Source organism: Nelumbo lutea, chromosome 3 (genome assembly GCF_056320005.1).
Source record: "Nelumbo lutea isolate HS-2025 chromosome 3, American lotus-T2T, whole genome shotgun sequence".
Taxonomy (NCBI): Eukaryota; Viridiplantae; Streptophyta; class Magnoliopsida; order Proteales; family Nelumbonaceae; genus Nelumbo; species Nelumbo lutea.
Genome location: NC_142686.1, coordinates 85324578 through 85468756, shown reverse-complemented (window position 1 = coordinate 85468756; position 144179 = coordinate 85324578). Strand labels below are relative to the sequence as shown.

The 144179-nt window shown below is 38.9% G+C and overlaps 1 protein-coding gene across 2 annotated transcripts; it reads left to right on the top strand.

Moving 5' to 3' along the window:
- The first annotated feature begins 48928 nt into the window (after positions 1–48928).
- RH1 (RNA helicase 1) lies at positions 48929–119419 on the top strand. 2 transcript variants are annotated; one of them, XM_088981660.1, is made up of 10 exons: positions 48929–49187; positions 49269–49503; positions 63475–63729; positions 66894–67045; positions 78618–78795; positions 84108–84295; positions 97249–97453; positions 111786–111891; positions 112914–113092; positions 118887–119419. In XM_088981660.1, the coding sequence occupies exons 1-9, from the start codon at positions 48997–48999 to the stop codon at positions 113024–113026; spliced, it is 1623 nt and encodes a 540-aa protein (XP_088837786.1). In that variant the 5' UTR covers positions 48929–48996; the 3' UTR covers positions 113027–113092; positions 118887–119419. The 2 variants fall into 2 exon arrangements, with proteins under 2 accessions (XP_088837786.1, XP_088837787.1); XM_088981661.1 differs by lacking the exon at positions 63475–63729 and having other exon boundaries at positions 48982–49187.
- Positions 119420–144179: the final 24760 nt, after the last annotated feature.

The following is a 144179-nucleotide window of genomic DNA, read 5'->3' as shown; positions in this document are numbered from 1 at the left end:
CCTCTAAATTCCTTTATTCTGCTTACAATTTTAGTATCATTGACAGTTTTCTTGACAGTTCCATCAGTCATTCACCACAATTAGCCTATGAAATCTAAGTGGACTTTACCATCAAACCTTCTTTCTCTAATAATCAGCATAATATATGGTATTCAAAGGCAATAAGCACTTTACCAATCAAAATAAAAGATAGAAACGTTAACAAAACCATTTAACGTAAAAAAGTAATTCTTATAAACATCTTAAATAAATTATTCAATAAAAAAATCCAATTGTTCATTTGCAGGACAAGGGATGATTCAAAAGAAAACAAGTGATGCAAAGACATCTCATGCTTACACTGCAAATCCACTTAAGAAATTGTTTCAATCTGCAATAGAAGAATGATAGATATTAGAATTAATGTTGAAAATTTTAATTCTAAGGATACAAATGGTAAAAAAAAGAATCTTACAAATCCGTAAATTGTAAAATCAAGCAATTGGTACACCAACACTTCCAATTGTTTTGTAACATCCATGTGGACGTACTAGAAGTGCATCATTGATGATAGGAATGTCGATCAAAACCTCAACCCATCATGGACCAAGTTGGATACTGCCTATAATTTTTTATGGGTTGGTACTTATAATAGTTGCTTTTGTTACAGATGCAAACATCCCTTGATGGCTATTCAGCAAATAGCATTTCATGTTTTCCTACAAATGAAATTCAATCATTACCAAATGTCTTTGTATTATTTTTAAAATAAATGTTTGAGATAAAAAGTAACACTTACAATTAAATTCTATAATTCATTGTTATGGTTGGCACTAAACTGATGATAAAAGGGGCTTTGAAAAGCATGAGTTGAAGAATGGTTTGGAAATTGAGATGATTCTCCTTGGGAGCCCTTATTTATAAATGATGAACACAAATATCAAATTAGTCCATAATAACATTTATTGTGTGTGTGTGTATAAACAAATTATTACTAGTCAATTAGCCGATATAGCCTCCATTTCATCCGGTTGAGCTCATAATTAATTCCCTACTTTCCTCAGCCAATTTATTTGCACACTCTTCAGCTACCTTTTACCCTTCTTATATAGATCTTGTTTGCTCTTCATTCCTCTATCAGGGGCCATTGAACCTAGTTGGGGTTGGACCCAACCCTAGTCCACGCACTCGGCCATGATGCTCTGGGCCCATGACACGAGCATATATGTCATTCCATTGTTTATCCTCTCCTTGATATTCTGGATCTTGTGACATATAATTTTGCTTTTGTTTCTTAAATAGATCACAAAATCGAATCCATTAGAAGACCATATATCAATATGTTATTAATAATAATGGTTTAACATGTCATTAATAAATTATAAGGTTTTATATTTAAAATATGGTTATCATTATATCAGTAGATTGTGGATCAACAGATGCCCCATCTTTCATCCTATGAGTTATAAAAAATACATCTGTACATGATATTTTTTTATTCCTTTCCTTTCACTGTTATCAAAAAAATTATATATATTGTCATTCTCAACACACAAAATTATATTCCTTTTCTTTCCTTTCCTTTCACCAATTCTTCTTGAATCCTTGCATAACTCTTTGCACCAATAGTATGCTTTAATCTCTGCATGGAGAGATTAATTTTATTGGTCATAGCTCGTGCCTATAATCTATACATTCAATATGGAAGTTGTTTTAGTATATCTACCACACTAACAATCCTCTTCCCGGACTTCCAAAAGTTAACCAAGTTCTTCCATTACTCTGGATCAACCTGTTTGTCAATTTGTATTGATTCTACAATATCTCGAATTGGGTCAAAGTACTTGGTCTTCAAATCTCATTTCCAATCTTTCCACTTTTTGCCCAAGAACTTTATAGAAAAGTATTTCAACCGCTCATCAACAACAATTTTTTTCTAGAACAAAAATAAGACACCAATCAATATGCCTACACAAGATAAATAATAATATTAGAAAAATAATGTATTGGTTACCTCAACTATGTCCCATATATCTTTCTTTAATTCACTAGGGATGTTTCTCTAGTCTATAATTTCTATGGGAAATTTATATGGCATCCATGCAATAGAACCCAAAAACTTAACCAATTGCTTTTCTCCTTCACCGCTTAGTTGGTTATGTTCATTTATTTCAACCTTAATATGTTGCCTCTTGGCATGTTCGAAACATCTAATTGCTTTTCTCATGTCTTGGTTTAGTGGTTGGTTGGGGTATTGACTGGCTTGCTTGTGACCTTGTTCTCTTTCTTCTATTTAGCCAATGCAAACTCATTTTCACTTATTTTCAATATGGTTAGTTTATATTTATTTTAATTTATTAAAATATAAAAAGAAAGAAAATACAAAGGAAGTTGACCACTAGTCACTCAAGCGAAAAAGAAACAGAACTACACCTCCAAAAATATAACCCTAACATCTAAAGATCAAAACAACCATTGACTGACCATGCACAAAGACCAAAAAAAGGCATATTGGAATTTGTAAGGCATTATAAAACCTAAAAATTATTTAATTGTTTTCCAGTGATACAATAAAATTCACATTGACTCTAACTTTAATCAAAATCATCTTCAAAATTAATGGCATCACTGTCAATGTCCCCATCATTATTGTTAGCATCATCAGACTCAATATAATCTCCATCTTCTTTACCCACTCTAATTGATTGTATGGAATCATATGCTTACTCAATCTCTATACCGGGTGCACATCTATTCTATCACAATTAACATCGTCACCACTTAATGAGATATTGTTTGCCAAGTTTGCACACTATAAGGCTCATTTGGTATATCACCATCATCTTCATTCACATCAACATCCCCATGCATATCATATAAGTCTCTATGCTTTGTTTTGACAATAACATGCCAATTTTATTTAATGGGATCTTGAACATAAAATACCTATTCTGCTTGAGAGGCTAAACAAATGGTTCATTTGTATGCAACATGAGATTGAAGTTGACAAGAGTAAATCCAAATTCATTAATCTTCATCTCCTTACCTTGAGCAACATTAATCCAATTACACTTGAATAGCATTACCTTCAAATGCTCATAATAATTCAATTATATGATATCGGTGAGCACACCATAATATGCAATGTCACCTAAAACTGGGTTCATATCTTGCGTACTAGAAAATTATTTGTTTTTGCAGTCACAACAATGCCATTATTTTGGATTTTTTTTTTATTTGTTTCATGTTCCTTTATATGAAACCTGAACCCATTCATGCTAACTCCTTTATATATCTTTGTAGCTTTACATGGGCCATTAGCTTACCATTTCAAACTATTCAAAATGTGTTCCTTTTTTTTAATACGCAATGCCATTATCTATATAAAATTTAAATGATATCTTATCAGAAACTTGATAATGGATTAGCATAAAATACTTCTTATAAGGAAACTTAAAGTATGCATTACTAACATGGTTCATAAACCAATTAAGAAATTCCTTATTATGCATTTTTGCACAACATGTGGTTGTGATCTAGGGTTCTCTCCATTAATCTTTTCAAGGAGTTTCCTACAGTTACATAGAATTGTAAGCATGAATCATAGTTATAATTGAACATTATTTATCAGAAACCTCAAACATACAACAACCTAGTCAATTTACTCAATATATGGGCCAACAACATCATAATTACATAATACATACAAGTATGCTTTCATTAGTGTTTCTTTGTCTAGTTGAACATGAAATGGATTTCCAATGCCATGACATATGCCCAAAAAGATTTCAAATTCTTCCTTAAGTTCACAAAGTCTATCCTCTTTATTTCTTATTGGCCTATTTAACCTAGTTTAAACACCTTAGAGGTATGTAGAATAGAATGAATAAAAATGTTCAAAATTGGCATACCCCTCTATTAGATTGAACATATGAAGATACCTATCCATGAAAAAAGAATGAATAAAAATGGCTTAATCAATAGACCAATAAAATAGATAATGTTCAAAATTGAATATAATTGGCATACCCCTCTATTAGGTACATCCAATGATGTTGAACTAGTCTAATTAGCCTAGCCTCTTCTACTAGATAGATGGGTAAGGGACTATTTGTTTGCTCTGAAGTTTGACATCTGAAAGTGTAATAATTACATTAAGAACTATATTGGTATTGGTAAACTTTTCTTTTCTCTAAACTCTGAATGCAGAGAACGTTGTTTTAAATTTTAAATTCTGGATTATGAAAACTATCAAATATCCATTTTGACCCCATATATGAGAGTTTTTGTTTGTCTTTTTGGGGGTATCATTAGAAAACAAAAAATTGTATGATTGTACTTTAAGAGATAGGAGATAAGAGGAAATGAACAACCAATTTTCTCTTAAAGTTAAAAGATTTATTTTAAGAAATAATAGTTAAGAGGAAGCAAACAAGCCTTAAATGTACCATAATGTCAAAAAAAATGAAATGGGAAAACCATCTCTAATTGACAAAGTACTATTTCAATATTGGATTCTAAACTAACAAAGTTATATCCCTTCGCAACCATTGAACATGTCGCTAAACAACTTGCATAGTTCAACCAAAACAGAACTCACATTATTTGGTAACACCTTCCGTATGACTATGGAAAGCAATTGTTGCATTAGTATATGGCAATCATGATTCTTTAGCCCCTTAAGCTTGTAATTATTATTCACTTACACCAAGTGAGAAATGTTGGGAGTATACCCATTTGGAACATTCACATTACCACACACTTGACAAAAAATAGTTTTCTCTTTCTTATTCATTTTGTAGCATGTCGTAGGTAGATATGTTCTATTAGATCTATAACTAGGCTTAGGGTGAAGTTCTTCTCTTATGCCCATATGTTGTAAGTTTTGACGAGTTTTTAAGTTGTCTTTTGTCTTCCCTTCAATGTTCAATAGTGTCCCCAATAAACTATTACATATATTCTTCTCTATGTGTATCACATACAAATTGTGTCGCAACAGGAGATCTTTCCAATAAGGCAAATTAAAATGCTTATCGTCAATATAATTATCATTATTAAAGTTGTCCCCATGTTTTCTCTTTCTTCTACCACTGGATTCATTTCCTTTCCAAGTGTATAATCTAATCCTTGCACATCATCGATCATTTGTTTCCCTATTAATCTTATAGGTGTTAATCTCCACTCCTCATTACCATCAAATGACGATTTATCATGTCGAAACCTATGATTTTCATCTAAAAATCTACAATGGCCCATATAACAAAACTTTTACCAATTTTTCAACTTTAGTGAACAAGTATCCCTTTGACACACAGAGCATATCAGTTTATCTTTGGTAGATCACCTAACAAATTAACATAAGTAGGAAAGTTATTGATTGTCCAAAGGACAACTACATGCAATGGAAGGAACTCTTTCTTTGATGCATCATATGTTAGTATACCACTTTCCCATAAATCAATAAGATTTTTTACCAACAGCTGCAAGTATATATATCAGTATCATTACCTGGTACACGCTGTCCAGGAGTCAATAAAGACAACATCAGATATGGTTGCTTCATACACATCCAATGGGGTAGGTTCTAAATGACAAGCACAACAGGCAAAATGCTATATGAACTAGACATTATTCCAAATGGACAAAAACCATCACTTGCCAACCCAAGTCTTACATTACATGGATCTAATGCAAATAATGGTGCTTTCTATAAAAGTTTTTCAAGTTAGACAATCAGTAGGATGTCATAATACCCCATCTTTTGTACGTCCTTCTTCAAACCATCTCATTGATGAAGTGAATCTTAAATGACATAAATAACCTCTATAGCATTGATCACAAAGGAAAGTAGTATAAAACCTTGGCTGGAATCTTGCCCTTACGTTTAGATGAAGATGCCTCATTGTCATTTTTTGTGTTGTAAGAAGGATCCCATCGAGAACTACCACAAACCTTACAAGTGTCTCTATGTTCATCTTCCTTCCAATATAACATGCAATCATTAGGGCATGCATGAATCTTAGTATAGTCAAAACTCAATTACCTTATGATCTTCCTTGTTTCATAGTATGAACTTGGCAACACCTCACCTTTTGGTAGAACCTCTTTCAATAGCTCAAGTAACATGGTAAACGATTTGTCAGTCCACCCACAAAGGCACTTAACTGAAATAGCCTCACTATAAATGATAATTTTGTAAATTTTTTACAGCCTAGGTACAAATCTTGTTTAGAATCACCTAACAAATGGTAATATTCTTTAGCTATTATATTAGACCCCACCCCTGTATATGCATCTGGTCCCTCAGTTTCTTCATTTGCTTACAAGTGACTCCAAATGTATCCCACAACATTCCATGTAATATCAACATCCACATTTGGTGCATTATTACCAACAAAATTCTTCTTATTCTCTTCATGATTAGTCTAATTAGTATAACTTGGCATCATCCCATTCTACAATGAATGGCTCAATGCTTCATCTTTATCTTTTAATGTAGAATTAACACATTTTTGGCATGAACACAATATCCTACTACCATGAGATCCATTGACAACAACAAAATCAATAAAATTTTGCACTCCCTCAATATGTGTTGGATCATCCCTATAAAATGCATTAAACCCTAAAGAACATATTAGCAAACCAAACACTATATAATGAAACCCATACCCAGAAGAAATGCTCTGTACAAGGGGTACCTTGGAAGATTAATTCAACTCTTATCCATTTTATATGACTGATTGCTCCAAAGACGACTATGAAAACTTCTTGGTTTAATGTGTGAGCTATGGTTGAATTTGTTATGTTATGATAGAGTTTGAGATGGATTGAGATAGACTATATAGAGTCTTAGAGTCTATGACTTTGAGTTTCAATAGGGCAGATCTGTCTTAGCCTATAAATATGGTGTAACTACTATATCAAGTAATGCAATTAAATAAACCTTCTCTAATATCCCACACAAAGCATGCAGCACAGTTAACTTCATTGTCTATCATATCAATATATCCTAGCAATAGTCTCAAAACCTAAAAGGAGAACTATGTCTTCAAAAACTAGATTTCAAGGATACCTATTTTCATATTTTACTCATAACTGGTTGGATTTTTTATGAGAAGAGGAGGAAGAAACAAAAGCAATTTCATTTTGAGAAACATAGAGCCAACGGAAGCTTAGATTTAGAGATCAACAAACATTCCATCTCTAACACAAGATATTAGGTTTTGTTTGATCAAAAAAGCAATAATCAGATTACTTTCCAAGTGAGGCTTGGAATATCCAATTTTGATTTGCACTGGAGAGCCTTGCCAAAGGTCCCAGAAGCTTCAGGAATTTAAGAGGGAAGTTGTCAAAGGCCAACTAAACCTTAGAATGGTGTTTGATAATTTCCAAAATAGGACCTGAAAATAGAATGTTGAAAACATTCCGAAGTTAAAAACGTGGCATTCGACATTTTAGTAATTTGAGACTTACTTAATTGCTACTAGTGAAACACAATTAAAGTGATAATCCACTTCTCTTACTCCTAAGTTTAGGTTCAATGTAATATGTAAAGTATTGCCCAAATTTTTTACCCAAGAGGGGGAGTTAGGTCTAAGGTTTTGTGCCTTTTTCTTCAAGGTCTAACCCAAGAGGGGGAGTTAGGTTCAAAGCTTTTTCAATGCATGGCGAACTAAGTGTTTCAGTAGGAGGAAATTTTTTATGGTTTCTGTTCCATTTTGCCATCTGCAAGATTTTATGGTCTGAAAGGAACTTAAATTTATGGCCATAGGTTCCAAACCTAATAATTCTAAAATGTAAGCATTTTAAATTTGGAATCCTTTTTGCCTTATGCTTTCACAACCTTTCCAACAGTTATAAAACAACCTAGTCGTGTTTTTTGGTTAATGAGACAAAAAACTTAAATCACCCAATGGATTTGTATACACTGCATATGGAAAGTAACTAGGACCATACAATTTGTTTCTTGATAAAAACAATCTGGTGCAATGGTAAAAAAAATAGTTTTCGAGTATGAGAACATGGGATTGAGTCCAAGAGCAGTTACTTTGTGCAAAAATGGCAAAAGTCCATATGCTGTTTATCCCTCACAAGACACCACACCGGATTGCTGGAACTAGTATTGCATAATGGTCCTCTAATAAAAACAAACGGGTCAAAAGAAATTTAATGAGATAAAGTACAAAAAGATGGAAGACACAGAAAAACATACCCTGGCTAGCCACTATTCATCCCCCCAAAAAATGATAGCACTAAAGAAAAACAGAAAAGTTATAAAGAGAGGATCATATCTGAATACAATTCATTCCCCATGCATCTTCTGGTCAAGGAATCTGCTAACTCATTCAATGATCTTCAAATGCAAGGAAAGTATGACCAAATAATCAACCAAGATAATGCTCCTTCACCTCTCAAGGACTGTAAGTCTTCATAGGATGAATTTTATTTTTAAAAAGAATGACATTTGGTTTTTGAGGTTGCTACTGTAAAGGTGTTTTGCCCTGCCCCCATTATGAATTTTCTAGATTAGTGCATAACTGAAACACTTGACTTGCATTGTAAATCAATGCCTGTATCAACTATGAAGGTTAAAAAGGGCTGGTTTCCAACAACATTGTACATTTCTGTTCATGGTCTCCTCTGCACGGCCTGGTGTCTCTCTATGTATTCCACACACATGCATCATTGTACATTTCTATTCAATCATTTCAGTTCCAGCCCATAATATCGAGGACAAAGTGAACCTAAGAAACTGCTCTGGAGTGGTAGAAGAACATTGTAAAGGACCAGCTATTCTTGGTGTAATGGTAAAATCTCAAGCTAAACATGAGAACATGGGCTTGAATATGAAGGCAGCCACTTTAAGCCAAATAAGGCCAAGGATAGGACCATATCCAATCTATCCCTCCCAAGACTCTAGATAATTAGGAGTTGACTTTGAAACGCCTCTAATTTTGTATTGAGGTTGGTCTTCACTTCATCTGGGAAAAGGAGTTTTGAAGGTACTAAAAGATAATATTTTCATCAAGCTGGGCATAATAAATATCTATGCTCAGCTTGAGAACTGTTGGGTTTTTACCTAGTTTCATTATATGTTATTTCTTTATTGTGTCGGGGCATAATTATCCTTTTGCTCTCTTAAAAGAGGTAAACGAATGAGCATGTGCCCAGGTATTTTGGTGTCATTACATGATTCTTTTCCTCCTTTTTCTCATCTCTTTCTTTCTCTTCCCTTTCTTGCAATAAAAGGGATGGAACCAAACCTACCATATCACCTCTTGAGTTCTTGGTTTTGATTTTTGATTATTGAATCAAAGTTCTAGATTTTTTACTTTTCCATGGACCTTGAATTAATTCATTATACTTGAAATTTAGTCATTGATCATGAAGTTCCTACTATACCACCTCTTGAAATCTTGATTTTGATTTTTGGTTCTTGAATCAAAATTTTCGAACTTTTTTACTTCTCCATGGACCCCAAAACATCATACTAGTAATTTAGTTACTGATATTGAAGTTTTTATTGGAATCCTTGATTCTTAGAATCCTTAAGCATGAACATACATTTATCCTACATACATCTTTTTCCTTTTTTAGAATCCTAAATACCATAATGATTCTATTTTTTATTTTTTTTTTACCAAAACCCCCTGCATCTTCTTTTCTCAATTTAAAATAGATAAGTCCTCTGCTCCTGAAATGCCAAAGTTGTTTCTAGTAAAATTTATGATCACCAAATGTAGGAATCATATCTTTCCTACTTCTAACCATAGAATGATTAGGATCTTAGATTTACCTGATAAACAAGTCTACAGGAATGCTAGTTATGAGTCATTGTCAGGTCTACCAGGAATATTCCTAATATCTTCTTAATGATAAATGGTCTATGGCTACTGATGATGCATGAGATTCGGGTAATAAGAGCTTTAGTATCTCATTCAAATGTTGTTCAAATAAAATAACATATAAATGATTTTCAATGGGACACAAATATTATTTTCTGAAGTTCCCAAATTGGAAAAATCTTATTTTTTGAGAAGAATTGTGGTTTGCTTCCATACGTTCAGTACATCAGCTGTATCCTTCTTCCTCCTGTAGTTAAAGTAGTACCATCGTTTGTGTAGGATACTACCTCACAAAAGTATCATCTAATCCTGGAGCGTTGACATTCTAATGGGATTTTTGGGATCTATAATTATTTCTTTTGCTTTTTCAATGTTTAAACAAAGATAGGTAACAAGCAATTTTCATTTTGTGGAGTTCAAGTCTGTGGAGGACATGGTTGTTTCATTTTGTATATGTTGTAGCTAGCTTTTAATTTTCAAGTGAGCTTTATGGTATGATTTGGTAGACCAAAGCATAATGATTAGGTGGAATTCATGCATGGATGGCACAATTATTCTCTGGAAAATTCCTTTGTCCAAAATTCACTAAGTTACTTGATCATAAGAATGCAGCTAATGGCACCATATGGAAGGTATGAAGGGAAGCCTAGGAATGTAAGAGACATACAAGACGGGATTATTTATTTGTGAATCCACCAGTATATGCACCATATGAACCAGCTTGCTGTGTGTATACAAAGAACACATGAGGAGTCATTGATATATATATATATATATATATATATATATATATATATATATATATATATATATATATATAGTGATTGTTATCTAACTGTTGGGATAAGGCATGGATGATGATGATGATGATGATGATGATGATGATGATGAATGTTATCTAATCTCCCTCAAGATGTCTCTATTCAAAATTCTTCAATCATTTTAGCTTCAGCCCATAATACTGAGGACAAAGTGGGCCTAAGAAACTGCTCTCGAGTGGTAGAACATATTGAAATGAAGGAGTTGCCTATAATCTCCTTTCTACTATTGCAAAGGAGTTGCCTATTAAGGAATGGATAAATTGGGATTCTCTTCAGATAGAAAATGGAAAGATCCTATCTTTTGCTGCTCTATAACTCCCATGGCTGCTGGAATTGAATAGAGGGGTGGAGTATGGGAAAACAAGTATTCCTAGTGCAAAACAATCCTGATGCAAAGCAGTATATCATCATGAGAACACAAGCTATGGTGTCTATTCTGTCGTGGTTGGCAAGGAATAATATTGCTCCCAATGACTCGCTATGTGAACTAGAACGTTTTTTATTTAGGTTGTGTTCAATTGGAATGCAAATGCTGAACCATTGCAAATTTTCACTCTAGTTAGATTTGCATTTGTTTGGTAAGGGTTCAAAAATACATCAATTTTTTATGCAAAAACGTGCATGGACTAGGATTTGCATCGAAAATAAGTGATAGTATAATTTTGCTATCGTCGTCTGTCTAAGTAAATAGGCATACCCATTGCATTGATTTCGACTATTTTCTCAAAAGTCCTCTTCAAGAGTTTGAGAGAGAAGAGAATGATTCTGAGCTACGATTGAGGTAACGATCTCTGCCTTTGATTTCTGTAAATGAGAGAAGTAACTCTATTCTTACTTGGATCTATTGAACTCTTGTTTTGATTTTTTTTCCATTTCCAGGTCACGTCCCTTGTCGGAACAGAGATCCTACCTTATTATCCATTAGAGAGGTAAGTTTGATCGTTGAACACTACTGAATCTCTTCTCTCCTTATAATTAGTTCAATAAGTTCTATCATTTGCTTTTGATTTCTTATCATTGTTCTAGCTTTTTGACATGATTTCTTGTTCAAAAACCATTTATCTTTGTCAATAAATAGTGATAATATATTTTGTGAAAATGAAAATGGCACCGATCTTCAGTTTTCATCTCATTATTTGTTAATGCCTAGTAATTTCTCCATCTTTTTCTCTCCTGTTTAGTATTACTCGTTATCCTCGGGACTACTCTCTAATGGGCTTTGTGCATTGGTTTTTCTCTAAGTGTTTGTGTTATCAAGAAATAAATAAAATGAAATTAAAGGAAAGATGCTATGTTTTGCTCCAAGTGCTTTTGGTTTTGAAGTGTTAAGAGCCAATACACCTTTCACTTTGCACCACAAATTGTTAGAGGCAGGCGCCTTAAGCCACTGTACTTTTCAAGGGAAATAGATTCTTTAAGAAGGGGTAGAATCAGTGAAATGAGTAAAAAAACCATTAGAAGCTATTAGGGTTTAGGGATAATTTGAGCTTTGAATTGAACTGTTGAAGCAGAAAAGTAGAACATGCGAGTTTTCTTTAGTCTCAGAAAGCTCGAAGTAGGATCTGAAATTGTTGTTGCATGTTGCCTACAAAATCCATATCCTCAAGTAGTTAAAACCAAAGAACATGTGAGTGCTTAGGTTCAAGCAGGAGTTTTTTTTTTTTCTTCAAATTGCTAGTTTTTTATGGTTGATAACCCATAACTTTATAACGGTTGAATAGAATTACCATCAGTGGATCTGCTATGGTTGGAGTGCTCACCACTGTGCTCTTACTATAGTTCTTTTTCATTGTCAACATGCACTCTATCTCCTTGGCCAGAATTATTTCACTTATTAGTTTCTTTTCTTATTTTCATCCTTTATATTTTTATTAGTACCATGTAGTGGATGATGGGCGATGTTGGTCAGTGCGGATTTAATTTACTAATCATTATTAGGATTACTATTTAATGGATTCTTTTTATTTATTTAATTTGATGAACGACTATGCTTAAAAATAAAATTACATTGTTGGTTATATGTTCAATGATAATAAATTACAGGCTTCATTGACCAAAAATTCTTTGCCCTGAAGGCAATGAAAGGTGTAATATATGTTTTGATGATTTCCTTTCCCACAAATCATTCATTCTAATTTGGTAATTTAGATTAGTATTGGATGGTTCGATTCAGATTAGTGAATAGGAGTCTCTCAGGTCAAAACATAGGATTCAAATTGGTGAGAGAATCCCGAAACCATCTAATGTAAGAGAACCCAAGTGGGCACATGGTGTTTCACAGAGATATATCTTCTTCCAATTACATCAATTACAAAGGCATTATTACAAAATTATTGTCATTGGAGGCCCAAAAGGCCATTAACACAACTGCAAGGTTTATGATTTCTTAAGCTACTACATCTGCAAAAGAGGAAACCTTCTTAGTAATATAAACAAGATCTCCCACCTTAATAACTTTTCCCCTTCCCTTGAGTGAGTGATTCCTTGCATACTAAATTAATTCTGGCCAAAGAAAACCTACAAACACCTTAACCCTTTAATAACCTAAAAAAACATTAGCATTTAAATTAAATATGCATTCTTGCACAACTCAAGTCAATTGTCTTACCATGCCCTGATGTTTTCGGCCTGGAAACAAGACTATGTCTGACTGGAATTTCATAAGTGTTTCTGTTGGCTTAGGTCCTACAATACCATTTTCTTGATTGATTGATTGTGGGTACCTGATGAAAATAAGAATTTTATTTGTTCAGTTGTAATATTAGAATCTTGTGATCCTCACCAAGCACAACATTAATACACTGTATGTTCAACGTCATTTCAAAACGATGTTGATCTTCAAAAGGAATATATTAAATAAGTGGTAAGGATAACTTTCTACCCTGCAGCGTGAGCATAGGTTGACACCATTAAATGTCAACTTGTGTTTATTTTGATTTTAGTTTGCAAATCTAATGAAAAATGATCACATCCATCCATCAACAAGGATGCTGAGAAATTCATAGAAAAACAACTTATCAGCTCTCTAAGCCATGTTGATTAACCCATGATTTGATGTATGGATATAAAGCATTCATTATCGACATAAAGATGTAATAGAATGTCCAACTATGCATTCCATTAATCAGATGGTTACTAACTTTACTTAAGAAAGACTTGACATCATGTTGTTGTATTTGTATTGCACTTGTTATCCAACTTTGGACGGCAAGGCTTCATTTAAAATGACTGCAAATTTTACTTTACCTTGTCCCAAAAAAATGACTTCAAATTTTTTTTCATAAGTAAAATGATAGAAATCATTATGGTGATTATTAAATAGAAATAAATAAACTAAAGAGGTAAAGAAAGAGAAAGTATTAACACACTTCTCAAGTTGTAAATGCTTCCATCTTGTTGGATATATGCTCTAAGACTGAGCTTTGAATTCTTGAAAAGTAATGGGCAGCTGATAAATATCTCTTTTTTGACCCACCTAAATATTTGGATTTTGGAATACAGTTACCTTCTGCATTATTTTTCTCCTTTTCATGAATATGATGCATATATAGTATCCATAAATAATCTTGTTGAAAATAAAATGTCTTAAATTTTTCCTTTCCAAATGTTGCTTGTTAGCTGATTTAGCTGTTTGTGTACTTAGGTCCCTTTTCAAAGTCCAAATTTCAAGCTCCTCAACTTGAGCAAGAAGGTGAAGCTTTAAGGCAACATTTTCTTTCTTTGCAGCCTCAAGCTTCAACTGGATATCAGAATCAAAAGCAACCTCAAGTTTTAGAGCTTCAACTTGGGTTTGGAGCTCAACAACTTGGTTCTCAAGCTCAAATTTCACAGTTCCCATTCACTGATTTCTTTTTTTCCCTATTTTTCTGTTATTAAAGTGAAGGTATCTCTGACACCTTCATTTGCATCTAATTCAAGACTATAAAGCAGAGATTCAAAATGTAGTGTTTGATTCCAGCATTTGCATTCTGATGTAGTATAGGAGAAGGCCAATAAGTTTTATGCAAGTTGGGACTATTCCAAGACACATAAGAAGCAAAGATGGCGCTGCCAATCCAGTTTAGTAAACATTTACTGATATAGCATCGTCACAAGATTTCTATCTTATTTCGTTTTTACTAAGTTGGGGCCATCACTACATTTCGATCTTAGTTCGTTTTTACCAAGTTAACATTATTTCGAATTTATATTCAATTACGACTTTCCTTTTGAAGGATTTTAGTAGGATTCTATTTTAGAGTATTTTCTTAGATTAGGATTTTCTTTTCTAAGGAATTTTAGTAAGATTCTATTATGTGTGTTTTCATATTAAGAACATGAGCCATAAAGGTGTATGCCTATATAAAGAGTAGCTAGGGAAAGCTAAGGCAGCTCTCTTATTATCAATTTTCTCTTAGTTATTTAGTGAAGAATTCTTCTTCCTAAAGTTTGACTTGTACTCTTTTCTTTGAATATTTTCTTACGCGTTTCATTTCCATACTACGTCAGTTGGTATCAGAGCTCAAGTTGTTCATTCTTCAGATTATGGCTCCTAAGAAGAAACCAGTAGCTCACATCATGGGGAAGGAACTTAACAACAAAACACAAAAAGATATGGCTTTGTTGAGAAAACAAGTCAAGGCACTTGCTTAGGAGGTGAAATCATTGTGTTCCTGATCAGAAATAGGGGAGAGCAACTCCAACGCAAGTATCTCCACATATTCCCTTTCATCGTCAAGGCAAGCAACCAGATCGGTTGTAGTTGTAGGTGGTGATCAGAGACGATGGGAAGCAGGTCTCAAGGTTGAGATCCCGGAATTCCATGGAGGCATGACTCTAGAAGAATTCACGGATTAGCTCTTCATAGTAGAAGTCATTGAATTCAAGGAAGTTCCGGAAAAAAAATTGTATCCTTAATAACCACTTAGTTTAGAGGACAAGCAGCAACATGGTGGCATCAATTGAAGGTCATGCAACAGAGAAGAGGCAAGGAAAATATTAAGACATAGGAAAAACTCAAGGCAAAGATGAGGTCAGAATTTTTACCCCATAATTATATTCATTTACTTTATCAAGAATTGCAAAATCTAAAGCAAGGAACTGATACAGTAGATAAATATACAAAGAAGTTTCATCTGTTAGTGGCCCGAAATGAATTAGCTGAAATCGAATACCAATTGGTGGCTAAGTATATGGGTGGGCTGAGACCAAATATTCATGATATATTAGATCTATCTGACTTGTATGATGTTTCTATGGCACATCAACATGCTCTAACTATAGAAAAACAAAGCAGTCGACCTAATTAATTGGGTCAAACCTAAACTAATGTGGCCAGACCACCCTCACGTAATAATCCTAACCTGCCTCTACTTCAGCCATAGCCCAGTGGGTTGAACCAAAACCAAGGGCATGGACCTAATCAAAACCATGTGGGTCCACCTGGACAAAGGTGTTTTAAGTGTGGTGAACTAGGCCATAAATCTGTTGAATGTGTGAGGGGTGATAAAAGAAAAGGGGTGATGTTTGTAGAAGATGAGAGTGAAACCCAATTAGAAGCATTTGACTGTTCAGCCCCACTCGTGTTTGATTCTTATAATGAAGAAACCTTTGATGGAGAAATGGTGTATGGGGATGTGGGAGAGGCCTTGGTGTTGCAGTAGTCATTCCTATCTCTTAGGGATGATTCATCGAATTGGCTAAGAAATAATATTTTCCACACCACCTGTACTATGGGTGGAAAAGTTGTAAGCTATGTAATTGATAACGGGAGTTGTGAGAATGTTATAACGGAAGTAGTCATCCACAAGCTGAACCTGAAAACTTAACAACACCCTCACCCCTACAAGCTTGCATGGATAAAAATAAAGAATGAAGTTTCAATCACACAACGGTGTCTAGTGAGCTTTTCTATTGGCAGAAATTATAGTAATCATGTGTGATGTGATGTTGTATGCATGGATGCTTGGCATTTGCTACTTGGGCACCCATGGCAATTTGACCACTACATAGTCCATGACGGGCGAAAGAATACCTAGTCTTTTGAGTTTAAAGGGAAAAGGCTGACCTTTTGTCCATCACAAGAGACTAAACTAAAACCCGATGAGGGTTCTAGCCTTTTTGCCATTACTGAATTCACAAGTGCCTTAAAAGAGACTAGTGTTGCATATGCTCTAATAAACAAGGGGCTTGAGCTGAAAGGTGTGGAGGCTCTACAAGAGGTGAGGCCTTTGCTTAATGAATTTAGTGATGTATTTTCTAAGGACTTACCAGCAGGATTACCACCATTAAGAGATATCTAACATTGCATAAATTTAACGACGGGTGCTAGTCTCCCCAACAAGGCCCATTACAGAATGAGTCCCACTGAACGTGAGGAGTTGCAAAAGCAAGTAGATGAACTGATTACTAAAGGGTTCATACAAGACAATATGAGCCCATGTGTGGTTCCTGCCTTATTAGTACCCAAAAATGACAGTACTTGGAGGATGTGCATTGACATCCGAGCAATTAATAAGATAACCGTCAAATACCAATTTCCGATTCCACGCTTGGATGACATGTTGGATCAGATTTCCGGGGCCAAGGTGTTCACTAAGTTGGACTTGAAGTCAGGCTACCATCAAATCAGAATTCATCTCGGTGATGAGTGGAAGACAGCACTCAATACGTGGGATGGTTTGTATGAATGGCTAGTAATGCCATTCGGTTTGTCCAATGCACCGAGCACATTCATGAGGGTCATGAACCAGGTTCTCAAGCCTTTTATTAGTCAATGTGTTGTGGTATACATTGATGATGTTCTCATATATAACACTGATATGAGGAAGTGTATTATTGCCACAGATCGGGTGTTATTCCTTGGGTATATCATCTCAAGGGAAGGAGTTTCTGTAGACCTAGAGAAGGTTCATGTCATTGTTGAGTGGCCCATCCCCAAAACGCTTACTGAAGCATAAAGTTTTCATGGTCTTGCAAACTTCTATCAGCAATTCATTAGCAACTTCAGCACTGTTATAACACCATATATAGATTGTATGAAGACTACAACTAATTTTGTGTTCACCACTGAAGTAGAAAGCGCATTCATTGAGATTAAGACATGGTTGATAGCTACACTCATGCTATCCCTTCCCAACTTCGAGCAACCTTTTAAGATTGATTGTGATGCCTTTAAGGTTGGAATTGGTGTTGTTCTCAACCAAGGTGGTCGGCCCATAACCTACTATAGTGAGAAATTGAATGGATCACGCCTCAACCACTCAACCTATGATGTGAAATTTTATATTGTGGTACAAGTGCTCCGGTGTTGGCGACATTATCTCATCTATAAAGAGTTCATTCTATATTCATATCATGAGGCACTTAAGCATATTGGGGCCCAACATAAGTTGAATACAAGGCATGCTAAATGGGCTGCAAACCTCCAAGAATATTCATTTGTGTTCAAACACAAGTCAAGTGTGTACAATCAAGTAGCGAATGCGCTCAGATGAAGGAGATCCATGTTATCCACATTCCAAGCACAGGTATCAGGGTTTGATACTTTTCGTGAATTATTTTTCACTGACCCTTATTTTGTTGGTATCATAGAGGAAGTGCAAGCAAGTAGTAGGACGGACTTTTTTATATATGATGGCTTCCTATTTAAGGGGACCCGCCTATGTATACTTGATTGCTCATGGCAACTGAGAATCATCAAAGAGCTTCACAATGAAGGTCATTTTGGACGAGACAAAACAATTCATCTCATCTCAGCAAGTTATTTTGAACCAAGATGACGAGAGACATCACAAGGTTTGTGGAGTGTTCTCACATATGCCAAGCTTCTAAGGGAACGGTAACCAATGCTGGATTATATATGCCCCTCCCAGTTCCTAAAGAATCTTAGGTAAATATATCTATGGACTTCGTTTTTGAGTTGCCACGTACCCAGTGACAGATAGATTCTATAATGATGGTCATAGACCGATTTTCAAAAATGGCTCACCTCGTGGCATGTATAAAGACAATGGATGCCTTACTTATTGTTGATTTATTCCTCAAGGATCATCTTCGATTACTTCAGATAGATACTCCAGTTTCATATCACACTTTTGGAGAATTATTTAGAGGCTAATGGGATCTCCTATTAGCACAAGCTGAGTTCGCCTTCAATAGGTCCAAAAACAAGAGTACTGGACACAATCCATTTGAGGTAGTATATGGGGCCAACCCATATAGCATCCTTGACCTTACTACTAGTACTTGGTCAGGCTTAATTCATGACAAGGCTGATGATACGGTGCAAAAGATTAAGAAACTCTAAGAAGAAGCCCATAACAAGCTGGAGGTAGCCAATGCTAAGTACAAACAATATGTTGATGGAAAAAGGAGGAAAGTAGTATTTGATACGGGAGGCTATGTTTGGGCCATTTAACAAAGGACTGCCTACCGATTGGGCAACGTGGAAAGCTAACACCAAAAAAGGTTGGACCATGCGAGATAGTCAAAGTCATCAATGAGAATGTGTATAGATTAAAGCTACCTAGCCATTTATGTACCCTTGAATTTTCAATATCAAACACTTGGTACCTTATTTTGGTGATCAATTAGATGATGATTTGAATCTGATGACGGATTCTACCCAACCCGGGGAGCATGATGTAGTATAGGAGAAGGTTAATAAGTTGGAACCATTCCAAGACACATAAGAAGCAGAGATGATGCCACCGACCCAACTTAGTAAATATTTATCGATATAGCATCGTCACAAGATTTCTATCTTAGTTCGTTTTTACTAAGTTAGCATTATTTTGGATTTATATTCAATTAGGATTTTCCTTTTGAAGGATTTTAGTAGGATTCTATTTTTGAGTATTTTCTTAAATTAGGATTTTATTTTCTATGGAGTTTTAGTAGGATTCTGTTATGAGTGTTTTCATATTAGGAATAGGAGCCATAAGGGTGTATGCCTATATATAGAGTAACTAAGCGAAGGCTAAGGCAGCTCTCTTGTTATCAATTTTCTCTTAATTATTTAGTGAAGAATTCTTCTTCCTAAAATTTGATTTATGCTCTTTTCTTTGAAGTTTTTCTTATGTGTCGTTTCCATACTACATCACATTCTCATGCCAAGAACCAGTGCAGAAAAAGTTTTTATTTTCTATTTCTTATTTTTTTCTGAAATTTCTAATAAAATTTCATGATTTTTTTATTTTCTATAATTTATTAATTAATTTGTTATTTTTTATATTTGTTTAATGGTGGGAGTAGTTGGAACACCATTGGGTAGCAAGATAGTTATATTTGCATTGATAGAAGTGCTAAACATCAACACAAATTGTATTGTTATTTGCATCAGTCAAAAGAAATGAGCTGAGTGCAAAGTGGGTGTGTAAATCCTGAACCACTTTGCACTCACATGAACTGGACATATTTGTTTTGTATTCATACTCCTTCCAAACGCAGCCTTATAGACTCACCATGTGAACTAGAATGTTTTTTTACAGCCTCCAATTTGGAGTAGGAAACATACCCAAAAGAACTTATAATTGTTTGGACTTGTAACTGATGACTTATAGTCTCTTCAACTAGTATGATATATTGAATTAGCAAAAATGAGAAACATATTTCTTGACTTTAAAGTTTAGATGTCACAATAAAGTGATGGTTTAACTTCTGTTGTGTTAGACATCAAAACAATTGTTTGACTAGGCTCAGCCCTAAAGAGCAATTAACGTGGCATGGTCTTAAATCCTAGTATAATCATGTTCTAGATCAAGGCTGACCTTAGAACATGCATGCCCATTTGACACTCAGACATATGCTAGCTATAATCCCTATTTATACATGGCTATAAACTATTAGAAAGAAAACAAAATAGATAATTATTTATTTTAATATTTTAATAGGGAAATTTATTAATTGTATTATTATTTTCCCTTTTTGTGATTTAACACTTGTAGACTGTTAAACATTGTAAAGGACTGATTATTCTTGGTGTAATGGTAAAATCTCAAGCTAAACATGAGAACATGGGCTTGAATACGAAGGCAGCCACTTTGAGCCAAATGATAGGTCCATATCCAATCTACCCCTCCCAAGACTCTAGATAATTAGGACCACCACTGAGTAATGGCCCTTTTCAAATTGTTAAGCATTGCAGCAGGAGTGCGAGGTAGGTTGCCAGAGTTGAAGAATTTCAACTACCATGGGCTTGCATTATGGAAGAGGCTTATTTAAAATTTGACAAATGCCCAGCCCATCTTGACTCAAGTTTCACCCCTAGAACTGATAAGAAAATACACAAATCTCTAGAGTTTACAAGGAATAGACCCACAACCAATCCAATTAGACCCATTTACAATTGGCGGACCTTGAGCTATTAATCCTTTTGCTCTCTCTACACAAAATATCATCTTTTTTTGTTCCAGATTCTCCTTTAAGTGTCTCTCCTTGCTTCCATTATCCTGGTTATTTCATTATTTCTCTCTCCCTCCTTCCTTTCCCTTACCTAAGGAAAGTGTAAACCTAAGCTTTGATATTAAGGGGAAATTCCAAATTGAAGAAGAAGGGATACTCCAAGTCAAAGACCTCTAAAGGGGAGACGCAAACGCAAACTAAATAAGGGGAGACTCCACGTTGAAGAAGAAAACGTAGGAACTCTACATCTAGCAAGTCATTAAGACGATATTAGCGGTGCCAAATTTCAATTTTTTTTTTTTTTTTTGTAATCTTGAACCGGTTCGGTATTGGTTAATGACCAATTTAATTTATAAAACTACGGGTACATTTGGCTTTTTGCTTAATTTAACTCAATGCCAACGGTGTTGTTAAAACCACCATCATAGACACATCTAGGCCGGTGCTTTTTAAACCGTTGGCTTAGCCGGTTTTTCTTGTAGTGCAAGTATGAGGAATGGGTGATTCCAATTTTAATTCTGATCCTATGTGTAAACCAAATAAATCCTAAAATATTAATAAAACAATTAATTTAAATAGGTTGAATGCTGAAGTTAAACAATAAAACATAAAACAACAAAAATATTATTCTAAAAAATTATTAATTTAAATTCCACTAAACTTCTACTTAAAAATAATAAGTAATAAATTCCTTGTTAGTACCCCATACTTTAGGGGCTGTTGCAAGTTAATACCAGAACTTTAAAACATGCCACTGCAATCCCTGTATTCTTGAGAACTACTAATTTAGTCCCTATTGTTAATATTTCGTCAATTATTTGTATCATGTCGTGACATGTGTGACTTAAATTTTTTTTAAATATCTAAATTACCCTTTAAAAAATATTGTTCATTGTCTTCAAACCGATATAAAAGATATATATGAAATCACAAAAGTATGAAAGAAGAATAAGATAAAATCAAATGAGAATAAAATGCCAAAAAGAAAATGATAAATTTCTTAAACTACCCTTATGATTTAGCTAATTGACTATTATATTTTTTAAAAATGACAATAATAACCTTGTCTTCCCTGCCGATGCTTGCCATTTGAAACATTAGACTTGTACGGTACCCTTGAACTCGAGATGTTGCAGCAATCAATAGAGGGCTTGTGTATTCAAAATCTCCATTGGTTTTCCAATGTCATTGCTCCTTGGTAGTCTAAACCTATGAAGTGAAGAACCTGTGGCAGTGAAAAAGCTCTGCTTTCAATTGAGACTTTGTAACATCACTAATTCACAGTGCCTGAGCTTTGGTTTGTAGCTCTGCCGTGCCTAAATCTTGCAAGGAATCATTGGTTCACGACTCAGAGTTCCGGTGGACGGATGGAATATTTCCATGGTATTGAAGTGCAAAACCCCGTTTTCTCAAATTATTGGGTAACAATGAAGCTTGCTCTAAGTATTCCACCATCAGATGTAGTACATACATTTCATCCATCATCTCTGCTATACACCTTGCTCTACCCCCTCTTCTCTCCTTCTTCTCTTCGTAATCTTTGCTCTATACCCTGTTTCTGGCATGATGATGCTTCTCTTGAATCAAAGCTCTTACACGGTGAGAACTGAGAAGTCATTCCATGCTGGACCCATTTTAGGAATTGATTTACATGGTTCTGGGTTTGAATGTGTTGGTGTGAAAGAAAATGGGAGGGTGAATTTAGTAATTGTTGGGGTTCCAAATTGAATTATGACCGGATCTTCGAAAGCCATGGGCTGGTTTCTTATACGGTAGCCAAGTGGACTTCATCTAAGTTCACGATTAGGGGATTAGGATTCAGTCTTCAATATTGGGATCAAAGGCACTCTGTGGGTGTCCTCGTCTTTCTTCTAGTTACTATAATTTCTAGGTTGAACAGATCCATTGCTAGAAGCAACATGTTAACAATCAGCAGAAGGGTCGTGTTTATCACACTTCCAAGTCTTGATGAAAAACCATTGGTAAGGAAATTACAGTCCAGGAAAGTTGTGGAGCTAAGGATTGCGATTGGTGTTGAGGCCGTGGATTTTGTTGCCTCTAGTGGCGACTGCGGGGAGCAAGAAGGGAGGTGTAAAGCTATTGTGGTAGACACGTCTCCACAAATGAAAACAAAGAGGAAGACAGTTGCGGCTACAGTTGGCAAGCGATCAAAGAAGAAAGTCATATAGGGCATGGTACCATTGTGGTGTTCTTAGTTCAAGGGCATCTGGTGGAGCAATTCCCATTGTGGCTACCTAACCCTGAGGGAGGGACGGTTTGTGGATATGGAGTTTGGAGTCACCATCTAAATTTTTGGGAATTGGGAATTCAGGAAAACCCGGGATTTTTTCAAGAAAAACATTTTTATTTCCTTGGTGACTCGTTGCCCAATGAAGATGAGATTCTTAGTGTCCAGGGACTAAGATACGGTGTAGGAAGGTGTTAGGCACCCCACACATGCCCGGTTGAATCGACTTCTACTTCACCAATGTTCTAAGGTTAGTTTTATGATTTTTCGGCATTAGGAAAGAAATTTTCTAAAGGAGACCAATTCAAATTAACAAACATAATACAAGTAAGAGAAAAAGATCTAGTATTACATGAAAAGGAATTCATTAGTAAACAAAATAGGAAAAGGAGCTATGAAAACTAAGAGATTGGCGATTTTGTGAAAGACGTAGTAAATCCATGAATCAAATATATACAATAAGAAAGCCCAAAATAGAAAGATAATACTAGTTAGAGGATTAAATGACCAGCAAACTAAAAACACAAACCTATCTACTAAATTTCCTATTTATAAAAAAATTCTAAATGCAACCTTTAAGAACGTGATCTATTAAATCTTAATGGAAAATTCCTAAAGATATTTCCTACAAAAAGAAAAAGAAGAAAGATGGATGGGTACGTAAACAAATGATCTAGCCTAGAAAGTAACAAGCATATTAAACTAAAAGTGTTGATGGCAAAATAAAATAACAAAAAAAAAATTAAACGAAGTAAATGTTAAAGGAGGCCAGGCCCAATTAATGCATGCATGCCCGTATTATAATGGGAATGGCGGAAAAGATATAAACAATTGGTTAACCACATGAGAACTATAATAATTGAACATATGCATGCATGCCCGTATTATAAACAAATCAATTAATTAATCCATTTTTAACACTTGAGACTAATAATAAATAGCTACTAGTGAAAACAATTGAGAAATTTGATAGATACTAGTGAAAACAATCCATCATCGGTCATACCAATAATAACGAAGATGTTGTTAAAATCCTTGAAAGAAACATACGACTATTTGATAAAGTCGACAAAATAAACCCTTAACAATTACTAGCAACAATGAGCAATCAAACAAATCAACCCAAGATCGTGAACTCACCTTGAATATGATCGATCCAAAGGTAAGAGAGATGCATTTAGCAGCAGATATGTTTGGACCGAGGAATGAGAATGTGTTGTTCATGTATGCCAATAAATGATGTTGGACGCCTTCAACATTTCTGCAACAACTTCAGTCTTCAACAATGCTTCGGCTTTCTTCTTCAATGTGGCTTGACTTAGGGGGCTTTTAGACTTAAGATTGATGTGGTGGGATAGAAGGATGTGGGGAATGTGAATGGGGAATGCTTGGATGTAAATGGGTATTCTCTATACTAGTGAGTATAAAGTAATTGCTCTAAACTTTCTTGTGTGTTTTGGATATGAGAAAGGGGTGGTATTTACAGATTTTTTGAGAGGAAAATGGAGGGCTGAGATGGAAGATAAGGGAGATCAATGGCTAATATTTGAATGTTTTTGGAGGGAGATTGATTGAGAGAATGGGCTATCGATACAGCTTCGTAAGAGATTCTCTCAAGCAATCAAGACAAAGAGTGAAAGATTTCATCAATTCACCTAAACTGAACATTCCAAATTTAGGTGATTGGCTTGATTTATTGGAAGCCATAGCTGGTCAAATCTTAGATTTTTAAGATGTTTTCAGAGGTTGAGAGGAAGTTTGAGTCGTGGAATTCCCTAGGGTCGAAGTTATTATGAAGAGAATTCTAAACGGAGGGTCCAGATCGAGTCTAGCTTTGGGTCTCAAGATGGAGGGGCTAACGGTGTCGAAATTGGACGATCTTGGTACCGTTGGACTCGGAATTTTGAGCTCTATCCATCTATAAGGTTGGATTTCAGATTTTTGGGGGTTAGGAGATCAGAAATGATCCCGATCGGACGATCGGAATCAGTTTCGATTTCGGGTCTTGAGATGAAGGGGTAAGCGGTGTCGAATTTAGGTGCTCTTGGTGTCATTGGATTTGAATTTTTGGGATTTACATACCTATGGTCTTGGATTTTGGATTTGATGTGAAATGAGGATTATGTTTAAAATGACTCCGATCGGACGATCGAAATCGGTTTCGGCTTCGGATCTTGAGATGAAGGGGTAAACAGTGTCGGATTTAGGTGATCTTGGTGTCGTTGGATTTGAATTTTTGGGATTTACATACCTATGGTCTTGGATTTTGGATTTTATGTGAAATGAGGATTAGGTTCAAAATGACTCTGACCGGATGATCGAAATCGGTTTCGGCTTTGGGTCTTGAGATGAAGGGGTAAGTGGTGTCGGATTTAGGTGATCTTGGTGTCGTTGGATTTGAATTTTTGGGCTTTACATACCTATGGCCTTGAATTTTGGATTTGATGTGAAATGAGGATAAGGTTTAAAATGACTCTGATCGGACGATCAAAATCGGTTTCGGCTTCGGGTCTTGAGATGAAGGGGTAAGCGGTGTCGGATTTAGGTGATCTTGGTGTCGTTGGATTTTAATTTTTTGGCTTTACATACCTATGGCCTTGGATTATAGATTTGGTGTGAAATGAGGATTAGGTTTAAAATGACTCCGATCAGATGATCAAAATCGGTTTCGGATTTGGGTCTCAGGATGAAGGGGTAAACGTTATTGGATTTGGGTGATCTTGGTGTTGTTGGATTTGGATTTTTAGGCTCTACGTACCTATAGTTTTGGATTGCTGATTAGGAAATGTGGTTTAGGGTCAAAATGACTCCGATTGGACGATCGGAATTGGTTACGGCTTTGGGTCTAAAGATGAAGGGGTAAACGGTGTTGGATTTGGGTGATCTTGTTGTTGGATTTGGATTTTCAGGCTCTACATACCTATACTTTTGGATTTTTGATTTGGTGTGAAATGTTATTTTGGGTCAAAATGACTCCGATCAAACGATCAAAATCAGTTCCGGCTTTTGGTCTAAAGATGAAGGGGTAAACAGTGTCGGATTTGGGTGATATTGGTGTCATTGGGTTTGGTTTTTTGAGCTCTATGTACCTATGGTTTTGGATTTCTGATTTGCTATGAAATATGGTTTTGGGTCAAAATGACTCCAATTGGATGATGAGACTCAGTTCTGGCTTTGGCTCTAAAGATGAAGAGGTAAATAGTGTCAAATTTGGGTGATATTGGTGTCATTGGGTTTGGGCTTTTGGGCTGTACATACCTATGGTTTTGGATCATTTAGGCTTCAATTTTTATAAAATTCCAAAAATACCCCCAAATCGACCGCAGGTTTAGCTGAAGCATGCTTGAAGCTCAAAGTGCTGCAGAAGGACCGAAGAGTGCAAAATGATGTGTGAAGGACACTCCATGCTCTAATTTTTCTAGCAAAGCTTGCATCTTCTTGAGTGCCAAATTGCAGGGGTGGCGACTGCCATTATGGAAGGACAAAGCCTCGTCTTCGAGCTTCTTGAGATCACAAAGCTTGTCGTCAAGCCACTTGACATAGGAGCCTCGTCTGTAGAAGCCCCACTCTTCAGATACATCATCAAGAAATGACGGATCACTTCCAAATTCAACGTTTTAGAAACTAGGTTGGAAACTTGGTTATGTGAAAGAACCCATTTCAAAAGCGTCTTTATAGACCAATCTACTAACCCAAATCCCCAAACAAAGTTGTGAACAAGAAATCTATGGGAAAAATCAAAACCCAAGTCTAACAGACAAGCAAACATCTAGTTTGGCAAATATTAAACACTACCCACCATTAAGTTTCATGAACCCATCTTTAATGTCCTTTAAAAGCAGGTTAATAAAGATATACAAATAGAGCCAACAATCCATTCCATAAACCCATGTCAAAGAAAAGAGAAAAATAAAACTTTAGATCTCAAATTTCTGTGTTATTCTTTTAGATGAACACATGTTGGAAAATAATAATAGAAGACAGAATGAAATTTATTGATAATCGCTTTCCAAACCAATAAGTTGCAGAACTGTAGTGTTGTAGAATTGTGAATCTGAGAAATTACAGATAGAATGAGGGTTGAAGCGTGCAACTTGGTCACTCTCCCTATTATCGAATTTGCCCCCTATGATGTAGCCACATGATTGCAAATCAATTGCCAAGATAAAACAACCCATATGCCACTAGTAGACATGCACTTGCTTACCATACCTCCATGAACCACCAAGAATGATGCTTAGAAAGAAGATACTCAACAAAGAAAGCCGACTGTATTGTACTTTTGGGTCGACCTATATTGCACACTATTGTCGACCAACACTCTCTTTATAGAACAGTGTAGTGTGTGTATACACATACACATACACACACCCGTGCCCATGTCCATGTCTCATCTCGGCCCAGCTCGGCTCAGCTCGATGCACACGTGTGAAAAGCACCCATAACACTCCCTCACATGCATATGAACATCTATAGTGCTTTCCTCATGTTGGTCCCTACCCATAGAGAGAGCAAGTCTACAGATATACTTAAACACCACTCTGTTCCCAAGCAATAGAGGACAAGGAGTCTTCCCATGCATTCAAATGAGGGAAGAGAAAGAGACAAAAACCAAATAACACAAGGGAGGGAGGAGAGATTCTTGAAATTTTGAATCTCCCTCCAACAATCCCTCAAAAGATTCAAAATTACAAGAAGATCGAACAATCTAAGCATCGTGGTGAGAAAGGTATTCATAGTGATGTCTTTTAGACTTCAATCATCACTTAGGTATGACAAGTTATGTTACAAAGTATGAGTGGAGTCAAACTCCTTCAACTTTTCCTCTTTACCGTAATTAGCTAATTTACCAACCAACTCAACTCACCAATTCTTTAGTAGTTCTTTTATTTTAGAACATTTCAGCCTTATTCCCCTCTTGGAATCATGAGTGTTCTAGAGAGTTGGCCCACGGATCTTTCTTAAATGTGGCTACACTTCGCACTCACTTAGGTCAATTATTTAGCATACACTACACACACTATTCTTAACTGATTAAGAGCCTTACACTCAACCTCCTCAAATTGTAGTAGCACTATCTTATTTCGGCATCTGAACCGGGGCATAAATTGATAGTGCTTTTCCAAGTCATCTATCGATTCATTTTTACTAATTCAACATAATTCCAAAGATCTCTTTTCGCATAGGTTGGGTGTCCATTACTAATGATTTATGTAACGGGCTTCAGCCCCATTTCTACCAATGCCTCATAAACCATTTTCTTAGTTTGTGATTTGGTAAACAAATATGCAATGTTCTTTTTAGGCCTTACAAAATCCAGAGCGAGTATACCTTCGCTGAGGTATTGTCTTACCAAGTTATGCCTTAGGCGGATGTGCCTTCTTTTACCATTGTAAGTTTTGTTATTGGCTCTAGATATCACTACTTGGTTATTGCAATGGAGAAATATAGATCTATGGAACCAGCAATGACTGAAGTGGTATATTTGCCAATAAGTTTCTTAGCCACTCTATCTCGAATATTGTCAATTCTAATGCAATGAATTCACCCTCTAGTGTTGAGCTAGTATTACATGACTACTTTACTAATTTCCACGATATTGCTCCACCACCTAGGTAAAAACATATCCATTGGTGAAAGTACTATCATTTGAATTTCAAGTCCTATTCACATCAGTAAATCCCTTTAAAACAGGAGGAAAACCTGAATAGTGTAAACCAAAATTTATAGTTCCTTTTAAATATTTTAATAACCTCACTAGAGCTTTTCAATGTTCGTTTTCGAGGTTACAAATATGTTGACTTAATTTTTCAATAGCTATCGCTATATCTGGTCTTGTGCAATTCATTATGTAAGACACAAATTCAATAATACTTGCATGCTCCTTTTGTGAAACAGGTTCTCCTACATGTTTTCTCAAGTAAATACCATATTTAAGAGGTGTTTTAACAGGTTTATAGTCATAGCGTCCAAATTTGTTCCCATTATTAGCATATCATCAACATATAAATAGATCATGACTCCTTTATCATTTACAAATTTGCTATAGATGCATCTATCGGAATCATTTCTATTATATCTATTTGTTATTAATACATTATCAAAATTTTCATGCCATTGTTTGAAAACTTGTTTTAAGTCATACATAGACTTAATTAGCATGTATACTTTATTTTTATGTCCTGAAATTATGAACCCTTCAGGTTTCTTAATATATATTTCTTCCCCTAATTCCCCAATTAAGAAAGTTGTTTTTACATCCATTTGATAAACTATCAATTTGTATATGGATGCTATAGAAAACAAGACTCTAATTGTAATTAGCATTGCAACCGGGGAATAAGTGTCAAACAAATCTACATCTTTCTTTTGTCTGGAACTTTTAGCAATTAATCTGGCCATGAACTTATCTATTATATCGTTTAGTTTCAAAATTTTCATAAAAATCCACTTACGGTCCAATGCCTTAGCTTAGCAAGGAGATCTACAAGTTTCTAAGTGTGATTAGTGAATAAGAAGTCTATTCACTTTTTATGGCTTCTTTTCAAAATTTTGTATCATGTGAGGTTGCTGTTTCCTTATAGGTTACTGGGTCCTTATCCACTAGAAATATGAACATTCTATCACCCAAGTTTATTTCTTTCCTTTTTCTTTACTTCTCTTTAAGTCTAGTTCTTGATTCCTATAATCGATATTTTTTGACTAAGTGAAGCATTCGACCATTGTTCTCAGTTTCTATTATGTACTTGGGAAGGTTCTCTATTTATTGTTTCTTTTCTCTATGGAAAAATGTGCTCAAAGAATTCTGCTTCTCGGGACTCAATTATTGTGTTATTCTCTACAACATTATCAATTATTTTAATTACAAGAAACCAATAAAATGTACTATTTTGTGCATATCCAATGAACACACAGTCACAAGTTTTCGGTCTCAATTTCTTTATTTTAGGTTCAGATATTCCAACATTTATTAAACAACCCCAAACTTTTAGGTAGTTTAAACTAGGTTTCTTATTATGCTATATTTCAAATGGTATTTATCATTTTTTTCTTGGGAAGTATTCTATTGTATAAGTGACAAGCCGTTAGAATTGCTTCCCTCCACAAGTTCAAATGTGCACTTGAACTAATAAGCATAGCATTCATCATATCTTTTAATGTTTTGTTAAGTTTTTCTACAACTCCATTATATTAAAGTTGGTAAGGGGATGTGGTTTCATGTATGGTTCTGCTGTCTTCAAAAAACTTCCTGATGGTTTGTCCATCATATTCAATCATTCTATATATTCTAAGTCTTTTTATTTTCTTTCCTAATTGATTTTCTACTTCAGCCTTGTAAGTTATAAAAGCTTTTTCAACTTCATCTTTTGATCTAAGTAAAATTACTTTTGCATATCTAGAAAATTCGTCTATTAAAGTTATATAATATCTTTTTCCTTCTCTAGCTTTATGAAATTTTAAGATTTTTCCCAAAATCAGTTTCAGGAGCACTTTCCTTTGCCGATGACTTTCAAAGTTTGTGAGTTTTCCATGAAGACTTACTCACCCTCATACTGAGTTGTGTACTCATAGAATGAGCTACGGTCCCCACATATGTGCTTAGTAGCACCAGTGTCCAATACCCACTCATTTGGTTTATCAACTATGTTTGCCTCTATTACCATGACTATAATAACATATTCAGTTAAATTGACCTTTGGTTTCCTAGAGTCTTTCTTCTTTCGGTACCGGCAGTCTTTCTTGTAATACCCGGGTTTACCACATACAAAGACTTTCCTTTCTTTTGTTGCTTCTTGAATTTCTAATCATTTTTCACATTTAGATTCTTTATGAATTTTGTAGTCATTTCTTCCACTAAATTGGTTTTAGAAATCTGATTTTTCTCATCTCCATATTTCTTTCTATTCTTTTCTTCTATTTTAATTTGGACCACTACTTGGTCCAAAGTAGTGACATTTTTCTTATGCTTCATACTTGTTTTGAATTTATTCCATTTATGTAGAAATTTCTCTGTGAGAGAATCAATAATAAATTCATCTCTGGTAGTATCATGTCTTCCTTTGCCAATTCTCCATAAGGACCTAAAAGTCATCTATTTGGGCAGACACGTTCATGTCTTATTTCATGGTAAAATACAGGAAATTGGCAATCACATATTTTTTATTCCTATCATTTTCCAAAGCACACTTGTTGTCCAATGCATTCCAAATTTTATAGGCAAATTTATAAGAAGAGTAGACATTGTACAATTCATTGGACAAGCAATTGAGGATATGGTTTTGTAGAGGTGGTCAGTCGTAATCCAGTGTTTTGCAACAACATAATGGGTTGGTTCCTCCATGTTTAATGGGTTTGGTTTAGTTAAAGCAGATGATACCTCTAACTACTCTAAGGCAAACAGAAGGTGTTGTCTCCAATGCTGATAATTTGTTCCATTGAAAGGTTCAATCTTTGATAAATCAGGAACGGTTGACAATGTCCAGTTCCACATGATGGGGTTAGCAGAGATAGGTTCCATAAATGCAGTTTTAAGATTTTGGAAAAAAACAATATAAGGAACAATGGAATTTATTTATAATCACTTTCCAAACCAAGAAGTTGCAGAACTGTAGTGTTGTAGACTTGTGAATCTGAGAAATTGTAGAGTGAAGGAGGGATGAGTCGTGCCACTTGGTCACTCTCCTTAAAACCGCATTTGCCCCCTATGGTGCAGTCGGGTAATTGCAAATCGATCGCCAAGATAAAACAACCCACAACCCACTGGTAGATGTGCACTCACTTACCAGACCTCCGTGAATCACTAAGAATGATGCTCAAAAAGAAGATATTAGACAGAGAAAGCAAACTATGTTGTATTTCTGTATTGCACACTATATGTATTTTTGGGTCGACCAACACTATAGAGTGTTGTTGGTTAGCTGAAAAGACACAAAAGTGTCTTTCTGAGAGATGTCTCTTCAGAACAATGCACATGTTTGAAGAGACATAGAGAAGAAGGGACACGAAAAAAAGGAAGAAGAGAACGCTTAAAAATGAACTTTAAAATTCAAAATTCAAACTGTTTAAATTAGTCAAAACCAAAATAGTTCAAGTCGGGCCCCCATTACATGCATATGAACATTGATGAAGGTTGATTTGGCATGACCTAGTAAGAAGGAGACACGTAGGCACGATCTAATCGAGGGGTGACAAGTCAGCCAAGCAAACCTAGTTCACGACATTCGGAGCTCAGGCACTCAGCCACCTTGGCCCAAAAAACCACCTCAAAGTAGAGGCACCTCAACACCCAATCCAGATTTGGGACCAAAGAATCAAAGTGCTAGTTCGGGGCTGGAGAATCAAAATACCACATGATTGACTCCAAAGGCCTCCTTAACGGGCACCAAATTTCATAGGATCATGATGAGACTCGTCCTACCTCCGCCCGAATCGAAGGTAAACGATAAACCTTATCAACATACTACTCTCCATCAAAAACGGAAAAACCTTATATGCACAGCTCGGAGATCTTTCGTAAGTCCCACGACTACTCTAGTATATAAAGTCATGAAACCTCAAGGCAAAAGTACGCATGATTATTCTACTCACTAGCACTCAAGTTCTCAAGCATTCAGCTTGCATTCACAACATGTACTAACTTAAGCATCGGAGCGACCTTGTCAGGTTAGCTACCCTGGGTTCTCTGATCCACTGTTTTGCAGATCGGTCCAGCTCGCTGCCTAATTGGAGTTCGGATCGCCTTCCAGCTAGGAATAGCCAGATCGCTCACCATCAATTGGCGCCGTCTGTGGGAACGATCGAAAGGTCATTCCAACTTTAGTCGTAGCTTTATCTATCCCAATGGACTTTTCCAACTACACTAGAAAAAGTACCGAGATGAACGTTACCGTGGGGCAGGAGTAGCAATCAACCTTCCGCCAAGGCCTTCTGGTAAGCATTGGCCAGTTCACTATTCCTCTTACCGCGTCCAGAGTCCCATCACCGTCTGTGCTGTAAGGCGCTACGCAAATGAGCGTTCCGCTTCCCCTAGTGGGTGCGACTTTCTCCAAGCCATCTGTGGTCCCTCCTGGAATCGGGCACTCCCAATTCCATGATCTCGTCCAGTGCGTCCGGGCAATACAAATCCAGATGCATCAGGTTCAACAATTTCAACAATACTATCTGTACCAGCATTATCAGCACTAGTTCCCACCACTACAGCAGCAACCGATTCCACCTCAGCACCCAGGATTCCATCAGGGTCAGAACCCAAATCGGCCTGGACCAACTGTTAGTCAATTTTGTATACCCTTAGCTTCAATCCATTTTGATGTACTTTTGACATTTAGTGTAAATAAATAAAGTACATGTTTGATTTATGTTGTTTGGTATAATTCTGTGTAAGACCCTAAAACTGGACATTTATAGAAACTTGTGTTAGTTTTAAATGTTCACAGCCATTGGATAAGTTTGGGGAGAGTGCGGCACTATTCCTTGCAACCGAGGGAGATGTCTTCTCTTATCGGGCAGTGCTTGATCATTATGGGCTGAGAGGTTAAGTGTAAGACCATTTAGGATAATACCTGATGGGCTAATCTTGCACCTGCCCACAATCCCTGGGTTTTTATAAGATGGCTTGGCCCAGGGACCACTTAATGTAAGTGTTGGGCCCAGAGGGTCCATATGATGGGCTCAAGGGTGTCACTGAGTTTTTCAGTGAATTCGGCTGGGCCTTGTAATAAAAGTTGGGCCGAACCCATGTGGCTGGTGTGTAGATGAATGCTTGGGTCCCACACCATACAAAGAAGCCCAACTAGGCAGCAGATTGGAAACTAGTTAAACACTGAACACTTAAAGGGCCAAAAGCCCATCTCGAACTAGGTTGATATGATCACCTGTTCATGGGGCGAATCTGAGATTAATGTTAGTAAAAGGATTGGGTCTTTAACCTTATCCACTCTAAGAGACCAAATTCAAATTAGATTTGAATCTGGTAACCTCCTGATAAGATCAGGAGTCAGCTAACTTAATCTGCATATAGGATTAAGATTATCCCCTATCCAAATACTGATTTGGATTGGGATAACTCCCAAAAATTAGAAGTTTTCTTAATCAAGAAGAAAGAGGAGAAACCCTAACAGAAATATCAAATTTCAAACTAGGGTTTGTATGTAAGAGATACCTCCAGCGAATTGAGATTTGATCTAACACAGACTCTAGAGAGAAGAGACACAGTTCAGCCCTCTTCGTCCCTGGATTTCTCCTCCTCCAGCAGCCGCCATTCCCTGTTGCAAGATTGTATCTTTGCAGCAATAGGAAGTCAAGAAATCAGTTCTTCACAACAGTCTTGCAAGAAAGACCAAAAAGATTCGGTGTTCAAAGTTTCTAGAGGATTCTTGCGAAGGATCCAGTGTGTAGGACGCACCCTGCTGGTTCCGTTACATCCACAACTGTGTCATCTTCAGTAGGAGCGGATCTTGGTTTCTTCTTTGGGCGTGAACACCAACTTTGGGAGATATTGTTTCTCCGGATCAGGTATAATCCTTTATGTTTCCTTTTGGTTCAGATCTGGTTTGATTATGGCTCAAGTAGAATCCTTGAATATTGTATTCTAAATTTAGGGAATATGATTCCCAGTTGGAAGAAGGTAGGAAATTTGTTTTGAAATTTGCCCACCCATTCCGCACCCTTCATGGCATCCATTAGATGGATCCTACCATTCTTTCACGAACCAGAACATCAACCGATCTCCCCATCGGGGTGAAGAGACATCGCAATTACCAATTCCTCTCAAGGGTCAGGTTTTGCCCCGTAGGAGGAGAAATGATCAGTACGCTCCTCCAGTCTCGTAGGGAAATTTTAGAAGTAGGTCCGGGGATAGTTAGCTCAATAGGGTCAATCCACCTCGACTCTCCCAATAGAAAAATGATGGCTCATGAGGAGATAATAACCAGCTTGGAGTTCGGGGCATGGACTCGAGACAGGATCCCAATGTCCCTCACAATCGCCACTACAAACCCCACAACCAGGATAACCTAACGAGAAAGAACCAGGATCCACCCCGCGATAATGACGAAGTACCAGACCAGACTGAAGTCAGAAGCACCAATGCCGAGCCGGTGAAGAAGCAACAGCGCCGACGTCGCAAAATACGCCGCCCCTCAGCAAGGAACAGCACGTCGGTGAAGCCAGGCCAGCAAGCAGAGCAAGCCAAAGAAAAGGAAGAAGTGAGCTCGGTGGCTACAAAAATTGTGCCTCCACTACTTTACCAGTCTTCCCCATAGTCTCCCGAGTTGTTGGCAACTCCGATGCCGAAAGATTTCAAGGTACCCCCATTCGACAAGTATGACGGGTCATTCGACCCCAATGACCATATGGATTCTTTCCAATCTCAGATGCATGTAGCTGGGGCTGATGAGTCATGCATGTGTGTGGCCTTCTCCACTACGTTTAGGGGGGTAGTCCGAACTTGGTATCGGAACCTCGCGCCGGGCTCCATCAAAAGTTGGTCCCAATTTGCTAACATATTTACTATGCACTTCATTACCAGTAAGAAGTGCCCGAAGTCGCAAGAAAGCCTTCTGAATGTGGCTCAGAGGGAGGGAGAATCAATTTGAAGCTATATAAAGCACTTCAACGATACTTTCTTGTAGATACTGGACCTCAATCTAGCAGTATGACTCACCACAGCAAAGAAAGGAATTACCCATAAAGAGTTCAAGTGGCATGTGGTAGCTAACAAACCAAAAGATATCACTGAATTTCTCAAGTTAGTAGATCAATTCATCAGTACCGCAGAGGAGATCAACCAAAAGATCGACAATCCACTGCCAGAAAAAAAGGAAGAGAGAGAATGAAGGAACAAGCAATGGTAGGCAAAAAAGGAAGAAAAGCAAGTCCTCGAGTAGGGGAAGAAGCAAGTCAAGAAGTCGGTCCCCCTCGCGCACCCGCAAGTCAGGTCAGTGCTCTAGGGCCCCACCTGTGGAGAGAACGAGCTACACGCCTTTGAATGCCAAGCGGGGAGAGATCTTAATGGCTATTAAGGACTCCTCCTTCATCAAATGGCATTCCTGGCTAAGGGGATACCTAGCAATAAGAAATCCAAATGTCCATTGCCATTTCCACCAAGATCACAGACACAGCACGGAGAATTGCAGGAATCTTCGCAACGAGATCGAGGAACTTATCCACCGCTTGTACTTGAAGAACATATTGCGAGAAGAGAGGGGACAAGCAGACCGGCAGGCAGATCGATAGGGGGACAAGAGGAGGAATGGTCCCAAGGTCAATAGGCAGAATGAGCAACCACCGCGACAATTGGTAGAGGAAAGACCGATCCGCAAGGTAATTAACATGATCATGAAGGGGAGAACCCGCCAAAGCGACCTCAACTCGAAGAATCGATCTACTTCATTGAGGACCATACACGTGGGATTCAATACCCTCACGATGATGCCTTAGTGGTGAAACTAAGGATTAACAACTTCAAGGTCAAATGCATCTTGGTAGATTCAGGCAGCTCAGTAGATATACTCTTCAAGGAGACCTTTGATAAACTACAATTACAGTAGAGCGACCTGGAACCAACAGATACTCCTTTGGTAGGGTTCAACAGCAAGGAGGTCAGACCTCTTGGTCGAATCACTGTACCCGTAGAAGCCAGCATGTGGACAAACATCATGCGATTTGAGCACACATTCCTATAGTCGCGACTCCCTCCCCCTACAATGCCATAGTATGTCAGCTTATCATGCATGTTTTATGTGCGATAGTATCCACTTACTATTTAGCGATGAAATTCCCAACTAATTACAGAGTGGGAGTCGTGCAAGGTGACCAGGTTGAATCCCGCAAGTGCTATGTGGCTGTCTTGAAAGGAAAAGCAAAGCTAGCATTGGAGTATCCCGATGAATGAGCTACCATGAAAGAAGAGACGGTCCACATACCGGTCTCTACTGCCAAACCAGTCAAGACCTTTCAGAACGGTGCCTTGATAAGTGGACCACTCCGAGCCCAACTAGTAAGTTTCTTACTCGAAAATTTAGATATTTTTGCTTAGTCCGTGGTAGAGATGCCTAGGATTGATCCAAACATTATAACTCACAAACTTAATATTGACCCTTTAGTCAGGCCAGTAAGGCAGAAGAAGCGCAACCTCGCCCCGAAACGTTGGAGGGTAGTCGATGAAGAGGTTGGGAAGCTCCTCGCGGCAGACTTCATCAAGGAAGTCCATTACCCGAGTTGGGTGGCTAACCCAGTTCTGGTGAAAAAGCCAATGCCAAGTGTAGCATGTGCGTTGACTACAACAACTTGAACAGAGCCTGCCCGAAAGATTGCTTCCTACTACCCAAGATCGACCACCTAGTGGACACAACCTCAAGGCATGGGTTGCTGAGCTTCTTGGGTGCCTATTCCAGTTACAACCAGATTAGGATGGATCCTGCTGATGAAGAGAAGACAACTTTCATAACTGAGCTCAGGTTATACTATTACAAGGTCATGCCCTTCGGATTAAAAAATGTTGGGGCAACATTCCAACGCCTTGTAAATAAGATTTTTGAGCAGTTAATCGACAATAAAGTAGAATGTTATGTTGATGACATGGTCATGAAGACCCAATTTTCAAATTATTTGTTAAATGATTTAAAAGGCGTTTTTTCAAATTTTATGAAGATATTACATGAAGTTGAATCAGAATAAATGCATCTTTGGAGTCACATTGGGTAAGTTTCTAGGCTATATAGTCAATCGATGCGGCATCGAGGCCAACTCGGACAAAATAAAAGCAATTTTAGATATGAGACCACCCTGCAAAATATAAGAGGTTCAGATGTTGACTGGCTGGATAGTCGCCCTGAGCAGCTTCATGTCCAAATCAACAGACCGATGCTTACCCTTTTTTAAAGCCATAAAAAAGAGCAAAGACTTCGAATGGACTAAAGAATGTCAGCTCACTTTTGGCGAGCTGAAAAAGTACTTAGGTACCGCCAGTGTTAACTCAACCTGAAGAAGGGGACATGTTAAAACTATACCTCTCCGTGAGCGATGAAATGGTTAGTTCGGTATTGATCAAAGAAGTAGATCGGGTTGAACGACCCATCTACTTTGTTAGCAAAACTTTGTAGGATGTAGAAACTAGATATCTGGAGATCGAGAAACTAGCATACGCACTAATTTATAGCAGCCTGAAAACTTCACCTGTACTTCCAGGCCCATATTATCATCGTTCCTACCAACAAACCCCTGAGGCAGATTCTGCTCAAGCCTGAGGTGTCCGGGAGATTAACGAAGTGGTCCATTGAGTTGAGCGAATACGACATCCGATATGAGCCTGGGCCAGCAGTCAAAGCTCAGGACTTGGCCAATTTTGTAGCAGAGTGCATGTTCAGCACAGCGACCCCCGATTTGACCGAACTCGCTCACACGACAAGAGCATCATCCAGTGTAGTGCCAATCCCAGTTAGAGTGGAACCGACCTAGGACGAGGAGCCCTGGATCCTCCACATCAACGACTTGTCCAACCAGCAGGGAAGCGGTGTAGGACTAATACTGTACGACCCAAGCGAGGTGAAGCTGGAGTACATTCACCGATTTGGATTCGAGGCATTGAACAACGAGGCAGAATATGAAGCACTAGTCGTCGGGCTAACCATAGCAAAGGAAATAAAAGCAATACACCTCATCGTATGCAGAGACTCACAACTAGTGGTTAACCAAGTCAATGGTGAGTACGAACCTCGTGACCCCACTATGGTAGCTTACTTGGCCAAAGTTAGAGAGATCCTGTGCAACTTCATCTCCTACTTTATCAAACAAATTTCGAGGTCCAAGAACACTAAGGCTGATGCCTTGTCACAACTAGCTAGCACGAGCAGCAACACCATGCGAATTGTGTACATAGAGGACTTACCTCGGCCCAACATTCTCAGGGGGGCAAAAGATGTCTCTCTTATGTCACAAGCGGAATCGAGCTGGATCAACCCACTCGCAAGTTATCCGCTACACGGGACCTTACCCATGGAACCCAATGCAGCGTGGAGGGTAAAGCACCAGTCATCCAAGTACGTCCTCATAGATGGACAGTTGTACAGAAGATCCTTCACACTTCCTTACCTACGCTACTTGCGACCCTCAGAGGCTGGTTATGTACTTCATGATACCCATGAAGGCTTGTGCGGTGAACACTTGGGGGACAGAGCCCTCGCACAGAAAGTGTTGTGGCAAGGCTATTATTGGCCCATGATGAAGGTAGATGCACTCGAGTTCATCAAAAAAGTGTGACAAGTGCCAGAGGCATGCCAACATCCACCACCAACCTGCTAATGATTTGAAATACCTCACCAGCCTGTGGCTCTTTGTGTAGTGGGGAATCGACATCCTTGGTCCTTTCCCACCAGAAACAGGGCAGAGGAGTTTCTTGATTGTACCAGTAGATTATTTTACAAAGTGGGAGGAAGTCGAACCCTTGGGAACAATCACAGCTCACAACATACAGAATTTCTTCTGGAAGAGCATAGTGTGTCGCTTCGGACTACCCCGAGTGTTGATATCTGACAATGTGAAGTAGTTCGAAGATGTTAAGTTCCAAAACTGGTGTGCCGAGATGAGGATTCAACAAAACTTTACCTCGGCGGCACACCCTCAGGCAAACAGGCAAGCGGAAGTAACTAACAGTGTAATACTTCGCATTTTGAAAGCTCGCTTAGCTTGAGCCAAGGGATTATGGGTGGATGAGCTGCCCAGTGTCCTTTGGGCTTATCGAACAACTATTAAGGCCGCCACGGGTGAAACCCCTTTCAACCTCACATATGGCACAGAAGCGTTGATCCCGACGGAAATCGAGGTACCCACATTACGATTGGAGGCTTACGATGAGGAAGCGAACGATGATCAGCTCCGCATCAACCTGGACCAGGTAGAGGAGGTACGGGACTTGGCCTACATTCAGATCACAGCCTATCAAAAAAGAGTAGCTCGGTACTATAATGCTCGAGTTAGAAAATGGCAGTTCCGTGTTGGTGACCTGGTTCTTCAGAAAGTTATTGTACCTGAGCCCAACGTAGGTAAGCTCGGACTGAAGTGGGAAGGTCTGTGCCGTGTAAAATGGGTATTCGGGGAAGGCACATATGAGCTCGAGACTTTGGAAGGGAAACAGGTACCTCGAGTATGGAATATCAATAACCTAAGAAGGTATTACTTATGAACTCATGACTTTAGGGTAAATTTTCTCTAAGTCTATGTGAATACCGAATTGGTCGAAAAAGACCACCAATTGGAGAGAGGACCGCAGGTCACTCCCAAGAGCCTAAGGGCTATGGCGCTGAACTGACAAAAGACCTTAGGACTATGATAAGTCCTAGTCGCCTCTTCGGCATTGGCAGACAAGTCCTAGTCACCTCTTCGGCATAGGCAGATAGGTTCTAGTCGCCTCTCCGGCATAGGCAGATAGGTCCTAGTCACCTCTCCAGCATAGGCAAACAAGTCCTAGTCTCCTCTTTGACAAAGGCAGACAAGTACTAGTCGCCTCTTTGGCATAGGCAAACAAGTACTAGTCGCCTCTTTGGCATAGGCAGACAAGTCCTAGTCGCCTATGAAGCATAGATAGCTCGGATGCAAACCCTACAATGTCTATCCACCTTGGTGTACAACGATACAAGGTTATTCCTACTTGGAGTCCAGATCATTAGCTCGGCACTAAGGGATAACCAACACTTAAGCAAGTGAGTAGCCCGTGCATAGACCGGTCGGGTATATACCCTATAGTGTCTGTCCACCTCAGTGTACAACGGTATGAGGTTATTCCTACTTGGAGTCCAATTTGTTAGCTTAGAAATTCAGAATAACCAACACTTAGAAAAATTTTTACTCAAAAAAGATTTTGTTGTATTCACACACGTGAGACTTTTTCAAAGTATAGTGTTTCATTAACAAAAGTTCTAAGTACAAAAAAAAAAAAAAAACAGCTACTTCAACCTAGCTCAGAGGCTCGAGACATACATCATATATGGGGGGGGGGGGTCCAAGAAAAGAGGCATGTTTAAGCATCGAATCTGCCAGAATCCCCTCCAACGGGTAGGTCGATCTCCATGCGGTCCTCCTCCACGTCATCTCAGCCTGCCTCCCCTGACAGTCTCGCCTTGAAAATTTCTTCTTCACTTCCCCCTCATAGGAGTCAGGTTCCTCGTCGGCTTCCTTTGCCATCTCAGGAGTGATAGCGGACATGGAGATAGATCTGAAGTCGAGCTCAGGAAATTCTACTGCATCAGCCACTTGCAAAGCTTGAATCCCGACCGGTATGAGCTAGAGTTGTACTTGACTTGGATGTTGTGGAACTCCGGGGACTCCTTGAACTCTTTGATGGCACGATCTCTCTCTTGAATTCCTCGATGGCGGTGTCGAAGTCTCAGTGCACTCCTTGATCATCGCCTTGAGGTTCTCGTTCTCCCGGAGGAGAGCTTCCTTCTCCCCTTTAAGCTTCTTCTTCTCCTCCGACAACACAAGGATCAGTTCCTCCTGGCTCTGAGCTCCCTTTTTGGCTCTAAGGACTTCACTCTGAGCCAAATCCAACTCGCAATAAAGCTTCCGAGAATTTTCTTCGACCTCCTGAGCTCACTTCAAGTTGATCTCGGACTGATAGACGAGCGAGTGTATAGCAGAGTTCACCTAAAAAATAGAAAGCAAGCGTAAGCACCATTAACAGAAGAATGAGAAAGCAAACAAAGGGGTGGGTTGCTTACCACCAAATAGTAGTTGGCCACTCTCCCTCTGAGCTGACTCATCGGCATGTCAGCTCACTCCGCGACCTCCACAGGGAACACGGCATCTTTGCTCTTAAGAAGCCCAAGCCGCGGAGTCATTATGCTCTCCTTCGCTAAGGGGGGCTGGGGTTCGGGCACTAACATCGCGAGGTGGGGCCCCCTCATCCTGGTCCTCGTGTAGTTCAACAACCGGAGGCTGAGGGCGAACCTCCTCAACCAGGAGCTTGATAGAGATCAGCTCTGGCGCTGCAACCTCGGGTTCGGCAGGAATGAAAGAACTGGCCTCTTCTCGATGAGATCTCTTCGAGGCCTTCCTCTTTTTCCCTGCTGAACATTCCTCAAAAGGTTAGCAGCATCAGCACTTGTCATAGCTTTTGCAAGAGAAAAGAGAAAGCATTAGCAGCGAACTAAAGTAAGTACGAAAAGAAAAAGGGAGAAATAATATGAGTGTTGAGGTGGAGGCCTACCAAGAGGACTTAGCCTAGCTCATACAAGCTTTTCCTCGGCCAGGAAATCTTTTATTTCAAAGGCCGAGGTCCCTCCAAGAATTGATGACCGCCATAATCTCAGCATCCACCCTCACCCCGGGGTCCTTAATGGCCACTCGCCAGTGAGTCGGGAATGGTCACCCTTCAAGATTCCGAACAAAGAAATACCTCCTCTTCTAGGCCAGTACTTTGTTCGGGTTACCGAACAGAACCTTGTACCAAGGGCGAGGAGAGATATAATAGCTCTGTCGGGTCTCCTCGCGCAGGCAAGAAGAGTTCTTCTTGGTGGAGCAAATCGAACTAAAGATGTCTAGGGTAAGAGATCGATTATACACATGGAAAAGTGAGATCGTGCCAACAATGGTACGGATGGAGTTTAGATGTAGCTGGTCAAGGGTGATGTTGAAGAATTTGATGATTTCTATGATGAAAGGGTGAAGCGGGAAGCGCGACCCAACTATGAGTTGCTCCTCAAAAACCACGAGCTCGTGATGACCGTGAACCCAAGGGTACTGACCCAAAGTAATACTAAAGATAAGGGTGTCGAGGAGACAATAACGGGCTACCAAGGACAACAATTTGTCTGGGGTCATCGTGGAAAGGTCGAAGTCATCCGGATCCCGACCTCGAGTGGAGGATGGGACCCCCTCCCTGGAGGTTGGCTGCTCCCCCCGAAGTTCGGGTTCCTCAAGCCGAGATGGCCTGACATTGAGTAAAGGCATTTCGCCTAGAAGGTGTAAAGATGAGCTCTCTAGCAAAGAGCTGTCCTCACCGACGGGAGCCGAGGACCGCACCTCGGCACCCTCGGGCTCACTAGTATCGATAAGTAACCTATATATGCTAGCACTAGACATATTGGACAGGAAAAGGAAAAGGGAACAACTAGTGAAAGAAGATGAACTCACCCAAAAGACGGTAACAACCTTGGACACAAAAGGGAAGAATGGCGAGCTGAAGGACTCCGACGCGACCTCAGGAGAGCTTAGTTACATGGTTTATGTGAAGGTAATGGATCATTCAGCCTCTATTTATAGTCCACCACATTCAGCGATCAACGGTCAAGATCTGTACGATCCAACGGCTCCCAAGAAAGCCAGTTGATGCTACACGAGGACAAAATCGGTTGAGCACGCTCTTTGGCGTCTGTGGAGTTTATAAATAGTGTGACATCCGCACGTGACCGAGACGCAACCTAGGTCATTTCATGGTTGAGCCAGATGGTTGAGCAGGCCCAACCAACGGTTCACCCTCCAAGCCATCTAGAATTCATGGCAAATCCACCAGGACTCGCCATGAACCCCCCACACTGGGTTAGGACCCCTAGCACGAGGAGTGGGGGGCAATTGATGAAGGGTGATTTGGCACAACATAGTAAGAAGGGGACACGTAGGCGCGACTTGATCGGGGGGTGACAACTCAGCCAAGCAAACCTAGTTCACAACATCCGGAGCTCGGGCACTCAGCCACCTTGGCCCAAAAAACCACCTCGGTGTAGAGGCACCTCAACACCAAATCCAGTTCAGAACCAAATAATCGAAGTGCTAGTTTGGGGATGGAGAGTCAAAATACCAAATGATTGACTCCAAAGGCCTCCTTAACGGGCCCCGAATTTCTCGGGATCACGATGAGACTTGTCCTACTCTCCTTCAAAAATGGAACAAACCTTATCTGCATAGCCTGGAGATCTCGGAGATCTTTCATAAGGCCCACGACTACTCCAATATATAAAGTCATGAAACCCTAAGGCAAAGGTACGCGTGATTATTCTACTCATTAGCACTCAAGTTCTCAAGCATTCAGCTCGCATTCACAACATAAGTACTGACTTAAGCATTAGAGCGACTTTGTCGGGTTAGCTACCCGGGGTTCTCTAATCCATTGTTTTGCAGATTGGTCTGACTCGCTGCCCAATTAGAGTACGTATCGCCTTCCAGCTAGGGATAAACAGATCATGCACCATCAAACATCTATAGTGCTCTCCTCCTATGGGTTCCACCTATAGAGAGAGCAAGTCTATAGATATGCTCTAACTCAGCACCCTTCCCAAGCAATGTGGGACAAGGAGTTTTCATTCAAAGGAGGGAAGAGAGAGTGACAAAAATAAAGAACACAACGGAGGGAGAAGAGATTCCTGAAATTTTAAATCTTCCTCCAACAACACATCCATTTACATAAATCTATACTACTTTAAAAAGTATGAATGGCCTCAGGAATATTTCTGGAATGTTCTAAGGACAATATTTACCCCTCTATATTTAAATTTAATGATAAAAATATGAGGGCAAATAAGGTAATTGGTTCTAAATATTAAATGAGTTGAAAAGAGGTAATTTAAAGATATTTAATGCATTCAATCCTCTCTCATTAAATCCAACATTTAAGTTATTAACTTGCATTCATGTTCATTGAATCATATATTTAAGTCATTTTTATTTTTTCTCATCATTAAGTTCTATTAATTAAATCCATATTTAATAAATTAATAATTCCAATAACATAAAAGCTTATACCTTTAAAATCTACCTAGCAAAAATAGTGTTTTCATCAATGTGGTGGTAAGAAATTAAATCATTTTGGGTCAATTGGGTTAATCCATGCTGCCATGATTAAATAATAAAATTAAAAAATAGATAAAATGAAAAAAAGTGGGAACATTTTTAACATACATATTAAACAATAATAAGTATGTTAAATAAGAAATGTTTTTATTAATGATGAAAATGGAATGTAAATTTTAAAACCAATTGGAAATAAAAATATTTACCTATTCTCTCTTATTAAATCCTATATTTAAAATATATTTTTCTCATTATTAAATTCGTGTAATTAAATCTACAATATTAATTTTAATGGTATAAAAATAAATATTTTGAAAAGTAATTTGAAAACAAAACCATTTTCTTCCCTCCTAGTGGGCAAGCAATTTGACCATTTGGGGTCAGATGGATTAATAAATAATGTCATAATTAAATAATAAAAAATTAAAATAAATAACTATGAAATGTAAGAAATATTTTTATTAATGATGAAAACGGAAAGCCAATTTCAAAATATACCTAGAAATTAAATGATGTTTTTTAATAATGGAAAATACAAAGAATCACAAAATAAAAAAAAAAAGATAAGTGAAAATTTTGGGTACATATCTAATGTTATATATTTATAAAAAATAAAATATTGGGTACAACTCTAATATTGTACATTCATTATATTGAACAAAAATAAGTTTTATACATAAGAAATAATTTTATCAATGATGGAAATGTAATACAAAATTTAATATCAACCTAGAAAGCAAACAATTTTTATTTTTAGATGGTGGGTTAGTGATTCGAGTAAAATGATACCATAGACAAATAAAAATTAAGTGTGCTAAGTAAAAAAATATTTTATATAATGTAAATAAAATATATAATTTAAAGAGAAAATTATAGTCAAAGTCGGTTGTACATTTAAAATTAGGTTGTAGGTTGGTCCAAAAACCAACCAAACTCTGAAAATCGGCTATACATTTCAAATTATAAAAACCCCGCCATGTCATCAGAGGCTTATGTGGTTGTTGCCAACATGGGACTTTTGTTCCATGTTGGACACAACAGAAAACATATATCGAAAGTAGGTTTTTAGTTTCTCTCCCACCCTCTATTTCTCGATCTCCCTCCCTTCTCTCTCTCTCACGGTGATCTCTCGATCTCCCACTCCCTTTGTCTCTTTAACTCTTTTTGCTTCGGTCTGTAGCCAAATCAAAACCTCTCTCTATATTGTTCTCCCTCAACATTTTTCATTGTTCTCCCTCACTCCCCCTCTCGGTCAAAATCTCGTTTTCTCTCATTCTCTATTGTTCTCCAATTAGTGTAAATTTAATAGCCAAGAGTTTCTTGTGAAATTTATCAAATTGGTGTAATATATTTTGAACCATACCAAGTTGGTCTCATGTTCTTTTATACGATCTGATTAATAACATATGAATGTGTAAGAAAATAAGAAAGTAAAAGATAAGAGAGGGAGAGGAAGAAAAGTTGAGGGAGAACGATAGAAATTAAGGGAGAATGAGAGAGATTGAGGGAGAACGATAGAAATTAAGGGAGAATGAGAGATCGACCGAGAAAGAGAATGAGAGAGATTGAGGGAGAACAATAGGTAGAGAGAGAGAATGAGATAAAATGATATAGATAACGTAAATATAGAAACCAAAAGCCATTTTTATTTATTTTTAAATCACATAGTCGTTGAGTAGATAAAGATCACTATGAGTGAAAGCGTGTGTGTGTGTGTGGGAGAGAGAGAGAGAGAGAGAGAGAGAGAGAGAGAGAGAGAGAAACTAAAAATCCTTTTTTTATTTTATTTTCCAATCACCCAACATTAAAGGACAATTTCAGTATAAACTTTTTATTATGTCCAATATGAATTAAGAGTCCCATGTTGGCAATAGCCACATAACCCTCCGATGGCATGGCGAGGGCTTTTATAATTTGAAATGTAGAGCCGTTTGTTAGTTTATGGACCAACTTGTAGCCAAATTTTAAATGCACAGCCGGCTCTGACTATAATTTCCCCTAATTTAAAACTAATCCAAGAGTAATGATATTTCTTATCTAGATGGTGGGTCAATGGTCTAATTTTTCAAAAAAAAAAAAATGCATGATATCATAATTGAATAATAAATGTATAAGTTTATTTTTAATCATAATGTTATTTTTTTTTAATTTTCAATTTCTATCTTAACTATAATATATCTAAAATTCAAGTAATTAATATGAAGAAAAATTTCTTATAGGATGCATGTACATAATTAGTAGTAATACATAGACGTCTCAAATCACATAGTACATGAGATTTGCATCTTGGAAATCGGATGCCATGGATCATGAGATTGTGTTTTGCAATTCAAAAAGCGATGATGCCAAGAAACAAATTATGCAACCGAGAATGACACCAACAACGGTCAAGACGATGATGATGAGGTCAAGAAACCTTCCAAATACAAAGAACTCTTCTCCTTTTCTTCTTATGCTGTGGTAGTCCCACTAAATGCGGGAATCCGCAAGAAGTTCAATGGCGTCCTAACCCAGGGCTTCCAATGCTGGGTAACCGTAATATGTTCTATTCCAAAATATTACCTTGTATTCTTTTTTCATGAACTTTTATAAAAAAAATTAGATTACATTCAAATGGCATTTGTGTCATTTCACTTCACGTGTCACTTAATGTCCGTTAATAATTTTGGACTAAACTTGCAGTTTTTGAGAGTTGGGGGACTGCAGTGGCGCGCTTTAAAGTTTGGGTACTAATTTGGGACAAATCCCTTACAAAGTACTAATATTTAATTTAATAAGAAATTTATCCTAATAATTATTAATAAAACTTAATAATAATTAAAATAGATTTATCTTATGATAATTGATAAAAATTTAGAAATTTAGTTTCCTTAAAACGTTAATTAAAACGATTAAGAAATTTGCTGTTTTATAATTTAGGGTTTTTACAAAAGCAAATTAATAAAGTTGGATGAATTTACAAAATCGATACGATTTAAAACATATTGCGAAAACATTCATCAGTAGAGAAAGCAAATTTTTTGGCCAAATTGACCTCACGGAGCCAAGTCTAGAGAAAGCACAAAATCAGGACATGGAGTCCTTTGGAGGAGCTCTAGTGGATGACCTAACGTCGCTAACCCATTTTATTGTGTTATCTGGTTTCTTTCTCTGTTGATATAAATTAGATGCTGTCTTGTAGGAACAAGTATTGTTGGCCTTTAAATGCTTTTTCTACGATGGACATGAGATCATTTGACAGGGAGACCCCGGTTTTACCTTGGTCGTCTTGCTCCTGCTACACACAACGGAACGCCATGTCATCGGCTCTGCAGTGGGTCCTCACGACATGGAGGAGCTTGTATTTCGCCTGGCGCCTGTCTAAGACTCTGAGGACTTGTTCGACAGTAGAGCCGCAGATCCACACACAAAACAGACAGTTAAGTATCAGCATTGATTTCTTTTACCAGTTCTGGGTGTTCTCAGGTGTTGCTGTGAATCTGGAGTATGTCCTTGGCCAAGTCAATGGTGATCACCCCAGAATTGCATCTCCATTCCATCCAAGTTAAAGCTCTTAATATTACCTCTTAGATAGCGAGGGGATGGCCATTCTCTTGAATGGGAGAATGTCTTCTATTCTGCCCAATCAAATAGTTAGAATCAAATAATTCATTCCTACACATATGGGTCATATATCTTCTTTTCTAAATTTATTAAATTTTATTAATTTTTTGTAAAAGGTTTTGTCTATTTAGATTTGATTAAATTAGGATATCCAATTTTTCTCAATGGATTCAGATTCGAATCACCATATCTGAGATCTGATCCGATCGGATTCGGACCCCAATTTAAACTTTAAAGTCGAATCCATACTAATGTCATAGACCGGGCCCGGGCTACAGCGCCTAATATTATAATATAGGTGATATGCCCGGCCAGGTCCTGGCCCCGGCCCATGATCACCCCTAGCCGTAAAAACCTCATAAACCCTCGCAAAGACGCAAACCGTCAGAGCTTCAGAATTTTGAAGAGAATGGAGAACTCGAAACAGAAATCGGTGCCGGTTTTGCCATGGATGAGAAGCCCTATCGACGTCAGTCACTTTGAAGAATGCCCTCTGAAGCTCCTGCCGTGTCTCGATCCCAGGTATTTTGTTTACTCATTACACCAGTCTCAGGTCAACAATCCCTCTGATGCTATGGTTTGTGTATGTGTGTGTTTCTTCAGGCTTGAGGAGGCCTTGCTGAAAATGGGTGTTAGTTCACTTTTCCCAGTCCAGGTCGCAGTTTGGCAAGAGACGATAGGACCTGGTGCTTTTGAGCGAGACCTTTGTATAAATTCACCGACGGGAAGTGGAAAGACTCTTGCTTATGCTTTGCCTATAGTCCAGATGCTCTCTGCTCGCACAGTAAAATGCTTACGTGCTTTGGTGGTGCTGCCCACTCGTGATTTGGCCTTGCAGGTTCATATTCAATTGTTACTGTAATTTATTATTTCATATTTACTTCGTCTTCTATTTTAGGTACTTAGATTGTTTTTTGAGAAACGGTGAAATGTATATTAATAATATACAGAAAGAGAAGCTGTTGAGGGAGAGATTTCCTCAAACAGAAATACAGAGAATAGCCAAAAGGCTCCTTCTACAATACATAATTTTCATCCCATATTATCGAGTTCCGTTGTTCTACGAAAACCTTAAAAGTTGCATCCCTTGAATAGGCTGTTGATGGAAGCCCATTTCATCAGAGTTCTCTCCACCATTGCACATACTTTCTCAGGGGGATTGGCCCTATCTTAAAAAATGTGGATGTTTCTTTCCTTCCATAGACACCAACTAACCACCAACACTTTTCCTTTTTTTAGAAAAGGCCTGAGATTCCCAACGAGCCATAAGGGAAGCCAGATCCGGAGGTGTGACCCAATTCAGGCCAAACAACTTTAGAGCATGGGTCCAAATTTTGTGAAAGAAGCTGCAAAGAATTAGCAAGTGGTTCACAGTCTCCTCATCTGCTTCACACAAACAGCAGCGGTTCACCACAATCATGCCCTTCCCACTCAGAACATCCAAAGCGGGGATTTTTTTTTTCTTTTATATCCACTCACATAAAAAGCTGCACTTTTTATGGAGTTGATGTTTTCCACATCCATATTCAAGGAGGGTTAGGTTCTTCAGTTGATAGTGAAGTTTCCAGCATTGACTTCACAGTGAAGGTCCCTGAATTTTCTTTCTTCCATCTGATTTTGTCTGTCTCCAAAGGATTAGCCTTGGCTTTGACCAATGTAGTCAGCAGGCCTAAAAGGGATTTCATCTCCCAATCATTAACTTCCCTCCTAAGCCTTGGTACCCAGATTGGATGGTTATTAGAATATTCAAGATAGTCACACACCCTTGCTCCTTTGTTGACTACCAGCTTGAAGATAGAGGGGAATTCCAAGCTGAGGGGGTTACTGCTACACCAGTTATCCTTCCAGAAACAAATTCTTTCACCTGACCCAAGTTCGAAAAATATGTGTTTGAAAAACTCATCTCTATTCTGCATGATACTTCTCCAAATACTAGTCCCATAGGGAGCATTGGGACTTCCAGATTCCCACCCTAAAGATAGAGGTGTAATTGTGTAAAGTGGGCCATGCCGGGTTGGCACGACACAGCTCGTTGGTGGCCCGTGCAAAGTGCGGGCCATGTCGTGCTAGCCCGCGGGCCGTGCCACCCTCCCCAGTGAAAAATTTGGGGGTCGGCCCAGCACGGCTCACGGCTCACGGCCCAGGCCCAGGCCTGTGCCATGCAATGCCGTGTTGCGGGCCGGGCTGGCCCGTGGGCCGAGCCTTGGGCCAGGTCGGGCCGTGCATTGGGCCAAAGCTATTTATTTAAAAAAATGATAAAAAACTTAAAATTTTAATTTTATATGAATTTTGTGTATACAATTGCTTATATATAAAATAGTTAAATAAATTAGTATAATAAAATTTAAAAAATTATTTATTTTATTAGTATATTATATACTATATATTATTATATAATTATAATTTATATAATATATAAATATATAATATATAAATATATATAAAATATGTATAAAATATATATGTGGGCCATGCTGGCCCGCAGGCCGTGGGCGGCACAGCTCGCTCAGTCGTGCCATGCGGGCTCGTGGACCTAAAACCCCAGGCCTTGCACGGCCCACATGATCGTGCTGGGTCTGGATCGGCGCGGGCGGCACGACCCGATTTACACCTCTACCTAAAGAGGCTTCCCCGTATTTGTCCTTGACAACAGTTTTCCATAGCTGATTCCTTTCTGTGGCAAATATCCAAAGCCACTTGGTTAACAAGGCTGTATTTGTTTGAGAGAAAGGTTTGATACCTAAACCACCTTTCTTCTTGTGTTTACATACTTCGGACCACACCACCAAGTGAAGTTTTCTCTTTTATTCTAAATCACCCCAGAGAAAATCTCTCTTTAACCTCTCAATGCAATTAGTCACTGATGTTGGAGCCTTATAAATGGGCATGGCATACGTGGGCAGACTTGATAGAACACTCTTGATCATCGTGATTCTTCCTCCTTTTGATAAATACAGCTTTTTCCAGCTAGCCAACTTATGATTAATTCTTTCAATGATTGGATCCCAGATCTCTTTTTCCTTATAGTGAGCTCCATGGGGAAGCCCAACAAATTTTGAAGGCAGCTGAGCTATTCCACAGCCCAGAACAACAGCTAATTCAGAAATGTGTGGGACTTCACCAACTGGAATGATGGTTGTTTTTTTTTTTTTTTGCAAATTGACTTTCAACCCAGACACTGCTTCAAAGAAAATCAGTAGGCATCTTAGGAAATGCAGGTCTCTACAGCTAGCCCTTGAGAAAATTAGAGAGTCATCTGCAAGTTGCAGGAGAGTAATTTGATTACTACTCTCCGAGATTGTAAAACCTTCCAAGTGGCTTCCTGGCACTGCCTTTTCGACCATTCTACTTAAGGCTTCTACCACCAGAATGATAAAAAGGGGGATAGGGGATCCCCTTGTCGTAAACTTCTACTCACGGGGAAGAAGCCTCTCGGTCTTCCATTTACCAAAATTGATATTTTAGCCACCTTCATACAGCTTCTAACCCAAGCTCTCCATTTAGCGTTGTAGCCCATTCTTCTAAGAAAATACTCCACAAAGTCCCAATGTACATGGTCGTACGCCTTCTCTAAGTCCAGTTTACAAATTACCCCTGGAATACCTGATTTGATTCTAGAATCAATACATTCATTTGCAATTAGAGCCCCATCTAGGATCTGTCTACCATCCACAAATGCCCCTCGAGAGGGGGATATTAACTGAGAGAGGGTGAGCCTCAATCTGTTGGCTAATACCTTGGCTATCAGTTTGTATATGCTGTTGATTAGGCTTATCGGTCTATAACCTTTCAGGTCCTCCACACCATTTTTCTTGGGGGCAAGGGTCACAAAGGTGGCTTTCACTACATCCATTATTTCAGCTGATGAGTGAAATTCTGAAAACACTGCTATCACATCAAGTTTAAGGGCCATCATTTCTTGTAAAATTCAATTGGGATTCCATCTGGTCTCAGAGCTTTGTCTCCAACTAGGTCATTTATAGCCTGCCAAATTTCCTCTTCAGTAAATGGAGCTTCTATGATTGCAGCCTCATGATTAGAAATTTGGGGGAATTCCAAACCATCCAAGCTGAGTTTTTCGAATTCTTTTGTTGAAAAGAGCTCTTTGTAGAATTTCACAATAGCCTCTGCGACTTCCTTGTCACCTTTGTAGTGATTCTCCCCAATGTTGATTTGATTGATGGTATTAAGTCTCCTTCTAGTGCTTGCCACCTTGTGGAAGAAAGTTGTATTGTTGTCTCCCTCTCTTAACCATTGTACTCTTGATCTTTTTTTTTTTTTTTGGGAGAATGACAGTTCAGCCCAGGGTTAGAATTTGTAGGCCCAAAGTACTGTTGGGGTAGGTGCCAGCTCGGAATTGATGCCAATTCATGGGTGGCGTTGGTGCATAGAGTGTGGGTTGTTGACATTTTGAATGTTTATAGCTTTGCGGTGGAAATCAGAAATCTGCATTGGGCCTGTCCGTATTTTTCCGTTTTTTTGATGAATAATAAATTTTATTAATTCAAAAGCTGATTTAGAGTTGTGAATTCATACAACATCCTAGGGAGAGGTGCGAGCTGCAGCCCCTCCTTGAATCTTACAAGTAAACTAGGAAAGAAATACAAGAATCACAGCTGAGCCCAAAACAATTCTTCCCTATTTACCCCTTGCTTGGATAACACATTGGACTAAGTATTTGCTGATCTCCCCATCCACTGTAAAGAGACCAACATATTTACCCCAGCTGGTTTGCAAATTGCACCCCTTGTACAATAGCTAGTAGCTCTGCCCTGATAGAGTCTCCGACTCCTAAAGGACCCGAGTAGAGCAACACAATTTCTCCCTTCTCATTTCTCAATACTCCCCCCATTCCGGATAATCCTGGATTACCCATGCTACTTCCATCAAAGTTCAGCTTCAGTGAGCCTTCAGATGGAGGAGACCAACTCGTAATTAACTTGTCCTTTAAGGGTGAACACCTTGCTACTGTTGACCAGTTTCTCTAAAGGTCATTAAAAGAGAATTGATGAAAGATTTCCAAAGTCTTCAGCCAAAGTATTGCCCTATGCAACACACATTCTTTCAATTCCTGGCTGCTCTTTTCCTTTTCTTGAAAAATTCTAGCATTCCTTTCTTTCCAAAGAGTCCAAATCAGGGCAGTGTGAGCACATCTCCACATAAGTCTCCCTCTATTTGTAGGCCAAGAGAAAGTAGAATGGTTAAAGATCATGCGGACTTTTGTTGGTAGATTCCAACTACTCCCAAACTACGACAGTAGCCAAGCCCAAAGGTCTGCAGAAAAAGGACATGATATTAGTAGATGGTAACAATCATCCCCGTGAGCTCTACAGGGATACACCAATTGGGAGAAATGCAGAGGAAAGGTCTTCTCTTTTGTAGGTTATCTAGAGTGTTTACTTTCCCATAGAATACTTCCCAACAAAACGCCATAATCTTTGGGGGAACTAGCCTACACCAAATTCCCTTTGACGGAAAGGGTTGTTGAGTAGAATGTTGAGAGATGGACTTGAAGTAAGAAGCACAAGTAAAGGTTCCTTTGGGTCTAGGAGCCCACACCCTTTTATCTGGCTTGGAGGGATCCAAGCAAACCTGATTAAGGCAACATAGCAAGTCAGAGAGAGATTCAATTTCATCATTCCTTTGTCCCCTACGAAACCCAAAATCCCAATTAGGAGCCAAGGGTGTTCCCAATGGTGAAACAAATTTTGAGACTACCTCTTTTTTATTTTTTTTTTGAAAAAGGTAAAGTATTTTATTCAATCAAACAAGAATACAACAAGGCCCATACCACTAGATCTGCCTGGGCCCAAAACAGATTACAAGCTCATCCATGATTTTGTGCAAAACAACTGAGATACATTCTGATTTTTAAATTCCTCATTCATCGAGACCCAGGAACAAATCTTGCCCACCGCTTTCTGCACAACTTCTTTTGAGATTCTGAGGTGACCACAGAAAATTCTGTTATTTCTTTCAGTCCAAATGGACCAAAGAACAGCTTGCGGAATGGTATTCCAAACAATCTTTCCTTTCTTACTGAGACCCTCCATTCTCCAACACATTAGTAGCTCCTTCACAGATCTTGGCATAGACCAGCTAATCTCCAACTTCTTGAAAAAATGTCCCCAGATTGAGGAGGAGACCGGGCAGTGGATGCACAAGTGCTCTGTAGATTCTACACAGTTACCGCATAGAACACAGGAGGGGTCCAAAATCTGAATACCCCTTCGCACCTAGTTAGCCCTAGTCAAACATTTGTCAAGAGCCATTGTCCAGACTAGGAAGTAAATCTTGGAGGGGTTGGATGGGTTCCAAATCTGCCTAGCAGGGAAGTTCTCCTGACCTGAACTGCACACCTTAAGAAAAAGGGATTTCACAGAGAAGCTACCATCTGCATTCCACTTCCAAGACCATTCATCTTCCTAACTCAAGTTGATCCTCTGATTTTAAAGCAACCCAAATAGATCCACATACTCTTCCACTTTCCAATCCAACAAATTCCTCCTACATAGAGGAGTCCAGATGATTGAATCACCAGAAATGCAAATGTTATCACCAACAAAAGAGTCTTGATTCACAGCAATTTGGAACAGACGAGGAAAAGCTTCAGCCAAGGGACCCTCCACAAACCAGGGATCCTTCCAAAACTTGATTCTGTCCCTCTTACCGACCTTAAACTTGATCCCATTCAGAAAGAGATTGATGTACTTTGAGATGCCTGCCCAAAGAGATTTACCCTCAATTTGATTGGGATCTATTGTTCTCCAATCACCCCATACCACTCCATACTTTGCTGCAATAAGACTTCTCCACCATGCATTCCTCTCCGAAGCAAATCTCCATAACCATTTACTAAGAAGAGCATAATTAAAATCTTTCAACTTCCTAAAGGGAAAAAGGGAAAATAACAAAGGTAAAAAGGTCCTTTAAAGGGGTGTCTCCTACCTAGATATCCTTCCAAAAGCAAGCAATCATTGTCAGAACAAACTTCATACTTGATAAAATCGAGAATTGAGGAAGGGTGTTGTGATTGGCCTTCCAAGGTGCTGCTAGGTTAGCCTGCCTTGATACACGAACATTTCATTCATTCTCTGAACTCCCATGAATGCTTCCCACCACCTCATGCCACAACCTCTCACTTTCCAATGGCCATCGCCACAATCATTTCCCTAACAGAGCTTGATTTTTTTCAATCACCCTCCCAAGTCCCAAACCCCCCTCTTCTTTACTTCTGCAAACAATTTCCCAATTAACCAAATGATCATTTTTTTCTTGTCCTGGCTCCCACAGGAAGTCCCTCATCAAATTCTCTAGCTTTCTAGTTGGTAACCTAAAAACAGACAAAAAGTAAGTAGGTAAGTTAGCCAAAGTAGCTCTTATTAAGGTAATTCTCCCTCCTAAAGAGATATAATTCTTCTTCCATGAGGCTAATCTCTTCTCAAACTTTTCTAGCACTAGGGTCCAAAATTTGCTCTCCCTAGGATTTGCCCCTAATGAAAGCCCTAATTAGGACATAGGCCAAGAAGAGATGGAACACTCAAGACATTCTACAATAACCTCAATCTCCCCATCCTCAAAGTTTATACTTGCTATGCAACTCTTTTCTAAATTTATTTTCAAATTAGAAACCCTTTCAAATCCTTTGATTAGCTCCTTTAGGTTTGCTACCTTCTCGCTAAAACCTCCTTCACAAAAGATCATTAAGTCATCTGCAAACTGAAAGTGGGTGACTGGGATTTGGTGTCTCCCTATTCTCCAACCCCTAATGACATCTTCTCTATCGGCCTTAATAATGATCCTACTAATCACATCAGCTAATATGGTAAAAAGGAAGGGTGAGAGTGGATCCCCTTGCTTGACACCCATGCAAGCTGGAAAAAAGTCCCTCACCACACCATTTACCAGAATAGAGTAGTGACATGTACTGATACACCCAAATATCCTAGTCCACCAAGTCATAGGCCTTTTCAAGATCCAATTTACAAATAAAACCTCTTTGCCTAGACCTTTTCATTTCCTCCACACACTCATTCGCAATTAGGATCTGATTTGTTATTTGTTGCCCTTGAATGAAGGCCCTCTGAGTTTCACTAATGATAGAAGGGAGAACTGTTTTGATCCTCAAAGAAAGCACTTTAGCCAGAATTTTATAGATGCTTATCACCAGACTAATAGGCCTATAATCTTTTGGGTGCAAGTGGAACTTTCCAGCAGGAGTAAGCATGATTTTTAACCCCTCTACATTCATTTTGCCAAAAAAGAGAGGAAAAATTATGTGAAGATGTGGAGCAGCCTTGATATGGACAATCTGGGAAGAAAGGAATGATAGAATATTCCAAGAGAAAGAGAAGAATAGTCAGTATTTAAAGGATTGTGTGTTGAATCAATACATTGGTTAAAGGCCATGGAACTATTCCATCAATTCTCCTTTACAGATTTATGGAGAACTTGGTTAGCAGTAGCAACGTGTTCATCCAGTAAGGCTAGGGCACTACAAGATAGATCCCACTGCATGAAGACTCACTGAAGCCGACTTTTGATGGGAGCAGTCAAGGTAATCCAGGACGCTTTGGAATGGGGAGCATGCTGAGAAACGAGCTTGGAGAGAATGTACTCCTTTACTCAGGCCCTTTGGGATTTGGGGGTTTAGTCAAGGCAAAATTACTAGCAAGCCTACAAGGAGTGCAATTTGCAAATCAACTGGGTGTAGGGAAGCTACTGATTGAAGGGGACTCCAAGGTGGTGGTGGGTGGTTGAAGAATCGATATGGCACAACAAGAATGAAATAAAAAAATTTCAGTGGCTGACAAGTAGACCTGTTCATGAGCCGGGCTGGGCTTTCACTCTGTATTAACAGATTTTTCTAAGGCCCGAGCCCGAGCCCGCCCGACCATCGGGCCTATAACTTGGGCCCGAGCCCGACCCTCATAAAAAGCCCAAAGCCCGGGCCTGGGCCCGAGCCCAAAATTTATCCTGTTACAACTGCTGAAGTGGCTGAATAGAGAGAGAGAGATTATAAAGAAAAAAATAAAAAATGTATATATTAAATTATAAATATATATATATTTCAATAAATATTATATTATTTATATATTTTATATAATATATAAAATACATATTATGTATTTTATAAAATATATAATGCTGAGTCGGGCTCGGGCCGGGCTTTTTTGACAAATCCCGAGCCCGGCCTGTAACATAGTCGGGCTTACTGTGTTAGGCCCGAGGTCAGGCCCGCGGGCTTAATTACATGACCAAGTCTGACCGGGGTGCGGGCCGGGCCATCGGGATATCCGGCCCATGAACAGGTCTACTGACAAGGAATATTTCTGTTCTTATACAATGGGTTGGGAGATTAGCAAACACTTTGGCTGATGGTTTAGCTAAGCAAGGGGCAATTAGGGAATTCTTGTTTTGGGCTCAGCTGTAATGCTTATATTTTCTTCTTTCTTCTTTCTAATTTCCTTGTAATCAATTGGGAGAGGCTACAACTCGCGTCTCACCTAGGGTTGTTGTATGAGCTTAAAGCATTCTATTAAGTTATGAAGTAATAAAAAATTTCTTTATTCATAAAAAAAGTATATCAAAGAATCAATTTGGCTTTATTTCCAAGGAGATAACCATGGAAACTATATTTCTTTTCGAGACGATTGATAGAAAAGTTTAGAGAGATAAGGACAACATCCTTTCTTTATTCTCAGGACCATTGGGTGTTGGCGATTCTACAAGGGTTGAGATACTAGTAGCGATACAAGGTATATAGGTTGCTAATCAACTTGGAGTAGAAAACTTGATAGTTGAGGGGGACCGGTGGTAGTGGGTTGGCTGACAAATTCAGAAACAGTCTTTTGGGGTTACATGGATCTTTTGAAGAAAGTTAAGCTGACAAGAAATATGGAAGTTAGGTTTCAGTGGTCAGTAGATCGACAAATGCCATGACTGACTCTTTGGCTAAACAAGGGGTATCAAGGGATAATCTGTTTTGGGCTACCTTATAATTGTAATTTAGATTAGTGTGTGCTTATTGCTTAGTGCTCAATTCCAAGGGGAGGTAACATCTCGTTCCTCCTCTTAGGTTGATTGTGCACTTTTTCTATGATTAATAAAATTCCACAAGGGAGTAGCCGAAAATTCAGCCCATTTAAATCCCTCGGACAAGCCAGTTAAAATTTTAGAGCCCAAGGTCTAACCCATTTCTACTGGACTAACCTATTAAGTAGTCACGTGATCGCCCATGTGATCGAGAGCAGTGATTTAAAAGGCATGCTTAGGCGCACAGGTGAGGTGCATTTCAGTGTATGCACCTCGCCTAGGTCCTAGGCGCAACCCTTTTAAAAGGCGCACTCTTGATGCGCCTTGCACCTTAGCCCAGGAGTGTGCCTTTTGAAAATTTGACGCTTTTTTACTTTTTTATGAACCTAGTGGCTTGGTTGGGGGCATCGTCCCCGGACCCCCATGCCATGCCCCTCGAGAAAAGCCCAAACAAGTGCATATTAGGCTTTGAGAACCCCCTATTTGCTAGAGTTGTTCATTCATTCGTCCTTATAAAGTATCTTCTTAAAAGCAATTTAAATTATAAAATCATCTTATATGAGAATTAAGAATTTATGACCCTAACATGGACTTGTTTGGGCTTGCCTCGAGGGACGGCACAAAGGTGACTTGTAGAATCATGAATGTAATATGTTTTACATCACATTAGCTATTTGGAATAATTTAATTGAGGAAGAAAAGAGATTGTGGGTTTCACATGCTTGAAAATGTTTTATATGTTTGATTTTATTTTTAAATTCTCATTTGAATATGCTTTACATGTTGTGTTTATGTATTTTAATTTTAGATAATAGATTTTTCAAAAACATTATTTTAAAATTTAAGTTTATATATTTTTTTAATATTATGTTTAATATATTGTTTTTTGATTTCTCAACATTTTTTGATTTTTTTGGCATTTTTTTTTTATTTTTAGAATTTTTTGTATTTTTGCAACTTGCTTCAAAATGGCACACATCTCGCCTTGCACCTCAGGTGCAAGTTGGTCCCTGTTCCTTTTTTGTACCTTGCGCTTTTTAAACACTTATTGAGAGGGATGACTAGTTGCTAGACAATAGTAATTGTCTACCTTCTTCCCCATTGAGCAATCACTCTGTTACGTAAGCTAGGCGGCAACTCTCAGTCCTGATGCTCTCTACAGTGGATTCCCTCCACTCCAGATAGGTGCAATCCAAGGTGTTATAAGTAGGGGTGGATTTGAGCCGAGCCGAGCCGAGTATAATATATAATAATTAATAATTATAATATTTTTATTTTATATATTATTTTCTATAATTTTATTGTATATATTATTATATATATTATATATTAAATATCAAATATATTATTTTCTATATATATATATATTCGAGCCTGTTCGCGAGCCTCATGAGCCGAGCTCTAATAGGCTCGAGCTCAACTCATTTAATAATCGAGCCACTAAATTGGTCTCAAGCTCGAGCTCGAGCTCGAGCTTGGTTGAAATCGAGCCGAGCCGAGCTCGAGCAGCTCGTGAAAAGCTCGGCTCGTTGCCACCCCTAGTTATAAGTGAAGTGATCTAAAAAATCTAGAGGTTGATGCTTGTTCAGATGAAGACTTTAGCTGTGAAGATTCCGATGGTGATGATATGGTAAGTTTGGGAAGTGTGGCTTTGAAAGGCAACGACAATCTTCTAGAGGTTGAAAGTCTTCATATGGAAGTTCTGTTCTTAGACGAAGTTTCTGAAGTTGAAGACTGAAGGGATGGCTGTAGCGACAAGGTCATTGCCACCGAAGCTGTGCAGGCTATGTTCCCCTTCATTGAGAGGGTTGACCCAAATTCCAAGGAAGTACAGAAGTTTGGGGAAAATGCACAAACCTTTACCGTGGGGAATGATGAGGGTAGTCAGAAAACGGAAAAATTGAGGAAGGGTCCATCTTCAGGAACACCCTTGCAGCCAAATTGGGATTTTGTTTCGTAGGGGGTTAAGGAATGCTGAAATTGATTATTTATCTGATTTGCTTGGCTTACTAAATCAAATTTGTCTAGATCCTTCCAAGCCAGACAAAAGGGTGTGTGGGTCCCTAGTCCCAAAGGGATGTTTACTTGTGCCTCGTTCTTTAAGTCCTTGTCTGTCTCTTACTCAACAGGTTTTCCCTCGAAGGAAATTTGGTCCCAAAGGTTATGGCCTTCTGCTGGGAAGTGTACTATGAGAAAGTAAACACTTTCGAAAGCCTACAAAAGAGAAGACTCTTCCTTTGTATTTCTCCCAGTTCCAACTGGTGTACCCTCTGTAGAGCTCATGGGGAGGACTGTTACCATCTATTCATTTCCTGTCCACTCTCTACAGAATTGTGGGTTTGGCTTCTCTCTTTGTTTGGGTGTAATTGGAGCTTGCCAGCAGAAGTACGGTTGATCTTTTTTTTGATAAATTTACCTTCAACTGGACTACAAAAGGAGGAAGATCAATGTCGAGACTTGCGAGAGCAGCCTTGATTTGGACAATATGGGAAGAAAGGAATGATAGAATATTTCAAGAGAAGGAAAGAAATAACCAGCAACTAAAAGACTAATTAATAGGGCAATACAATGGTTGAAGACTTCAGACATGTTCTATTAGTTCTCCTTTAATGACTTTTGGAGAAATTTGTTCCAATAGTGAGGTACTCTTCCATCAAGAACAGGGTAGTCTCAAGATGGTGTCCGGCTGAAGGCTCACTGAAACTGAATTTCGATGGTAGCAGCTTGGGTAATCCAGGGCCTTCTGGAATTTGGGGGGGGGGTCTAGGGAACGAGCTTGGAGAGGTTGTTCTGTTGTACTCGGGTCCTTTGGGACTTGGTGACTCTGTTAGGGCAGAAATTCTAGCTGCTGTACAACGGGTAGAGTTTCCAAACCAAATGGGGGTACAACGACTAATTATTGAGGGTGACTCAAAGGTGGTGGTGGGCTGGCTAAGGAAACCTGATGAGACTGTTTGGTGCTATAAGAACGGAGTTAAGAAGATTAAATGGCTAAAAGGAATATGTCAGTGTCTATTCAGTGGGTGGGGCGATCAGCAAATGCTTTGGTTGATGTGTTAGCCAAGCAAGGGGCAAACAGGGAAGAATTGTTTTGGGCTCAGTTGTGATTCCAGTATCCTTTTCCTAACTTCTTTGTATTATTGTCATGAGAGGCTGCAGCTCACGCCTCTCTATGGGATCTTGCATGAGGCTGTAATTCTGAAGCAATTTCTGTTTTAATAAAATTGCATTATTACTCATAAAAAAATTCCACTCATTTATCAAAAAAAAGAAGAAAGATCTTCATACGATGTTCATTGATCTAGAAAAGGCATTTGATAGAGTTCCTAGAGAGATGATATGGTGGGTCTTGGAAAAGAAAATGGTTCAAGATAGATATAAAGACCTAATTAGGGATATGTATGAGGGGCAACAACCATTGTTAGAACATTGGTGAGAGAGACTTCAAATTTTACAGTTACTATGGGTCTTCACCAAGGTTCAACACTTAACCCTTATCTATTTGTAGTAATCATAAATGAATTGACAAAACATATTCAGGAGGAAGTTCTATGGTGCATGCTGTTTGTTGTTGACATTGTTTTAATTGATGAAACTATTGAAGGATTAAATGCAAAATTAAGCTTATGGACAAGTGCCTTAGAAACAAGAGGTTTTAAAATAAATAGGACAAAAAAATATATGACATGTAAATTTAGTAGTAATAGGAGTGTAAATATAGATACTTAAGATTCAAGACCAGAAGATAATTCAATGTGACCATTTCTTGTACATTGGTTCAATAATTCATAACAAGAGAGAGATTGAGGAGGATTTTACCCAAAGAATTAGAGCATGATGGGAAAAATGGAGGGGTGCATATGGACTTTTATGTGAAATGCAAATGCCACTTAGATTAAAAGGAAAATTCTATAAAACAGTTGTGAGCCAGCTGTTGTATGGACCACAGAGTGTTGGACAGCCAAGAAATAACATGTCCATAAAATGGATGTGGCAGAAATGCTAATGCTAAGATGGATGAGTGGAAAAACTAGAAAGGATAGGATTAGGAATGAAGTTATCTGTAGGAACCTTGGAGAATCTCCAATAGGTGATAAAATGGGAGAGTAGACTAAGATGGTTTGGACATGTGCATAGAAGACCACCAACTGCATCGGTTAGAAAAAGTGATTTGTTACACATTGAAGGGGCTAGAAGAGCTCGGGATATACCAAAAAGGACATGGGCAGAAGTAGTAAGGAATGATTTAAGCACTAATAATTTAACAGTGGATATGGCTTTAAATAGAACGGATTGATGAAACAGGATTCATGTAGCTGACCCCATATAGTTGGGATAAGGCATGGATGATGATGAGATTGTTCAGATTCATAATTGAAATACAGAATAGCAAATTTTCCATATCTTGTAAAGAAAAGGGATTTTTTAATGTTTATGAAATTTTAATTTGTTTGCTTTATTGATCTTATGCCTATAATTGAGCTATTAAGTTTAAGTGACAGAATTCCAAATTGCTTTTATTTTATGCTAAATATCCTAACCTGGCTATTTATAAATGTTGAAACTACAAAAAACTTAGAATAAACAATGGCATTTCTAGATAGAGTTGTGACAGGACAGTTTATTTGTCCAGTGATAATAATGGAGATTTTTGCATGTTAAAGGACCATTAGAGGTTAAGTGAAGAATACCATGTCTTTCCTTCTGGGCGTTCTGGAACTTTTTGCTTACGAGTCTCCTTTTTAATTCTTTCTTTTTCTTTTTTCCTGTTCAGGTTAAGGAAGTCTTTTCTGCAATTGTACCAGCAGTGGGTTTATCTGTGGGTTTGGCAGTTGGTCAAACATCAATTGCAGATGAAATTTCACAGCTTATCAAAAGACCTAAGCTTGAGGCAGGCATCTGTTATGACCCAGAAGAGATTAGGGTAGAGTTCCAAACTAATGTAGACATTTTGGTTGCAACCCCCGGAAGGCTGATGGACCATATTAATACAACAAAGGGTTTTACTCTGGAGCATCTTTCTTATCTTGTCAGTAACTTCAATCTCTTGCTAAGACTTTCTATTTATTGCATTCAACTGAAGTATGATGTATTTCATTTGAATACAAAATTTATGCTTATAATGAATACCTTAATTGTGGATATCCCTGAGATTAAATACAAATTATTAATGGCTGGTCCAATATATGGGAGTTTTGATGGTAGTTCCAACAAATAGGCTACTTTGCTTTGTTTGAAATTTATTGAAAATTCACTTTAGAACTTCACCCATTTTCCTAGCAAAGTAGCAAGTCTGGTGTCTGAGAAATCTCATGGTAGGTTTAGTATTTTCTGTTTTGTTTTATGCAAGATGAGTTATATGAATATAACTATATGCATAAGACATATGCTTATCAGTGTATATTGATAAAAAAACCACATACATCTATATATGTTTATATTGATAAAATATACATAGTAATGGTGAAACAGGATTCATGTAGTCAACCCCATGTAGTTGGGACAAAGCTTTTAAATGATGAGTTATGTGTAGATGTCTACGTGACTTGCATTCTAGGACTACCAAAATTTGCCAATTTACATGTATTCAGAGGATAAAAGAGTACAATATGCTTTACCTTTCTCAAAAATGAAAAAAATGGGGATACAACTCTTGATGTCCTAAAATGCTGGACATGGATACGAGTATGGGTATACCATGTGATATGCTTATATCATGCGTTTATATCTAGCTTTTGAAACTAAATATCATTTCTCAAGACTTATGTCTTGCCAAAATTAATTAAATTTATAACATGTAGAAATATTTTATAGTATAATTTGTTAAAGTATATCACTTTTACATATTTTAAAAGTGTTAGTGCTATAAAATACATCTAGAAGTGTCCATGCAGTATCTTATTATCCAATAAATATTGGATGTGATATTGGCATACTAGGCATATACAAGTATCCGATTATCATAGGTTGCATCCTGCTTACTCCTTGTTTGGATAAGGTATCAGCCATATTTTTCACATATATAGGAGTCAAATGGAATGTTGCATCCAGATCATCTGCCAATTTTTTGATTTCATTATATATCTGTATTTCCAAGTTCCCATGTATTTTTTCTAAACCAGTCCACCACTACTCTGGAGTCACCTTCCATCATAATATTTCTGTAATTGAGGTTTTGACACGTCTTTAGTCCTTGTAGAACTGCCTCGAGTTCTAACCGTGGAGTCTCCATTTCCAATGGAACCCATGAACAATGATTTAGGCGCACAGGCGAGGTGCATTTTGGGGTATGCACCTCGCTTAGGTCCTAGGTGCACCCTTTCAAAAGGCGCACGCCTGGTGCGCTTGATGCGCCTTGCGCCTCAGCCCAGGCGTGCGCCTTTTTAGAATTTTTTGCTTTTTGCTTTTTTTTTTTTTAGTCTAACGACTGGGCTGGGAGCTTCGCCCTTCGACCCCCGACCACGCCCCTCGAGGCAAGCCTGAACAAGTATATGTTAGGGTCTGAAATTATTATTTCTCATAAAAAATAATGATTTTATAACTTTCATTGGCTTTTAAGAAGATATTTTATTGCAATGAATGAATGAATGAACTTCGCTTTGGTTCGCTCACTTTGCTCGCTCACTGAAGCTCCGAGAACCCCCTATTTGCTAATGTTGTTCATTCATTCATTGCAATAAAATATCTTCTTAAAAAGCAATGAAAGTTATAAAATCATTATTTTTTATGTGAGACATAAGAACTTCAGACCCTAACATATACTTGTTCGGGCTTGCCTCGAGGGGAGTGGTACAAAGGAGACTCATAGAATCAATAATGCAATATTATTTTACATCACATTAGCTACTTGAGGCAATGCAATTAAGGAAAAAAAAGAGAATGTGGGTTTTACATGCTTGAAAATGCTTTATATGTTTGCTTTTAATTTTAAATTTTCATTTGAATACGCTTTACATTTTATGTTCATGTATTTTAATGTTAGATAATAGGTTTTTTAAAACATTTATTTTAAAATTTAAGTCTATATTTTTTATTAACATTATGTTTAATATTTTTTGAATTTCTTGCATTTATTTAAAACTTTTTGGCATTTTTTTTGATTTTTTTTGACTTTTTTTATTTGTAGATTTTTTTTATGTACATTTGCGCCTTGCTTAAAAAGGTGTGCACCTCGCCTTGCACCTTGCGCCTCAGGTGCAAATTGGCCCTTGCGCTTTTAAAACACTGCACAAGGAGAGAACCATTGTAGGTCCATCATATCACCTAAATAGTCCCTGATCCCAGATTTCCCAGAATTCCCTAAGCTGCAATCTCAAAATTCAATTTGAAACATGTTGAATAGGAGACATCAATGGAATAGGATGCAACAATGGCTTGCCAGTTGCTAATAATGTCACCAGTAGATAAGTTATCAAAGATGGGCATAGATTTCACCCAATTTGCCACCCTCATCATAATAGTTTTCATCAATTCTTCCTTAATTTGTCTCGTCTTTAAATATCCACACATTTCATTCTTCCCAAACTATCCATAAGATAGCTGCCCTTGTACATCTCCACAAGATTTTACTCCTTTTCTTTGTTGGAGAGAAAGTGTTTGGAATAAGCTTACCAAATATGGTAGGGGGAGTTCACTAGCAGCCAAAAACAAGCAGAAAGGAGATTAGTATGTTAAAGTTAGTCTGACAGACAGTGTTGCATGGACACATACATGAGAGTCAGAATCTGACGCATCTCCAGGGGTCTGATTTGGCAAGACAAAGAAACAAGGTCTCATAGATACATCTGGTACCAAAATAGTCTATATTTTGTTCAATTTTAACATTTTTGGCCTATAGAAAATGGTCCAAAAGATTATCTTTGCTAACATTTTATTGGGAAAATGGCATTCATTGTGTAGATTAGCTGTTAGGAGAAAGAAACATTGCATTGGAAGTGTCCTTCAAGAATTTATGGAGTGTATGTTGGAGTCCAATGTGTCTCCAACACACACGCTTAATCCATTTTGGAGGGTCCATTTGAGATAGATAACACTCATTGAACCTTTTCTTTTGAAGATGGACATGTTAATTTTTTCATGTACTACCTCCCAATAGAAGGCCTTAATTTTAGGTTAATTATAATCTCTGTTAAAAAAATTTTACATGTTCTTAATTTTTTTGGAGCAGCAAATGATGTGGTTGACAATTTTCAGGTAGTTGATGAAACAGACCGGTTACTAAGAGAGGCATACCAATCCTGGTTGCCTACTGTGCTTCAACTAACTTGTTCGAATGAGGATGGCCTGTTTCCTAGTGCCAGAACTGTAGCTCCTACACTTGGTTCCTTACAAACCATAAGGAGAAAGTAAGTAATCTCTCTTTTTTTTTGATCAATAACAACAGCTGTTCATCAAAATGAAACAAAATTAATTACAAGGGGAGACGTACTTTCTTAGCTCCCCAGGTTAGGCAAGAGCCCCCCCAAAAGCAATAAAGTAGAACTACAACATAGCCCAAAATAAAGATTCCCGAGCCTCCCCTTTCTTAGCTAACCCATCAGCAAAAGAGTTAGCAGTTCTCTTCACCTAACTGTACTTCACTTCCATATCCTTTGCCAGCCACTTGTAATTTTTCTTTTCATTGGTAAAGTTCCACAACCCCGCCTTATCCTCTTTTAGCCATCCTACTACCACCTCCGAATCACCTTCAACCACAAGTCTCCTTTTATTCAACTCCTTTGCCCTTCGGGTTCCTTCTAGAACCGCAAGGATCTCAGCTCTGAGGGAGTCATCTACCCCTATAGGGCCTGAAAACATAGCTGAAGTAACCCCTTTCTCATCCCTGAAAACTCCCCCAATACCAGATTGACCTAGGTTGCCTCTACTGCTGCCATCAAAGTTCCACTTTATTAACCCGTAGGGGGAGGGGTCCAAGAAGGACTAGTCCCAGTTCTAATCTGAGCAGCACTAGCAATCTCCTTCCACTTTCTCAGCAAGTCATCCAGAGTAAAATCAGTAAATAAATCTGAGGTCTTTAACCATTGTGCTGCCCTTAAGTGGATTAGTTCTATTACAGTTTCAATACTCCTTTCCCTATCTGAGAGGATCTTTAATTCCCTTCTTCTCACAATGTCCAATAAACAGCAGCCCTTAGGCACCTCCGCATGATCCTTCCTTTTTTCAAATGCCACCTGATCAGAGGGTGGCATTTATTTGATATTTGTTGAAATCTGTTTGTGCAGTGTTTCCTTTATTTATTTGATAATTGTTATTACGGCTCCAAGGTGGTTGGTTCTCATTATGAACATCTTTTGGGCTAAAGAGATTGGACTATCCTAGTGGCATATGGCAGATATACTTTTTTACTTGTCAGATACCTTAGGCTGTATTTCATTACTTGGAAAACAAGTGGGAAAATAAAAGTTGTGTGAAATTCCTATAGGTATATTTTTTGACCAGTTTTTGTCAGTTGTTTGATATAGAAAAAAAAGGAGCCCTATTGGTGTTTCTTTTCACAACTTCTTGTTGTATCTCTTTCTAATTTAATGAATTGATTTTTATGTCGATGATAAAAAAAAGTTCCCAACTACACCAGATCACTACACCAGACCAGGTGTAACTACACCAGATAACTCCTGGTTATCCCTTTTCTTGCAAGAGAATCCACATGCTATTTTCTGCCTTAGGTACCAACCTGAATGATCAATTCAGGCTTCTTGAAAATTCCTTTGCTTCTCTACTAGAGAATCTTAAGGCCCAAAGAACATACAAAAACTAGCCACTAACCACTTAATAGTCAACTTCCACTGACAAATTATTCCCCCCATAGAAAAGGGTATCTTTAATCCTTGGGGGATTTGTAGCAATTCAGACCTTAAATATGATCCTTTACTGGATGGCTTTGTTTTGGTCTTGTTTGTAAGGTTTTTTTTTCTGACGAATAAAGAAATTACTTCATAACTTAATAGAAAGCTTTAAGCTCATACAACAGCCCTTGGTGAGGTGCGAGCTGCAGCCTTTCCCAATCGATTACAAGGAAATTAGAAAGAAGAAAGAAGAAAATATAGGCATTACAGTTGAGCCCAAAACAAGAATTCCCTAATTGGCCCTTGCTTAGCTAAACCATTAGCCGAAGTGTTTGCTGATCTCCCCATCCATTGTATAAGAACAGACATATTCCTTGCCAACCACTGAAATTTTTTGATTTCATTCTTGTAGCACCATATAATATCCTCGGGATTCTTCAACCACCCCACCACCACCTTGGATTCCCCTTCAATCAGTAGCTGCCCTACACCCAGTTGATTTACAAATTGCACTCCTTGTAGGGTTGCTAGTAATTCTGTCCTGACTTAATCCCCAAATCCCAAAGGACCCGAGTAGAGTACAATTTCTCCAAGCTCGTTTCTCAGCATGCCCCCAATCCAAAGTGTCCTGGATTACCTTGACTGCTCCCATTAGAATTCAGCTTCAGTGAGCCTTCATGCGGTCGGGTCCATCTTGTAGTGCCCTAGCCTTATTGGATGAACACCTTGTTACTGCTAACCAATTCTCCATAAATCTGTAAAGTAGAATTGATGGAATAGTTCTATGGTCTTTAACCAATGTATTGCCCTATTCAACACACAATCCTTTAAGTCATGACTATTCTTCTCCTTCTCTCGGAATATTCTAGCGCTCCTTTTTTCCCAGATTGTCCAGATCAAGACTACTCTAACCCCATATAATATCTTCCCTATTGGCCCTAGTGATGATTCTATTGAGAACATCAGTTACTGGGGTAAAAAGGAAAGGTGAAAGTGGGTCCCCTTGCCTAACGCCTCGACAAGTTGGAAAGGAATCCTTCACCACTCCATTAACCAAGGTTGAGTAATGGCAGGTACTAACACACCCAAACATCCACCTACAACATCTCTCTCCAAACCCAAAATTCTTCAACACTTGTAAAAAGAAACTGCCAATCCACCAAGTATATAGCCTTTTCGAGATCCAATTTACAAACAAAACCTCTTTTCCCTGACCTTTTCGTCTCCTCCACACATTCATTAGCAATCAAGATTTGATTATAGAGGGGATAACTTCTTTAATCCTCAATGAGAGCACTTTAGCCAGAATTTTATAAATACTTGTCACCAAACTAATCGGCCTAAAACCTTTTGGGTGGATAGCATCAAGCTTCTTAGAAAGCCATTGTGAAGCCATCTAGACCTGGAGCTTTATCTCAGTCCATTAAAAATACTGCTTGTTTAATCTCTTCCTCAAAATTCCTTCCTAGCCACCTAGCCTTTTCCTCAACCAATCTTGGCCAATCCACCCCCCCTTCCACTAATGATTTCTCATTCAGAGGCATTCTAAAGATGGATTTGAAGTGGTCCACAAAGATCCTGGCTATCTCATCTTTGATTGGTAATCACCTCCTCTTCTACCTCTAGTTTGGTCACAAAATTCTTCCTCCTTCCATTTAGCAAATCATGAAAGAACCTAGTATTTCCATCACCTTATTCCATATTTGTCTTGATTTCTGCCTCTTATTTCCTTTCTCAAGAGCACATCTTTGAGGTCTTACTTCAGCTGTCTTCTCAAATCTCTATCAACCTCATTTAAGATATTTTGAGGTTCTTTGTCATCCAATTCTCCAATCCGAGAGATCAAGCTCATTTTTTGCTCCTTTGTTTCATATATTTGGGAATATTTCTTCTTTCTCTTTGGTTGCAGATGGGCTGCACCACAAGGCGTAGTGAATTTGTTCAGCTCAAATTTCCTAAGGAAGCATACAAAGAGGGGAGGATGTATGTGGAAAGTGGTAAGGGCAGCTGTGCTTTGGTCCATATGGGGAAGAAAGAAACCTGTTGTTAGTGTTATTCTTTATCTTTGTTGTTAGTGTGTTGTCAGAGGATGCTGCCAACTTGTTCTTTTCTTCTTTTAATTAGATTATTATTAGGGTGTGCCACCAGGGGTATAAGTGTAATCTCCTTTCTTTTATTTTAAGTTGTGTTCTTATAAATGAGAAGTTGGGCACCGCCAGCAACATTTTTTGACTCTCAAACTTTTTTCCCTCTCGTCTTCTCTTCTCTCCTTTCCTCTCTCTCCTCACTCTTTTGTAGAAAGAAAACATGGTATCAGAGCAAGGCTCTAGGTGATAGGAGTCTTTTTTCTCCTCTGAATCACACTCATCCACCCAGTTTTCTGATTTTTTTAGACAAGTGAAGGCAAGAAACTCTAATAGGATTGTTGAGAACCACCTGTTTCTGTTTCTTTTGGGTTCTTCCTTGGTCGTAGCACCAAGGTAACCCTAGTAGGAGAGGGCCGATGCTGTGAAGACCCTGTTTTTTCTTTGGCCAATGCTGTGAAGGCTTGTTCTTTGGATTTGCACCTTCGAACAGGTTCTGTACAGGGGTATGTGATCCCCTTCAACACAGGTATGTGCTGTGATTGGTTGGTGCGCATAGTGTGTAGCCCAATGGGGACTGAGATTTAAATCTCAGGACTGTTTGATTGATGCCAGTGACATTCAGCGGTGTCTTATTTTCTTTCTGGACTGTTTGATTGTTCCTGGACTGCCTTGTTGTTGTTGTGGATTTCAGCAGTGATTGGTTTGGTGTTTAGTGCCCAGACTAAGACTGTGAGAAGTACTGGTTCAGTGGGGACTGGTTGTGTGCATCTGTAGATTGGGCTTTATTTTGTAGTTTGTGTTGCTCTAAATGGCAAATGGTGATTCTACCTCATCCGGGGTTTACATCAACCCATGGTTCAACTAGTATGGGAGGTGAAAACATGATGTTTCCTATACCAATTACCCCTTTAAATGACCTGAACTACCTGGAGTGGGCTAAGGGTGTAAAACTTTATGTAACAACGAGGGGAAAAGCTGATTACATAAATGGAAGGGTGAAAGAATCCAAGAGTGGGGTTGCTGAATATGATAGGTGGGACTAAGAGAACAGTATGGTGATGTCTTGGCTTCTTGCAGCCATGGAACCTGATGTAAAGAACTTTATGTGGGCAGATATTGCTAGTGAAATATGGGAACAGGCCAAAACCACTTATTCTGAGCAAAGGCACTATGCCAAGATTTACTAGTTGCAAGCTGAATCCTCAACCTATGAACAGGGGAACCATAGTTTGTCAGCTTATTACTCATCCCTTACTTCAGTACGGAAGGAGTTGGACCACTATTAGGCTATAGAATGGAAACATGATGATGATGCTAAAGCCTATACGAAGCTGGTTTCTCAGCAACAAGTTTTTGCCTTCTTGTTGGGACTAAACCCCGTATATGAACCTCTCAGAGTTCAGATTTTAGGTAGTTAAGAGTTGCATTTAGTTCAAGAGATGTATGCCTTTGTTCAATCTGAGGAAGGTAGGCAGAGTGTAATGGTTACAACGAGGGGGAGCAATAGGTGGCATTTGTTGCAATGGGTGGTAACAATATGGGAAAGAAGAGTGACTTCAAGAAGGTTGATGATAAGGACAAGTTGTTTTGTACCCATTGCTGGCGTTCAAGACATACACTTGTAGGGTTAGAAGAAGCCTAATATAGCACATAATGCACGAAATGTGGCAATCCAAGATACTCAATCTGCTGTACTGCTTGGGACCACTTCACTAGTTGACCCCAAGGAAGATATCATGAACTCCTTCCGTAATCATTTGGAATCATATGGTAGGGCTTTGTGACAGATGGGCGGTTTAGTTATTGGTACTCCTTCATTTGCGTCTACATCAGGTAATGCGGCCTCCGACTTCCATGCCACCACTACCATTGATTCCCCTTGGATTTTGGATCATTGACTTAGGGGCCTCTAGCCACGTGACCGTTAAACCAAATATTTTTCAGACTTATAGCCTTTTGTCAGGAAGGGATAAATGAGGCTTACAAATGGATCATTCTCCTCCATTGCAGGCCAGGGATGAATGTCCCTTCCTCATGGACTTAACCTGAATAATATGTTGCATGTCCCTCCTCAACTTCCCATCAATTTGTTTTCCATTAGTAGTATCACAAACTCTTTAAACTGCAACGTGCCCTTTTTTCTTGGTTCACGTGTTTTTCAAGATCTAACCTTTGGGAAGACGATTGGTAGAGGAAGCTTAGTGGATCGCCTCTACATTCTCGATAACAAGGCTGGTCTCTCGGTGTCATCTTCAGAGTCATATAGTCAGTCAAATAAGAGTCAAAATTTTTTGTGGCATAGTCGGTTAGCTCATGTTTCTTTTGAAATAGTGAAGTCATTGTTTCCTTTTTTATTTAAGTCATGTTTAGTGTCAGATTTCCAGTGTCAAACATGTCAGTTGAGCAAGCAATGTAGAACAACTTTCCATTCAAGTAATAAAAGATCAAGTTTTCCTTTCCATATTGTGTTTTCTGATGTGTAGGGGCCTACTACTATAACTTTTGTGGGTGGGTAATCACATTGATTGATGACTTCTCCCGTTATACATGGGTATTTCCCATGCATACCAGAGACGAGGTTCCAAAGATTGTGAAAGTTTTCCAGAGGAAGGTGTTTACATAGTTTCTTGTTGAAATCCAAAACTTTCAATCCGATAATGCAAAGTAATATTTCCATGGTGAGCTCAATGAGTTCTTTGCTTCTCATGGATCTATTCATAGTAGCTCATGTGCAAGAACACCGCAACAAAGTGGTGTTGCAGAAAGAAAGAATAGACACCTCCTTGAGGTAGCATGAGGGATGATGTTATACATGAATGCACCAAAAAGATTTTGGATGGATGCTATACTTGTTGCTGCTTATGTCATCAATCATGTTCCCTCCAGAGTATTGAACTACATGGCCCCTCATAAGTTGTTGTTCTCTCAATCTCCTTTATTTTCCATTCCCATGAGAGTGTTTGGTTCTTGTGCCTTTGTCCATGATTTATATCCGTTTCGTGGTAAGTTAGATCCTTGGTCTATTCAATGTATCTTTCTAGGCTATCCCTCTTCTTAAAAGGGTTACTGGTGCTTTTTGATCCCATTGGTCATAAGTTTTTTTTGTCGCTATGGATGTTTCCTTCTTTGAGTCTGAACCGTTCTTCCCTACTTCTTAGGGGGAGAGGAGCATGGAAGAGGAGAAGGTCCGTCAAATCTCTCTTCTTTCTATTCCAGATCCTGCTCCCTTTTGTGTCTTCCAATGTAAGCTCCGTAGATATCAACAATGTGACAAAGATGTGGAGCCACCAAACATTGAGCAATTGACACCTTCAGACTCTCAGAAGGTAAGTCCAAATGAACTAGGCATTCTTACTGCACCTGTTGGTACCCCTACTCCCATTTTGGTTGTGGATGACCTTGACATTCCTATTGCTCAAAGAAAGAGTCAGGTCATGCACTACCAAACACCCCATTACTCAATATGTCTCCTATAATCACATTTCCCCCTCGTACCGGGCCTTCCTATTTATAGTTGATTGCATCCTTGTACCTAAAAATGTTGTAGAGGCCTTAAAATTCCCTGAATGGATAGATGCTATGAAGGAGGAGATTAATGCCCTACATAAGAATCCAACTTGGGAGTTGGTGGATTTTCCAAGAGGGAAAGACCCAATGGGGTGTAAGTGGGTCTTTACCTCTTAGAAGATCCATCAACTCCCAAGTTTGATTCTTATGTAGGGCTTTAATCTCCTCTTTCATAGCATCTGTCAATTCAGGGTACTTTAGTGGCAAACATCCACTAAAATACTTTCTTGGAATTGAAGTTACCCGCTCAAAAAGGGGTATCTTCATTTCTCAAAGGAAGTACACCCTTGATTTGTTACAAGACACAAGCAAGTTAGGGGCAAAGCCAGTAGATACTCCCATGGATGTTGACCATAAACTGGGTGGTTGTGATGGTGAACCTTTGAAAGATGTAAAACAGTTTCAAAAGTTAGTGGGAATATTGCTTTATTTGTCCATGACCCGTCAAAACATTGCTTATTCAGTTGGGGTCCCGAGTCAATTCATGAATTCCCTAAGAGACCATACTATGGAGGCAATAGAGAGGATTCTTAGGTATTTGAAAAAATATCCAGGAACAGTTCTGCTATTTATAAACATAATCATCTGAACGTGGAAGTTCTATATAGATGCTGATTGGGCAGGTGCTGTGGATGATAGAAAGTCCACAAGTGGGTACTGTAGATTTGTGGGAGGAAATCTAATGACATGGATTAATAAATAACAAAGTGTGGTATCATGGTCAAGTGCTGAAGTGGAGTATAGGGCTATGGCAGGTAGCTGAAGTACTTTGGCTAAAAAATCTTTTAGGGGAACTTGGAGTTACTGTTCATAATCCTATGTCTCTTTACTATGACAATAAGGCAACCGTAAACATTGCCAACAATCCTGTCCTATATGAGAGAACCAAGCACATTGAAGTGGACAAACACTTCATAAGGGAAAAATTGGAAAAAAGGAGAATTTTGTGTTCCTTATGTCAACTCCAAGGAACAACTAGCTGATGTTCTCACAAAAGGGCTTCCATATTCGCGACACAATGAGTTGTGTGACAAGTTGGGCATGATAGACGTGTTCAGCCCAACTTGAGGGGGAGTGTTGTTAGTGCTATTCTTTATCTATACGGTTAGTGTGCCGTTAGCCTAGGATGCTGTCAGCTTGTTCTTTTCTTCTTTTAATTAGATTATTATTAGGGTGTGCCGCCAGGGGTATAAGTGTAATCTCCTTTTTTTATTTTATGTTATGTTATTATAGATGAGAAGTTGTGCGCCGCTAGTAGCATTTTTTGACTCTTAAACTGTTTTCCCTCTCTTTTCTTATCTATTTTCTCCTCTCCTCTCTCTCACTCTTTTCTAGAAAGAAAACAGAACCAGTGGATATTCAATGAGAAATTCAAATCAAGGGAGCAAAAGATTGAAACCATAAAGATCAGAACCCCACATTGGGTTAAAACATTGGACCTTTTCAGAAATATATCTACAGACAATAATGTACTAAGGAATTGGAGGGAAGTAGCGCAATCAGAAATGCGTAAAGAGAAGGCAAGAATGAGTTGGAAACCACCAGGACCAAACAAGCTAAAACTGAACTTTGATGGCAGTTCCTTATAGCAATCCAGGGAGGACTGGATAGGAGGAGTTATTTGGAATCATCAAGGAGAAGTTGTGGCACTGTTCTTTGGATCAATTGGCTTTGAAGACTCAATTCAGGCTGAAAGTCAGGCTCTCCTACGAGGTCTAAAATTAGCTGAGCAGTTGGGAGTAAGAGAGGTGGACATTGAGGGGGATTCACTATTAGTTATAAACTGGGCTAAACAAATTGACTTAGCACCTTGGAATCTTAGGTTCATCTTTAGAAAAATTGGCTCATTAGCAAGAAAATTCAGTTCCACCTTCGATTGGGTCAAAAGGTAAGCAAATAGTATGGTGGATGCTCTAGCAAAACAGAGAACTGATAAACCCACTTTATTTTGGGCATGTCTGTAATATGTTGTAACTGGGTCATGAAAAGATAACTTGCATTGTATTTTCAAAGTCCCTTTAATTAATAAAAGGTTTCTGATTTACTAATACAAAAGCTCATTTTTTGCTCCTCAATTCTCCCAAAGTGATCCCTATTCCAATATTTTATTTCAAATCTTAATCTTTGCAATTTCTTATGGAATTTGACACCCTTCTATTTTACCCCACTTAACTCCTCATTCCACCACTCCACTTTATTTACAAAATCTGGGCGAGTTAGCCACATATTTTCGAATCTAAATGGGCTAGATCCAGTAACAAAAGACTCCACACCTATTTTGATAGGATGGTGATCAGAAGTGATCCTAGGGAAGGCTCTGGAAACCAAGTCTTCTTAGTAATTCTCCCAAGCTAGATTAAAAAAGAATCTATCCAATTTCAAACAAGATTGGACCGAGTGAATCTGGATTGCAACAGAGGGATTTCCTTTAGCTCACAATCTTCAATAAAGACATTGAACTTCCTCATACTAGGGATTTCTACGGTGAAATGTATACATTAAAATCCTTCCCAAGCACCAGGGGCCATCCCATAGCCCTTGAATTGTGTACAACTCCTCCCACATTACATTCCTTTCTCTGTAATTATTTGGGCCATAAACATTGGTTAAAACCCAAACGAAACCATCCACCACATTCTTGAGCATGATGGAAACTGAGAATCTACCTATCAATTCCTCCATTGGTTCCACTACATTGTCCTTCCAGAGTGTGATGATTCCCCCTGAGGCTCCCTTGGAGGGAGTCGAGGTCCAACCTACATCCCTAGATCTCCAAAAGCTCCACCCACCTTCCATCCAATTCCGACTGTTTTGTTTCTTGTAGTAGCACAATGTCAGGCTTTTCCTTTTTCAGTGAATCCTTAATCACCCTCCTTTTTCTTGCACTTCATAAACCTCTCAATTCCAGCTAATGATTTTCATAGTAACGATTTATAACAGACTACAGACCCTGATGCCCTTGCCTCGCTGCCCTCACTTGGTGCCCTTCCTCTTGTCTCCCCTACCACTAAATTCTATATCTCCCTCAGTATAAAAAATTAACCTTTCCACGTCACTTCTTTTTTTTTTCTTTTTCTTTTCCTTTACCCCTCATTCTTCCTAGCAAAAATTTTCACCTTTTCCTTCCCTCCAAGCTTTTCGGCCTTTTTATCTATCGTACCATTTTTTGAACAAAGGTCTGTTCTTTTAGTTTCTTCCCTCTCAGTAGCAGCGGGGTCCTTGCTAGATGTTTTCTCATGTTGGCCACTCCTTTCCTCAATACCTTCCCTCTGTTTCAGATCCTCAAATTCAGTACAGGTCATATTCCAAATTTATCCGCCTCCTCACTCGACCCCTTGCTAAATCCTTCTATAATCTCCTCTCTATCTTCCCCAAACCACCTCTCCCTTGCACTGTTTTCTGCTTCAGGGTGGGATGTTGGTGCATCTATTACAGGCACACCACACGAGTTAGTGACTAAAACCGAATTGACAACTGTACTTGGGTGGGGCACACGGAACAATGGGGCTGATATGCTGAGCTTTTACATTTGGTTCTGAAGCCTTCTCCTTAACTGGAGATTGTCGGGGAGTGGTAATGGCACAGAAAACACCACCGCCTAGCCTACCTGCTTGAGGACACTTTCCCAATATTCCCGGTCCTGGAGTACCTTCATCCAACCTCATGGTAGAGTTCTGCCATCCTTCACACTGGTCTTGTGGGTTCTGAGAACCTTGATCAGCCCCATTCGTCAAACAGCGATCACTCGTACATGGTAGTAAGAAAATAGACCTTTTAGGTTTTATTAATTTCATTTTCAAAGCATATTTTACCGTTGCTTCTTTGTTCATTTTTCCTTCTAAAATTTAAGATTTCCATTGCTTTATCCAAATTAGTGTACTCCATGCATTCTCAAAATAGTTTGATTTATGTTTCCCATGAATTTTCTCTACTACATCCAACTGAAAAAGTCCATCCAGAACTCTTAGATGAATATGATCATATTTATCTAATATCACCTCTTTGTACCTATTTGAGAATACATGCTAATTAGGTAATTTAATTATATTCTCTCTTAAAACAATTTTAACTAAAAGTATCCTATCTTGCATTGCTTCCATTAATAAAGAGCAGCCCAGTGTATGAGGCTCCTGCCAATGTGGGGTCTGGGGAGGGACAGATGTATGCAGCCTTACCCCTGCACATACAAAGAGTTTCCAAGATTTGAACCCTGGTCACCCATGTTGCAGTGGATAGGTCCAACCATTGCTTCCATGGATACCCTACCATAACTGAAATAGACGTGAGGATTATGCTTGGATTGTTTGGCAACTTGTATAACACTTCCTTGTTCAGGCTATGTTCAGCAGGGCAGGGGAAATTCTTAAAGAAGGCCTAGTTACTCCATCTGAGAAATCTTTTAATTCATTTTAGAATCTATTCAAGCTGTTTCTTTAAAACTGTTGTCTATATTATTGTTCATTACTTTTCTGTTGCAGTGGTGTTGAAAGGGGTTTCAAGGATAAAACTTACCCTAGAGTTGTAAAGATGATCTTATCGGCTACCCTGACCCAAGATCCTAGCAAGCTTGCTCAGCTTGATTTGCATCACCCTTTGTTGTTGACAACTGGGCCACGACGTTATCAACTACCTGAAAAGTTGAAATCTTACAAATTGGTATGTCTTGATGAGCTATCTTAATAGTAAATTTTGTGCCATTGAATCTTTGCCTCGTCAACTTCAAATTGGGTCCTAGTGGCATGTACACCTGACTGCATATGGTGCATGGGGTGGTTTGTGCACCATGGTGCAAGTGCACATCCCTTAATTCTTTCCCTCATCATTGTGCATGGCCAATGTAGCAGTGCGTATGCCCCACTCCAAATGGTGCATGGGGTGGGCTGTGCACTATGGTTTACATGCATAGTCAATTGCACATTGTGCAAGGGGTTGGCTATGCATCATTCTGCATGAGGTGGGCTTTGCATCATTGTGCTTGACTGATGCAGCAGACCACATGCCCGATTGCACATGGTGCAAGGGTTGGCTGTGCATCATTGTGCATGGAAAAGAATTACATTCAAGATCTAGTGGTTCTAATTGTAACACTCTAGTTAAAATTATAAGCTTATAAAAAATCATAGAGAAGGATGGATCGAATTGAATTATATATCTACACTAGAGTAAAATTATATAATCAAGTCTGACTGAATTAAGTTAGGGTCCATTTTGTTTGCAGTCGGAATTGGAATCAAAATTCCTCGGAATTAGAATTGGAATGGTCTATCCCCATAGTCTGTTTGGATCAGAGAAGAATTGGAATCAGATGGAATGGGATTTCATTCCCGAGGGGGAGGGAATACCCATTCCCTCAAATGGGGGAATGCCATTCCACCAGGAATGGGAATGGGATTCCGATTCCGCGCAACCAAAAGTTGCCATTCCAGTTCTGATTCCAGACCTCTATTCCTGCAAACCAAACGGGCCCTTAATTATAATGGTTCTTTAACCTACACAAGAAGGAAGGTGCCAATTGGCTAAGCTGGTAAGGTCTTTGGCTGGTTGTAGTGGAGACTTAGGACTGAATCCTGCCTTGACCAGGGTTGGGGGGGTTATGGTTATTGAGAGTGCAGCGTGGAGCTTTAGAAATGAAGTCAGAAAATTTGAATGGTATTCAAGAGATTTGCTAGTTGAAACTTAATGGGTGCAAAGGTCAGCAAATAGTTTGGCAGATGCTTTGGCAAAACAAGGGGCAAGTAGACAACAATTGTTTTGGGCTCAAATTTAATCTTGGGGAGGGGTTGAGATAGAAAAGACTATGCTCACGTTAAAGAATTGGCTTCCATATTTGCTAGCTATTACTCGTCGCTGTATCATGTTTTCTTCTTTGCACATCTCCATAGTCGATAACAATTTGCCTACTAAGACCATATTCATCATGCATGAGCTATGTTGGCATCTCTAACTGTAATCTAGAATCACAAACTTTATTACAAGATGTAAAGTAGCCCAAAAAGGTGATTTTTTCTTATTGTTTAACACTCACTCTATGTGGATTCCTTGATTTGAATGATTTTTTCATATCAAAGGAACTAAAACCACTAAGTGGGTCATGTCTTTAGTGAGTAATTAGTAGGATTTGTGCGGTGCATTGGAAAACCCAATATCCAATTTGATGACAAAAAAGGTCAAAAGGATATATTAAGCGTCAATCATATGATAAATTTATCTAAATGATATATTGAAGAGTGATAGGGTTAATCATATCCAACTCATTAAATGAATAATGGAAAAATGTTGATTCAATTACAATAATGTATATCAATTATTTAAAAGGCACGCTTGAGGTGCGCCTAGGTGCACATGCGAGGTGCATTTTGGGGTATGCACCTCGCCTAGGTCCTAGGCGCACCCCTTTCAAAAGGCGCATGCCTGGTGCACCTAGGTGTGTGCCTTTTTAAAATTTTGCGTTTTTTTGCTTTTTTTTTGAGTCTAATGAGTGGGTTGGGGGCTTCGCCCTTGGACTAAGACCACACCTAGGTCCTAGGCGCACCCCTATTTGCTAATATTGTTCATTCATTCATTGCAATAAAATATCTTCTTAAAAGGCAATGAAAGTAATAAAATCATTATTTTTTTATGTGAGAAATAAGTATTTTAGACCCTAACATAGACTTGTTCGGGCTTGCCTTGAGGGGCGTGGTACAATGGTGACTTACAGAATCAAGAATGCAATATGTTTTACATCACATTAGCTACTTGAAGCAATGCAATTAAGGAAAAAAAGAGATTGTGGGTTTTACATGCTTGAAAATGCTTTATATGTTTGCTTTTATTTTTTTAAAATTTCATTTGAATACATTTTACATATTATGTATATGCATTTTAATTTTAGATAATAGGTTTTTTAAAACATTTATTTTAAAATCTAATTTTATATTTTTATTAACATTATGTTTAATATTTTTGTTTTTTTTTTTGCATTTTTTAAATTTTTTTGAATATTTAGATTTTCTTTTTGTAATTTTGCACCTTGCTTAAAAAGGCGTGCACCTCGCCTTGCGCTTTTTTTGCACCTTGCGCTTTTAAAACACTGATGTATATAAAAAACCTATGTATTAAGTGTAACAAAGCAAATAGTGACACTATGTATATTCATGTAAGCAAAGTATATTTAGTTGGAATTCTCTATAACTTATGATAATGTTGAACTATCTTCACTCATTTTTTATTACTAGAAAGTGTGCACGTGCTTTGCACGTGGAAATTTTTGATGATGAGGATAGTAAATAATGTTTTGAAATTTTTTTACATTTTTTTTAATATTTCTATGTCTATAATAATTATTCTTATTTGTCACACTTATTTTTGTTTAATATGATGAATATACGATAATAGAAAGGTGCCTAAATGATTTTTTTTTGTATTTTTATACTTATATCTGTTTTTTGTCTTTTTAATTATTATTATTTAATTATGACATTAAGGGTTTACGCATTTGACCAAAAAAGGTTGAATTGTTGACTCCACCAAATAGGAAAACATTTCCATTTTTGTGTTGTTTTTAAATTTGTATTTTCTTTTTATCATCATTAAAAACAATTATTCTTTGTTACAGTTATTTTTCTTTAATATGGTTAATTAATATAAGATTCAATGAAAGAATGATAGTTAATACCCTAAATATAAGACTTAATGAGAGGGAATTAAATGGGGAGAAATGTTGTAGTTAAGATTACATTGTGTCCTCACAATTAGAGAGGGACCAAATTCAAAAGTAGGGGGTATTCTAGTCAATAATAAGATTTAGTGAATGTTAATGGGAATTAATACCTTAAATCTAAAGACTAAATGAGATAGATTTGAATGAGGAGAAAAGTGGTTGTTCAAATTGCATTTTTGTCCTTATATTTAGAGAGTAACCAAAACAAAAATTGGGGATTTTAGTCGGACAAAAGTTCCTCATTCTCATTAACACTTTTAATAGTAGTATAGGTTAATCATAAAAGCATTACTTTGTAAGTTGTTCGAAGAAATATTTAATTAAATTATGAATTAATATATAATAATTTTTACTGACCATGATCTAAACGGTTCTTCCTCAACAATACTAGAATTAAAAGATAGTTGTGTATTTTTGTAGTGGTATGGTGTGTCTTGTCACCATTTCTCATGTGAAATTGAAACTTAGTATTAAATAAAGATAATTTAATGCTACCTTTGTAGTGTGTAACATTTACGCATCTACCAATGACAATTGCGGAGTTTTTCTTTTATTTATATAATTTGTGAAAGCATTGTATATACAAATCTATCCCATATGGTCAAACGTATTGGAACCATCTTGTCATTAATAATAAGTAATGTAATAAATAAAAAATGCAAAATATACTTAGAATCCAAGAGCATGTAAGTTAATAATACTTACTATTGATCCAATAAAATAATTTTGTTTTTTTTGGAGCTCAGATATATTGGAAAAATGTGATCCACATAGATAATTGTTTCAATGACATCTACAATGGATATAAATGTTTAGAAGAGTATAAATTTTTATAATACATTTTATTCGGAAAATAACAAATTAGAACATAACTATGTATACATTTTTCTCTGCATATTCTGCAATCTTGTCAAATGGAACAAAATTATACTTATACAGTGGGATTTCTATGCAATTGCCTATGCTACATATAATTTTTATATCTTTAGTGAAGTGTAAATGTATATTTGTTTGAGTCCTGGTATACTTGGAATGGGCATAATAAATGCTTAATCTTGATATATAATATAACGCCTTCTTGTAGTATATCTCTAAAAATTTTTATTATTTCATCAAACATTTTCACTTCAACATTATCCCCTTCCAAATGTAGTAAGGATTTAATTAATTAAAAATGAGCTTGTAAAATGCATTAAGCTACTCAATATAAAGTAAGATGATTTATTTATGTTAAAATTTACCAGGGCGTCCACAAAAATCACTTTGCATACTCTATGAATTCCATTGTTTGTTATCTCCTTAGTCAACAATTTGCCTAATAAGACCATAATCATCATGCCTAAGCTATGTTGCCATCTCCAGTTGTAGTCTAGAACTGCAAACTTTACTCAAGTTATAAAATAGCCTAAAAATGCGACTTTTACTTAATGTTTAACATTCACATAACGTGGATTCCTTGATTTGAAAAATCTTTTCCTATCAAACGAACTAAAACCACTAAGTGGGTCATATCTTTAGTGACTAATTAGGGTTGACCAGTTGTCATTTTTTTAGGATTTTTTTTTGAAAGATAAAGGAAAAGAAATTTTATTAAAATGAAAAAGAAGTTACAGACTATTTGGTTGTTAAGGAGACACACCAAAATTAAAAAACTGATCAAACTGAAAAAGATTCATTGTTAAATGACTGTAAATCAAGAATACCCCAGAAATTCTCTATCAAATCAGCTCTTCTAACTTGATCTAACTCTGGTAGAAACAACACCCAATCTGTTACCAATTTTCCCACAGCAGCTACTATTAACTCAATATTCTTAGATTTGTTTTCAAATGCTCTTCTATTCCTTTCTATCCACAATGATCAGCAGTCTGCAAAGGGAATGCAGCTCCACATAATTCTGGCTTTCTTGCTTCCTCTAATTTTCAGCCACCTAGAGAAAATCTCTTCAGGAGATGATGGCTGAAAAAGTGTCATTCCAAAAAGGAAGGAGTAGAGTTTCTATTTTCTAGGATTTATCAACCAATCAAACATGAAGTCACTAGTGAAAGGTCAAACTCCCTTCACACACTTTTTCCTTGTGAATAGGGATAAACAAAACATCAAATTCTTCTATTCAGTATTAGCAAATACTGAGTTTACTCTTTAAAGGGTGTATTTTTTTCAGTAATATTAAATAATAACTATTTGTAACTCTCTCCTTAGATTGATTTTTTCTTCCTGCATTGACATTCTGTGGGTTTCTCATTGTTCTTTATGCTTTGTACAGATATGTGAATCTAAGCTTAAACCACTGTATTTGGTTGCCCTTCTACAAGAGTTAAAGGGGGAGAAGTGTATTGTTTTCACATCATCCGTAGAGTCAACTCACAGACTTAGTACCTTGTTGAATGCTTTTGGTGATTTACAATTACAAATAAAGGAATATTCAGGTCTTCAACGTCAATCAGTGCGAAGGTATGTCACAAAATGTACCTGTAGAAAAATAGGAAGTTGTCAAGTGCATTCCAGTTTATCTGCATTAAGTTGCACTTGGTAGACATGCATGACCAATTCTTACCATCTCACTGGTTAAAATTAGGAGATATAGATGCCAGCTAATGCCATCAAATGCTGTCGAGGGCCATTGATCTGGATCTTATCATAATCTGGTTCCAGTTCTAAATGATAGACCCATTTATAATTGGATTAATTTTGGATATATGTAATCTGATCCAGTTGACAGGGTTTAGTTAAATATATTTGTTTAGATGCATAGTAGATAAATATTTTAGCAACATCTTAACATCCATGCTTTGGTGTTATGTTTTGGATGACACTTTTATTTAATCTTATTAAGGATATCTCTCTCTGACCAGATTTGAAGTGGATCTAATATATTAAATATGTAACCAGATTGAACCCAGACATTACCCATATCTTATTCAAATAGACATACATTCCTAGTTCTAATTCCAAACTTATTGGATTAGTATTATTCTCTAATCTATGATACTCTTGTGGGTGGTCAGAGATGCCACAAGGAGGCAAGGAAAAGGCTCATAGTTTCAAACATTTAGAAATATCCAACTGTTACTGGTTGAGTTTTGGCATGTGTTCCCTGCTGGGTTCCGCCCCATGCATATTTGCTGCTTCCATGACTGTTTATTAGACAATCAAAACAACTATGTCTAATAACATTTCAGAAAGCCCATTTACTGGATAATTCAGGACTGTTATCAGTCTTGAACCCTAATGGATTTCAGGATTGAAGATAAGAAGAAAGGTAAGAGGAAAGAAGAGGAAGAGGGAGGAGAAGCAGTAGAACACAAGGGTTGAAAGGAGGAGCAGAAGCTTAATGTTCTGCCGCTGCCACTTTAATTAATATTTATAGGTTATGCTCATTACATAGAAAGGACAGATCTGCCCTTAGTCTTTACATAACAAATAGAGCAAAAAATAAGACTGAAATAAATAACAATTGAAACAACTAAATGACCAATAGCTAACCCTAGGCAGACTAGAACATCTTCTACCCTACGAATACAGTGGGGCCGTAGCTGTGGGGCCCACATCAGTGTTTTCTACACTCCCCCTCAAGTTGGGAATAAATGTTTATCATTCCCAACTTGGATAGATCTGCCTCAGGCTTCTTCTGTGGTAGAACTTTGGTGAGGATATCTGCCAGTTGCATATTGGAGGTGATGTATGGGAGACACTTCTTGTGATGAGACCCTCTCTCATACAAAGTGTCGATCAACTTCAATATGTTTAGTCCTGTCATGCTGCACTGGGTTGTGTGCTATATTAATAGCTGCTTGATTATCACAATACAGCATCAGGGGCCTCTCATATTCAATACCCAACTCCTCAAGTAGTGATTTCAGCCAAAGACTTTCAGCCACTCCATTAGCCATTGACCTGCACTCAGCTTCAGCACTGGATCGGGAGACAACACTCTGTTTCTTACTCCTCCAAGAAACCAGGTTACCTCTCACAAGAGCACAATATCCAGAGGTAGACCTTCTGTCATCAACACTCCTAGCCCAATCGGCATCCGTATAGACTTTCACCTTCATGTGGTCATTGTTCTTGAACAGTATACCTCTACCCGGGCATCTCTTCAAGTATGCTAGTATTCTTTCTGCTGCTAGAAGGTGCATGGTTCTAGGAGAATGCATGTACTGACTGACAACACTAACGGCATAACTGATATCTGGTCGGGTGAGGCATAGATATAGGAGCTTTCCCACTAACCGCTGGAACATAACTTTGTCTTCAAGCAGCTCCCCACTCTCTGCACTAATCCTGTGGTTCTGTTCAATGGGTGTATTTGTAGGTTTGACACCTAGCTTTCTAGTTTCAGCCAAGAGATCTAAAACATATTTCCTCTGAGAGACAAAGATCCCCTGTTTAGATCTAGCAACCTCAATACCCAAAAAATACCGTAGTGTACCCAGATCTTTCACCTCAAACTCTTGATGAAGGAGCTATTTGAGGGACTCAATCTCATGGTTGTCATTTCCTGTCACCACAATATCGTCAACATATACTACAAGTAGTGTTAGTGACGACTCCACCCTCTTGATGAACAGTGTATGATCTGACTGGCTTGTACATAACCGAACTTCCCAAGGGCTAGTCTGAATCTGTCGAACCAAGCTCTAGGTGACTGCTTCAAACCATACAATGCCTTGTTGAGCCGGTAGACCTTCTTACCTGCCTCTGTATCATAGAATCCAAGAGGTAACTGCATGTAAACCTCTTCCTGCAAGTCCCCATTCAGGAAGGCATTCTTAACATCCATTTGGTACAAAGTCCAAGTGTAGCTTGTTGCAAGAGATAATAGAACCCGAATGGTGGTCATCTTGGCTACCGGGGCAAATGTCTCCAAGTAATCTATACCATAAGTCTGAGTGAACCCTTTTGCAACTAGCTGAGCTTTGTACCTCTCAATGGAACCATCCGCATTGTGCTCCACAGTAAATACCCACCTGCATCCAACTGGTTTCTTTTTCAACAGGGCATCCATTTCAACTTGCATTGCACCTCTCCACTCCGGGACTGATAGGGCTTCTTGCACTGTTCTCGGAATAGGGACATCAGCAACGGAGGTGAGATAGGACCTATAGGAGGGAGTTAGGCGATCATAGGACAAAAACTGGGAGATGCAGTGGACTGTAGATGTGGTGCAATGCCGTTTTCCTTTACGGAGGGCAATGGGAAGGTCAAGGTCATCTGCAGAGGGTGAGGTAGCAACAATGGAAGGAGTCTCTGTGGGCCCTGGGACTATAATATCTGGACTTGGAGCCGTAGAAGAGATTGGAGTTGGCTGGGACTGCTGATGACCGAGATCAACCTGCATGAATCGCCTGTGATAGACTCTCAACTCCCGATCCCTCTGACCATGCTTGCAACTACAGCCCTCATCACCAACTGGAATAGGTAAGGGAATAGCCCCAAAGGTATTAACCCTGTCTTCACTGCACTCCCCTGAAGAAAAGGACCCAAATCTCCATGCTCACTACTCTCCCCCTAAGGAGAGACTCGAGAATAGTAGGGTGTCTCCTCAAAGAAAGTGACATCCATGGATACAAACTTCTTCCCTGAGACAGGATCATAACAACAATAACCCTTTTGAGTTTGTGCATAACCAAGAAAGATGCATTTGGAGGCCTTGGGTTCAAACTTGGAGTGATGGGGACCGAGAAGCTGAACAAAACAAGTACAACCAAATGTCTTGAGGGGAATAGTGAACAACTCCTCATTGGGGTATAAAAGGGAAAAATGAGGTTTCATATCAAGAACCCGAGAAGGAATCCGATTAATAAGATATACTGCCGTAAGGATAGCATCACCTCAGAAGCGAATAGGGACATTGGAGGTAAACATAATACTTCTAGCCACCTCCAAGATGTGCCTATTCTTCCTCTCTGCAACCCCATTCTGCTGAGGTGTATGAGGGCAAGTGCTCTAGTGGATAACCCCATGATTAAGGAGGTACGATGCCAATGGCTTAGCAAAGTATTCCTTTGCATTATCAGATCTAAGCACTTTGATCCTGACATCAAACTGGGTTAGGATCATTTGGTGGAAGTTTTGGGTCAGGGCAGGCACCTCATCTCGTGGTCGCATAAGATAAACCCAAAAAAACCGGGTGTGGTCATCAACAAATAACAAAAAATACCTGTACCCACCCATAGAAGGAATGTGATATGGCCCCCAAACATCAGTATGCACAATATCAAAAGAACTATTACTCCTTTTATTACTCAATGAATAAGAGTTTCTACAATGTTTAACAAACTCACAACTTTCACACTTCAACTGAGATGACTCAACAGACTCAAACAAAGTAGGAAACAGACTCTTCAAGGACTGAAAAGATAAATGATCCAATCGGTTATGCCAAAGCATAACCGGACTCACAACCTGAGAAACAAGTAACTTCTTATCCACTGACTCTTCCTAACGAGAACTCTCCCTGAGCAGATAGATCCCATTCGTCTCACAGCCAGTCCCAATCACCTTCTTCGTCTCCAGGTCCTAAAAAACACATCGGTCAGGAAAGAAAGTTACTGAGCAGTTCAAATGTTTGGTAATACTACTAACGGAAAGGAGGTTAATATCCAGTTTAGGAACATGCAAGACAGAGGACAAGGATATAGTATCCGACAGTTTGATGTCACCCTTGCCAGAAATAGGGACAAGAGAGCCATCAGCTATAGATACTTTATCCCTACCAGAAGATAAGTAATAAGTAGTAAACAAAGAGGGCAAGCTAGTCATATGGTCGGATGCACCTGAATCTATTACCCAACGCGGTTCAGTAGTACTGGAGCGGAGGCATGGTAGGCTGAGGCTCGAGTACCTGAGTGTGCAAAGGCCGATGTGGCCAGAGCTTATGATGACTACGGTAACTGAGTTGAACTGCCAACTTCCTGCTCCATTTGTATTAGAGCAGCCCGAACTGCAGCTAAGGTCTCTAATGGTGTGCCTCTCGTGCCAGATGAGGATGCTGAATCAGTAGTCATAGCCACATGAGCATTACCCCTTTTATTTCTCAACTTTGCCGGGACCAAATGTGGATGCAACTTCCAACATGTTTCTTTTGTGTGTTTAGGTTTCTTGCAATGCTCACACACCACATATCTTTTATCTTCCTTCTTTCTGTTCCTCTCTGAATGACCCTCTGTTTTGGGTTTGATAGCTACCAAGGCAGGTGTAAGCGGCCGAGGTTGCATCATGACTTTCCTTCTGGTCTCTTCACTGTGCACTAAGGAGTATACCTGAGAGTGGGTCACACTATCTCTGGTCAAATCTGCTGTCTCACAATATCATATTCTGAATTCAGTCCTGCCAGGAACTCAAACACTCTGTTTGTCTTGATGTGCTTTCTATGTATTTGAGCATCTTTGGGACTCCCCCACTCAAGAATCTCTAAGTGATCAATCTCATGCCACAGGGACTTCAAGGTAGAGAAGTAGACCGACACCGGTTTCTCTCCTTGTTTAAGGGAATTCACCTCACATTTCAACTCATATGCTCTGGCAACATTAAGGGGTTGGGAGTAAGTCTCTTTCATCACATTCCATATCTCCTTGGCTGTCTTTGCCCATAAGTAATTTTGGCTGATATGGGGCTGCATAGAATTACAGAGCCATGTCATAACCAAGTAGTTTTCTTGGACCCACTTGGTATACGTAGGGTCTCCCTTGGAAGGTTTTGCCACATCTCCCAAGAGATACTCTACTTTGCCCCTTCCCCCAATAGCCATCATGGCTGATTGGGCCCATTCCAAATAGTTTGATCCATCAAGCTTTACGGTTGTAATCTGAAAACCTGTCTCAGAACCACCACCACAACTGCTGTTCCCAAAACTGCCTTCTGCTTGATTCTTAAACTCCATTTCGGTCAAGAACCAGAAGTCTCAAAATTAGGGTTACTACAGTCAAAACCAGCACTAGGACTACCAACCACAATCACAAAATCAGTATAGAACCAATCTGTACTCACAGTAGATGTGCATGAAATATGTATAAAACTGATCTGAAATCAACAATCACACACAACAGCAACAGTCCGAACTGTTTTCACCTCTTTAGAAGTGTTTGAAACCCCAAAAGAAGACTGAAAATCAGTTTGAAGAACAATCTGATATGCTGAAGCCAATTTGAGGTTTTAATCAGTCCTAAAAACTGTACACTCCAGACAGTACCGTACGGATAAGGTTTGTATTAGGGTTAATATGAAACTTTAAACTGATCAATCTGATATGCTGAAACCCTAAAACTGAACTATTAGGATTTGTCGTAGGGATAAGATCACAAGGTTCAGTCCAATACTAGGGTTTGCCGCAAGGATAAGACAGAACCCTAGAGAATAGAGAGATAAAACCCTAGAATGGTTCGGCCACCCTTGCTGGATAGGTCCAACCTATCTTCTCTGATGTTACTTCTCTCAGAAAATAAAAGACTTACAATAGGATGCAGTTCGCTGCCTACCAAGGTTACCCGAACCCTAGCCTCCTCTGATTCTTCCTGATCACCAACTCGCTACAACTGTGGCACTTCTTCAAACAACTGCTAATCCTCTGGAGGTCTCTAAGAACCAGTCAACGAACTCTGCTTTCTCAGCTTCCAGCCTTAGATGGTTCTCATGTGGTCGGCTGGACTAGACTCACATGGGAAGCCCTAGCTCTGATACCAAGTAGAAGTTCAGGACTGTTATCAGTCTTGAACCCTAATGGATTTCAGGATCGAAGATAAGAAGGAAGGTAAGAGGAAAGAAGAGGAAGAGGGAGGAGAAGCAGTAGAACACAAGGGTTGAAAGGAGGAGCAGAAGCTTAATGTTCTGCCGCCGCCACTTTAATTAATATTTATAGGTTATGCTCATTACATGAAAATGACAGATCTGCCCTTAGTCTTTACATAACAAATAGAGCAAAAAATAAGACTGAAATAAATAACAATTGAAACAACTAAATGACCAATAGCTAACCCTAGGCAGACTAGAGCATCTTCTACCCTACGAACACAGTGGGGCCATAGCTGTGGGGCCCACATCTGTGTTCTCTACATTGAGTTTTGGCATGTGTTCCCTGCTGGGTTTTGCCATATGCATATTTGCTGCTTCCATGACTGTTTATTAGACAATCAAAACAACTGTCTAATAACATTTCAGAAAGCCCATTTACTGGATAATTCATTCATACAGAAACAGATGAGTATTTACTTTGTTATATTTGATGTTATATGGAAATTTTCAATGTTGCACAATGGAATATCCAAGGAAAACCCATGATGACTTGATGGTAGATACCTGTAAAAGGGTGCTGTATCATGTTGAAAATTTTGTATCCTATACCATATCCTGCTCTGTCCTTGCTGTATCTTGGAAACATAGTGGCAAATCCATTTAGCAGGTCATAAGTAGGGCAGTAAATTGGTGAAACTAGACCTAGCACTGGAGTTATTTTATTTAGGGCAAAATAGTACACAACTAAAGGAAGAAAGAGAGAATAGAGGGGATTAAAAGACAGAAAGAAAACCATGTTGGGAGAGGGAGGGAAATATGGGTGATCAGCCCATTTCGCTAATATTTATATATCTGGAAGAAATGGAATAATCTTAAAAAAAAAAAAAAACTGGTCATACCACATATAAAAAAATACATAAAGCTGATGACCATATAGATTTATCATTCCAAGCTTGCTAAGATTTTATTCCAACTTAGACTTGACCACCCCTTTGGTCATTAAATTTGCCACCTGCAACTTTGATTCAACAAAAGTGTTATGGACGCATTCCTCGGGAAGACATACCATCGCCACCGGCAGCAGCAAAAACCTGACCCACCACCAGCAGCAGTAATGATTCAGTGATTCTCAGTCTACCCAGTTCGGCAGCAGCAGTCTCATCCAGATTAGATTAGCTTATCTTGCTTGTTCTTATCTTATTTTATTGCTCTTATCTTATCTTGTTAGTAAGTTATCAGATTAGGATTAGCTTATCTTATCCTTAGCAAGATAGAACTGGAAGTCTCCCTATTCAACAAGGAGACTCCCTCAAATCATGACTCTTGTAATCTCCTATTTAAGTAGACACCCTTATTGAATGAAATCATCAAATTATTCAGTCAACAAGTGAGTTAGGAGAGTTGGTGATCTCTTGGACAAATCACTAAAGGCGCCAAGATAGGTTCATCACGAACAGGAAAGGAACAAGGGAAAACAGGAGGCTTTCCACGTGGACCGACCCGTGACGAGATCCTTTTCTCGGGCCTTCAACAACTTGGTATTAGAGTAAGGCGTCATGGGAGATCTGGAACATCTACCATCTAGGGTCCACGACCTCGAGCACCAACTCGTGGAGACCAGCTCCTAAGTTCGTGAGATCAAAGGTGAAGTGAGGGAACTGCAACGTCTGGTGGAGGTGTTCCTTTCTAGCAGGGAAAGGAACTCTGAAGGAGGGACAACCGCTAACGACCGCCGACCAGATCTGCCGGAGTCTTCTGGCGAACAGCAGTCCATTAGCCATGGAGCAGCAGCCGTCCCCAAGTACAGTAGGCTGGAGTTCCCGTCGTACAACGGCAACGGAGACCCCCTAGGCTGGCTGTATCGTTGCGAGCAGTTCTTCCGGATCAACGGATAGATCATCGGGATAAGGTAAGCCTAGCCGCCTTTCATTTAATGGAAGAAGCACAACTTTGGTTTTATCGGTTAGAGCAAGAAGAACCCGTGCTCAGTTGGCCCCAGTTTAAATCCTATTGCCTTCTTCGGTTCGGACCCCCACTGACCAGCAACCCTCTGGGCGAGCTAATTAACCTTAAATAGACCGGAACAATTGCTGAATACCAGCGACAGTTCCAAACCCTCCTCGCGAGGGCATCCTCTGTGCGACCTGACCAGCAAGTGGATATGTTCACAGCAGGGCTGGCAGAACCCCTGCGAGTGGATGTCGAAATGCAGAATCCCCCAAATTTGGTCATAGCCTTGAACTTAGCCTGCGCATTTGAGCGCAAGCTGCAACTCAGCCGTAGTTTTTTTAATGTGGGTCGTCCACCGAACTTGTGGGTGCCCCCACGATCAGCAGCAACGACCCCCTCTTTGGCTACCAGTCGGGAACTAAAACCTCACACGACCACCACCTCTAGAGCAGTGATGAGTACAGACAGTAACATGGCCACTCCTCCCATCAAGCGTTTGACCAGAGCAGAAATGGCAGAACGTCGAGCGAGAGGTCAATGTTTCAACTGTGATGACCTCTACTCGGCAGGACATAGATGCAAGAGACTTTTTTGCCTTCTCATCGATGAGCAAGAGGAGGAAGAAGGGGATCCCACCACATTCGAGCCAGAGATCTCTCTCCATGCGATCACTGGTATTAAAACCTCTTAGACCATGCAGTTATAGGCACAAATCGCAGGTCAGCCGATGCGCATTCTCGTCGATTCAGGGAGCACACAACTTCATAAGTGAACATGCTGCCCTGCAGTTAAAACTATCAATGGAACTCCGGCCACGACTACAGGTAGCCATCGCAAATGGTGAGAAAGTTCACAATCCAGGGATTTGTAAGGACGTCCCGATACAAGTCAATTTTGAACTAATTCTTGTTGATTTATTTGTACTCTCATTGGATGGGTTCGATATTGTTCTTGGGGTCAAGTGGTTAATCGCCTTAGGACCGATTTTATTGGACCTCAGTGCACTCACAATGACATTTCACCTAAATGGGAAACAAGTTTCATGGAATGGTTGCAGGGTTAAAGAAAAGAGACCACAGGTCCATACTCTTCAAACAGAACCGATAGCTATGGAAAAACTCCTCGCCGAGTTTTCAGATTTATTCCAGGAACCCAAGGGACCCCCTCCTCCCCGAGCTTGCGACCATCGCATCCCTTTAGTGGCAGGGTCAGCACCAGTCGTTGTTCGGCCTTATCGCTACCCTCACCTACAGAAGGATGAGATAGAAAGACAGTGTACAGCGATGCTCCATCAAGGAATCATACACAAGAGTCGCTCCCCCTTCTCTTTGCCGGTTCTATTGGTGGCAAAGCAGGATGGAACGTGGAGGTTCTGTGTTGACTATAGAGAACTCAATGACCGGACGATCAAGGATAAGTTTCCCATTCCCATTGTGGACGAACTGCTGGACGAATTGCATGGTGCGCAGTATTTCTCTAAGTTGGACCTTAGATCAGGGAATTTCCAGGTTCGCATGGCTTCCGGCGACGTGAAGAAGACTGCCTTCCGCACCCACCATGGTCACTTCGAATTTTTGGTCATGCCATTCGGCCTCTCCAATGTCCCATCCACATTTCAGTCATTAATGAACGAGGTATTTCAGCCCCATCTGCGCAAATTTGTTTTAGTTTTCTTTGACGATATCCTCGTTTACAACAAATCATGGGTAGAGCATGTGCATCATCTGCGATCAGTTTTCGAGCTCCTGCGCCAACACAAATTATTCCTCAAAAGGCCCAAGTGTTCCTTCGGGGAGCGGTAGGTTCTTTATCTCGGCCACGTCATCCATGGGCAGGGTGTGACAGTTGATGGTTCCAAGATTCAGGCTATCAAAGAATGGCCCAAACCTCAATTAGCCAAGGCCTTGCGTGGATTCCTTGGATTAATGGGTTACTACCGCAAATTTGTTCAGAACTATGGATTGTTGGCAGCACCGTTAGCCAACCTGTTAAAGAAAAATTCCTTCCGCTGGGACGACATAGCAAATGAAGCTTTTCTGGCGCTAAGGACTGCCCTGTCCTCCACCCTGGTCCTGCATTTACCTAATTTCGCCCTCGAGTTTACTGTCGAGTGCGATGCTTTCGGAGTAGGTATTGACGCCGTACTACAGCAGCAAGGGCACCCAATTGCTTTCTCCAGCCGCCGACTGGCCGATCGACATCTAAAGCTCCCAGCCTATGAGCGCGAACTGATCGGCCTCGCCCGAGCCGTCCAGCACTGGGTTAGCAACGTCTCACCACTGCCCCTTAGTAGCATTGGGTTAGCAAACTGCTCGGGTTCGACTTTCGGGTAGAGTACAAGGCGGGGTCCTCCAATCGCGCAGCTGATGCCTTATCTAGGCGAGATGAAGACGCGATGACTCTGTATGGCATTTCCCAACCCCGGATCTCTCTGTTTGACGACATTAAGAAGGCAACACCACAATCAAGCACTGCCGACCCCAACTGGTCGCTTCAAGATGGGTTGGTACTATATAAGGGACGGGTCTATCTTCCGTCCGACTCCCCATTGATTTCCACCATCATCACCAGCATCCATAACTCCACCCATGAAGGCATTCAGAAAACGCTACACCGCATCTGGACTGATTTCCATTGGCGAGGTATGAAAACTTCCATTCGAGATTTTGTCCAGAAATGCTCCACATGCCAACAGCATAAATGGGAAAACCTACACCCAGTAGGCCTCCTTCAGCCCCTTTCCATTCCGTCACAGATCTGGGCCGACATCTCCATGGACTTCATTGAAGGACTACCCAAGGTAGGTGGAAAATTAGTTCTCTTCGTGGTAGTCGATCGTTTCTCTAAATACGCCCACTTCATCCCTCTATCACACCCGTACAGTGCCACTTCAGTTGCCCTCGCTTTCTTCACACATTTTTCGCTTACATGGGTTACTAGAATCCATTGTCAGCGATATCGACCCGGTTTTCACCAGTGCCTTCTGGAAAGAGTTATTCCGGTTTTCACCCGTAGAGGTGGTCAACCGCACCATCGAAATGTACCTCCGTTGTTTCATCGGTGATCAACTGCGAAGGTGGGTGGATTGGCTCCCTTGGGCCGAGTGCCGTTACAACACAACCTACCATTCTTCCCTTGGCATGACTCCCTTTCGCGTCGTTTATGGCCGGGACCCTCCCCGCTTGTTGTCCTATGAGCCTGGTTCTACTCATTTGGACGCAATTGATCACTCCTTACAAGAACGCGACGCCCTCCTAGCCGACGTCCACCTTCGCTTACAGCAGACCCAACTCCGCATGAAGCTCACCTATGACAAGCACCACCGGGAACTGTCGTTTGATCTAGGACAATTTGTTTGGTTAAAGCTCCAGCCCTACCGGCAATGCTCCTTGTGCCACAGGGCTGCCCCGAAGCTGTCCCCTAAGTTCTATGGGCCCTTCAAGGTTCTTCGACGGATTGGCAGTGTGGCCTACCAGTTGGAACTGCTAGCGACCAGCCGGATTCATGATGTCTTCGACATCTCCTTACTGAAGCCATTTACAGGTGTTCCTCCGGACCAAGTTCCCCCCCCCTACAGCCCCTGAAAGATGGCAAATTGGTCCCCCAACCGAAAGCTCTCCTCCGCGCTCGTTTCAATCGAGGAGTTCTTGAAGTCTTGGTGGAATGGTGTAACTTACCATCGACAGAAGCCACATGGATTCCATTGACAGAGTTCCAGGCCACGTACCCGGAATTCGAGCTTGAGGACAAGCTCTTAGTCCAGGAGGGGAGTAATGTTATGGACGCATTCATCGGGAAGACATACCATCGCCGCCGACAGTAGCAGAAACCTGACCCACCGCCAGCAGCAGTAATGATTCAGTGATTCTCAGTCTACCCAGTTTGGCAGCAGCAGTCTCATCCAGATTAGATTAGCTTATCTTGCTTGTTCTTATCTTCATGTTCTTATCTTATTTTATTGCTCTTATCTTATCTTGTTAGTAAGTTATCAGATTAGGATTAACTTATCTTATCCTTGGCAAGATAGAACTGGAAGTCTACCTATTCAACAAGGAAACTCCCTCAGATTAGGACTCTTGTAATCTCCTATTTAAGGAGACACCCTTATTGAATGAAATCATCAAATTATTCAGTCAACAAGTGAGTTAGGAGAGTTGGTGATCTCTTGGACAAATCACCAAAGGCGGCAAGATAGGTTCATCACGAACAGGAAGGAACAAGGGAAAACAGGAGGTTTTCCCCATGGACCGACCCGTGACGAGATCCTATTCTCGGACCCTCAACAAAAAGGCAAGCAAGCCTCTGCAGAAATGACTCGAATAAAATGTCAATCCACCTTAATATGCTTAGTTCAATCATGCTAGGCAGGATTTTTAGCAATGTTGACTGCAGTTTGATTGTCATAATACAACGTTAGTGGAGTTTGAAGCATAATTGCAAGTTCATCATGTATAGTAAAGTTGCAAGTTCTCTCAGGTGTTTTCTCATCTTGCAATACTGATTTCCTCTTGAGAAAAGTTGTTGTCAAGGTCATAGAGACATGACAATGGCAATAGTGTCCCAGCACCATTGGATCATAATAGATGATTGAATAATCTTTTCACTTTATTAATTTAATGATCAGTAATATGGTTTTCACTTATCCAATAACAAATTTGCTAGATTACCAGTTTATTAGTTTTAATTGGACTTCGGTGCACTAAAAATGAATTTATGCATTGCAGCAAGACATTGAATGCATTTAGGAATGGGGAAGTACAAGTACTTGTTTCTTCAGATGCAATGACTCGTGGGATGGATGTCGAAGGTGTGATGAATGTTATTAATTATGACATGCCTGCTTACATTAAGACATATATTCACAGGGCGGGCCGGACTGCAAGGGCTGGCAAGACTGGTTGTTGTTTCACCTTTCTGCGTAAACATGAGGTACGAGGTTAACGGCTTTCAATATTCTCCATGCTATAATCTATATTAAGAATTCATGTAGCTGACACAGAACTGAATGGTGAAACAGGATTAATGTTGCCAATCTCATATAGTTGTGTCAAAGATTAGTTGATGATGATCATTTTCTCCAATATTGGTAACAAACAAATGAAAATAGGAATGTAATTACAATTTTTTTGGTAATAAAATAAAAAAGAAAATTACAAGGTGACCAGAAGTTACCCAAGAGAGAAAAAGAAAAACACTACATCTCCCCCACCCATACCTCCTAACCAAAAAACAACCCATCATGAGAAAAAACCCCAAAACCAAACTCTCTGATCACTGATAATAATCAACAGAACACCAAACCCAAACAACCTTTTTTTTTTGATAAACAACAAGCTCAAACAAAACTGATCCAACCCCACTTAGGAAAAAATATGGATAACATTTTTTTTTCGATAAGTAAAAGATTCTTTAAAATTTCATTAAATCAGAAAAAATAAGCAACTGTTACAAGCTTCCCCAAAGGAGATACGAGATGCAGCCTTAATCGTAAAGAAAAGACAGCACAAAAATTACAACTGAGCCCAAAACAATTGATCCCTAGTTACCCCTTGCTTAGCTAATGAACCAATCATAGCATTTGCCTCCCTTCCCACCCATTGTATAATTAAGCTCATCTGTTGTGTCAACCATTTGAATTTCTTCATTTTGTCTAGACAGCGCCATATCACTAAATTCGGGCCTTTTAACCAGCCCACCACCACTTAGGAATCCCCTTCAATCTGAACACCTTGTAGGACTGCAAACAGTTCATCCCTTATAAAGTCTCCATTCCCCACCAGTCCTAAAAAAAGTGCCATCAGATTTCCTTCCCTATCTCTTTTGACTCCAATTCCAGATGGACCTGGATTGCCTTGGCTACTTCCATCCAAATTTAATTTCAAAAAACCTTCACTGGGAGGTTCCCCTAACAACCTTGTTTTTGTCTTCTGTACTGAACTAGAAGCCACTGATAACCAGTTCCTCCAAATATCATTGAAGGAGAACTGTCCAAAGAGATCCAAAGTTGGTAGCCAATGTATATCTCTGGTCAAGTTATAATCCATAATTTCTTATTTTCTTCTCTGCTTCTCTTGGAAGATCCTAGCATTTCTTTCCTCCCATAAGGTCCAAATCACTGCTGCTCTGGTGCATTTCCAGATATTTCTTCCCCTTCTTTTTGGCCACGCAAAGGTAGTTGGATCAAACAACATCTTAATCTCCATTGCCATGTTCCATCTGCACCCAAACAAAGAGAAAAACCACTCCCAAATATTTGCAGCAAAGGAGCAGGAGATTAGTAAGTGGTAACAAGATTCACCATCTGATTTACATAAAATACACCAGTGCGAGGAAATACACAGAAATGGCCTCTTCTTTTGTAGGTAATCCGGGGTGTTAACTTTACCGTAAGCCACTTCCCAACAAAAAACCTTAATTTTTGGAGGAATCGGTTGACACCAAACTTCCTTAGAAGGAAAGGAAAGAGGGATAGGGGACTGGCAAAGAGCACTAAAAAAAGAGGCACAGGGAAAGAGACCTTTAGGACTTGGACACCAAACCCTTCTGTTCGGTTTTGGAGGATCTAAGCATACTCTTCCAAGAAGCAACAACAACTCTAACAGAGAGGTGAATTCTTCAACCCTCAATCCCCTTCGAAATCCAAAGTCCCAATTATGACCCAGAGGCAAAATAGGAGGTGGTAGAAAAAAAGAGATGCTCTCATTTTTATACAAGGAGATGGAATACAAAGAAGGAAACAAGTCCTTTAGAGGCTGGTCCCCCAACTAGATGTCTTCCCAGAAGCGAATTAAGTTACTTGAACAAACATCATTCTTGATAAACCGGAGGAAATGAGGAACAACGTTGTGGATTGCTTTCCAAGGTGCTACCAAAGTAGTCCGAAGTGATACACCAGCATCCCTTGCACTCTCCAATCTTCCATTGGATACTGCCCACCACCTCATGCATAAGCTATCCCTAAGCTATCCCTCTCTAAAGGCCATCTCCCTAACCACTTCCCTAATAGAGCATTAGAGCCATATTCTTTCTCACATTTCCAATTCCTAAGCCACCCTCTTTCTTGCTTTTTTACACAATTTCCCATTTAACTAGGTGATATTTTTTAGACTCTCTCGGCTCCCAAAGAAAATCCCTCATGATTTTTTCTAACTTCTTCGCTTTGTTCGTTGGAATCCTAAACACAGAGAGGAAGTAGATTGGTAGGTTAGCCAAAGTTGATCTTATTAGAGTGATCTTACCTCCCAACGAAATATAATTCCTTTTCCAAGCCACCAATCTCTTCCCACATCTTTCTACAATTGGGTTCTAGAATCTACTTTTCTTAGGGTTGGCGCCTAAAGGAAGACCTAAATAAGTTTAAATCATCATCCTCCATGTTAACCCCTGCCACACAACTCTTACCTAAGTTGATTTTCAGCTTTGAGATCCCTTTAAACTTCTTGATCAATTCTTTTAATCTCGTCACTCTCCAATCCCTAATCTCATCTTCCCTATCAGCTTTAGAGAGGAGCAGTGTTTTAAAAGTCGTGCCTCAGGTGTGCCTAGGCGCAGAGACGAGGTGCATTCCAGGCCATACACCTCGCCCAGGCTAAGGCGCATGCACCTCAGGAAGGTGCTCGCCTTGGTGCCTATAGTAAAAATACTAGAAAATAGAGGGGGAAAGTATAAAAAAATTCCTAAAACAAGAAAACAAAGAGGGAGACAAACAGTTTTCTTCGAAAGGCTGAAGAGGAAGGAAGAACAGCAATTGCATGTTCGAACTCCAGGAGGAACAGCAGCATATTGCCATATTCAATCGAAAATAGTTTTTCTCTTCTTCTTTTTCTTCTTCTTCTTTTTCTTCCAGAACTGTTTTGGATTGTGAAACAGGGGCTCCGCCCTAGTTGTCTTCTTCCAGTTCATTTCTGTTTTTATTTTCCTCTGGTTTGCACCAAAAACAGAGGCTCCACCCCTTCGTTTTCTTCACTGTTTATTTATTTTTTCTTTTTTGCTCTTGTCTCTGGTTTGTGCCAAAGACAGGGGTTCCGCCCCTCGTCCTCCCTTATTCATTGTTTTTTTTTTTTTCATTGCTGTTTTAAACCGAAAACAGGGGCTCCGCCCCTTCTTCTTCACTGTGTTTGCACCAAAAAACAGGGGCTCCACCCCTTCTTTTTCGCTGTGTTTGCACCAAAAAACAGGGGCTCCTGCCCCTTCTTTTTCATTGTGTTTGCCCCAAAAAACAGGGGCTCCGCCCCTACTTCTTTTTCAATGTGTTAGCACCAAAAACAGGGGCTCCGCCCCTACTTCTTTTTCACTGTGTTTGAGCCCCTTCTTCACTGTGTTTGTACCAAAAAACAGGGGCTCCGCCCCCTTACTGTGTTTGCACCAAAAACAGGGGCTCTGCCCCTTCTCCTTCCCCTTCCTTATTGTTCATTTTTTTTTTCCATCACTGTTTTAAACTGAAAAGAGGGGCTCCGCCCCTTCATCTTCTTCACTGTGTTTGCACCAAAAACAGGGGCTACGCCCCTTCATCTTCTTCACTGTGTTTGTACCAAAAAACAGGGGCTCCGCCCCCTTCTTCTTTTTCACTGTGTTTGCACCAAAAACAGGGGCTCTGCCCCTCCTCCTCCTCCTCCTTCCTTATTGTTCATTTTTTTTTCCATCACTGTTTCAAACCGAAAAGAGGGGCTCCGCCCCTTCATCTTCTTCACTGTGTTTGCACCAAAAACAGGGGCTACGCCCCTTCATCTTCTTCACTGTGTTTTCAGTTTTGCACGAAAAACAGGGCCTATTTTTGCAATCATTATGAACAGAAAATATACCCTAATCTTTTGGAGTATTGATTTCCTATTTCACAAAGCACTGTGGGCTTCACAAGAACTTGATTCTTCTTTTAAATAACTTGTTCAGGTGAACAAACAACACAGTTTTTGTATTTTTTCTGATTTTTTTTTTAATTTTTATTTATTTTTCAATTTTTTTACATTTTCTGAAAATTCTGTGCGACTTTTTGAAAAATGCGTTTGCCTCCTTGCGCCTTGAGCCTCGGGCGCAAATTGGCCCCTGCACCTTTTTTGTGCCTTGCGCTTTTAAAACACTGGAGAGGAGTCTACTAAACACATCGACCACTAAAGTAAAAAAGGAAGGGTGAGAGAGGATCCCCTTGCCTTAGTCCTCTATAAGCTGGGAAGAAGTCTTTCACCACTCCATTAACAATGATAGAGAAGTGATAAGATCAAATACAATCAAACACCCAATGACACTATCTCTCCCTAAGCCCACGTTGATGCATCACCTCTAATAAGAAATTCCAGTCCACTAGATCATAAGCTTTTCTTTTTTTTGATCAATAATCATAAGCTTTTTCTAGGTCCAGTTTGCACACAAAACCTTCCTTCCCTGATTTCTTCAATTCCTCTACACGTTCATTGGCTATTAGGATTTGGTCGATTATTTGTCTCTGAACAAAAGCTCCTTCAAACTGACTTATGAGAGAGGGCAGTACCACTTTAATCCTCAAAGATAAGACCTTAGCAATTATTTTGTAGATATTGGTCACCTAATGGGTCGAAAATGCTTTGGTTGGCTCGCATCAGTTTCTTTTTTGGAATTATGGCCAAAAAAGTTGCATTAACTCTAGGACTAACAACATGTGTATTCCAGAATTCTTTGAAGACTTAAAATAATTCATCTTTCACCACTTCCCAACAGTCCTAATAAAGAGCCATTATAAAACCATCTGGACTCGGTACTTTATATCTGCCCATAGAAAAAACAGCCCTTTTTAATTCTTCTTCCTCAAAATCCCTTTCTAGCCACCTTGCTGCCTCCTCTTCTAATAAAGGCCACTCTAACCCTTCTAAGTCCCAATGTCCTTCTATACAAGGATTTGGAATGGTCCACATTCCACAAAGATCCTGGCTATCTCATCTTGGTTTGAGGTCGCTTCCCCATTTACTTCCAGCCTAGCCACAAAATTCTTGTGTCTTCTGCCATTGGCCATCGCATGAAAAAATTTTGTGTTTTCATCCGCTTCCTTGATCCATTTATGCCTTGACTTTTGTCTCCAACAGATTTCCTCCCTATTGATGACTTCTTCCAATTCCTTTTTCAACTTTCTTCTCAGCTCCCTATCTTCCATAGTAAGGTTTCTCTCCCTCTCCATTTCATCCACTTTTTCAATCTTAGAGATTAGGGTCAATTTCGTTTCTTCTATCCTTCCAAATTGTTCCCTATTCCACTCCTTTATTTTAGATCTCAATCTTTGCAATTTTTTGTGAGATTTTATTCCCTCCCCATCTTACCCCCCTTAAATTCTCCTTCCACCATTTCTCCACTTTGCGAACAAATTCTGGGTCTGTTAGCCACATATTTTCAAATCTAAAGGGTGAAAGTGCACGCAAGAAAGATTCTGAACCTAATCTGATAGGGTGGTGGTATGAGGTGACTCTAGGAAAAGCTCTAGAATCCACACTTTTCTAGTGATTTTCCCTTCCTCTGTTGAAAACAAAGCTATCCAGTTTTGAACACAATGGATTTTCCTAAAAGTTGGACCAAGTGAACCTGGCTTGCAAGAGAGGAGTTTCCTTCAATTCACACAAGTCTATGAATTCATTAAATCTTTTCATACTGGTGGTGTTTGATTGCCGGAGGTTAGAAGTTTCATTGGAAAACCTTATCACATTGAAGTCCCCTCCCAAACACCATGCACCCTCCCACAGACCCCAAATTGCATATAGTTCTTCCCACATTTCATTCCTCTCTCTATAATTGTTTGGTCCATATACATTAGTTAATACCCAAGTAAATCCATCATCCACATTCTTGAACTTTACTGATACTGAAAATCAGCCAGTTTAACTCCTCTATTGATTCCAACACTTCATCCTTCCACAGAGCCACTATTACCCCCGACATCCCCCACGAACCAAAACTCTCTACTTCTTTAATACTTTCCTAGGTTTCAACACTTGTTTTTCCCAATCCCCATTAGACCCCCCTTTTAATAAAGTGAAAACTTTTGATACCAGAATATTTTTGTGCTTTCTTAATTATCAAAAAATATTTTTGTGCTTTCTTTGACTTCTGATTCTTCTAACAACAAGAGTAACCTTCCTGAACTCCAACAAAATCATAGTTTTCTCATTAGTTCTTTCCAACTCAACACCGTGTTCTTCTCAAACAGTTGGCTTGCACCCAAATCTTTACCAATTTCATTGACAGTCCCTTCAAGTCCCGCTGATCCCTGTGCTTCGTGACTCTCTTCAACCTTTGAATTATTTTCTTCAGAACCTCAATAGACTTCCTCAAAGGCAATGCAATTTTTTCTTACAATTCTTAAAAGTGTTCCCATTGAATTACGCTCCTCCCATGAATCGAAGTCCCAACACTTAACTCACTACCATTTCAGAATTCATAATCTTTTCTAGATCTACTGTTCTTTTAACCAAGTGCGTCTTGTCCTCCCAAATTGATCTTCACTCAATTTGCTTGAAACATCTTCCCCTTCCAGTGTTTCACCATCTGACTGGAAGGGAAACCGTTCTGGGGTCTGATGCCTAGGTCGAACGGTCCGACCATCTGGTCCAAATGGATAGCCTGGTCTGAAAGAAAAATAAAAAAATTTAAAAAACCAAAAATACGACCATAAACTGTTCCCGGGTCGAAAAGTTCAACGGTCTGACCACCCAGGTCAGCGGTTTGTTGACCAAATCAATGGTTTTTGGCCAAAAAGTGGTTTTGGGGTTAAACGGAACCGATTAGGTAACCGGTTCCCAGTTTTTCCGGTATGACCGTTCGGTCTGGTCTGGTTTTGAAAACATTGCTTTGTCGTATAGTTTCTTTTGTACACCCTTGGACCTTCCACTCCCTTCTCAGTCTCATCCTCTCCCATTTCTATCTTCTCTACTCCTACCATCACCTTTCCCACTTTCTATATGTTCCTCATCCCTTTCTTCTATTCTATCATCATTGCTCCCCACCCCTTCTTCAAACCCACTATTACCCATTGTTGTTCTTCCTTCAATTTCGTCAATCACCCTAATATGGTAAAACCATTCCTATCCACTTCATCTTCATCTTCATTTCTTTCTTCTGCCTAAGTAAAGTTTGGGTTTTCTCTATTGGCATCACCACAACCAACAACACTTCTTGATCGTGTTTTGTAGTATTTCTAACCTCCCCCTCTCATGATTTTTGTCTGTTTTTAGTTCCAAACATTATAAAGTTGGAAACACTCACCCTTGTAGTAAGTAGAAATTGGGAGTGAGGAAGGACTTTCTAAAATTATGTCAATCAGCTCCTTTTCAACTTCTAAATCCGATGCCACCCTTCCATTTCCACCATCCCTTCGATCAATGTCACTACTGTTGTCTTCTTCTATCATTGGTTCGAATGTCCTCTTCTTGCCATTGTTCATGACCCTCAATCTCCTTTTTCGTTGCCACCATTCACCAAAAGCTGAATCCTTTCATCAATCTCCTTTTCATTGCAAATTTGCAACCTTCTGATCACTTCATCCTGAATTCCTGATTATGCATAGGTCCGCCCTCAACACCTATGGCTTTTGCCCTATTGTTTTATTTTGATAAATTTGTCCCAGCCTGATTACAATGATTAGGACTTAATAGTTAAAATGAGGAGTTGTGTGCCATTTGTTGTCTTTTAGGATATATAGGAGAGGAGTAGGAGGATTATTGAAGACTCTTGGTGAAGTTGTGAACAATGTTGCTTGGAGATTGCAAACATGATTATTGATTTGTAGGAATGGCAGCGGGTGGGTTCAGGGCCAGGCACCCCCACTTTGTCCCCACCTCGTAGCCAAAATCCCCTACCCTGCCCCCGGTGGCGGGGTGGGGCACCTCCTCCCTATCGGGGATGGTGAAACCCTGTATTTTCCCCCGCCCTGTGGCTACCACATAAAAATAAATCTTATTTGGGGTCTTTTAGAAATAGGATTATGGGAATTTGGGGGTATTTTAAAAATCAGATTATGGGATCCTAAAGGTTTTAAGGAATTTGGGGTAAATTTAAGGTTAATTTAGAAGTTAGTATTAAACCTAGGCATATTTTTGTATTGACCATCGGGTTCGTGGAATTATATGTAAACCCTATCCCCGCCTCGTCCCCGGTTCAAGGCAAAAGTATTTTCCCTATCCCCGTTTAAGATCGGGGAAAACCCACCCACTGTTGGGAGGGACCTTGGTTTATGGGGAAAATTGCCATCCCTATTGATTTGGTTAAAGCTCATCTAGAATTTTGGGAACATTTGTGAGTGGGGTAGTCTCCTCTCAAAAATCAAATTCCTTTTGAATCTTTTCTTCATTTAAAAGTGAGCTAGTCTCAACGTTTTTCACTCCTTCAAATGGGCCTAATTAGAATTTTGGTTTTAGAAGGGGAATTTGGGATTTTGTGTTTGCTAGTGTCATTAACTTGTTGAAATGTTTTGGAAAGGGTGTTTGTAGATCCCTTAAGGTTGGATGGTCAAATTTGAACTCCTACTTTTGGGTCTTTTTCTTGTTCTTCTTTCTTCAGGGTTTTTTCCCTTTCCCTTCTCCCTAATCAGCCCTTCCCTGTTAAAAAGGGTGGTGTAAGCCTATTCCACCTAGAACTTAGGGTTTTTGCTAGGAAGTGGTTCTAGAGTGTTAGTAAAGTGGATATTCTACAGAAAAGAAGATTTTTTTGGTGCTTATCTACTAATTGGTGTGTTTTGTATAATGCTTGTGATGAAACAATCAAACTAATCTCTTGTCTATTTGTTATTGGTATTTTGGAGTGGGTATTCCCTCTCTCCGGTTGTAGTGGGCCTCTTTGGATAGTATGGTAGACCTGTTTCCTCTAGTAACAATGAGATAGAGTAGAAGGGGATGACCTATGTGGTGGTGCATAAAGGAATCTACTTTATGGACTGTTTGGGAAGAAAGGAATGCAAGAATATTCAAAGAACAAAACAAAACTAGGAAGGTAATAGTTGATTTGATTAAAATCTTTGGAGATGTTTAATTCCTTTTCATTTGATGATATTTCAAGAAAACGGGGGGGAGGTGGTTGTTTCATCTACTAAAAAGGCTAAGGTGATTAGGAAATTGGAACCTCCAAAGAAGGGCTATATAAAGCTGAATTTTGATGGAAGTAGCATGGGGAATCTGGGTCCTAGGGTGGGAGGAGTTTTAATGGATGAAGGAATGATGAAATCAATGAATTCGAGGCCCATAAGGGATGAATTAATGGTAGTACTACAAGGGGTGCAACCAAGGTTCAAAATGTTGGTGTTGATGGAAATATTTTTTTTTGATAAATGAATTACGATTTTATTGAAGATGGGTCAAGATGATAAATCAATACAGGCTGCCCATGGAGAGGCAAGAGATGGTACCTTTCCTAAACAACAAAATAATATTACATTAGACTAAAAAGCAAAAAGTTACAGAGCTGCCCAAAATAATTGTTCCCTCAAGGATAGGGGTGGATTCGAGCCGATTCAAGCTGAATACATGGCTATTTGAGCTCGGCTTGCTGAAATTGTGTTAGGCTCGAGCTCGAGCTCGAACTTGATTCGAGCTAGAGATTTGAGCTTGAGCTCGACTCAATTCAAAACTCGCAAGTTCGAGCTCGGCTTGGCTCAAGCTCAACTACAAGCCAAGTTTTTTTCTAAAAAATAAAAAAGTATACATATAAAAATATTTTTTATTTTACTTACAACAAATTAAGAATTTTAAAAATCATTTATTATTATACATATAAAAAATAAAAAATATACATATAAATAATGTTTTTATTTTAGATACAAAAAATAAGAATTATAAAATTATTTACCACTATATATAAAAACAAAAATATTATATATAAAATATTATTATATAATAAAAGTGATTTATTATATATTTGTATATTTATAAGTATATGTATATTATATATATTTGTATATTTATATGTATATGTATATGTTTATTCTTCTTAGAATAAAATATTGTTATTAAAAATAAAGAAAAAATGAGATCTCCCCTTCCTCTTCATCCTCCTCCTAACCCCCCTCCTCTTAAGGAGGTTTATGCCTCCTTGTGTTCAGGAGGCTTATGCCTCTTACGTTCTGAACTACGGCTCACGCCTCTAGGTAGTGGAATGCCTCGCGTCACACCTCCATGTTTTAAAACATTGGTTAGGTAACTAGCATCTATAAGGTTGTGGAAAAAGTACCATCGCTAAGGATTAAAAAGGTTCTTCCCTTTCTCATTACGCAAGCTTAAGGAGCCTTTGTATAGGGTAGATAAATTACAGATAAGATCCTTATAGCAAATGAATGTGTGGAGGAGGTGAGGAGATCCACCAATCAAGGTTTTGTTCGTAAGTTGGATATTGAGAAGGCCTATGACTTGGTGGACTGGAATTGGGAATAGGTGGTGCAGTTGGGTGAGTGGATGTATAACCCCTTGTCATTTTTCAGTTCTAGTTAATGGAAGGGTTAAGGATTTTTTTCCCATAATGTAGAGGGTTAAAACAAGGCGATTCACTTAAACTTTTCCTGTTTACACTTGTGGCAGGTGTGTTTAGTAGAATGATTTCTAAAGCAGGCAGGGAGGAGCTAATAAGCAGATGGAGGATAGGCAAGAATTATGTCCCGGTGACCCATCTTCAGTTTGTTGATGATATTATCATTTTCTGTGTGGGGAGAGACCTAAGGAAGTGAGAAATATCAAGAATCTTATAAAATCCTTTTGGCTGCCTCTAGTTTGACAATTAACTTTGATAAAAGTTGTGTGGTTGGAATCAATTTAGAGAATTGGGAGATAGAGGCTATTACAGGTTGCTTAGAGTATTCCATGTCCTCTTGGCCCTTAACCTACCAGGATCTTCCTCTAGATGCTAACCCAATAGAGCTGTTTCTAGTATCCAATTGTGGAAAAGTTTGAAAAGAGGTTGGTGACTTGGAAGAAAAGTTACATTTCATTAGGGGGTAGAGTGACCTTAATTAGGGATACACTTGCCAGTCTTTTGATTAATTTTCTCTTGGTGTTCAGGATACCCTCAAGGGAAGCTAAGAAGTTAGAAAAGGTGATGAGGGACTTTTTGTAGGAGCCAGGGGAAGCAAAGGATCATATGATTAGGTGGGGGATAGTTAGCAGAAAAAAGGAAGAAGGGGGATTAGGATTAGGTAACCTATTTCTTAAGAATGAAGCTATACTAGGGAAGTGGTTATGGAGATGACCTTTGGAGAGAGAGAGAGAGAGGTTGTGGCACAAGGTGGTGAAATTCATGGCTGTTTGGCGCAATGTTTTAAAACGCGAAGGTGTGACACGAGGCGTTCCACTACCTAGAGGTGTGAGGCATAGCTAGTTCATAATGTAAGAGGCATAAGCCTCCCTGAACACAAGGAGGCGCAAGCCTCCTTAAGATGGGGGTATGAGGAAGAAGAAGAGGAAGAAAAATCTCATTTTTCTTTATTTTTAATAAAAATGAAGATGCATAACACTAGTTGAGGGGGGGGGTAGCCCCCTAGTCAAGGAGTCCCCCCGGCCCACATTCTTCCCCTTATCTTCCCTTCCCTTCCCTCTTCTTTCTTTTTCTCTTTTTTTTTTTTTTTCTTTTTCTTCCTCTCCCCTTTCTTATCCTTTCATTTCCTTTCTTTTCTTTTTTTTTTTTCTATCGTTTTACATGAGGCGTATGCCTCAGAGGTGTCAACGCTTCTAGAATACACCTCAAGGAATTTTGGGGGTGCCTTGCTTGGAGGCATGCCTCCAGGCATACACCTCCCACACCTTTTAAAACACTGGTTTGGAGAATGATTGGGATGTTGGGGTATCTCAATGGGTGACTCTTGTAACACTCTGGAAGGGTATACATGGGATCCTTCCTCAATTCCTCAGATTGGTGAGGTATGATGTCTACTTTGGAAATAATGTTCTTTTTTGGGAAGACATTTTGGTGGGTGACCAACCCCTATTTACTCTCTTTACCTTTATAAAAATGAGCTGATTTCCAAGTTTATTTCTTCCTCGATTTCTCTCTTGGCATTAAATTGGGATTTTGGTTTCTGAATAGGGCTATTGATGATGAATTTACTTGTGTCTTGGAGCTATTGCTATCATTTGAGTCTGCTTTCTTGGATCCTCTCAAACCTGACTTGAGAATTTGGACCCCTACTCCGACAGGCTACTTTACTTGCTCCTCTTTTTTCAAATCCCTTTGCTCTACTCCTGCACCCCAGGGTTTCCTAGTTAAAGAAGTCTGGACTAGATCCATTACCCCAAAGGTTGCTGTTTTTTGTTGGGAAGTCTACTACGGTAAGATTAATACCTTCGAAAACTTGCAAAGGAAGAGACCTAGTTGGTGTTTATCCCCTAGTTGTTTTGTTCTTTGTAAAGCTCAAAATAAGGATTGTTACCACTTACTGATATCTTGTTCGTTTGCTGCAGCTTTATGGAATTGGATTTTTATGTTGTTTGAGTGTAGGTGGAACCTGCCATCTGATATTAGCTTGTTTAGTCCATCTACCTTTGAATGGCACACAAAGAGAGGGAGAATCATGTGGGAGTGCATCAGAGCAGCTATCTTGTGGATTGTTTGGGAAGAAAGGAACACCAGAATTATTTCAGAAAAGGAAAGAAGCTTTTTGGAAGTTAAAGATTGTATTCTAACAAGGGCAATTCAGTGGATGAAAACATTAAACCTTTTTGATACCTATTCCTTTGATGATCTTTGGAGGAGTTGGTTAGTAGTGGCTAATACTTCTACCAGGAAGAACAAATATTTGGTAGAATGGATGCCACTTGGGGAGGATTTTATTAGGCAAGGTAACCCTGGACCTTCGGGCATGGGAGGAGTTCTGAGAACTAAAGACAGTAGTATCATCTCTTTATATTCAGGTCTGGTGGGCCTGGGAAACTCTACAAGGGCTGAACTTCTTGCTGCTATACAAGGAATCCACCTTGCAAACCAGCTAGGGATAGAACATTTGCTTATTGAAGGGGACTCTCAGGTGGTTGTGGGATGGTTGCCAAATCTGGATTATGTGGTCTGGGGCTATAGAGATCTCCTTAAAAAAGCCAAATGGCTAACAAGGAATATGACAGTTAGAGTGCAGTAGTTAGGCAGATCAGCAAACTCGATGGCTGATTCGTTTGCTAAATAGGGGGTCTCTCGGGATTCTTTATTTCGGGATACCTTGTAACTTCTGTTCATTTGGAAATTGTAATTCTGTGTTGAATTTTAAAGGAAAGGTCGCATTCCGTGCCTTTCATTGGGTTGCCTGTATCTTATCTGTTGGATTAATAAAACTTTTACTCATTTATCAAAAAAAAAAAAAAACTATGCAATAAGTAAGCTGCATTAAACACAATAGAGAAAACATTATGGTAGGTAATCTATGTATTGTGTCTTTTTTCAGAGTGCACATCTCCTCCACTAAAATAAGTAATTGGAGTTCTATCTAGGTTGAGTTGTCAACAGTAGCTCCCAGGAAATGATCCTACTGGTCAACAAAGAAGCAAGAATAGTGCAGTTCACATCATTCCTGATACAACTCACTCTTAAGAAACCCTTCCCTAGTGTGACCAAGTGCCATTAAATTGGTGGATCTTGGTAGGCTCCTGCCTTGAGGCTCCAGGACACCTCACATCCATCTAATGGTTATTTGGAAGTACCCTTCTCTCTTGATCTCTTCTCAAATCCAAATAAGCACATCAATCTGACTTACTGAAGTAACACATGATCTTTATTAGAGCATCTCCATGGTCTTTTTGCCCTGAGCATACTATGGTAATCTCACCTGTATGTTAATCTTGCACCTATTCTCAATGGCCCTGAATTCCCTGAAGTTGAAAAAAAAAAACCTATTTGTGCTGAGCTTCGTGATTCTTTGTGCTAGGGATAATTATTTCACTACAACTTGCTACCTATGAATCAATAAACTTGCAATGGATGACTAGCCTGTATTCACTAAGTCACTCAGTATTGTGAACTTTAAAGGTTTACCAACTGGAGGTGGTGCAAATGAAATTAATGAATCTTATTTTGAGCAGTACTGCAGTAGAGGTTTCTTATGTTACAATTTACATTCATTCTTTTATACTGTGTTTCTCTTTGACAAATTGAAATGAAAAAGCAATAATCAGTTTGAAGCAAGGAAAAGAAAAGGCATAAATAAGTTTCTTATAATATGTCTTCAATAGATTCTTTTTTTTTTTTAATTTTCTTACTGTTACTTTGAAAACATTTATTTTGGGCATATTAGTATTCATCCATATCTAGCTTGTATAGACTATAACGCTTACTTTTTATGTGTCAGGTCAAACGGTTCAAGAAACTTCTACAGAAAGCTGATAACAACTCATGTCCTCTTCACTGTCTACCCTCTGAATCAATTGAATCACTTCGCCCATTCTATTCTTCTGGTAATATGCCGTCTTATCCTTGTAAAAGGGAAAGCCCAAGGTATCCTTTTAATAGACTGTTGATGAGGTTTTCCAGTATCAATGGAGGTGTTTTGGATGGGTCTCACTAGGGATGTCTTTTAGATAGTTTGTCCTAAATTCTTAATTGGTTTATCCATATCTTTGTCAACAACACTATGTAAACTCAAAATTTTATTTTCTAAATAGAAAATGGAAAAATTTTTTGATCAATTTAAATGGTAATGTTTTGAAACAGAGGTGTTTATCTATTCATTAAAAAGCTTAAGTGTTTCTAGGAGAAATAAAAAATACATCTAGCTTTTCTAAATAAAATCTTCCCTTCCCCCAATGTTTTGTGATACATAAGAAAGATGGTAGATGTAATTCTCCTTTTCCTAATTAAACCATACTTTTTAGCCTATTTTGTTGAAAGAATGTTTGCTATGATCATGCTGACATTTTGCAAATTGTACTAAATCTATAGGATTCCTAGTTTCTTCACTGTTTTTCTTGTTAAACCTTTATCATATTTTCTTACCTTCTTCTTGTCTGTCTTATTTTTGGATTCAGATTATGTCCAGCACAGAAGCACCATTTTCTGCCATGCCACATTCTTGCTAATAATGATCCACTAATTGTTCTAATTATAGAAAATGAGAAAAAACTTTAAATTTTTTTTTCATCTAGCAAACTTTCTCTGAACATCAGATGGTCCCTATTTTTTCTTGCCCGTCATTTTGAAACTTCTATTTTTTGTTTGTCTGGGAGGAAAAAGATTGTTGAAAGCAAAGGTAAAAGATCACCTAATCAAGCTGAATTTTTTTTGGCTTTGTTTATCTCATAGACGAGACCCATTAAATGATGGATTTCTCCATGTTGCATGTGAACCTCCTCTGTTGCCAATCAATTGGAAGATTACTATTATGATCTGCCTGATGAATTAGTACCTTGGTTTTCTTCCATAATGAACTAATTAGGTTTTCAATGGACTTGGAGCTCATTGTTCTTTCAATTTGTATCAGCTTTGGGGAAACTGAAAGAGTGTATCGAATCTGAGAAATCAAAGCATCATAGAACTATTTCTAAGTCCTCACGGGCAGGCAAAGTGAGTGGAGTGAACAACCAAAAGCAATAGAGATGTCCAAGCAGGTGGTACTTCTTCCCTTCAACATGCATGGGTTCTTTATACCATGTACAAATGGTGAGTTTTATTATTTTAATAACCGTTCTAAACTTCTAATTTCATATATGTATCTTGCTTGTGATAGTAAAATTTGTTGCTAAATCACTGGGGGCTTATAAATACAACCACGTAATTGCTTCCACAAGAAAGCTGGCATTTAGAGGTTTAAAGCTCTTTTTTTTAATAGCTAAAAGAAAATTTATTAAGAAAGAAAAACATTACAAGGTGGAACCATGGAAGATATCATCTACAGAGAAACAGATAAAAAACAAATCACCGTCTCAAGGGAACCAAGCAGAAAGTCCCCCACAAAATACAGAAACATCAACTGAAACAAACCCCAGACCCAAACTCCTGCAAAACCAGAGCAAAACATATTCTCTAAAAACCAGAATAGCCCCCTAGACCACGACTATCTTCAATCTTCTGTAGATCAACATCTGCAGCCTTCCAAGTCGACAACCTTTTTCTCAGCTGGTCTTGCTTGTATCAACACCCTTGGCTGAAACAAAAATAATCTTATAGATATATACAATTAGAAGAATGCCCATATAGGGCTGAAAGAGAAAAATAATAAGATATATGAGTAATATACAACAGGGACTATACTAATAACATACATCAAGTCACAAAATCTCCACACTCCCCCTCAAACTGATGCCTAGACATAAGCATTAGTTTGTCTATAACATAGTTGTCAAGGCGACTAGGTGAGGCTAGGCGACCATGGGGCGCCTGGCACCTAGGTGCCTAGGTGATGGAATCTATAAATATTAAATCTATAGATTTCAGCCATATAATCATATTCATATATATATATATATATATATATATATATATATTAATGATAGGTTCGGCTGTAAAAACTGAAGTGAGAAGTGAGAACAATGACCGAATCAGTGAAGGGAGGAGAGGAGTATAGGGTGGAGCCCCTGTTTTTTCAAAAAAAAAAAGCAAAAAAATGGACTAATGGGGTGGACGACTGACGACTTAGAGTGACTACTGACAACTGCGAACAATCATGGACTCATGGGGCGGAAGATGATAATGATGAGTGGAGAAAGGGAGGACTGAGGAGTATAGGGGTGGAGCCCCTGTTTTTTCGAAAAAATGAAAAAATCTCTGAGCTGAGAAGAGAACTCAGGACTGATTTGACTGAAATCTGGAAAAGAGAAGAAGAAGAAGAAGAACTTACCTGCTGGATCTGAGGTGCGATGGAGTTGGGCTGGGGCTTGAAGTCTTCGGTTCTCTTCCCTCTCCAATTGAACCAAAAGACCCTTATGACATAAAGAAAAAAAGGCTGTACACTTGGTCTTAATACTAATATGATATCATGTAACCAGATTTATGTTAAAAGAATAAAACATCCAATAAAAATATCAATAAATTATAAAGAAATAATTTTTTAGATGAATGTAGGCACCCGCTTAAGTCTTTGGGTGGGTGCCTAATGTGCAAAACTTGTGGCGTTTGGGCGAGACGACCATGAAAAACCGCCTATTTGCCTAGGTGCCCGCCTAGGCGTCGCCTTGACAACTATGGTCCTATAAGAAAGAGATGTCAAACTCTAGTCATAGCCTTGGTGAAAATATCAGCAATCTGCATGTCTGAGGCTACATAAGGAAGCGATATAGACCCAGTAGGGAAAAGATCTCGGATTAAGTGGCAGTCCACCTCGATGTGCTTGGTCCTCTCATGGAAGACATGCTTAGATGCAACCTTGATAGCACTCGTGTTGTCTGCATAGAGAAGAATAGGAGTAGGAAGTTGAATGCCAAGATCCATAAAGAGAGATCGCAACCAAACAATCTCATTGCAAACAGGAGATATTGCCCTATACTCTGCTTCAGTGGAAGATTTGGAGACTGTTTATTGTTTCTTACACTTCTAAGAGATGAGTGAATTACCCATAAAGACACACCACCTTGAACTAGACCTACAAATGTCTGGACAACCAACCCAATCTACATTAGCATATGCTCTCAACTGAATAGGAGAGGAGGAGAAGAGCAGTCCTTGAGAAGTTGTGCCTCTAACATATCAAATGATGTGATGAACAACGATCATATGTGGTTGACGAGGAGCAGAAAAAAATTGACTAACAACCTGAACAACATGAGAAATATCAGGTCGAATCATAGTGAGATAAATAATGAGGGACCCCACAAGCTGGCGATAATACAAGGCAACATCGGGAAGTAATGGACCTTTAGATTTAGATAACTTAAGATTTAGCTCCATAGGTGTATCAACCCGTGATTTAAAAGGCACACCTCAGGCGTGCCTAGGTCCTAGGCATAGCCCTTTCAAAAGGCACATGCCTGGTGCACCTAATATGGATTTGTTTGGGCTTGCCTCGAGGGGCGTGGCACAAAGGCAGCTCATAGAATCAGGAATGTGTTACATTACATTAGCTATGTGAAGTACCGCAATTGAGTGAAAAAAGAGATTAGAGGTTTTACATGCTTGAAAATGTTTTATATGATTTTATTTTTAAATTCTCATTTGAATATGCTTTACATCTTATGTTTATGTATTTTAATTTTAGATAATAGGTTTTTAAAACATTATTTGAAAATTTAAGTTTATATTTTTTAGTAATATTATGTTTAATATTTTTTTTTGATTTTTTTCGCACTTTTTTTTGATTTTTGGCATTTTATTTTATATTTTTGCACCTTGCTTCAAAAAGGCGCATGCCTCACCTTTTGCCTTGCACCTCATGCACAAATTAATCCCTGCGCTTTTTTTGCGCCTTGCGCTTTTACCAGCAAGTTTAACAAGGTTAGATGCATATTTTTGCTAACAAACAAAATTCCCTTAATCACTACGATGAACTTCCAATCCCAGGAAATAGGTGAGAGGGCCCAAGTCCTTCATGTGAAAGGAATTATGAAGTAACAATTTCAATTCACGAATACCCTCTCCCAGTCAACAACATGTAATCAACATACAGTAGGAGAATGGTAATATTCTGAGGTTGTCGCCTAACAATGAGAGAGTGATAAGAGGAACTTTGGCTATATCCAGTAGCAACTACAACATCTCGAAAGTGTTCAAATCATGCCTGGGGAGCCTGTTTTAGACCATATAGAATTTTTTTGAGGCGACATACTAAAGAAGAATCACTGCAGTATCCAGGAGGGGGCTTCATGTATACCATCTCCTTCAACTGACCATGAAGAAAGTCATTCTTCACATTAAGCTGGCATATGGTCAAAGATTGGGTAGTAAACAAAGCTAACATAACACGAACAATGGTGATCTTTGAAACAGGAGCAAAGATTTCTTCGTAGTCGATGCCATACTCCTGACTATATCATCGGGCAACTAAACGGGCCTTGTATCGAGCAAGAGATCCATCAAATTTCAGCTTAATGTTGTTAAACCCAACGACTCCCAACAATGGAGGCATCTGGAGGAGTAGGCCCATGATCCCAGGTGTCATTTTCATGTAAAGCATGAATCTCTGCATCCATGGCTTCCTTCCAATGAGGACTACTATTGGCTTCCTAGTAGGAGTGAGGAATATCTGTGGAAGATAGAACAATAGACAAAGAGTTATGGTTTAAAGGGAAATCATAACAGTCAGGAGATCTAAATATACGAGTAGAACGATGAATGGGAACAGAAGTATGATGAGTATCTGAAATAGAGGTATCACTTATAGGAGAAGTGGTAAGATGATGATCTGAACCGGGAGGAAGGAGAGTCACAGGCACAAGGGCTGGAGCATGTAACCGCTTGTGAGAGAAGACGAGAAGGCCCTTCTAAGTAAGGAGATGGAGCATCCTGTGAATCAAAGTCTGGCAAAACAGAAACAAATGGTGCAAATAGTCTAGCAATTCTGGCAAAAAAAGAAATGTGCTCAAGGAAAACAACACTATGTGATGTACAAATGCGATGAATAAAGGGATCATAACAAAGAAATTCTTTGTGGTTAGGACTGTAACCCACAAAGGCACACATGACAGACTGTGCAGACAATTTAGAACGTTCACGAGGGGGAAGATGAACAAAGCACACACACCCAAAAACATGAAGCATAGATAAATCTGTAGAACGACCAAACAACTTTTGAAAGGGAGACATATTACCAAGAACAAAGGAAGGTATATAGTTGATTAAAAACACAGCTGTATTGGCTGCCTTTACCCAAAAAGGTGGAGTATGGGACTCCTGTAATAATATCCTCACAACACTAAGGATATGTCCATTCTTGTGCTCGACCACACCATTCTGCTGAGGAGTATCTGGACAACTTCGTTGCACTTGTATTCCATGATTTTTCAAATAGAACAAAAAATCTCCATCAATGTATTCTCCCCTTGAATCCGAATGGAGAATACGCACTTGGGATTGAAACTGAACCTGTACTTAGTTAAATGTTGGGAACACCTCTGACTTGTGGTGGAGAAAGTATATACACGTGTACCTAGTACAATCATTAATGAATGACACAAAATATTTGTATCCAAGACGAGAAGTGACGGATGTAGTCTAGACATCACTATGTATAAGCTCAAAGGGAGAGGTAGCATGCTCAGACACGTGAGGAGATGGTTAAGTATGACTCTTACTTAAACAACAGGAAACACAAGATGTATCAAAGGTCTGCAATGAAGGAACTGTATTCTTAATAAGGCCTGAATCAAATAAAAAAATGTGGAATACAGAAAGTATTCTACACTTGAATCAGATCCTAGCTACATCTATCTTCTCCCAGTTTCTGTTCATGTAGTCAAATTTTGAAAATTTTCCACATCGCCAACCCACTATCTTGAATGTATTTGAACACCAGGCATGAAGGGGAGTGCCTTGAACTCCTACCCAGATCACTCTTCTGCCTCATGAACGGCCCCTAAATCAGGAAGCCATTTGCTCAATGTTACTTCAGGCTTCTGACTTTGTTCTCTTTCCAATTGAAGAACCCAATCTGTTGCATCCCTGTTATGGAACATGAACAAAACAAACCACCATTTAAGCTTTGAACCCCAAAAACTCTTTCCTTATCCTATTCAGATGCTGCCCATTCCTCCACCTTACTGGCATATATGGATTAGAACTAACAGATCTTCCTACTAGATCTTCAGTCTATCGTAAAATATTCCACCTACTTGCACTGTTGCTTGAACAACATGATCCTTGTGACGAAACCTTCCCCCATTTTGTCTCAGGACCTTACAATTCAAGCTCTATAACCTCAAGCCTTCCTCTATTTTCTTTTGTGTCTTGGGAGTTCATTCTGGGTCTTAACATACGAGAAATGTACAGAAAATATTTCCAATAGTATAATAGTATTTGTTTTTTTCAGTCTGGATTGTAGGAACAGGATATGCATTAAAGAAACAAAATGATCATAATTATTATGAAAACATCAGAGGTGTAGGGGTGTACGGTATACAAAAGAAGTATAAAAATGAGGCAGCCCAGTGCACGAGGCCCCTTCCAATGTGGGGTCTGGGGAGGGACAGATGTGTGCAGCCTTACCCCTGCACATACAGAGGCTGTTTCCCAGATTTGAACCCTGGTCACCCAGGTTGCAATGGAGCAATCCAACCATTGGGCCAAGGCCCATCCTCATACATAAGAAACATCTATTTCACTTTATTTTTCTTTGGTCAGCTTGCTCTTGAACTTCTTTAGCTTGGCTATGGTTCTGCATTTGAGCTGAGTTGACTCATTATTGGCAAGGCTGACATTGTTCTCCATATCTTCTGATTATCTTGCTGATTCTTATGTCAGTGGGTTTCTTCTTCGTACTTTGTTTTAACTAGAGTTTGTGGGATAATAGGCTCACTGACTGATGCAGGAACTAAACTGAAGAGAGAAATGAGTTCTAGAAGTCAATGTAAAACCGAGAAGGATCTAAGTGAAGTTTCACAAAGCCTGAGTGGCATATATAGTGTGCCAGCCTGGGTCAAATCTCTCTTGGTCGTGCAAGCCTGGTTTCTAGGTTCTCATGGATCCTTTACTGGGTGAATTTTTGGAACTTATTTCTATGGGTCCAACACCACTTTGTTAGTCGGTTGCTTTTATTTTCCAGATGCATGCGACCAGCATTGGGTGATGGTTTTCTTTTTTCTTTCTTTCTTTTTTTTTTTTTTTTTAAGCCAGGTGATGTCCATTTTTATTTCTTTTATTTTCATTTTCTATGTATTCAGGGAAGTTTACTCAAGTGTCCGAGTTTTTAAGCTTCCTTGTATCCTTATTATAGTAATAACTGGTCAGTTACGATTTTGTTTAGGAGGGGTATTAACCCTTTATAACACAAAATCTGAACCCTGTATTCTGTAAAGAGTGTTTGATGGATCAATGAAATTGCAGGAAATTTGCGTTGTTTTATCTTTGTGAATCTTCATTAAGGATGATGTTTTGTCAGACCATGGTGAGGAAGTGTTATATTAGGATTAATGGTCTTACAATGGTGGGTATTTAGTTTAAATAAATAAACAGATTATTTGCATTGAATTAAATTTGCTTTAGTTGAGTCAGGATTAACGTTGCCCGCAAAAGTGAAAATTCAGTTGGTTTCAGTTCAATTAAAATTGTTAACTGTTGGGCTGACTGAAGCCGATCTCCATCTTGTCGTGAAAGACAAGTATATGAATTACGAAGTTGTACTGTTGGGCTGAAAACTGTTCCCAGCTGTTAGTCGAGAACACATCAGCAGCTTCTTTGGGGAAGAAAAACCCTTGAAAAGGATGAGAGGCTTTCGCTGATGTCAACATCCCTCTCCACTTCAACGATCGTATCTAACATCTTTGATAGTCGATGCCTCATTATAGAGACAAATTGTGGTGGTGCAACCTCTGTTACGAACCTTGTAATTCTTGAATTTGCCATTTTCTCCTCTGTGTTTAGATTGAAAGATGAAGATAGGATAGAAAACTAACAGCATAGTATTTCCAAGGAGAAGGAAAGAACTGAGAGAGAGAATGAATTGCAAGGAGTTATTTTTCCACACAATTTATAGACTTATACATGTGCGTTCCTCCACAATTTATTACGGGTGGTCTATACTTGCTCACACATTGAGCCTACCATTAAAAGTTGAATTCTATTGAGACGCTTTCCTTTTACTTTTTGCATTTATTGCTTGAAATTGCCGTCCATTTGAGGGAAACTCTAGGGAGCCACATGTTGTGATGAGATTAGAAACATTTCTTTTCATAGAGTGATCTACTTTTGTCTCTGGTTCCTTGCTTTCCAAGTGTTTGTGCAGCCTATGCAAGGTTGGTGTGGACTGTGGACGCCACATCCGTGGTGTTCTTTTTATCACTACATATAGATAGAGTAATCACTATTCTCTGTTCTGCTTTCATGGGTGTTCTGTTTTTTCATTCATTGATTTTGGGTTCTGTCAACATTCCAATACAATTTTCCTTAGTTATGTTTGGTTTGAAGGAAAATGTAGGAAACCTTTGCAAACCTAGTTTTGTATTTCCCTTCCTTTCTCTACATTTTCCTTCAAACCGAACATAACCTTAAATTTATGTGACGGTGAGGAATCAATGCAGATCTACCATCAACTTTGTCAAAAGATCTGTGTTTTTATTTTTATTAAAAAAGAAAATTAAAAAGGATAAAGTCAGATCAAGATTTTTAAAACCGAATCAGATAGGGAACCGTTCTAGGGTCTGGTTCTTGGGTTGAACAGTCTGACCGTTCAAATTGAACGGACAGCCTGTTCTGACAAAAAAAAAAAAAAAAAAACGTAAAGAGTGGCAAAAAAACTGTTGTCCGGTTTGATGAGTTGAAAGTTCAACCGCCTGGGTCAGCGGTTTACTGACCAAATCAACAGTTTTTCACCAAAAAGCAGTTCTGAGCTGAAATGAAACTGGTCAGGTGACCGGTTCCCAGTTTTTCTGATCGGACCATCCAGTCTGGTCTGGTTTTGCAAACATTGATTCAAACAGCCACCCTGTATTTAGGGGTCCAGTGACACAGCCCCTCAAGCTTTGTTTTGCAATGAGAGTGTAGACCCCACTCACCTTCTAGATTCAAGCACTTTGCCACTGCTGTAAGGTTTTGCACTTTAGACTTGGTCAAAAGACGAATTGAGCTTTTGCTTGAAGATCTGAGAAGCTCGAAGCTAGTTTGTCTACTGCATCTTTCCGTGCGAGAATAAAGTGAAAAAAAAGTGAAAATCTCCATTTGGAGCTTCCCGAAATCAGCCCAAAATGGGCTTCTCGTGTATTTTTGGCGCTCTGGCTTTTGGTAGTTAGATCTTTCATGAACCAAATGGAAATAGATCGAAAAGCGGTCTTCTAGACTTCTAAACAGATGGAAGACGACGCGGAAAGATTTACCAAACGAGCCCTAATAGTTTTTCTAAAATTCTAACTGGCTTGGTTTTCTCAACTTTGTTTCAACAAGCTTCATATTGAGAATGCCTTGAGAATGATCAGAGTCCAGCAATTTGTTTTTTGAAATAGTTATTTTCTTGATTTTAATATTTGCTTTTGTGAATCCATAGAATCTCAATTGGACAATTTGTAATTTTATTTTCATCAGGGGGTAAAGTGCTGAAATCTAACAAATTCGGGAGGGAGGGGGTCTTTCAGTCTTTGTTGCATAACAAAGTACAGGGGGGCTAAATGTTACCACCCCTGTAATTTATCCAAAAAAATTTAAAACTCTGCAGGGTCTCAATCAAGAGACTTCCAAGTCTACAAAGATATCCATGTTTTGAGTTTTAGTTTTGATTTGGTTTGGGTTCTGCTGGTACAACAAAATAATATGTAGGTTTTCATAATTAAGATGCCTCCCTCAATCAACTTATGCATTAATCAAAACCCCTGTGCAAATTAACCAAAACCTTTCCTCGAAGCTTCAGTGGACAGTCTTACTCCTATCTCATCTCATGCTTCCCCAGCCGTGAGGGAAAACTAATTGACAACCTTATAGTTTGAGCACGTGAACAACCATCTATCTACCATGTTTATACTTGTATTTGATGCTTGAATCAACAAAAGTTCGGACAATTTGGGGCTTTCTAGAGTAGGCATATCAACACACTTAAAATACAATACATGATTAGACCGGATCTCCTCGCTCCTCACACTGACCTCACAGGTACATCCCACCATGTATTGGGAATATTTCCTATGCTTATGTTCCCAAAACATGATTAGATGTTCCTGTGAGGCCGGTGTGAGATGCGTTCTGTGAGGAATAGATCCCAATTCATTAAATTATAAGCGAAATCATGAGACTTATGCCTTACAAAGACCCGAGCCTTAGATCAAAATCTGTGTACCTTGTTTTAAGGCATATATCTCACGACTCAAAAAAAAACCGTGGCCACAGTTAAAGCAGCTAATCAAGCATGTGGCTAGTTTTTTACCACCACCACCACCACAATCTCTCTCTCTGTTGGATTAGAAAACCAAAATGGTCACTGTAGTCATGATCTTACTAATTAACCCATTCAAAGCATAAATAACAGCCTCATTTAACCAGGATACAGAAAGATCATCGGGCCACATCACTGGCTCAACCAAGGTCCAAGTTCAACTCAGACCATCCGTTGTGTAGGGGATGTCTTTACTTCATTACCAACCCACAATAAATATATACTTTAGTAACATTACCACCATATTAATATATAGGACACGGAATCCTCTACAATTCCTGGGTGATACTTGGCCAATCATGATATGCCATGTCAACCTGATATATGGAACCCGCATATGCCAAACTAATGTGGTGAAGAGGGTGGAGGGGGAACTTTAGATGATTTAATCTCTATGAATGGAATGTAGAAGGGGGGACATGTAGACCCTATAACAGATAAGAGATATATTATATATGCATATATATATATATGTAAATACATATTATATATATACACTAACATACCAGTTGCATGTAGGGATGTTATTGAGTTGGGTTAAGTGGTAATAAGGTCAGTGTTAGGTTGGCTTTGATCAGGTTTTGATTAATGCATGCTATATTATGCATTAATATATAAACCTATGCTATGCTGAACCCGACCCACAAATATGCATCTCATGAAGCTTTAGCTTTGGAATAGAATCATGTCTCATGTTTCCATTTCCAAGAAGGAAAACATATTGAAAACCTTTCAGATTGGAAACGTGAACAACCATACATCTGCCATGCTCATGCTTCTATATTGAAGCTTTGATAAGAGATTGAAAATCTGAGGCCATTCGGGAGATCCTTCTGAGTGGGCATGTCAACAATGTGATACTCCTATTTCCTTGTTGAATCTTTAGTGATTTGACTAATTCGGGAGATCCTTCTGAGTGAAGCTTTAAATCTAGAAAGCACCTCTATGGTTTGGGATTTGATTAATCCTATCTTTACCGTTTACATATTGTCTTAAAATACCTATAAATTTTTTGATAATTGACATCGTCGTTAAATACTAACGAAAAAAAAAAATAAAATGTTGAATTTTCCCTTCACTATTTCTCATATTTTCAAAATAAAACCTACCTGATGAAAATTTTCTTGGGTGCATGCAGCCGGTACACTTACACTTGGTCTTGTATAGCTCTATATGCCAACAAATGGACTCACCTGAAGATCTCGCAACTTTCAGCATCCGATCCAATCGCTATTTCGAAAACTAATAAATGCACAATTAATTGAAACTATGAGGTTGAAACTAAGAAATGATCAAATAAAATTAAAAATTATCTTGGTTGGTGCAAGATTTGTATTTGGACAAAATGTTTACAAATAACATACAATTTTCATAGGCATGGTGAAGTTGCATGTAGAGTAAATAGAAGTTGTTTGTTGTTGCCTTTATGACTAATTCCCTCTCTGAGTACTCTACCTTTATTAATCTGCAAGAAAAAAAAGAAAAAAGAAAAATAGCAACCAAGTGGTGAGAAACTATTTGACTCTATATGCAACAAAAACAACTAATGAAAAAATAATAGATTACTATGCCAAACTCACCAACTTATTGCATGGCCTCCAATAAGAATAGACCCATTTGGATATTTTAACTGTTTAGCATATTAGAATTTGGGCCTAAGGATATTAAGATAAATCAAAATGTGGTATGCAGAGAGACTACTAACTATTTATTATGGGTTCTATTATCGAAATTTGATCAGCAGACCAATTAGATACTCTAGAGTTTAGTGGAATATGTTCATTTAAATGATCAGCACAATAACATAACTTGTAGCAGAAGATCTCATGCTTTGTGGAGATGAATAATATCCAATCAATAATACATCCAAGAAGGTAGGCAGAAAGAAGGTCATGGCTACTCGACCTATTTTATATGTATTGGTATTTCATTGCTCTATGATTATATAGAGTACCTCTCTATAGGCAAAACAATCTTGAACCACTTAGATATTTTGCTTTGTGCTCTTGAATAATAATAATAAAAAAATGAAATACTATGTAAACAACACATTATCAAGCCCAACAACTTATAAGAATTATTTTTATTGGAAAAAATAATATTTAAATTGATGGTTGAAATAGAATACAAAATTTAAAATTGTCTCAAAAAGGAAAATGTTTTCTATTTAAGGAATGGTTCAAGAATTCAATATTCTAGTTTTCGATGTAACAAATAAATAATAAAAAATAGATAAAAATACTAAAATCTATAGAAAAATTAGGAGACATCTTTACTAATATACATTGATCATATTATACAAAAATAAGTGTCATAATTGACTAATAAAGTTTTCAAATTAGATATAAAAGATTATAGAAGAAATTAAAAAAGGACTGCACATCTTAGATATGATTATTGCTATTACAACTAACAAAGGGCCCTGTTTTATAGGGGGTTCACAAGGTGAGAGTGTTATAAATTTATTGAGTTTTCAATTAAATTTTACTTTATTAGAATTCACATCTACGCCCTACAATGCCCCACAGCACATCCCAACCTTGTATTGGGAACATCTCCCGATGATGTGTCATCATCTCCCGTACTTGTCATCGAGAGATATTCCCAATACAAGGTCAGGATGTGTTGTGGGGCATTGTAGGGCGTAGATGTGAACTCACTTTATTAAGGGGGCATTGTGGGGCGCCCCCCTTAAACAAACCCCTCTGAATCAGATTTGAAAAAAAAAACTAAAAAAATAAAGAAACAACTATCGATACACTCCGATACACCTAAGGTCTATCAATACTTTGAACCTTGAATATTGTCCAAATTGATATTTCTCATTGCAAGAGCACACCGATTTTGCATTTTCTTTGTTTTTTTTTTTTTTTTCAGAACTCTTCCTTCACTCTACTCTATTACAGTGAAAGGAGTAAAAAAATGAGCTCAAGTACTTCTCTTTGTTTCCCATCTCTTTCACTCCCAAATTGGAAGAGATAATTCTTCTAATTCTTCATGCACATTGGTACTGAATAAAATTGAAGATTTCATGAAATTAATTTGCTAATCTGAAAACAAACTAAATGTTTGCATACAATCATAGTGAAGCTCTTGCATAGAATCTTGATGTTATTCAATCCGAGGTGTTTCGAACCGAGGACCCGGTAAGATAATCCTACCAACTGGACGAGGCTGAGGTGGAAGGATGAAATCGCGCACTGGGATCTGCAACCAAGAGGGAAAGCCAGAGGCCCGAGGAGTTGTTCCCTGCATAGGCACTCTGACGCTTAAGTTAGTTGAATGGAAGGGTAGATGGTCAGGTCAAGCAAGTGAGAATAGTGTTGGTTCGAGCAAAAGAGATGGGTGCCAAAATACTAACTCCAAAAGTCCTTTACCTTGAGTGGAGATTCCTTATTTATAGCTGGATGTTTTTTTAGTCAGATGAGCCTTTCAGGGTTGTCGGGATGAGGTCCTCCGCCGAGGTCTTCAGGATAACTCCTCTTCCCTAGCAGAGTGAAGTTCCCGGTCTGTACAGGACACTCCTTCTTAGTTATGATTATCTGTCATGCATGGCACTAACGTGGATGGAGAGAGACGATGGTCGTGGAGGCCACTACGTGGAATTCTAATCTAGCTTGACCATAACCCAAACACCACTCCCCTAGTTCCGAAGTTGAGGAGTGTAGTGCTCGGCTGTGGTTAGGTGTGGAAGAGCTCAGTAGTTTTTGGTTGAGGAACTTAAAAAAAAATTCCTTGGGTTGAGTGGCTGAGGAATTCTAATTCAGTGCTTATGCCATTTCCGAGGCAGGTTGACAGATGCATCGTTTTGTCTTTTCGAGGTCACACGCGTGCAAAATGCGGCGCTGAATCGACACTATCGATTTGACTTGATCTGGGCCGTTGGTTGGCCTTATAATGAAGGGGGGAGGGGTGAAGAGCCATTTCGCTTTGTCATTTGCAAAGAGTTTTCTCTCTAAAGTTTGGCAAGAAATAGTCCTCAGTTGGTGCTTTGGTAATTCCATGATGTAATCCCTTCATTCTTCTTGGTAAGATGTCTTCATCTTCTTTGTCTTCTTGTTCTTCTTGTTCCTCCTCTTCATTTGGTTTGTTGAGTAGTGAATCTGAGCTAGGATTTCATGCCGAGGCTACTACGCTCATGGTTTGTGAGACCAATGGCCACGGGGTCGAGGTCGACAAACTTGGTGGTGAGGTTGAAGCAGTGGAGGAGGCCACAGTTTGGGGGACCGAGGTTGATGACGCCGAAGTAGAGATTGGGTCAGATGAGGGGCCCAACACCCTTGTGCGGCTCGATAGTCGCTTTGCATCCACTCCTTGCTATTTGACTCCGGGGGGCTTGGCTCAAATCAAGGCCCTATACTACATTCCTGCAGAGTATGAGATGAGGTGCCCGAGCGTCGGTGAGCGGGCTACCTCGGCTCGGCTTGATGACCTCTATATTTATGAGCACAGCCTGATGGTCAGGCTATGATTTCCTTTGAGCGATGGTATTGTTGTGGTGCTGGGGTGGTACCGCATCTAGTCGGTTCAACTAATGCCCAATTCCTTTAGGTATCTAGTTAGCCTTCTGTGCTACTGTTCAGTCCATGATATTGACATCACCCTATTGATGTTTTCCTACTTCCTGCACTTGAAGAAGCACCAACAGGGTTACTATTATTTCTCGGCTTGGTAGCACAACAAGGTGATTGTCGGGGCGTTGGCCCTTCCCTATGCAGCTGTGCCTCCTAAGGACCAAGGTGAATGCGCCGACCGAGGCCGAGCTGTCAAGGGAGGAGTCGACGACCATATGGAGGGTAGAGAGGATTGACGTGCAAGAATACACGTAGTTCTCTATGCTGATCCGTTCTAATGAGCAGTACGACCGAGCACTACCAGTCTGATCCATGGGTTATGTGGTCTTCATTTTCTTTATTCTTTGAACTCTTTACTTTGTACCAACTCTGCGACGAACTGTGCAGGAGTGGACATGGCTGGTGCTGAGGAATTGACTAGGCACATGAGGGCCACGATAGAGAGGAGAATGCAAGCAGCTAAGGTTCCGAGTGTGCAGCCTAGGGTTGTGGAGCAATAGGGGCGTTCGGCTGAGCGCAGACCTTGGTAGGGGAAGAGGTTGAGGTTCCCAGAGGAAGCCATTGTCGTCAGAATTGAGGAGGCTGCGGCTCAGTTCAATCGCTTGTCGCCGGAACATGCCACTGCGAAGAGTTTGACCAAAGTATATGTGTTGCGGTGGTCTGTTCGACTGTAGGACACCTTGGAGTTAGAAGGGGTCTCCGAGGGCCATGTACCATGCCATTGTGGTGAGTTTTACTTCTTTTGTTGTCATTTATTGCTTTTCTTTCCCCGTATTGATGACTTGGTGTTTTGCAGTCTGTCTACTCAGTCGTCAGTCTTTTTGACTGTCTTCGTGCACTCTGACGCCTTTGAATCACGGGAGGTTGAGTACGAGTAGCTGAAGGCGTAGGCTATCTGTCGTCAAACACTGGAATAACACATATATGGGATAGAACACTGATTGACAAGATCTAATGTAAGCACAATCACATGAGGGAGGACTGTTTATTATTATTATTATTATTATTATCTAAAATTATCACATGCAACACACAGACAAACGCATTTACTAGTACAAAATAAAAGAAAAGGCGTTACCAAAGGGAGGATTGCAGGTTCTCCTTCAATAGTATCAAAGAGGGAGGATTGTGTTTAAGTATTTGTTTCATGATTGCAATTGGTGATGAGATCTAGAAGCAAGTTCTGAGTAAGTGATGCAAAACCTTGGATTATCAAGTCGGTGAAGGGGAGAAGAGAGCGATAGAAGAAGATGAAGAGGAGCCCCCAAGTGTTTATCGGTGAGAAGAGCTGATTATACCCCCTATTCATGTTGATTAATGAGAAAAGAGATGGAAAGAGAAGAGGAAGGCTTATGGGATTCCCTTTTCATTCATAGGGAGATGTTCCCAGTGTGTGATTGGAATTGCTTGTTGGGACAGTATTGGGAGCATTTGTTGGTAGCAGATATGAACTCTCCTAACATGAAGAGATCTGCAATGCTCCAAACACTATAATAATGGTCCACTGAATCCACACATCGGGAACGTTCCCTTGTCATTCATGGGGAGATGTTCCTGGTCTGTAATTGCTTGTTGGGAGCATTTGTTAGTATCTGAACTCTTTCATAACTCTGTTTGTAAAGTGTGACCATCATTCATTAATCTGACATGACAAATAAAAGACATGGACAATAGTGTTAATATTTTGGACAAAAGTAGGAGCGAATATCTATTCCACCCTACCAGTTCCAGGATCCCGAAATAATTGAGACAACATTGAGTAATGATAACCTTATATGTCTCAATTCAATATACCTTCTAAGTTAGGTTTCACGAGCTGGGATCTCTTTCCCACAGGACACTATTGCTGTACAATGGGAATATCTTCTCTATTTTCCCAATATTACCATTCGCCAACCTTCCATATTTTAATCAAGCCTAAGTTTTCAAGCCCAGACCCATAGTGATGGGAGAAAAAAGAATGTTAACATACCAACAACATGACATTCATGACATTCAGCCATATAATGGGAACATCTCCTCATCATCTATATATTATTGAATTTATAGGCAGAACCCAATGGTGTCAATGGATCGATTTTTGGATAGGATCCCATCCAAATCAAAACCAATATGGATAGATTGGATGGATCAATAAGACATATTGAATTGGACCAATCCAGACTTAATGGTCCAAGGTATTTATAGGTTTGGATTGGACCTGGTCAGTTCATAATGAATTTATAATAGATTGGGTTAGATTGAGCCAATATCTGATCTATTGATATAAGATAAGAATAGAGGTGTCAATGACCTGGTTTGGTTTGAAATATTTATTGGATTGGATTGAATTGGACCTTAGTCCATTTGTAATGGACTTACATTGGATTGGATGGCATTGGACCAAATCTAGTCCAATTGACACTCCTAGGCAGACCAAGGCTTTAAAACCATAGTTCAAACTGTTGAGCCCAAAATTTGACCAGGGCACCAATTCTGTTTAAGCCCCGAATCATTATTTTCCCAAAAATTATTGAATTGATCAACAATTTATTGACTTGGGCATAAGGGTGTCAATGGACCGATTTTGGATTGGACCCCGTCTTGTCCAAAATCAGTTTGGACGGATTGGACAGACCAACAATACATGTTGGATTGGACCAATCTAGTCCAAAATATTTATTAGATTGGTGGACCCAGTCCGTTCGTAATAAATTTATATTGGATTGGATTGGATTAAGCCAATATCTGGCCCATTGATAGTATCGATTGACCAGGTTTGGGTTGAAACAAATCTAAATCAAAACGAATTTGAACAGATTGGACAATCCCAAAATAGTCATTGGATTGGATTAGACCTGTCACATAGGACTGCACCAAATCTAGTCCAATTGACACCCCTACTTAAGCATTCAAATCATCAACTAGTCCATAATTTTTGGGCCAATTTTTTTATTTTTAATTTTTAAAATAGGGTAAATTTCTTAAACTCCTTTTATGGTTTAGCTAATTGACTAAATGTACCCCTACTATTTGAAAATTGACTGACATTACCCCTACTATTTCTAACAATTGACTAGCTCTACCCCTATTGTTTACATTTGTTAATAAAATATTAACAAAAGGCTTAAATGTCTGTTTTACCCTTAAAAGCTCTTCCAATTCTTTTTCAGTTTGGTCTTCACCGCCCAGGTCCAGTCTGGTCTTCATCGATCAAAATCACCGCCGCCCTGCAACTTCTGCTTGTGATTTCTTCCTCTGCTCCCTTCCCCTTCCCCTTTTCATTTTCCCCCTCCACCTCTCCTGTATACAATCCCATCTCAGATTCTTATCTGAGATTAGGTGGATAGAGTTAATCAATTATCAGAAATAATAATCAATTTTCAAACAGTAAAAATACAGTCAAGTCAATTACATAAACCATAAGATTAGTTTAAGAAATTTACCCTTTATAATATCAATATCAGGGTTAAGAAATTTAACCCACGGCCACGGGTGATTGCTGATTGGCCCATGTGAAAACTTAATCCACAACCTTTGGATAGCAATAAATAATGGGGCTCACAAGCACACTTATTCCAATCTGGCTTCTAGGCAGTCGCCAAAGTCATTTTTTGCGACGCTAGGAGCCAAAAAGTACCTTGTCTACAACGTGGGAACCCACCGAATTTGTGCAATAATGATTAATGAGACACAGAGGTTTTGGAAGGGGACCATCCATCCGCTACCCTACTACGCCTTACAAGTTGGAAGAAGAGTTGTCATTTTCACCGGAGATTCACGTAGGCATGCAGATGCAGCTCATATATATATATATATATATATATGTTCAAATTCATAAAGTTAAAAAAGCTTTTATTGTTGTTATGTGTGCACACATGTGCCAAACAGATCTTCTGTGTAAGCCTAACAAAATGATGTTAATCCTAAGCACTTAATTATGCACTTACTTTAAGTAGGCACAACGATAAATGAGCGCTTAGAAAAAGATTAATACCCACTTTTGACAGTTGTCAAAATATTTATCCAATACTCATTTAAAATGTTTACTTTATTGTGTCAACTAAATCCGGGACCCTTAATTATGGGCTTATGCTGCATTTCTTTTTAATGTTTTGTTTAAAGTGTTTTGAATCAGTTTGCTAAGAGTTACTATTTTGAACAATACATAGAGAGAGATATATACCGAGATCGTGTATAGGGCATATTCAACTTATGATGTATATATATGTATATGCATGGTTGGCTCTCTATTGTTTAGCCTCGCTTTGGTGAGAACACTGAGAACAAAGAAAAAAAAGTAGAGAATTAAATAGCTAATAAGAGTGCAGATAATTTGGTTGTTTGATTTAATAATTCCAAACAAATTGGTGGCAGTTCTCTGAATGACTAGCTTCCTGTCTGAGCAGTATGGAGAGAAAGAGATGAAATGTTCAATTCAGACCATCCATTAGATAGGGGATGCATTTGCGTCTTCAATTCACATCAAATACATACTGCACCATGTGTGGAGAAGGATTAGTTGAATTTGATATTGTAGGACCAATCATTTTGCTCCACATCATCAAATTCATTACGCTCAGCTCAGACAGGAAGCTAGTGTTTTGAACAAAATAATTGGTCCCACAGCCAGTAAAACAGCCAATATGTTCTCCAATGTGTGGGGCCTTTTTCCAAGCTAGCTAGCACTAATACTTCCAAGTGAAGGGGTGACCATCTTAAAATAGCACTAATAATTGCACCCCTAAGCATAGGCATGAAAATAGTACTGGCCGTTGCTGATTTATAGAGATAATTTTAGCAAGTGATGAAGCTAGAACAGAACAACAAATGCACAGGCAACTCTACTGATGGTTGCAATTGTGAGCATTTGACGAAAGGTAATTAGTCCAAAGGGGTTTACCCTTAAAAACTTCTTTCTTTCTTTCTTTTTTTATAATCTTGAAATCTTACTAGCTGGTCCTAATAGAAGGGTCGTTTAGTAAGCGGTTGTAATTGGAATCGGAATCAAAATCCCTTAGAGTTGGAAGCAGAATAGTCTATTCCCATAGTCTTTTTGGTTTAGACAGGAATTGGAATAATCTAGAATGGGATTTCATTCCCAAGGGAGGGGTAGGTAGGGAGGGATGTCATTTGGACTAGATTTGGTCCAATCTGGTCCATTACAAATGGACCTGATCCAATCCAGCCCAATGAATAGTTTGGACCATTTTGGATCGGTCCAGAGATTGTCTAATCTGTTCAAATTCCTGTTAATTTAGATTGGTTTCAACTCAAACTTGGTCCATTGACACCTATGTTCTTATCTTCTATCAATGGATCATATTGGCTCAATCCAATATAAATTCATTATGGATGGACCAGGTCCAATCCAATATGTCATATTGGTCCTTCCAGTCCGTCCAAATTCAATATGTTTTATTGGTCTGTCCAATCCGTCCAAATGAATTTTGATTTGGACGGAGTCCAACCCAAAACTGGTTCATTGACACCCCTAGGGGTAGGAAATGGCCATTCCCTCATATGGGAGAATGCTATTCCAACAGCAATAGGAAAGGGATTCCCATTCCACCCTTGGAATCGGAATGAATCATTCTATTCCAATTCCAAACCCCTGGCCCTAAATTTACTAGACCAAGTAGCTAAATAGTTGAAGAGTGAGTCCAAAACAAAAATATTAAAACGACTAGACACACTGATTGTTTGAGGCAATGAATTCTGATTTGATATCATTAAAGAAATGTAAGATAGGGTTTTTAGCTGGTTAATTTCGAGGAACAACTAATCTTCACAAGAAATTTCAAAATCCAATTATTTTGGGTGTTATACAATAGGGTAATTACGGATAAACCATCCTGTACTTAGAGGTGATAATATTCGCCCCCCTAAACTTTGTTTTGTGACAAATACGCCTGAACTTCTAGATTCCTACACTTTACCTCCTACCCACTAACGGGTTAACGGTGAAAGTAAAATACGCAAAATAGAGGGTAGGTTTTATTAAATATGTATAACCATTAATGTATAAATCATTACAAGGTATTGATGAATCAATCATTCTCAAGGTATATGTTTGGCATCGATGCTGCAGATGAGAAAATGGTGTCGCTGATGTGTGGGTTAGAAGCATAATTTTCAGAAAACGGTGTCTTTTTTTTTTGGAATCATTGCTGCTAGGTAGTACCTTTTTTGGAGCAACAACTTTTATTTATTTGGTACCAATGCTCCAGTAAACGTTTTCAATACTGGTACCCATTATCCAATGCCGCATCACTGCCACCTCACATCCCTATTAGCAGCAACGAGCTGTTTCTCTAGGAAATGCCAAATTTGACATTGCTCCAAGCCATGCCTTCTTGATTTTCAAGACGTGGCTTGGAGCATTGTTTTTATGGAAAAACAGTTCCAAATAAACGCCCATTTCCAGGAGCACTGTTTTTTCTGACACATTGCTGATGTGGTGCCATTTTTTGGAGCAACGGCAACGATGCCAAACAGACGCAAGGTGTTTCAAGATGATCTTTGTTGAAAGAAAGTTGAGAGAAATATGTGAAAGGGTTTCAGAAAATAAAGATTAAAAGGGTGGTCTGGGGTTTAGTAATGTTTAATGGAATATTTAATAAAGTTAATTGATGGAATGATGGAAAGGGAAAAAATGCTGGAGCATCGTTTTTATGGAAAAACAGTTTCAAAAAAACACCCATTTCCTGAAGCACCGTTTTTTCCGACATGGCACTAATGTGGTGCCGTTTTCTGGAGCAATGGCAATGATGCCAAACAAACGAAAGGTGTTTCAAGATGATCTTTGTTGAAAGAAAGTTGAGAGAAATATGTTAAAGTTAGGATTTCAGAAAATAAAAGTTCAAAGGGTGGTTTGGGGGTTTAGAAATGTTTAATGGAATATTTAATAAAGTTAATCGATGGAATGATGGAAAGGGAAAAAATGCTGGAATCCAAAAATCTAAAGGTCTTTATGGAAAAATGAAGAAGTTTGAGAGGCTAAGTATCACTACCCACCCACCCACCCACCCAAGTACAGAGTGGTTATTTGTAATTTACCCAATATAACGCATATTACAAGAGATTCAAGTGGACACAAAAGAGAATGTACGTGAGGTCCATTAACCTTACCACAAATCACATGACTCCGCACCTCCACCTGTGCCTACACTACTTCCAGAGGGAATATTCAGGCAACCATTTCATCTACTAGGTTATCAACAAATCCGATGATCTATCTATTAAGAAAAATAAAATATCTATAAGATAGAGGACGAAATACAACTTTTAACCACTGATTTTTGATTGCCTTCACATGTGAAACTTGACCTTTTGTATGTCACTTGTCTATCTCAGAACATGGAGAATTTAATGTTCGATGGGAATTAAGGAAAAGCCCAAAAGGTTCTAACCAAGAAAAAGAACTTTGACAGATGAGACATCCAACTTGTTTGAAATTTGTTTCTTCTTTCTTTCTTTTTATTTTATTATGCATTATGATTATATCGAACATGCATGCATGCAATAATAAGGATTGTCCAAACCCTAGATCTTTTCTTTGAACATATATTGTCTTTGCTATGATATTTCTTGATTTCTTCTTCCCCTTCTCTCTTTGCAAAATGATATTCTTGACAAGATATTTATAACAAATATCTTCTTATTTTCTCTTGTTCTTTATTGTCCGTTTGGTTGCTGAGAAGAGAAAATTTATTTTCTCATTTTGGCATTCTGGTGTTTGATTGCTGAGAAAACTTTTTACTTGTTTTTTTATATTTTGATAAAAATACCCTTGTTTAGGAAACTAAGTTTTTCATTTGATTTATTATACTGTGCATCATCTTCCTTTAAACTCAAACCAGTGGCGTGAACAAGGTGAGTTCCAATCTCCCCTCATTTCACTCTCTCTCCTCTTATTTTTCGATTTATCATACTGTTCATCGTCTTCCTCCCTTCGAACTCAAAACTAGTGGCACCGATGAGGTGAGTTCCAGTCTCACCCCCCGTATATATATATATATATATATCCTTTTTTTCCTCTTCTTCATCTTTTTCTTCGCTTGCCTCTGCTACTTGAACCAGTAACGATAACAATACCTCTATCCCTCCCGTTTTCCTTGATTTCAGCCACCATACCCTGTTCGCCGCCTCATCACTTGCACCTCTACCAGACTTTCATCACTTGCACCTCCACTGGACCTCTCTACATCTCTGACGACGCCACTACTATTTCAGTGCAACCGTTTCAGTGCGCCTCCACCGGATATCGATCAGCTTGACTTGTATTTTTCGTGTGTTCGCCACCTCATTACTTGTGCCTCTACCGGACCATCATCACTTGCGCCTCCATCAGACCTGTCTCCATCTTTGACGACGCCACTACTATTTGACTTGTATTTTTCACGTATAGTTTCCTTTTTCAATGGGGTTGCACCATTTCAGTGCAACCCCGTGTTCCAACTTCTGGAAAACCACGTCTCACTATTTCCCATTCTGTCTTAAAAACAAACGAATGAAAATGGGAATCTAAGGAGAATATTCCCATTTTCTCTTCTAGGTTGCACCAACTAAATAGGTTGTTAGTGTTCTTATCTCATGAAGTGTCATTCTTCTTTGTTTATGGTTTTTCTCTCTCTTATTTTCTATAAAGCCAAACATTGCCATTAATTTTACCTCCAAAACACATTTTGAAATGGATAAAAGTTTTCTCATCTCAAATTTTTATTTTTTAATCTCGATTTTAATGTTTCATCCCTAACTTAAAGTTATGTAAAAAAAAAAAAAAAGGTTTATTGCTTCAAGAAATATAAATAAGGGTATTTTTTTTCAAGAGATTTGCTAAGGGGCTAAAAGATCTTAGATCAGATCTAAAAGAACTTAGTTAAAAATAATAAGAAATGATTCAAGCACCAATAATTTAATGATGAATAGGACACTAAATAGCATGAAATGGTGAAACGGATTAGTGTAACCAACCCCATATGGTTGGGACAAGGCTTAGATGATATTATCATCATGTGAACACTTTGAGTCATTAAAACTGAAAGAATGTTTAGGGGAGGGGTAGAATAATTAACTCCAAATCACGCAATAAGGGAGTAAGTAATTATTTAAACCCCATAAAAATATGAAGTATAAGTAATTTACCCTTTTTTGTTTATGTTATTTTCTTTAGACTCAATTTGGAAAGGATACAAATACAAATATGTACAGCGCAAATACATATATAATAATAATAAAAAATACAAGATTTTGCACTGTATATATTTGTATTTGCACTCCTTCCAAACGAAGCCTCAAGAGAATATTAGTTGGAGTAGTGCCACGCACAGGCTTTGTTAAATGAAATAGACAAAGGAGTCCTATAACGTTTTAAAGCTTTCCATGCGCAAGAAAAAAAATAAAATACTGGTTTATTTCAAGAAGATCTTTTAATTGATTATTTATATCCTTCTTCTCAAAGTTTAAAAATAATTAAGCTTGAAAATCTGACACGAATTTCGTTGTATTTTTTCATCAATTGATAGTATACTAGGCATGACCCCTTACTAACTACGAGCTAGTATTCTGATATATTTTTTACTCATTTATGCTCATCATTTTTGTTTAACACCCATTTTTATTATTTAATTTAAGAGATTAAATTAAGTTTTATTTTATAGAGATGAGAAATGATAATTTAGTTATTTTTATTTAATTACCCTTACTTTTGAAAGAGCGGTATGACACGTGACTAAGCTTGAAGCCTCCTAATTGAAAATGGAGTAAACCAGTCAACTTTTTTAGAGTTGTTTGAATTCTATTTAAAAATGAGAACAAACCATTTCTGAAATGCTATTTCCTGAATCAATAGGGGGCTCTAGTCTAACCACATTACTAATAAATGCATAGAACTATTTGTTCGGGTGATGGTTGAGTTGGTTGAGGATGCCACGTGGCTATCTTCGCGGCCACACCCCTCTCAGGCCAGGTTGACGCCATGCATAATGGAAGAGAATGACTAAGAAGGATTGTCCCTCACGGACAAGGAAGCGAATCCAACCGAGGAAGAGGAAACCTCCCAAAAATCTCAGTGGATGCCCTCATCTCGATAAACCCGGAAGCCCTATCCATCTGGGAGATGAATACCCAAGTATAAATAGGTATTCCCCACTCGAGGTAAGGGACTTTTGGAACTGCACTCTTTGAATAACTCTTTGCACTATCTCTTCGGCACGGACCAACACTATTTCATCCTACTCGCCCCAACCACATCCTTCTCGATCCTATTGACTTGAGTGTCGGAGTACCTACCCGAGCAACAACTCCTCGGGCCTCTAACCTTTCTCTTGGTTGCAAATCTCGATGCGTGTCTTCGTCCTTCCACCTTGGCCTCGTTCGGTTTGCAAGACTATCTGATTATGTCATCAGTTTGGAACACCTCGGATCAGACAACATCAGATTGGAGTTATCTGTAGGAAACATACAAAAAATCATTTCCCAAACCCCTTTTTGTGCACTAAAAGAAACCATGCCTAAGAACACATCCGACCACTTCGGAGCTTGTTCTCTATCTCGGGGATCTCGTTCACTTCTTAGCTCCTTACCTTGGGAGCCCTAGTATTAGGCAACAGTCGACCCTACGCAGTTCCAAGCCATGCAACAGAAGATCAACCGTGTCCTAGCCATGATGGAGATGCTGGGGCAACCGACACATGCCCCCCAATCTACTTGCCTTGCCATACAGGTGCCTACTATAGCCGATCCTTGCACCAAGGACTGTAAAAGGCGCTACGCAGACGAGCACAAGGCCCAATCCGAATGTGAACGACCGCATCCATCCAGAAGATCTGACTCCTCAGCCCGGCCTCGCATGCACGACTCAACCAACGTCTGTAGTCACTGATCTCGATAGTCGAATCCATCTCAATCCAAGACTGTCCTGCAATCCCAAAAGGAGAAAAGTCCATAAACATGGTCCTAGCCAACAGAGACGTCAAAATTAGAGAACTAATAAAGCGCTTGGCCAAACTAGAATGTAGCCAAGTAGATAGAAGCACAACTCCTCCGACAACTCGGCCCTTGGAGCAGCACCACATCCAGCTCGCAAAGGAACCCGTCTTCATCTTGGAGATCATTGATGAACTTCCCCCATCCGGCTGGCGACCTCCTCAGTTCGAGAAGTACGATGGAGCCTTAGACCCCAACCATCACATTGAGGGGTTCAAGGTGACAATGATGTTGCACGGCTCCTCTAAGGGTCTCATGTACGAGGCCTTTCTCGCCACCCTCCATGGAGTCTTCAAAACTTAGTATGCCACTCTTCCACCACATTCCATATCCTCTTGGGAACAATTGGAGACATAGTTCCTAGCGTAGTTCACTACTAGCCAAAGGCACTGGAAGATGTCAGCCAGCCTCATGCAAGTACAATAGTGGAAAGGAGAAACCTTGAGGGAATACTTGGTAAGGTTCAATGCTGAAGCCCTTCGTGTTTGAGCTCTAGGGGTGTCAACAATATTTGAACATCTGATTTCGAATTCGACATTCGATATAATTGAATCAAATTCAAATAATTCAAATATCTAATCGATCGAATTTGGATATCCTATTCATACTGAATAGTTATATATTTATATAATTTATATTAATAAAATATTTATTTTATATACTTATTATTTATCTAAAATAATTAACTAATCAAATTCGAATCAAATCAAATATTCAAATATTTAATTGAATTCAAATTCGGATATTAATTTTCAATATCCGTCGGATATCGAATCGAAATCAGATATTGGATTTTCTAATCGGATTCAAATTCGGATATTGCATAATCCAATTCGAATTTGATCCCTTTACACTCCTATTGAGCTCTATACTAGTGTGATAACCATAATGAGTGGGTTGCGCTTCTCAATGTTTAGCTTTTCACTACAAAATAACCCTCCACCCAACCTGATTGCACTCATGAAGCATGCGCAGAAGTACATGAATGCTGAGGAAGCCCAGGCACTATGAAGGAATGAAGATGACCAACATGATCGGAAGTGGAAGGACCATGATGAGTGCAAATCAAATAGAGATAGTAAGAGAAAAGACCACCGACCTAACTGTAGAGCGAGGACCCCACCGCCGATGTATAGGAACTTTACTCCCCTAAATGTAGATCTGTGACTGCAACTTCATCAAGTAGCTCAAAAAGATGAAAACCCAGGGCAATAAGAGGAATCAAGACATGTATTGTGATTTCCACCAAAACTACGACCATAACACTAAAAGCTACTACAACATTCGCCACCACCTAGAAGACCTCGTCTGATGTGGTCACCTCTATGGGTTCATCGATATCAAAGAACATAAACCTAGAGAAGAGCTGCACCCACCTAGAAGTTGGGGTCATTGTCGTCATCTCGAGTGATATAACCCTTAAAGGGAGTGAAACTAGGTGGGGAAGACCTACTCCAAGGAACTGGAGTGCCAAGACTAAGATGTACTGATGACGATTGGCACTAAGCACTAATGGCGACTGGGCTGTACAAACTCAATAAATAAAGAATTTTCTTCAAGCACAAATGACCAAACACCGCATAGAGTTTGGCCAAACTCTATGCTGACCAATGGTCACAACACATGGCAACCTCGTCAAAGACCCGACCGACCTATAATGGCTAAGGCCCGATAACCATCACATGAAAGACCTGATTGAAGCCAAAACAAGCCCTCGATGGGCACCTTGAAAACAACATCCACGCCACAAAATGGCAAGAGGATGACCATCGAACTTCGTGCTCCCTCTCAACTTGCAGTCAAAGTAGAGCTAACCGAGGACCACAACTAGACCAGTCGAAGAGCGTAACCTTCTCCAAGACCAGGTGCCATCGAGCTCCCCAACAATGTCGAGAGCTTGGAAGCACCTCAGCCAGCATAAGACCGAGGCCACTAAGACAAAGACCTTGTCCGACAAGAATCAAAGCCAAAGACCTCATCCGACAAGAATTAGAGCCAAAGACCTTGGCCATTGTAAAACCGCGACCACAAAGCCAAAGACCTCAGCTAGCATAAAACTGAGACGACGAAGCCAAAGACCTCGACAGACCCAAGATCTCGGCCAATATGAGACCAAGGCCATGAAGTTGAAGACCCTGACCATCTAACATCAAGCCCAAGACCTTGGCCAACATGAGACTAAGGCCATAGAGTCGAGGACCCCAACCACATCATTAAGTCCGAAACCCCAACTAGCCTAAGAACAAGTATAGAAGCACGACCTATGGACCCTGCCGACCAACCTAATTCTGAAGCACAACAACTTAGAAGAAGAAAAGAGCATTAATCCAGGCCAGCTATGCTATCCGTAGGGTCACCTCCTTGGGAGTAGCCACAATGTCGTTCGGGACTGATTGTGCAGCTGGCAACACCTCGGCATCAAAGGGATCATATTGCTCTATGGTCGTGGCTATTTCAAGGTGCTTGCACATGACCCTCCTTTAGCAACGAGTTGTAGTGAGAATGGGCCAAATGGGCCTTATCTTTATTTTTTCTAAGTAGTATTTAAAATTTATGTTTCTTAGTTATGGGCCTTAGTTATGGACCTTCTTTTATTTTCTTTAATTATTTCTTTAGTGCTGGCCGCCCCATTAAGGGTATCCAAGTAATTGTACCCAGACCTAAAATTATTAATAAAAGTGATGAAAGGGGGCTAGAGAGAGAGGTTCAAATTCCTATTTCCTCTCTTCCCTTCTTTTCTTCTTCCACAACCTATTGCTGAAACTTCTTTCTTCTTCTTTCACTCTCTCTTTTCTTATTTTCTTGCATTATCTAAATTATTGTATGTGTAATTTTCAACTTGGTATCAGAGAACGTTCTCACTTTCAACTTTTTTCTCCTTTCTTTTCCCATACATGGTGTGTATGGAGAACTGATCAATTGATCTATTAGCTACTTATGCATCCCAGTTAGGAAGGTTTTTAAAGACTTTTGTGGAGGTTTTTCATCCTTAGTTGAAGCCCAGGGCAGGTTCTTGGAGATTTTTACCAAAAACTCTAGATAACTAGAGAAACATTGTTACAAGTCATAGAGACAGTTTGAACCAGGCACTTGGAGATCAGAGGTAAGCCTTTTGATTTCTATTAGGGGCGGTTTTTGTTGGATTTAATTCTAGAACCTCTGGAAGGGGCAATTGAAGTTTCTCACTTTCTCCCTATCTTGTAGGACCTTGTGAAACCCTAATATTGGGGGGTTGAAAGGTTGTTCTTTGCTTAGAACAATAAATCTAGCTAGGTAAAACCCTAATTTGATTTTTGTTTGCATCCATTTACTCAATGGAACAAATTGGAGGAAAAACCAAATATTCCATAGATTCTAGGTTTAGACATGGGGGGTTAGTGGAGAATCTTTTTGGGATTGTGACTACTATGAAGTTAGATGGGACCAATCATTTAGCTTGGTCTCAATCTATTAAGATACATGTGTGTAGTAGAGAAAAATGGTGTTATATTACTAGGAGCAAGAAGAAACTGAAGAATGATGATCTTACCTATGAAAGGTGGATGTAGGAAATCTACATAATAATGGATTAGTTAGTGGATTCTATGAAACCACACATTAGTTAGCATTACTTGTGGATGGAAAATATAAAAGAAGTGTGGGATAGTGTCATAGAGAGTAATTCCCAAAAATTTAATGTTGCTCGGGCCTACAAATTGAAACATGATGTGAATAATCTTAGATAGGGAGAAAAGCCCTTAATAGTCTACTTCTCTATGTTGAATCTCTTTGGAAAGAGATTAATCTGATGGAGATTGTTGTTTTAAAGGGATGAGAGATCCATCATATGGATGGCCGAACCTTGCAGGAAGGTTGGGCGAAATTTCAAAAAATTTCTTTACTCTCATCCGGGAATCATATTCCCAATTTAGAAAACTGCATTTTCAAGGTTCATAGTTATAACCAAACCAGACCAAATCTTAAACCAAGATTAGGGAGGGATATACCTGATATGGATTTCATGCAATAAGTTCTTCCCAACGCAGGTGTTCATGCCCAAAGAGTGTACCAAATCCTCCCTCCACTGAAGATTACACAACTTAGGATGAGGCAGGATCAGTAGGTAGTTCTTCACAAGAACCTCTGATTCTTCAACAAGAATCGAATGGGGTAGTGGGCACAACTTTAGAATTATTTCTTCTAACAAGAAACAATATCAAGATCTAATCTTGATCAGTTCCAAGAAAATGGAGATTGAACAGGGTAGGGCAAAAAGAGCAGGGAGAAAAAGAACTGATGGCAGAAACAGTCAAACTGAATTGTCTTCTGTGTTGTGTATGTGTGTCTTTTTCATATCTGCCCTACCTTATATTTATTGCGTTAAAGAGATGATCTCCTAATCTAATTAGGAGTTTCTTGATCCAAATCTTTATTTAGATTTAAACTCTTTAAGTGATAAGGATAGTCCCTTATCTACAGATCAAGATTAGTCTTTCCTAATCAAATTAGGAGTTCCCTGATCCAAATCTCTATTTGGATCTGGACTCTTTAAGTGGATAAGAGTTATCCTCTTATCTTTATCTGCTGATCCATACCCAGATTCGCCCCTATTTAATTAATTAATCCAATTAACCCAGTTTGAAATGGGCTTTAGGCCCATTAAGCTTTCATGCTCACTTCCTTTTAATATTGGCTAGCTTGGCCCTCTTTTTATGGCATGGGACTCAATCATTGATATACACATCGGCCACATGGGTTCAGCCTAGCCTCTGTTAAAAGGCCTGACCAAATTCACTGCTGAATACAATGAACCCCCGATTAAACGGGCCCAACATTTACACTAAATGGTTCTTGAGTTCAGCCATTTTATGAAGGCCCAAGGACTGTGAGTAGATGCAAGATTAGCTCATCAAGTATAACCGTCAATGTTCTTACACTTAACTTCTCAACCCTTAATGATCAAACATTGCCCGACAAGAGAAAACATCTCCCTTGGCTGCAAGGTACAGTGCTACATTCTCTACTCACATGGATGTCGGGAATTAAAACCTTTTGCAAACAATTTTTGAAAGCATCATATATATCTCTATATAAATAAATTTTGCAAAGCTAAATTTTAAACACATTTGAAATCCATTGCCAATAGTTTAGGTTTCCATAAGAGAGAGTGCATTTCCCCGATCATTCACTTTGTCTAACAAAGGGGCTGATCTTGTCACTATGATCACCCATTTAGATGAATTCTCAGACTGTCCCAATATACCCTAGTGTTGACTCTCTTTAAGGATCTCACTGATTGACACATCAAAGACAGCCCAATCCGACACCTAGTGTAGTATCATAATCGAGTCTAGAGGTTAGGTGTAACATTCCAGTTTTGTCCATCTGTCTCCAAGGTCCAAGGTACTTCTAGAATTTGGTCCAGTTCAGGGTTTCAAGAAACCCACACTGCATGTACCTCAGGTCTCGCCCTGATAGTTGAGACAAGCCACCCCATCCAACTTGGTGGCACATCAATGTTATCCTTGGCAAGATAAATCTCCCTAGATCTATCCAACGGCTGTGAAGATTCTAAACTAACACGAGTCTCATATGTGTCTAATTTAAGGGTATTACATGGAAACACACCACAATAACATGAATCAAATATGTACTTTATTCATTTACAATAAATGTCATAATGTACATCATGCTGATTGGAGCTAAGGGCAAACATTGTCTAACAACTCCCACTTGCACTTACGTCCAATCGGGTATAAGTCGGAGTCTCAGATTTTCCATGTGTGTCTCAAAAACTTTCTGTGCCAGTGGCTTAGTCAATGGGTCTGCCACATTCTCCGTTGTTGTTACCTTTTAACATCAATCTCCCGTAGATCCAATGTTGTCACAGAACAATGGATTGGGTGATGTGTTGTATTCCAAATTTTAGAATGAAACCCTTCATTCATTAGGCAGCCTCACTTACGACAATGCGCTCGTCGTGGGTTGTGGAATCTGTTATTTTTATTACTCAGGACCCCATTGTGAAGATGTAACCAGATGTAGACATTCTACCAACTGGATCTGACTGCCAGTCGGTATCAGTATACCCGATGATATGTAGTGAACCACCATCGAATACCAGACAAAACTCCTTTTGACCTTCAAAGGTATCTCAGTATGTTTTCACAACTGTCTAGTGCTCTTGACCTGGGTTAGATTATTATCTACTTACCACACTCACTAC

Coding starts and splice junctions, on each gene's coding strand:
- RH1 (XM_088981660.1), top strand. CDS start 48,997: ATGATCACCCCTAGCCGTAAAAACCTCATAAACCCTCGCAAAGACGCA. Junction 63,730..66,893: donor TGGAGCATCTTTCTTATCTT/GTCAGTAACTTC, acceptor GACAATTTTCAG/GTAGTTGATGAAACAGACCG. Junction 111,892..112,913: donor TCGCCCATTCTATTCTTCTG/GTAATATGCCGT, acceptor AATTTGTATCAG/CTTTGGGGAAACTGAAAGAG.